This window comes from Haliotis rubra, unplaced genomic scaffold, assembly GCF_003918875.1.
Source record: "Haliotis rubra isolate DU_JTF1 unplaced genomic scaffold, ASM391887v1 Scf308, whole genome shotgun sequence".
NCBI classification, from domain to species: domain Eukaryota; kingdom Metazoa; phylum Mollusca; class Gastropoda; order Lepetellida; family Haliotidae; genus Haliotis; species Haliotis rubra.
In genome coordinates this window covers 1,070,075-1,213,346 of record NW_025766978.1, presented here as the reverse complement: position 1 = coordinate 1,213,346, position 143,272 = coordinate 1,070,075, and the positions used below count along the sequence as shown (strand labels likewise).

The window sequence follows — 143,272 nt, the reverse complement described above, 5'->3', positions numbered from 1 at the left end:
CCCATGCCTCCGATTATGGACCGACAGAGGGAGTTGTTCCAGTATGACAACGCTACTTCACATACAGCACGCGTCACAGGCCGCTACCTTGCCAATTCTAACGTCAATGTCTTGCCATGGCCTTCACGATCACCAGATCTAAACCCGATAGAACACCTATGGGATGAACTCGATCGACGTGTACGTTGACGTCAAAACACGCCGAAGACATTTTCACAACTGGCCATCGCATTGCAGGAAGAGTGGGGAAGTATTCCGCAAGAGCGACTTCGTCGACTTATCCAGTGTCTGCCGAGACGGTGCCGAGCTGTAATTTTTGCTAATGATGGCCATGAAAAGTACTGACTTTGACGCCATCTGAAAGGCTGCTGTTGTGTTGGCGAACTCTTTGTCTGTAGACGTGAATTGTCACTTTTTAACCATTGAAAATACATGAAATAATTGCTCTTAAACTAACGCAATAAATTCTTCTAAGATGGCTATGCGTTTGTTTTCTTGAACAGTGTATATGGCGGCGGTCTGTAAATAATCAAGTCTGGACCAGACAATTCAGTAAACAACAGCATGAACATTGATCTACTCAATTGGGATACGATGACATGTGTCAACCAAGACGGCGAACCACAAGCATGGGATACTGAAGATCAATTTAACCCCAGATCTTCACAGGTCCATTAAACATGGATTGCTAGAAGTGAGCAGTAGTTTTAGTGGACATCAGGGCCGGATACAGCTTTGAGAAAGGGCGGGTGGGGTTGGGGTGGGGTGTGTGTGTGTGTGTGGGGTTTGCCCACTCTTGAGAAAAGGAGGGGTGCACACTTCATTTTCACCTGTTTTCATGGGTCATTTAATAAACTTTCAGGGCAAAAGGTGTGTGTGTGTGTGTGTGTGGCGGTGCGCACCCTGCATCCCCACCCCTCCCCTGGATCCGCCTTTGGGCATGCAAGTCGCCCGTTGACGTTTGGGGAATACCAACTTTTGGTCATTGCTGCAAAAATAATACTTAGGCGTATTTGCTGTAGACTAAACTACATAACTGTACATACACATTTACACATCCAAGAATTTGCACGGTGAAAGTTTTGAGTAAATCATCCAATCAAAGTGAAGATTTAAGGGAATTCACCTTCGTTGTCAACAAGATTTTTCCTAAATAGTCCGGAACCCAGGTTTGCTTGGTCGATGACGCTAACTGGCATCTGGTCATTACGCGAGAAAGCTAGAATGGCGCCGGCTTGGTCAACGAGAGATCGAGTGTTGTTTCCCGTTATTTATTGCCTCATTTATCCAGACACAATGTCTGAGTTTCACAAATTTACGCATGATCTGATGTCCATTATTCTAAACTTCGCCCTTACGCAGATTACTAGAAGACGGCTACGTGTACTTAAAGGCCGAGTTTAACGCATCCATTTTTCCCGTTAATCCTGTAATTTGTCTTGACAGAGGTTGTTACTAATCTTGTAACACTAGCGGCCGGATAAACGAAGGTTCACTTCACGTGTATATTAATTGGATTTATTCCATTTCATTGCGACTAACAGCAATAGTCTCCACCAAGGGTATATCCACCCAGAGGCCAGGCGTCGGAGAAAGATCAAACGTTTTGAAAGGAAAGCTCAACCTTTAATCTTCAGTCACTTAGAGAGAGCCATAAATCTGTGCATTTATTTTCGCTATGATATAATCTTTCAAACATGACGCCGAACGTATCGAATATGGGCCAGAACCCGTATGTAGAGAAAGACTAGAGTTCCTGTTAAAGCTGGTATGTTGCAATTAACCCTTGAACCGTTGTGGAGGTATTTACATAGTCTCATCATAACAAACACACTGGGGTTTGGAAATTAAATAGCTGCACAAAAATTGAATTTTTCTTCAGATAAATTATAATTTGATTGTAAAGATAAAAGATGATAGATTGGAGTAATAAAAGGGTAGATCTTGTGCGCCCTGTTTGTGATTTATCATCATAGATCAGCTACGGAGGTGTTTATAAAGAGCAGGAGTATCCGCTCTGTGTCGGGTGTAGCGTCCGCGTCAGGCACCCAGGTGATACTCACCCAACCATTTACTATTCTATTAAACCAGCAATGATTAAGTGTGTTTTTTCTCAGTTCCTGGCAATGTGGTTCCTGGTGAAGACATGGCCAGCACTGGTGAGGTGGCGACAGATACAACACTCTCTAGAAATGTGGGCGTTATGAATGTATGAAGAAAGCTGCCGACTCATTACTTAAACAGATAATTAAAGAAAGGTTAGATGATAGGCAAGAGCTTTCGAAATTCTTCAAACACGATCTATGAAAAGAATTGTCTATAAAGAAATGTACATATCACGTGACGTATTGCAATGTACTGCTCACTGTCACAGTACAAGTCGGTTTGGAACTACGTTCTGTTGTCATGACGATGTTAATAGATGCCAACATATCGTCTGAAACAGGCATCCCCAAGATCTTCTTCAGTGAGGAGGAGAGACGCTCTATACACAAAGTTACCTAGGTTGAAGTCGAAAAGATCGTGACAACTTTCAAGATTTTAATGGATATAAATCCTCAACAAAACCCCTCTTTAAGTCTAAAATTATTTCAAGTGATTATCTTAACCCCGCATGCCATCGTATAGATTGTAATACAGTATGGAAACCTTTGTTTAGTTTCCGAGATCTATTGATAACACGAGTACCTACCCTTACACTCAGAATAACGTGGTACGTACATACAGGCCTGACCAAGAGAAGCAATACCTTATCTGCTGTGCTGTCGATGTGGGTAATCATCAACAGGCCTAATTTGCCCGGCACACACTCGGGCTTGCCCAACGTTTACACGTATAGAGGAGATTGGAGGGCTGTGTTGATCTGATTGTTGACAAAAGACATCGGCTTGTGAGAGTAAAGGTCTTGGATACGTTTGTTTGTGGATTTATAACCTACTGTTTATTGCAACTTGTCGATTTCAGTGCGATTGAAATTGACATTTTCGTCATTATTGTGGAGAGAAGTAGAGGAACAAGACGTGGTTTGAACTTTTTCTTGTGCAATGAAAGTAATGTCTGTGATAATACCGCTTATATCAATAGGTAAGTCCGAGATGCGAGGGCGGTTTGGTTTATGTTTTACTTCTATATCGAATATGTAATTTGTGTATACGTACCATATACGTATAACTAGGGCATTCTTCTCACTTTAGATATTTAAAATTAAACCGCCACAGATCCATGTCAGAATCGTCCTTCAGAAAATAATGCTAGTCGTGAAGGGGCAACCATCAGGATCAGGTGGTTAAGCTCGCTGACTTTTTAAAATCAATTGCAATCGATGCGCATGGATGATGTTGATCGGTGGATTGTCTGGTCCAGACTTGATTATTTACAGCCCTCATCCATATGTTGAGCGCAACAAACTAACAAAGTTACTTCAATTGCAAGTATTTAATTACATATGTCTCCGTTTTAGGTACACATTGCAGTCATGCAACAAATGGTAGAAGGTTATAATTTCACATTACGTTCATAAAATTTTAATATATGTTTTCATGGGTAGACACATTTATTAGTGTTTTACTTTCAATGTTCATTAATTGATGTGTTTCCGTAAAACTATGAAAAGGTGTAAAATATCAATTTAATCATTCACGTATAATTGGTAAGTCACTTTTCCCTCAATATGCCGACATAATATTGCCTCAAACGTTCAAATTAGATTTGAATAATGTAAATATCAACCTCCAACGGGTTTGCAAATGTCCTCGTGGATAAAGCAGAACACCCCTTACCATAAGTTTCTTTTCAAAATGGCCAAAACGGTATTATATAATGTGATTTTTGTATACAGACTATTCTCACACTGAACTGAATAACTGAGAAAACTGAATAATAATAATTTGTAATTGGCCCATGGGCATATCGTTTGACCAGTCTTCTGCCCATCGCATCACGTGATGTGATGCAGGACTCGAGAAATGCGATGATGTCGGCAGGTATCGGTAGACTGTATTCTTTAAGGACATCAGTGCTATGTTGATGTCAGCAGGTATCGGTAGACTGTATTCCTTAAGGACATCAGTGCTATGCTGATGTCGGCAGGTATCGGTAGACTGTATTCCTTAAGGACATCAGTGTTATGCTGATGTCGGCGGGTATCAGTAGACTGTATTCCTTAAGGACATCAGTATTATGTTGATGTCGGCGGGTATCGGTAGACTGTATTCCTTAAGGACATCAGTGCTACGTTGATGTCGGCAGGTATCGGTAGACTGTATTCCTTAAGGACATCAGTGTTATGTTGATGTCGGCGGGTATCGGTATACTGTATTCCTTAAGGACATCAGTGCTATGTTGATGTCGGCAGGTATCAGTAGACTGTATTTTTTAAGGACATCAGTGCTATGTTGATGTCGGCAGGTATCGGTAGACTGTATTCCTTAAGGACATCAGTGCTATGCTGATGTCGGCAGGTATCAGTAGACTGTATTCCTTAAGGACATCAGTGCTATGTTGATGTCGGCGGGTATCGGTAGACTGTATTCCTTAAGGACATCAGTGTTATGTTGATGTCGGCAGGTATCGGTAGACTGTATTCCTTAAGGACATCAGTGCTATGTTGATGTCGGCAGGTATCGGTAGACTGTATTCCTTAAGGACATCAGTGTTATGTTGATGTCGGCGGGTATCGGTAGACTGTATTCCTTGGCGACATCAGTGTTATGTTGATGTCGGCAGGTATCGGTAGACTGTATTCCTTAAGGACATCAGTGCTATGTTGATGTCGGCAGGTATCGGTAGACGGCGTATTCCTTAAGGACATCAGTGTTATGTTGATGTCGGCAGGTATCGGTAGACTGTATTCCTTAAGGACATCAGTGCTATGTTGATGTCGGCAGGTATCGGTAGACTGTATTCCTTAAGGACATCAGTGTTATGTTGATGTCGGCAGGTATCGGTAGACTGTATTCCTTAAGGACATCAGTGTTATGTTGATGTCGGCAGGTATCGGTAGACTGTATTCCTTAAGGACATCAGTGTTATGTTGATGTCGGCAGGTATCGGTAGACTGTATTCCTTAAGGACATCAGTGTTATGTTGATGTCGGCGGGTATCGGTAGACTGTATTCCTTAAGGACATCAGTGTTATGTTGATGTCGGCAGGTATCGGTAGACTGTATTCCTTAAGGACATCAGTGTTATGTTGATGTCGGCAGGTATCGGTAGACTGTATTCCTTAAGGACATCAGTGTTATGTTGATGTCGGCAGGTATCGGTAGACTGTATTCCTTAAGGACATCAGTGTTATGTTGATGTCGGCAGGTATCGGTAGACTGTATTCCTTAAGGACATCAGTGTTATGTTGATGTCGGCAGGTATCGGTAGACTGTATTCCTTAAGGACATCAGTGCTATGCTGATGTCGGCAGGTATCGGTAGACTGTATTCCTTAAGGACATCAGTGCTATGCTGATGTCGGCAGGTATCAGTAGACTGTATTCCTTAAGGACATCAGTGTCATGTTGATGTCGGCAGGTATCGGTAGACTGTATTCCCTTAAGGACATCAGTGCTTATGCTGATGTCGGCAGGTATCAGTAGACTGTATTCTTAAGGACATCAGTGCTATGCTGATGTCGGCAGGTATCGGTAGACTGTATTCCTTAAGGACATCAGTGTTATGCTGATGTCGGCGGGTATCAGTAGACTGTATTCCTTAAGGACATCAGTGTCATGTTGATGTCGGCAGGTATCGGTAGACTGTATTCCTTAAGGACATCAGTGTTATGTTGATGTCGGCAGGTATCGGTAGACTGTATTCCTTAAGGACATCAGTGTCATGTTGATGTCGGCAGGTATCGGTAGACTGTATTCCTTAAGGACATCAGTGTTATGTTGATGTCGGCAGGTATCGGTAGACTGTATTCCTTAAGGACATCAGTGTTATGTTGATGTCGGCAGGTATCGGTAGACTGTATTCCTTAAGGACATCAGTGTTATGTTGATGTCGGCAGGTATCAGTAGACTGTATTCCTTAAGGACATCAGTGTCATGTTGATGTCGGCAGGTATCGGTAGACTGTATTCCTTAAGGACATCAGTGTCATGTTGATGTCGGCAGGTATCAGTAGACTGTATTCCTTTAATGACATCAGTGTTATATTGATGTCGACAGGGCCTTATCTCGGTAGACTGTATATCCGTAGACTGCCTTCATGGGACATCAGTGTTATGTTGATGTCTGCAGGTATCAATAAAATAACTAGACTGTATTCCTAAGGACATCAGTGCTATGTTGATGTCGGCAGGTATCGGTAGACTGTATTCCTTAGGACATAGCCGCTTGTTAAGAGCTGATGTTCAGCTGCAGGTATCGGTAGACTGTATTCCTTAAGGACATTAAACTCATGTTATGTTGATGTCGGCTAGGTATCGGTAGATTGGGTGATTCCTTTCCTTAATGTACCGCTTATACTGTGGAGGAACCAGATATATGAATCTAGAATATCATCATCACTGCGAGGCGATATTCATCTTGGGGTCATGTAATTAACAATACCGTAAATGCCTTCAAAATATACTCATGCCAATAATGGTTGTCACCCCCCTGAAATGGGCTTCACACATTGTACCCATGTGAGGATTCGAACCCGGGTCTTCGGCGTGACGAGCCAACGCTTTAACCACTAGGCTACCCCACGGCCCCTCCATCCGCTATAAGTAACCATCATTGGTAGTTCACGTGTGTATTTCATTGATTAACATTAAATACGTCTATTAGCACGTGGTGTAATTGTTGATAAGTATGATTATCGTCGTTGGAAGGGATATATATTGTCAGTATCCACTGATTTCTTTTCTGATCCTCAAGTCCCCTTCTTGTAATCTTTGAACACATTAAAAATAACTTATTTCATTTAACACTGCCAAACTTCCAGTAAAATCCGAACTCGAGCACAGTCCTACTGAAAAGTAAACGGTTATAATGTCAAATTATAATGTGTAACAGTTTTGACGCTTCAACATTGACGTTGAAGATTTCGGAGGCCACTGTCAACCAATGACAGAACGGAAACCTGGAACACGCACTGTGTCCTGGCTGAAGTCGATTCTCCAGTTTTTCAGTTGTTATTGGAGAGGTTATATTCATGGGTCATGGGGTGAGTGGAAGCTACATTAATGCATTCATTAGTCCGCCCTGTTGAGGGTGGTAGTGGTTTGGTACTCTGTTAGCGGACAGCGGAAAACAGATCTCTGAGATCTGGCCAACGCCAATATCACGGCACAATGCTGGTTATTCTCCCGTACTTGCAAGAAACAACGACGTTCGGACCATATTCCAGCAGGACAACGCTCCACCACACACTGCGAGAAATAAAGTTTTATAACTTTATCACTGTCCACACTGTGACGGCCAGCCTCATCCCCTGAAAACCTGATACCACAATCAGAGAGTATTACAGGCCATTTCGTGAGCCCAAGACATCATACTAACTGAAAATAGTGTCAAACACAATCAGTACTGGGGAGGCTGCGAAGTCCTATTTCAAGGCCCTTTGAGATTCTCCTCCTGGACTAACATGTCTCCAAATGAATCTGAGTTGGATCTATTGAGACATATAACTTGCACAAGGCAGGTTCCTGTGATGACTTGACAAGGCGCTGCATTCCACCTGTATCGATGCCCGCGGTGGGCAAACACGGTATTGACGAAATGTGTTACAATCTTGCCACCATGGCAACGAGTAAGGATGTTATACGCGCCTTATAACAATATTCCATCAAAACCACGAAGTCACCAGGATGGGCTTCACACAATATACCCAGCTGCATGGGAGGTCTGTCTTCCACATGCACTAGGCTGTTGTGTTTGGGCTTTTAAATCAAACATGGTTCTGGTGTGTTTCAGCACCCTAGTTTTTCGCTGTTTTTAACAATGTTTCATTTCACTCAAACTCAAAGAATATTGAATCAGTTGCTTCACTGCATGTTCCAACATGTCGTTTAAAGTGCCCACTAAGCACACAAAAAGTTGCATTTACCTTAGTGTATAAATGACCTCACCACGTTTCAGTTTATATACGACTATCAAATTTTAGGGTGTTCCCTTATTTTTTTTTGTAGTATACTTTATAACGATAACTTTAATTACATTGTTCAATGGAAGAACACATTGGCTTCTTTAAGAGAAATTAAATATCACTTTCTCAGCACTGATTATTTAGTCGCCCAGGAACCCGTTGCGACAATACCTTTATTTCTGGATCAAGTATGGAGTGTAGAAAGTATGACCAAATGTAGAGATCGCACGGAACGCAACATCCGCAGCCGTAACACATAAACGTGACCAAACCGTGACCTTCCATTGGAGAAGAACTCTCGCAGACTTTAACAAAAATGTATAGATGGCAGATACGATTCTATAAGCTTTCTTTAGTGTGTGATGACGAATCAACATATTAATGCATGTAGCATTAAGAGCTTTCTATATCTTTTAATAGCTTCGGCGATTTATTAAAACTCCTGTCCAAATGTCTTTATAACTACATTGGATGGGGTCTTTATGATGACCTAATTGGTACGATAGTCAATAAATAGCATTGAATTCCAACCCGATGTCTTGATTTATTGCCTAAACAGGCAATGGATCATATACAAAGGTAGTAAATGGTCCTTTTAAGAAGTAATTACAGGTTTCAAATATTACTTACACTGAAAGATATATAGATGTGTGCAGATTAAATATTATCGTTAAATATGATAAAACATAAACATTTATTTATGAAATTATACCAACAAACCATGGACTTTACAAATTACCCAATGGCATGATACAAATGGTTTTACCACCGAATCAACTTTTTATGTGGTGGGAATATTTCCTTTTCGACCGGTAAATAACTTCAAATGGACCACAGTGATGGTCCAGTGTTTTGCTATCGTTATTCGCTTTACAGAAGTGTTACCCTTAGTTGAACATGGGTTAAAATCACTGATCATTATCCATGGATTTCCAGCAAAAAAACAAAAAGTCATAAAAGACCACGAGTTACCATTTTGCAACGTGAAGCTGACAACATGTTAAATGTTGTTAAACCAAAGTCACTTACCTACTCACACTTTACCCGAAGGACACGAAACCACTGTATCATTTTTTGCATTGCCATGGAAACCAATTGTGCCCCCACCTCTTGCTGATGTGTATCTTTATGCAAATGAAACGGAATTTCTGCTGACATTGACAAAGTAAGAAACCCCAGGTAATGTGACATGAAGTACAACCTTCAAAGATATCGACGATGTGATATCGTTTAATAATTATAAATTAGTCGAATTCCCTGTTTTATATACCCAGAGAAACAAAGCAGACCTGTGAGACTGCCTCATCTGTATCAGATTCCGATCCATTTGAACACATTCAGAATGACAAACACGCTCTCCACATGACTGTACGAACAGAAGTAAACTTCCCTTTCATGTCAAGCAATATTGAGCAGCTCTTGCCTATAGTGTTAACATTTCTAAACTTCTGAGGTACACTCGAAATGATTTTTCCGCTATGATTTCAAAGAGTATGGTACGTCTCTTGCTCGGGAGTTGTTTGCTCAAGGTTACAATATTCAAGTCTTCAGTAAAGCTTTCAGAATGTTTCCGTGGTATTTAAGTGTTAACTATTCAGTAGCACACTAGGGTTACTTCAAATGCACAAATATCCAGGTGTGATTGGGAGTCAATGTTCTGCGTATTGAAGTGCCCCCGTGTGCTCTCACAGCTCACCAAGTTCATCTAAGTTGTCTAATTTCTTGTCGTGAGGCTGAAGGCACGTATAGACTCTCATGTAAGATTAAGTAATATTATTTTTAAAATTGACTTCATGAAGTAAACAGCGCAAAGTTCATCTGATATCATTGTGTTCCTTCCATGTTGAAGGGCGTCTTGAATCATTTCAGAAAGTTGTAAATTATGCAGCTGACGACTTTCGGTGTTGGTTATTTTGAAAGGTGTTTTGTTTCGGACTGACCTCTAGATATTCAAAAATTTTACAAGTCATTTCTTGAAAAGAATAACATTAAAGGCAAATCTTTGAAGATTATTTATGGCAGACATTTCCTATTTCTAACCTGTACCATAAGATGCCGTGTATGTTTTCAGGCGAACAATTGTCTTGCTTTCGCATGTGTTTGTGCCAGCGGGGCAGGATACGCTCTACCTTTCGCTAACACCTACCATCGCCACTGTTTGATAGCGAGTCAGAGACAAGGGCTCATGATATACATACTTCGAATCGTGCAATGCACTTTACGTTTAGTAGGGGTTCTTATGATTGTTTAGACACTTTTGTTGCTGTTATCTTTTGTCGGTATTAACATTTTCACCTGCATTCCAACTACATATACAAGTAGGTATTACTTTGGTTACTTATGCGTGTTGAGGGGCGTCTAGAATCATTTCAGAAACATGAAAATAATGCAGACCTGATTCCGCTATGATGTCTGGAATTCTTCTGAACCTTAACGATCCAACGTGACAGTGTTTGCCACGTTCATCAATATTCCAGCTATATGACGTCAGGCTGTAAATAAATTGACCAGGCAATCAAGTGATTTATATTATGAGCAACGGTTTCACAATTAACGTTAAATACTGTTGAAAACGATGTCAAACCAGAGACATTCACTGGTTGTCTGAAGTTCACCATTTTCGTGACCACCCGGTGTCATAATTTACAACCCTTCGTTCGTGCTGGTTCTCGTTTTGTTTGGAATTTATCGAAATGTTTGAATACCCTTAAACACTGACTTTTTGATTTGCACAAAACGTCCACTTTAAGTACCACCTCATTTACGTTCTTATTCAGTTTTCTCTGTGCTGATGGCGAACTCAGCCACCAAAAAAGCGACAGCGGGCGACAAATGTGAAAACTCCGGCGAAATCATCCCCGGCAACAACTGTGCCGTGTACTACCTCTGTGACAACTTGTGGCTTACCCGGATGTGTGTGTATCCCAACCTATTCTCAACATCCACACACAAGTGTGAGAGTTTCAACGACGTCGACTGCGGCGACCGAGAGGTCTCCCTGTCTCCATGTAAGTTAAATATACAGTTACCTGTAAGTGAAATCAAGTCAACCCGGACGTCGGTAATCTGGACACCCCGCTTTTAGGACGATTACTATTACGAGGGTTTGTAGATTTTGTCAAGGACGTCACTCCACGATTCACCTTTCCGGGCGATTGCATAATCGGGACGATTTCCTAGGAACGATGTCTGGATTAACGGGGTGTTACTATATTAAGTATCCACTAGTTAAGGTGATCACATTAATATACTGAAAAGTAAGGAATCATGAATAGTTTTGGGAATATTGTAAAATGGAAGTGTTGAAGACACAAAACTACAAATGTTGTGATTTCCAGGTGGTTATTCCCGTAGGTGCCACACCAACGACACCGGCACGTGTATCTGCCCCGCTCACGTAGGTCACATGGACGTGGACTGGGGGTACTGCTGGGGCCAGGGGGACGGGGTCTACATCTACCAGCAACGCCCCTGGTCCCCCAACTACATACAGTGCAGGCACAACAGGACCATCCCCAGAACCTGCGAGGGAAAGGACAGAGTGTTTGATTATATCGAAAAGACGTGTTCGTCTGTAGACGTTGTGATAGAAAAACATTTCGGGTCGACAGATGTACCCGATGTCCTACGTCAGGTTGTCGAAAGCGACGGTCAAACCCCGCCCTGATTTGCCTCATATATACGTATCCGTAGCTGTTTCAGCAGCCAGTATCCGTATTCACCACCGTTGAGTCGGTTCCGCATGAGTGCAGCCGATGCCAGTTCCGAAGACTGTATTATAAACTAAATCCTTTCCATTGTTCTGTTGCCGGTCCACTCGTGTCGGTATCCATTCCATTTCGATGATCCAGTTTCAGTTGATTTACCAATCATCTCCATCGTTCTTTCGATCACATGCTTCGGAAGCTTCCAGTTCATCATTCCATACGATGGTCAAGACCAGTCTTGTTGTAGGTTCTATCAATTCCGTGGCCGTTATTCACCATATGGCAGTCTTGGAATTTTATTTAGCTTTCATTGCGTTTTATTGGTGATTCCGTTCATATGCGCAATGATGTTCCTGGTATCATGTTTGGTCCATCCTCATCCATATCTGCCTTATGGTCCGCTGTTCTGTTTGAGTTTCACGAATCATTCATCATCGATGAGTTCCATGTCAGTTCGATTTATCGAATCTCGTTGACGCACGTACGGTTCGAAGCATCATGTTACGGACCATGATCGATCATATGGCATGATGGTCCAGCGATCGTTAGAATGTATCGAATTCCGTCCCCATGAATTCCGGATATGATGAATGCCGAAGTTCGACGAACTCTACCCCATGATCATCTCCGCGATGTACGGTTCAGTATCGAAGTTTAGATTTACCGAATCTCTATGATCACCATATACGATGACGGTTTCATTCGTGTCCATCATGGATGATTCCAGCCATCGTTTGGGATCGACCGAATTGATCTGTTGTTAACCGTTATTCGTCGATCCACCTGTGTCGATCCGAGCCATATGGTTCATCGAATCCTCATCGATTCGATTCATTGCCATAATGATGATTCCGGTTTGTTCATATGTAGGTTCATCGGTTTCACCTGATTCGTTCATATAAAGTCCCCATTCACCAACTCGATTCACCGAATATGTACCATGTGTTCTGAGTTTATCGAATTCATCATTCGTTCCCATGATTTCACCATATACGTCCGCCATTCGTGGATTTACCGGAATCGTCCCGATTATCTATTCATATATACGATGCGGAACCGAAACCTGGGATTCGCCCGAATCATCGTTGATCGGTTCTGCCATACGTCCAGTCATGTTCATCGGTCCATCCCATGTCGATCGTGCACCGAACAATCACCATCCCCACCGATTCATAACAACCCCGTTTACCAGTTCGGTTCGTCAACCTCAACCCACATCCATACAACGACGTGTCCAGTGCCGTCCAGCCAGAGTTCTACCAACCCCGTACCCGCTGATCTGCCCTGTTGCGCCGATGTCCCATACCTGTGTTTGTGGTTCTACGTAACCTCACCCCACATCTACCCCATGTACAACACGTGTCCAGATACCTGTGCTCTGTGTTCTCACCAACCTCATCTGACATCACCCCACATACATGGCACGTGTCCTATACCTGTGTTTGTATTCACCAACCCTCACCCCACTATACTACCCACATACAACACGTGTCCCAGCCCAAGCTGTGTCTGTATTCTACCAACTCACCCCACATCATCACCCTACATACAACATGCCCCAGCTACTCAAAGTTCAGGGTTCTCTACCAACTCACCCCACATCACCCTCACATACAACACGTGTCCTGTTGGCCTGTGTTGTTTGTATTCCTACCAACCCTGTTCCCACATCTACCCAATATGTGCAACACGTGTCCTGCTACCTGTGTCTGGGATTCTACCAACCTCATGGTTTCACATCACCCCCACATACAACACGTGTTCCTAGCTATTCTGTGTTTCAGGGCTCACCAACCTCACCCCACATCTACCCTGGCTATAAGCAACACGTGTCCTGCTACCTGTGCTTGTATTCTACCAACCTCAAGATCCCCACATCTGCCCACATACAACACGTGTCCTGTTACCTGTGCTTGTATTCTCTACCGAACCTCACCTCCACATCATGCTCACATACAACACGTGCACCTGCTCGCCTGTGCTTACCAACCTCACCCCACATCACCCCACATACAACACGTGTGTCCTGTTACCTGTGTTTGTATTCTACCAACCTCACCCCACATCTACCCACATACAACACGTGTCCTGCTACCTGTGTTTGTATTCTACCAACCTCACCCCACATCACCCCACATACAACACGTCCTGTTACCTGCTACCTGTGTTCCTGTATTCTCCTACCAACCTCACCCCACATCACCCCCACATACAACACGTGTCCTGCTACCTGTGTTTGTATTCTACCAACCACACCACATCACCCCACATCAACACGTACCCCTGTGTTTGTATTCACCATACAACACATACAACACGTGTCCTGCTACTACTGTGTCCTGCTACCTGTGTTTGTATTCTACCAACCTCACCCCACATCACCCCTCCCACATACAACACGTGTCCTGCTACCTGTGTTTGTATTCTACCAACCTCACCCCACACATCACACCCTGCTACATACAACACCCCACATCACCCCACATACAACACGTGTCCTGCTACCTGTGTTTGTATTCTACCAACCTCACCCCACATCACCCCACATACAACACGTGTCCTGTTACCTGTGTTTGTATTCCCACCAACCTCACCCCACATCACCCCAACTCCCTACATACAACACGTGTCCTGCTACCTGTGTTTGTATTCTACCAACCTCACCCCACATCTACCCACATACAACACGTGTCCTGTTACCTGTGTTTGTATTCTACCAACCTCACCCCACATCACCCCACATACAACACGTGTCCTGTTACATTGTGTTTGTATTCCCAACTCACCCCACATGTATTCTATGCTACCTGTGTTTGTACCCTCACTCCCCCACATCACCCCACATACAACACGTGTCCTGTTACCTGTGTTTGTATTCTACCAACCTCACCCCACATCACCCCACATACAACACGTGTCCTGTTACCTGTGTTTGTATTCTACCAACCTCACCCCACATCTACCCACATACAACACGTGTCCTGCTACCTGTGTTTGTATTCCCAACACCAACCTCACCCCACATCACCCCACATACAACACGTGTCCTGCTACCTGTGTTTGTATTCTACCCCACACATACAACACGTGTGTCCTGCTACCTGTGTTTGTATCTAACCTCACCCCATACCCCACATACACGTGTCCTGCCCCTGTGGCACCAACCTCACCCCACACATCACCCCACATACAACACGTGTCCTGTTACCTGTGTTTGTATTCTTCTACCAACCTCACCTCCACATCACCCCACATACAACACGTGTCCTGTTACCTGTGTTTGTATTCTACCAACCTTACCTGTGTTGTGTATTCTACCAACCTCACCCCACATCACCCCACATACAACACGTGTCCTGTTACCTGTGTTTGTATTCTACCAACCTCACCCCACATCACCCCACATACAACACGTGTCCTGTTACCTGTGTTTGTATTCTACCAACCTCACCCCACATCACCCCACATACAACACGTGTCCTGCTACCTGTGTTTGTATTCTACCAACCTCACCCCACATCACCCCACATACAACACGTGTCCTGTTACCTGTGCTTGTATTCTACCAACCTCACCCCACATCACCCCACATACAACACGTGTCCTGTTACCTGTGTTTGTATTCTACCAACCTCACCCCACATCACCCCACACACGTACAACACGTGTCCTCCTCACCCCCTCACCCCACATACAACACGTGTCCTGTTACCTGTGTTTGTATTCTACCAACTTCACCCCACATCTACCCACATACAACACGTGTCCTGTTACCCACGTTATTCTGTGTTGTTCCAGCCTCACCCCCACCACCCAACGGCTCCTGTAAGACATCTGAATGCCCCGTCCCTGGGTCCAACTGCGCTGTCTTCTACACCTGTTCTAACAGCATCTGGCAGAAACACACGTGTGTCTATCCGGACCTATTTTCGATGGTATCATTCCGCTGTGAAAACTTCAGCCTGGTCGAATGCGGACTAAGAGCGACTTCATACTCTCCGTGTGAGTCTTAATGTAATATTGCTGGAGCATAATAGGAAGGTTTGGGGAAGTTAAACAAATCCCTCTTCTGCTAAAGGATTTTGGAAAGATAGCGAAAGCTGTATGTATGTATGTATGTATGTATGTATGTATGTATGTATGTATGTATGTATGTATGTATGTATGTATGTATGTATGTATGTATGTATGTATGTATGTATGTATGTATGTATGTATGTAATGTATGTATGTATGTGTATGTATGTATGTATATGTATGTATGTATGTATGTATGTATGTATGTATGTATGTATGTATGTATGTATGTATGTATGTATGTATGTATGTATGTATGTATGTATGTATGTATGTATGTATGTATGTATGTATGTATGTATGTATGTATGTATGTATGTATGTATGTATGTATGTATGTATGTATGTATGTATGTATGTATGTATGTATGTATGTATGTATGTATGTATGTATGTATGTATGTATGTATGTATGTATGTATGTATGTATGTATGTATGTATGTATGTATGTATGTATGTATGTATGTATGTATGTATGTATGTATGTATGTATGTATGTATGTATGTATGTATGTATGTATGTATGTATGTATGTATGTATGTATGTAGATTTAAAGTGAACTAATCACAGTAACCATCTTGATTCCAGTCATTCCACTGTTCCAGGCGACTACATGGACGACTGTACCAACAACCAGACTGGCACGTGTCTGTGTCCGCATCACGTGATGTACCACGATGTGGACTGGGGGTTCTGTCAGGACAAGTCAAATGGCAACTACATCTACCACGAGAGACCATGGTCACCTTTCTACATCACGTGTGACCGACACAGGACGTTACCCACCCGGTGCAAGCAGTCAGGCACAGTCATATTTGACCATAACAAACATACATGTTCTCTTGTGTACCAAGTGATTGCCAAATATTTTGTTCATAAATCAGTGAGTACTATACCTGATTACATCAGACAGTTCATCTCGACTTCGTCCATTCCTGGTTCTGGGACTACGCCTCAAATGATTGCACCCACTGTTAATACACCCGTAGCACACGGGGGAATATCTGCACCGGGTCAAGGCTCTGAACATAGCAAACCACTAACGTTGATTCCTGGCACTGGACATAGTGGACTGTATACAATAAGCGCAGGAACAGGACAGAGTAGAGTGCCGACAGCAAGTCCAACAGACTCCAAGAGCAAAATTCCTACAGCAAGTTCAGGAAAAGAACAAAGCGGATTGCCTACACCAAGTCCATCAACAGGAAAGAGTGGATTGCCTACAGGAAGTCCACAAACAGGAAAGAGTGGAATGCCTACAACAAGTCCACAAACAGGAAAGAGTGGAATGCCTACAACAAGTCCACAAACAGGAAAGAGTGGAATGCCTACAACAAGTCCACAAACAGGACAAGAGTGGAATGCCTACAACAAGTCCACAAACAGGAAAGAGTGGAATGCCTACAACAAGTCCACAAACAGGACAGAGTGGAATGCCTACAACAAGTCCACAAACAGGAAAGAGTGGAATGCCTACAACAAGTCCACAAACAGGACAGAGTGGAATGCCTACAACAAGTCCACAAAGGAAAGAGTGGAAATGCCTACAACAAGTCCACAAACAGGAAAGAGTGGAATGCCTACAACAAGTCCACAAACCAAGCAGGGCAGAGCGGATTGCCTACAACAAGTCCACAAACAGGAAAGAGTGGAATGCCTACAACAAGTCCACAAACAGGAAAGAGTGGAATGCCTACAACAAGTCCACAAACAGGAAAGAGTGAAATGCCTACAACAAGTCAACAAACAGGACAGAGTGGAATGCCTACAACAAGTCCACAAACAGGAAAGAGTGGAATGCCTACAGGAAGTCCACAAACAGGAAAGAGTGGAATGCCTACAACAAGTCCACAAACAGGAAAGAGTGGAATGCCTACAGCAAGTCCACAGACAGGAAAGAGTGGAATGCCTACAACAAGTCCACAAACAGGACAGAGTGGAATGCCTACAACAAGTCCACAAACAGGAAAGAGTGGAATGCCTACAACAAGTCCACAAACAGGACAGAGTGGAATGCCTACAACAAGTCCACAAAGCAGGAAAGAGTGGAATGCCTACATCAAGTCCACAAAACAGGAAAAGAGTGGAATGCCTACATCAAGTCCACAAACAGGAAAGAGTGGAATGCCTACATCAAGTCCACAAACAGGAAAGAGTGGAATGCCTACAACAAATCCACAAACAGGAAAGAGTAGAATGCCTACAACAAGTCCACAAACAGGAAAGAGTGGAATGCCTACAACAAGTCCACAAACAGGACAGAGTCGAATGCCTACAACAAGTCCACAAACAGGACAGAGTGGAATACCTACAGGAAGTCCACAAACAGGAAAGAGTGGAATGCCTACAGGAAGTCCACAAACAGGAAAGAGCGGAATGCCTACAACAAGTCCACAAGCAGGGCAGAGCGGATTGCCTACAACAAGTCCACAAACAGGAAAGAGTGGAATGCCTACAGCAAGTCCACAAACAGGAAAGAGTGGAATGCCTACAACAAGTCCACAAACAGGAAAGAGTGGAATGCCTACAACAAGTCCACAAACAGGAAAGAGTGGAATGCCTACAACAAGTCCACAAACAGGAAAGAGTGGAATGCCTACAACAAGTCCACAAACAGGAAAGAGTGGAATGCCTACATCAAGTCCACAAACAGGAAAGAGTGGAATGCCTACATCAAGTCCACAAACAGGAAAGAGTGGAATGCCTACATCAAGTCCACAAACAGGAAAGAGTGGAATGCCTACAACAAATCCACAAACAGGAAAGAGTGGAATGCCTACAACAAGTCCACAAACAGGACAGAGTGGAATGCCTACAACAAGTCCACAAACAGGAAAGAGTGGAATGCCTACAACAAGTCCACAAACAGGAAAGAGTGGAATGCCTACAGCAAGTCCACAAACAGGAAAGAGTGGAATGCCTACAACAAGTCCACAAACAGGAAAGAGTGGAATGCCTACAACAAGTCCACAAGCAGGGCAGAGCGGATTGCCTACAACAAGTCCACAAACAGGAAAGAGTGGAATGCCTACAACAAGTCCACAAACAGGAAAGAGTGGAATGCCTACAGGAAGTCCACAAACAGGAAAGAGTGAAATGCCTACAACAAGTCAACAAACAGGAAAGAGTGGAATGCCTACAACAAGTCCACAGAACAGGAAAGAGTGGAATGCCTACAGCAAGTCCACAAACAGGAAAGAGTGGAATGCCTACAACAAGTCCACAAACAGGAAAGAGTGGAATGCCTACAACAAGTCCACAGACAGGAAAGAGTGGAATGCCTACAACAAGTCCACAAACAGGACAGAGTGGAATGCCTACAACAAGTCCACAAACAGGAAAGAGTGGAATGCCTACAACAAGTCCACAAACAGGACAGTCCTGCAACAAAGTCCACAAACAGGAAAGAGTGGAATGCCTACAACAAGTCCACAAACAGGAAAGAGTGGAATGCCTACATCAAGTCCACAAACAGGAAAGAGTGGAATGCCTACAGCAAGTCCACAAACAGGAAAGAGTGGAATGCCTACAACAAGTCCACAAACAGGACAGAGTGCGAATGCCTACAACAAGTCCACACAAAAACAGGACAGAGTGGAATGCCTACAGGAAGTCCACAAACAGGAAAGAGTGGAATGCCTACAGGAAGTCCACAAACAGGAAAGAGCGGAATGCCTACAACAAGTCCACAAAGCAGGAAAGAGCGGATTGCCTACAACAAGTCCACAAACAGGAAAGAGTGGAATGCCTACAGCAAGTCCACAAACAGGAAAGAGTGGAATGCCTACAGGAAGTCCACAAACAGGAAAGAGTGGAATGCCTACAACAAGTCCACAAACAGGAAAGAGTGGAATGCCTACAGGAAGTCCACAAACAGGAAAGAGTGGAATGCCTACAACAAGTCCACAAACAGGAAAGAGTGGAATGCCTACAACAAGTCCACAAACAGGACAGAGTGGAATGCCTACAACAAGTCCACAAACAGGAACGATTGAAATGCCTATAACAAGTCCACAAACAGGAAAGAGTGAAATGCCTACAGGAAGTCCACAAACAGGAAAGAGTGAAATGCCTACAACAAGTCCACAAACAGGAAAGAGTGGAATGCCTACAACAAGTCCACAAACAGGAAAGAGTGGAATGCCTACAACAAGTCCACAAACAGGAAAGAGTGGAATGCCTACAACAAGTCCACAAACAGGAAAGAGTGGAATGCCTACAACAAGTCCACAAACAGGAAAGAGTGGAATGCCTACAACAGACAAAGAGTGGAATGCCTACAACAAGTCCACAAACAGGAAAGAGCGGAATGCCTACAACAAGTCCACAAACAGGAAAGAGTGGAATGCCTACATCAAGTCCACAAACAGGAAAGAGTGGAATGCCTACATCACGTCCACAAACAGGAAAGAGTGGAATGCCTACATCAAGTCCACAAACAGGAAAGAGTGGAATGCCTACAACAAATCCACAAACAGGAAAGAGTAGAATGCCTACAACAAGTCCACAAACAGGAAAGAGTGGAATGCCTACAACAAGTCCACAAACAGGACAGAGTCGAATGCCTACAACAAGTCCACAAACAGGACAGAGTGGAATACCTACAGGAAGTCCACAAACAGGAAAGAGTGGAATGCCTACAGGAAGTCCACAAACAGGAAAGAGCGGAATGCCTACAACAAGTCCACAAGCAGGGCAGAGCGGATTGCCTACAACAAGTCCACAAACAGGAAAGAGTGGAAATGCCTACAGCAAGTCCACAAACAGGAAAGAGTGGAATGCCTACAGGAAGTCCACAAAGGGAAAGTGGAATGAAAGAGTAGAATGCAGGAAAGAGTGGAACAAGTCCACAAACAGGAAAGAGTGGAATGCCTACAACAAGTCCACAAACAGGAAAGAGTGGAATGCCTACAACAAGTCCACAAACAGGACAGAGTGGAATGCCTATAACAAGTCCACAAACAGGAAAGAGTGAAATGCCTACAGGAAGTCCACAAACAGGAAAGAGTGAAATGCCTACAGCAAGTCCACAAACAGGAAAGGGTGGAATGCCTACAACAAGTCCACAAACAGAAAAGAGTGGAATGCCTACAACAAGTCCACAAACAGGAAAGAGCGGAATGCCTACAACAAGTCCACAAACAGGAAACAGTGGAATGCCTACAGCAAGTCCACAAACAGGAATAAGTGGAATGCCTACAACAAGTGCACAAACAGGAAAGAGTAGAATGCCTACAACAAGTCCACAAACAGGACAGACTGGAATGCCTACAGGAAGTCCACAAACAGGAAAGAGTGAAATGCCTACAACACGCCCACAAAGTCAAGGAACAAGAGAAAGACAAATCCCTACAACAAGTCCACAAACAGGAAAGAGTGGAATGTCTACATCAAGTTCAGAAAATGGGCAGAGCGGATTGCCTACCACAGTTTCAGGATTAGTTCTGAGTACATTCCATACAGCAAGTCTAGGAACAAGACAGAATGGACTACCCACTGCAAGCCTAATGCCAACAGGAGGTTCAGGAATAGTAACGAACATTGTGCCTACAAGTCAAGGAACTGAAGAGCTTGGTCATACAACAACACATAGTCGTCAGCAATTGCCGGGTTTGGGAACAGCTTCAAGTGTCCATGAAACAACGAGTGTGGACACTGGACAAATTACGTCACTATTTGCCCCCCAAACAGTGAATCATACTTTATTTTTAACAGTTCTGTCAAGTGAACAGGTGTCATCCAAATCAAATCAGCATACTAACCAAGGAGGAATGTCTACATCCACCAAACACACTGTCCACACTTCAGTAAGGAGTAAAAACCATGATGCTAAAATGTCAAATCTGGAGATAGATCAAACAAAAAGTGAACAAAGTATACCAACTGAAGGTGTTGCTCCGCCACAACAACACTTCAGTATTATAATTTCAAGTGATGCTGGCTATGGAATGTTCCTTACTGAAGAAGCGACGAAAACTGTCACACCTCAGATAATCAGTTTGGAGACAGACATTGCATATGCTCAACAATCTGAGAAGCTGACAATTGCTGAAACGTTGAGTTCATCATTGGGTGACATGGTGAATAACCCATCTGAGTATGAAACAACCCAACTGCCTGATAGATCTAGAGAATCTATAACAACCTCCTCCATTGACTCAGCTGAAGCACACCTTTCTCCCAGTTCGATATCTACCGGAACAAGGTCAGTTTCAATCTCCGGCCCATTACCGGGACAACGTTCAAGTTCCACACAGTCATTCCTTGACGGTGGTTCTCACTCTCGTTCTTTGGGTACGCATTTGAAGACATTAGAACTCAAGGAAATGACTGTAAGGAACAGTCAGCCCAATAGAACATTGCAAGCAACAGCCCCATATACATATACTCGAACAACTAACAAACCGCTCCTTGAAACACATATGCCTCTCAGCATGACTAAACTGTTGGCGTTAGACTCCCTCAAAACACCACCGTTGTCCACATACGGACTGTTGAAAGAAGATAGTGAGCACGTTGTAGTTGGATCTGCGTCACCCCCAACACAAGCTGTTACAGATGTTGATGTTACTAGAGGGATGAATGAAGTCGTCGGGTCCATAAAACAGCACACTGTGACTAGCCTTTCGACTGCGGAGAGTTCTCTACCCTCCCCTGCCATGACCAGCCTGGATATACAGCCGTCTCATACAACCCAGAGTGTACCTACAACATCATCGTATTGGAAAGGCCTTGCTTTGACAAGCTTGGCCTATGCATCTACAACACACTACACTGACAGCCAAGCCTCCATACCGATATCAGTAGAACATGTCCATTCGGAAACTGTGTTGGGTAGTGTTCCTGTCCAATCGGAAACTGTGTTGGGTAGCGTTCCTGTCCATTCGGAAACTGTGTTGGGTAGTGTTCCTGTCCAATCGGAAACTGTGTTGGGTAGTGTTCCTGTCCATTCAGAAACTGTGTTGGGTAGTGTTCCTGTCCATTCAGAAACTGTGTTGGGTAGTGTTCCTGTCCATTCAGAGACTGTGTTGGGTAGTGTTCCTGTCCAATCAGAAACTGTGTTGGGTAGTGTTCCTGTCCAATCAGAAACTGTGTTGGGTAGTGTTCCTGTCCAATCAGAAACTGTGTTGGGTAGTGTTCCTGTCCAATCAGAAACTGTGTTGGGTAGTGTTCCTGTCCAATCAGAAACTGTGTTGGGTAGTGTTCCTGTCCATTCGGAAACTGTGTTGGGTAGTGTTCCTGTCCATTCGGAAACTGTGTTGGGTAGTGTTCCTGTCCATTCAGAAACTGTGTTGGGTAGTGTTCCTGTCCATTCGGAAACTGTGTTGGGTAGTGATCCTGTCCAATCAGAAACTGTGTTGGGTAGTGTTCCTGTCCATTCGGAAACTGTGTTGGGTAGTGTTCCTGTCTATTCAGAGACTGTCTTGAGTGGTGTTCCTGTCCAATCAGAGACTGTGTTGGGTAGTGTTCTTGTCCAATCAGAAACTGTGTTGGGTAGTGTTCCTGTCCATTCGGAAACTGTGTTGGATAGTGTTCCTGTCCAATTAGAGACTGTGTTGAGTAGTGTTTCTGTCCATTCCTCTACAACCCCTTATAACAATGACGGTAACACTCTGCCGATACCAAACAACAGTAGTGGAGGCGATGATGACACTATCACAATCGTACTGGGTGTTGCTGGTGGCTGCTTGGTGCTTCTGGTAGCTCTAGTCGTGATCACAGTCAAACTACGAGGTGGTCGTGGGAGTAGACAATCTCTGACAGTCGCTGTGTCTGTGGAGGCTAGCGTCAAGCCAAGCTGGCAAGGGAAGGAAAGCGACCTTCTATATTGATCATGTATGTCTTGTAGACCTAGTAATGGTTACACGTCCATTGAGAATGTTACATCAAACCAAGGGAAGCTGTCATGGGAACCCATGCAACCTTCATTATTGATCTACCAGTGCAGCAAAACTCATTTTTTAAAGTTCCGTTTTTTGAGTTTCATATCATCATCTGTAAAGGCTGTGTCTGTATAATTCTGGAAGTGCTTTCAACATATATTTATACACTGACTGAGTATAGATAATAATAATAATAAAAATGGATATTTTTAGCTCGCCATTTTCCACCCACTGATACATGCTCAAGGCGCTACATAAAAGCATACATACAATGCATACAGAGGATAAAATAGCAAAATAAGTATACATTGAAATTGATGACAGAAAGATTGATTTTAGGGATAGGCTTTGGAAAAAAAGAAAGTCTTCAACTTAATTTTGAAAGATTCCAATGTGGGAGACTGCTTTATGTGGAGAGGGAGATCTATACACTGGTTGCACATAGATCAATACAATGAGAAGACATAGATCTGTACACTGAGACGAAACAGATCTATACACGGGCAGAACATACATATATAAACTGGCTTAACATAATTCTATACACTGACTGAACATAGACTGAGTAGACATAGTGGGTGTTACAGATGGAACCACCTTATTTTCCCCTCTGCCCAACCCTCTCTGCAATGCGAAAACTCGACATAATTTCCCCCAGGTTCTGAATGTCCCATCTCACTGAAGCTCCTTTTAAATCTAAATGGAATAATTTCTTTAGATACTAAGCGTCAGTCTAACTGGACTCCTCCCTTGCAGGTGATTATTGCCTCACTTTTCTTTTTCTTGCGGACTACACAGATGACCTGACGCACAGCTAGTTATTTCTGGTAGTGTTCTAATCAGGCTGGTGGAACAGCTTGTAGAAGATCAATTCATGTTTGGTTAAGAATAATTACTTCCAACGGTGAAAGATTCCTCTCGATTACCGTTATGAGCCGTTCGGCAGCTTTGTCGCTGCAGCTGACTTCTGTGACAGCTGGCGTGTGGGTAACGTCATCCTGCTCTGTCGCTGCATGTGTGACTTCTGGTAGAATGGTAACTAGCTGCATCTGGCGTCATCCTGCTCTGTGACTGCATGTGTGACTTCTGGCCGAATTGCAACTGACTGTGTCTGACGTCATCTTGCTCTGTCGCTGCATGTGTGACTTCTGGCAGAATGGTGACTAGCTGTATCTGACGTCATCCTGCTCTCTGTGACTGCATGTGTCTGACGTCTGGCAGAATGGTGACTAGCTGTATCTCCTGACGTCATCCTGCTCTGGCCGACTGCATGTGTCTGACTTCTGGCTCTGTCGCTGTAATGGTGACTAGCTGTATCTGACGTCATCCTGCTCTGTGACTGCATGTGTGACGTCTGGCAGAATGGTGACTAGCTGTATCTGACGTCATCCTGCTCTGTGACTGCATGTGTGACGTCTGGCAGAATGGTGACTAGCTGTATCTGACGTCATCCTGCTCTGTGACTGCATGTGTGACGTCTGGCAGAATGGCAGAATGACTGACTAGCTGTATCTGACGTCATCCTGCTCTGTGACTGCATGTGTGACGTTCTGGCTTCTGGTAGAATGGTCTGACGTCATCCTGCTCTGTGACTGCATGCGTCTATCTGACGTCATCCTGCTCTGTGACTGCATATGTGACTTCTGGCAGAATGGTGACTAGCTGTATCTGACGTCATCCTGCTCTGTGACTGCATGTGTGACTTCTGGTAGAATGGTGACTAGCTGTATCTGACGTCATCCTGCTCTGTCGCTGCATGTGTGACTTCTGGCAGAATGGTGACTAGCTGTATCTGACGTCATCCTGCTCTGTGACTGCATGTGTGACTTCTGGCAGAATGGTGACTAGCTGTATCTGACGTCATCCTGCTCTGTGACTGCATGTGTGACTTCTGGTAGAATGGTGACTAGCTGTATCTGACGTCATCCTGCTCTGTGACTGCATGTGTGACGTCTGGCCGAATTGCAACTGACTGTGTCTGACGTCATCTTGCTCTGTGACTGCATGTGTGACGTCTGGCAGAATGGTGACTAGCTGTATCTGACGTCATCCTGCTCTGTGACTGCATGTGTGACGTCTGGCCGAATTGCAACTAGCTGTGTCTGACGTCATCCTGCTCTGTGACTGCATGTGTGACGTCTGGCAGAATGGTGACTAGCTGTATCTGACGTCATCCTGCTCTGTGACTGCATGTGTGACGTCTGGCAGAATGGTGACTAGCTGTATCTGACGTCATCCTGCTCTGTGACTGCATGTGTGACATCTGGCCGAATTGCAACTGACTGTATCTGACGTCATCCTGCTCTGTGACTGCATGTGTGACGTCTGGCCGAATTGCAACTGACTGTGTCTGACGTCATCTTGCTCTGTCGCTGTATGTGTGACTTCTGGCAGAATGGTGACTAGCTGTATCTGACGTCATCCTGCTCTGTGACTGCATGTGTGACGTCTGGCAGAATGGTGACTAGCTGTATCTGACGTCATCCTGCTCTGTGACTGCATGTGTGACTTCTGGCAGAATGGTGACTAGCTGTATCTGACGTCATCCTGCTCTGTCGCTGCATGTGTGACTTCTGGCAGAATGGTGACTAGCTGTATCTGACGTCATCCTGCTCTGTGACTGCATGTGTGACTTCTGGCAGAATGGTGACTAGCTGTATCTGACGTCATCCTGCTCTGTGACTGCATGTGTGACTTCTGGTAGAATGGTGACTAGCTGTATCTGACGTCATCCTGCTCTGTGACTGCATGTGTGACGTCTGGCAGAATGGTGACTAGCTGTATCTGACGTCATCCTGCTCTGTGACTGCATATGTGACTTCTGGTAGAATGGTGACTAGCTGTACCTGACGTCATCCTGCTCTGTGACTGCATGTGTGACTTCTGGTAAAATGGTGACTAGCTGTATCTGGCGTCATTCCGCTCTGTCGCTGCATGTGTGACTTCTGGCAGAATGGTGACTAGCTGTATCTGACGTCATCCTGCTCTGTGACTGCATGTGTGACTTCTGGTAGAATGGTGACTAGCTGTATCTGACGTCATCCTGCTCTGTGACTGCATGTGTGACGTCTGGCAGAATGGTGACTAGCTGTATCTGACGTCATCCTGCTCTGTGACTGCATGTGTGACGTCTGGCCGAATTGCAACTGACTGTGTCTGACGTCATCTTGCTCTGTGACTGCATGTGTGACGTCTGGCAGAATGGTGACTAGCTGTATCTGACGTCATCCTGCTCTGTGACTGCATGTGTGACGTCTGGCCGAATTGCAACTAACTGTGTCTGACGTCATCCTGCTCTGTGACTGCATGTGTGACGTCTGGCAGAATGGTGACTAGCTGTATCTGACGTCATCCTGCTCTGTGACTGCATGTGTGACGTCTGGCAGAATGGTGACTAGCTGTATCTGACGTCATCCTGCTCTGTGACTGCATGTGTGACTTCTGGTAGAATGGTGACTAGCTGTATCTGACGTCATCCTGCTCTGTGACTGCATGTGTGACGTCTGGCAGAATGGTGACTAGCTGTATCTGGCGTCATCCTGCTCTGTGACTGCATGTGTGACGTCTGGTAGAATGGTGACTAGCTGTATCTGACGTCATCCTGCTCTGTGACTGCATGTGTGACGTCTGGCAGAATGGTGACTAGCTGTATCTGACGTCATCCTGCTCTGTGACTGCATGTGTGACGTCTGGCCGAATTGCAACTGACTGTATCTGACGTCATCCTGCTCTGTGACTGCATGTGTGACGTCTGGCCGAATTGCAACTGACTGTGTCTGACGTCATCTTGCTCTGTCGCTGTATGTGTGACTTCTGGCAGAATGGTGACTAGCTGTATCTGACGTCATCCTGCTCTGTGACTGCATGTGTGACGTCTGGCAGAATGGTGACTAGCTGTATCTGACGTCATCCTGCTCTGTGACTGCATGTGTGACTTCTGGCAGAATGGTGACTAGCTGTATCTGACGTCATCCTGCTCTGTGACTGCATGTGTGACTTCTGGCAGAATGGTGACTAGCTGTATCTGACGTCATCCTGCTCTGTGACTGCATGTGTGACTTCTGGCAGAATGGTGACTAGCTGTATCTGACGTCATCCTGCTCTGTGACTGCATGTGTGACGTCTGGCAGAATGGTGACTAGCTGTATCTGACGTCATCCTGCTCTGTGACTGCATGTGTGACGTCTGGCAGAATGGTGACTAGCTGTATCTGACGTCATCCTGCTCTGTGACTGCATATGTGACTTCTGGTAGAATGGTGACTAGCTGTACCTGACGTCATCCTGCTCTGTGACTGCATGTGTGACTTCTGGTAAAATGGTGACTAGCTGTATCTGGCGTCATTCCTGCTCTGTGACTGCATGTGTGACTTCTGGCAGAATGGTGACTAGCTGTATCTGACGTCATCCTGCTCTGTGACTGCATGTGTGACTTCTGGTAGAATGGTGACTAGCTGTATCTGACGTCATCCTGCTCTGTCGCTGCATGTGTGACTTCTGGTAGAATGGTGACTAGCTGTATCTGACATCATCCTGCTCTGTGACTGCATGTGTGACGTCTGGCCGAATTGCAACTGACTGTGTCTGACGTCATCTTGCTCTGTGACTGCATGTGTGACGTCTGGCAGAATGGTGACTAGCTGTATCTGACGTCATCCTGCTCTGTGACTGCATGTGTGACGTCTGGCCGAATTGCAACTAACTGTGTCTGACGTCATCCTGCTCTGTGACTGCATGTGTGTCGTCTGGCCGAATTGCAACTGACTGTGTCTGACGTCATCTTGCTCTGTGACTGCATGTGTGACGTCTGGCAGAATGGTGACTAGCTGTATCTGACGTCATCCTGCTCTGTGACTGCATGTGTGACGTCTGGCAGAATGGTGACTAGCTGTGCCTGACGTCATCTTGCTCTGTGACTGCATGTGTGACGTCTGGCCGAATTGCAACTGACTGTGTCTGACGTTATCTTGCTCTGTGACTGCATGTGTGACGTCTGGCAGAATTGTGACTAGCTGTATCTGACGTCATCCTGCTCTGTGACTGCATGTGTGACGTCTGGCAGAATTGCAACTGACTGTGTTTGACGTCATCCTGCTCTGTGACTGCATGTGTGACGTCTGACCGAATTGCAACTGACTGTGTCTGACGTCATCCTGCTCTGTGACTGCATGTGTGACGTCTGGCAGAATGGTGACTAGCTGTATCTGACGTCATCCTGCTCTGTGACTACATGTGTGACGTCTGTCAGAATTGCAACTGACTGTGTCTGACGTCATCCTGCTCTGTGACTGCATGTGTGACGTCTGGCAGAATGGTGACTAGCTGTATCTGACGTCATCCTGCTCTGTGACTGCATGTGTGACGTCTGTCCGAATTGCAACTGACTGTGTCTGACGTCATCCTGCTCTGTGACTGCATGTGTGACGTCTGGCCGAATTGCAACTGACTGTGTCTGACGTCATCCTGCTCTGTGACTGCATGTGTGACGTCTGGCAGAATGGTGACTAGCTGTATCTGACGTCATCCTGCTCTGTGACTGCATGTGTGACGTCTGGCAAAATGGTGACTAGCTGTATCTGACGTCATCCTGCACTGTTACTGCATGTGTGACGTCTGGCAGAATGGTGACTAGCTGTATCTGACGTCATCCTCCTCTGTGACTACATGTGTGACGTCTGGCCGAATTGCAACTGAGTGTGTCTGACGTCATCCTGCTCTGTGACTACATGTGTGACGTCTGTCCGAATTGCAACTGACTGTGTCTGACGTCATCCTGCTCTGTGACTGCATGTGTGACGTCTGGCAGAATGGTGACTAGCTGTATCTGACGTCATCCTGCTCTGTGACTGCATGTGTGACGTCTGTCCGAATTGCAACTGACTGTGTCTGACGTCATCCTGCTCTGTGACTGCATTTGTGACGTCTGGCCGAATTGCAACTGACTGTGTCTGACGTCATCCTGCTCTGTGACTGCATGTGTGACGTCTGGCAGAATGGTGACTAGCTGTATCTGACGTCATCCTGCTTTGTGACTGCATGTGTGACGTCTGGCAAAATGGTGACTAGCTGTATCTGACGTCATACTGCTCTGTGACAGCATGTGTGACTTCTGGCAGAATGGTGACTAGCTGTATCTGACGTCATCCTGCTCTGTGACTGCATGTGTGACGTCTGGCAGAATGGTGACTAGCTGTATCTGACGTCATCCTGCTCTGTGACTGCATGTGTGACTTCTGGCCGAATTGCAACTGACTGTGTCTGACGTCATCTTGCTCTGTCGCTGTATGTGTGACTTCTGGCAGAATGGTGACTAGCTGTATCTGACGTCATCCTGCTCTGTGACTGCATGTGTGACGTCTGGCAGAATGGTGACTAGCTGTATCTGGCGTCATCCTGCTCTGTGACTGCATGTGTGACTTCTGGCAGAATGGTGACTAGCTGTATCTGACGTCATACTGCTCTGTCGCTGCATGTGTGACTTCTGGCAGAATGGTGACTAGCTGTATCTGACGTCATCCTGCTCTGTGACTGCATGTGTGACTTCTGGCAGAATGGTGACTAGCTGTATCTGACGTCATCCTGCTCTGTGACTGCATGTGTGACGTCTGGTAGAATGGTGACTAGCTGTATCTGACGTCATCCTGCTCTGTGACTGCATGTGTGACGTCTGGCAGAATGGTGACTAGCTGTATCTGACGTCATCCTGCTCTGTGACTGCATATGTGACTTCTGGTAGAATGGTGACTAGCTGTACCTGACGTCATCCTGCTCTGTGACTGCATGTGTGACTTCTGGTAAAATGGTGACTAGCTGTATCTGGCGTCATTCCGCTCTGTCGCTGCATGTGTGACTTCTGGCAGAATGGTGACTAGCTGTATCTGACGTCATCCTGCTCTGTGACTGCATGTGTGACTTCTGGTAGAATGGTGACTAGCTGTATCTGACGTCATCCTGCTCTGTCGCTGCATGTGTGACTTCTGGTAGAATGGTGACTAGCTGTATCTGACATCATCCTGCTCTGTGACTGCATGTGTGACGTCTGGCCGAATTGCAACTGACTGTGTCTGACGTCATCTTGCTCTGTGACTGCATGTGTGACGTCTGGCAGAATGGTGACTAGCTGTATCTGACGTCATCCTGCTCTGTGACTGCATGTGTGACGTCTGGCCGAATTGCAACTAACTGTGTCTGACGTCATCCTGCTCTGTGACTGCATGTGTGTCGTCTGGCCGAATTGCAACTGACTGTGTCTGACGTCATCTTGCTCTGTGACTGCATGTGTGACGTCTGGCAGAATGGTGACTAGCTGTATCTGACGTCATCCTGCTCTGTGACTGCATGTGTGACGTCTGGCAGAATGGTGACTAGCTGTGTCTGACGTCATCTTGCTCTGTGACTGCATGTGTGACGTCTGGCCGAATTGCAACTGACTGTGTCTGACGTTATCTTGCTCTGTGACTGCATGTGTGACGTCTGGCAGAATGGTGACTAGCTGTATCTGACGTCATCCTGCTCTGTGACTGCATGTGTGACGTCTGGCAGAATGGTGACTAGCTGACTGTGTTTGACGTCATCCTGCTCTGTGACTGCATGTGTGACGTCTGACCGAATTGCAACTGACTGTGTCTGACGTCATCCTGCTCTGTGACTGCATGTGTGACGTCTGGCAGAATGGTGACTAGCTGTATCTGACGTCATCCTGCTCTGTGACTACATGTGTGACGTCTGTCCGAATTGCAACTGACTGTGTCTGACGTCATCCTGCTCTGTGACTGCATGTGTGACGTCTGGCAGAATGGTGACTAGCTGTATCTGACGTCATCCTGCTCTGTGACTGCATGTGTGACGTCTGTCAGAATGCAACTGACTGTGTCTGACGTCATCCTGCTCTGTGACAGCATGTGTGACGTCTGGCCGAATTGCAACTGACTGTGTCTGACGTCATCCTGCTCTGTGACTGCATGTGTGACGTCTGGCAGAATGGTGACTAGCTGTATCTGACGTCATCCTGCTCTGTGACTGCATGTGTGACGTCTGGCAAAATGGTGACTAGCTGTATCTGACGTCATCCTGCACTGTTACGTGCATGTGTGACGTCTGGCAGAATGGTGACTAGCTGTATCTGACGTCATCCTCCTCTGTGACTACATGTGTGACGTCTGGCCGAATTGCAACTGAGTGTGTCTGACGTCATCCTGCTCTGTGACTACATGTGTGACGTCTGTCCGAATTGCAACTGACTGTGTCTGACGTCATCCTGCTCTGTGACTGCATGTGTGACGTCTGGCAGAATGGTGACTAGCTGTATCTGACGTCATCCTGCTCTGTGACTGCATGTGTGACGTCTGTCCGAATTGCAACTGACTGTGTCTGACGTCATCCTGCTCTGTGACAGCATTTGTGACGTCTGGCCGAATTGCAACTGACTGTGTCTGACGTCATCCTGCTCTGTGACTGCATGTGTGACGTCTGGCAGAATGGTGACTAGCTGTATCTGACGTCATCCTGCTTTGTGACTGCATGTGTGACGTCTGGCAAAATGGTGACTAGCTGTATCTGACGTCATACTGCTCTGTGACTGCATGTGTGACTTCTGGCAGAATGGTGACTAGCTGTATCTGACGTCATCCTGCTCTGTGACTGCATGTGTGACGTCTGGCAGAATGGTGGCTAGCTGTATCTGACGTCATCCTGCTCTGTGACTGCATGTGTGACTTCTGGCCGAATTGCAACTGACTGTGTCTTACGTCATCTTGCTCTGTCGCTGCATGTGTGACTTCTGGCAGAATGGTGACTAGCTGTATCTGGCTTCATCCTGCTCTGTGACTGCATGTGTGACGTCTGGCCGAATTGCAACTGACTGTGTCTGACGTCATCCTGCTCTGTGACTGCATGTGTGACGTCTGGCCGAATTGCAACTGACTGTGTCTGACGTCATCTTGCTCTGTGACTGCATGTGTGACGTCTGGCAGAATGGTGACTAGCTGTATCTGACGTCATCCTGCTCTGTGACTGCATGTGTGACGTCTGGCCGAATTGCAACTGACTGTGTCTGACGTCATCCTGCTCTGTGACTGCATGTGTGACGTCTGGCCGAATTGCAACTGACTGTGTCTGACGTCATCTTGCTCTGTGACTGCATGTGTGACGTCTGGCAGAATGGTGACTAGCTGTATCTGACATCATCCTGCTCTGTGACTGCATGTGTGACGTCTGGCCGAATTGCAACTGACGGTATCTGACGTCATCTTGCTCTGTGACTGCATGTGTGACGTCTGGCAGAATGGTGACTAGCTGTATCTGACGTCATCCTGCTCTGTGACTGCATGTGTGACGTCTGGCCGAATTGCAACTGACTGTGTCTGACGTCATCCTGCTCTGTGACTGCATGTGTGACTTCTGGCAGAATGGTGACTAGCTGTATCTGACATCATCCTGCTCTGTGACTGCATGTGTGACGTCTGGCCGAATTGCAACTGACTGTGTCTGACGTCATCTTGCTCTGTGACTGCATGTGTGACGTCTGGCAGAATGGTGACTAGCTGTATCTGACGTCATCCTGCTCTGTGACTGCATGTGTGACGTCTGGCCGAATTGCAACTGACTGTGTCTGACGTCATCCTGCTCTGTGACTGCATGTGTGACTTCTGGCCGAATTGCAACTGACTGTGTCTTACGTCATCTTGCTCTGTCGCTGCATGTGTGACTTCTGGCAGAATGGTGACTAGCTGTATCTGGCTTCATCCTGCTCTGTGACTGCTTGTGTGACGTCTGGCCGAATTGCAACTGACTGTGTCTGACGTCATCCTGCTCTGTGACTGCATGTGTGACTTCTGGCCGAATTGCAACTGACTGTGTCTGACGTCATCTTGCTCTGTGACTGCATGTGTGACGTCTGGCAGAATGGTGACTAGCTGTATCTGACGTCATCCTGCTCTGTGACTGCATGTGTGACGTCTGGCCGAATTGCAACTGACTGTGTCTGACGTCATCCTGCTCTGTGACTGCATGTGTGACGTCTGGCCGAATTGCAACTGACTGTGTCTGACGTCATCTTGCTCTGTGACTGCATGTGTGACGTCTGGCAGAATGGTGACTAGCTGTATCTGACATCATCCTGCTCTGTGACTGCATGTGTGACGTCTGGCCGAATTGCAACTGACGGTATCTGACGTCATCTTGCTCTGTGACTGCATGTGTGACGTCTGGCAGAATGGTGACTAGCTGTATCTGACGTCATCCTGCTCTGTGACTGCATGTGTGACGTCTGGCCGAATTGCAACTGACTGTGTCTGACGTCATCCTGCTCTGTGACTGCATGTGTGACTTCTGGCAGAATGGTGACTAGCTGTATCTGACGTCATCCTGCTCTGTGACTGCATGTGTGACGTCTGGCCGAATTGCAACTGACTGTGTCTGACGTCATCCTGCTCTGTGACTGCATGTGTGACTTCTGGCAGAATGGTGACTAGCTGTATCTGACGTCATCCTGCTCTGTGACTGCATGTGTGACGTCTGGCAGAATGGTGACTAGCTGTATCTGACGTCATCCTGCTCTGTAACTGCATGTGTGACGTCTGTCCGAATTGCAACTGACTGTGTCTGACGTCATCCTGCTCTGTGACAGCATTTGTGACGTCTGGCCGAATTGCAACTGACTGTGTCTGACGTCATCCTGCTCTGTGACTGCATGTGTGACGTCTGGCAGAATGGTGACTAGCTGTATCTGACGTCATCCTGCTTTGTGACTGCATGTGTGACGTCTGGCAAAATGGTGACTAGCTGTATCTGACGTCATACTGCTCTGTGACTGCATGTGTGACTTCTGGCAGAATGGTGACTAGCTGTATCTGACGTCATCCTGCTCTGTGACTGCATGTGTGACGTCTGGCAGAATGGTGGCTAGCTGTATCTGACGTCATCCTGCTCTGTGACTGCATGTGTGACTTCTGGCCGAATTGCAACTGACTGTGTCTTACGTCATCTTGCTCTGTCGCTGCATGTGTGACTTCTGGCAGAATGGTGACTAGCTGTATCTGGCTTCATCCTGCTCTGTGACTGCATGTGTGACGTCTGGCCGAATTGCAACTGACTGTGTCTGACGTCATCCTGCTCTGTGACTGCATGTGTGACTTCTGGCCGAATTGCAACTGACTGTGTCTGACGTCATCTTGCTCTGTGACTGCATGTGTGACGTCTGGCAGAATGGTGACTAGCTGTATCTGACGTCATCCTGCTCTGTGACTGCATGTGTGACGTCTGGCCGAATTGCAACTGACTGTGTCTGACGTCATCCTGCTCTGTGACTGCATGTGTGACGTCTGGCCGAATTGCAACTGACTGTGTCTGACGTCATCTTGCTCTGTGACTGCATGTGTGACGTCTGGCAGAATGGTGACTAGCTGTATCTGACATCATCCTGCTCTGTGACTGCATGTGTGACGTCTGGCCGAATTGCAACTGACGGTATCTGACGTCATCTTGCTCTGTGACTGCATGTGTGACGTCTGGCAGAATGGTGACTAGCTGTATCTGACGTCATCCTGCTCTGTGACTGCATGTGTGACGTCTGGCAGAATTGCAACTGACTGTGTCTGACGTCATCCTGCTCTGTGACTGCATGTGTGACTTCTGGCAGAATGGTGACTAGCTGTATCTGACGTCATCCTGCTCTGTGACTGCATGTGTGACGTCTGGCCGAATTGCAACTGACTGTGTCTGACGTCATCCTGCTCTGTGACTGCATGTGTGACTTCTGGCAGAATGGTGACTAGCTGTATCTGACGTCATCCTGCTCTGTGACTGCATGTGTGACGTCTGGCAGAATGGTGACTAGCTGTATCTGACGTCATCCTGCTCTGTGACTGCATGTGTGACGTCTGGCCGAATTGCAACTGACTGTGTCTGACGTCATCCTGCTCTGTGACTGCATGTGTGACTTCTGGTAGAATGGTGACTAGCTGTATCTGACATCATCCTGCTCTGTGACTGCATGTGTGACGTCTGGCCGAATTGCAACTGACTGTGTCTGACGTCATCTTGCTCTGTGACTGCATGTGTGACGTCTTGCAGAATGGTGACTAGCTGTATCTGACGTCATCCTGCTCTGTGACTGCATGTGTGACGTCTGGCCGAATTGCAACTGACTGTGTCTGACGTCATCCTGCTCTGTGACTGCATGTGTGACGTCTGGCCGAATTGCAACTGACTGTGTCTGACGTCATCTTGCTCTGTGACAGCATGTGTGACGTCTGGCAGAATGGTGACTAGCTGTATCTGACATCATCCTGCTCTGTGACTGCATGTGTGACGTCTGGCCGAATTGCAACTGACTGTATCTGACGTCATCTTGCTCTGTGACTGCATGTGTGACGTCTGGCAGAATGGTGACTAGCTGTATCTGACGTCATCCTGCTCTGTGACTGCATGTGTGACGTCTGGCCGAATTGCAACTGACTGTGTCTGACGTCATTCCGCTCTGTGACTGCATGTGTGACTTCTGGTCGAATTGCAACTGACTGTGTCTGACGTTATCTTGCTCTGTGACTGCATGTGTGACGTCTGGCAGAATGGTGACTAGCTGTATCTGACGTCATCCTGCTCTGTGACTGCATGTGTGACGTCTGGCCGAATTGCAACTGACTGTGTCTGACGTCATCCTGCTCTGTGACTGCATGTGTGACGTCTGGCAGAATGGTGACTAGCTGTATCTGACGTCATCTTGCTCTGTGACTGCATGTGTGACGTCTGGCCGAATTGCAACTGACTGTGTCTGACGTTATCTTGCTCTGTGACTGCATGTGTGACGTCTGGCAGAATGGTGACTAGCTGTATCTGACGTCATCCTGCTCTGTGACTGCATGTGTGACGTCTGGCCGAATTGCAACTGACTGTGTCTGACGTCATCCTGCTCTGTGACTGCATGTGTGACGTCTGGCCGAATTGCAACTGACTGTGTCTGACGTCATCCTGCTCTGTGACTGCATGTGTGACGTCTGGCCGAATTGCAACTGACTGTGTCTGACGTCATCCTGCTCTGTGACTGCATGTGTGACGTCTGGCAGAATGGTGACTAGCTGTATCTGACGTCATCCTGCTCTGTGACTGCATGTGTGACGTCTGGCCGAATTGCAACTGACTGTGTCTGACGTCATCCTGCTCTGTGACTGCATGTGTGACGTCTGGCAGAATGGTGACTAGCTGTATCTGACGTCATCTTGCTCTGTGACTGCATGTGTGACGTCTGGCCGAATTGCAACTGACTGTGTCTGACGTTATCTTGCTCTGTGACTGCATGTGTGACGTCTGGCAGAATGGTGACTAGCTGTGTCTGACGTCATCCTGCTCTGTGACTGCATGTGTGACGTCTGGCCGAATTGCAACTGACTGTGTCTGACGTCATCCTGCTCTGTGACTGCATGTGTGACGTCTGGCCGAATTGCAACTGACTGTGTCTGACGTCATCCTGCTCTGTGACTGCATGTGTGACGTCTGGCCGAATTGCAACTGACTGTGTCTGACGTCATACTGCTCTGTCGCTGCATGTGTGACTTCTGGCAGAATGGTGACTAGCTGTATCTGACGTCATCCTGCTCTGTGACTGCATGTGTGACTTCTGGCAGAATGGTGACTAGCTGTATCTGACGTCATCTTGCTCTGTGACTGCATGTGTGACTTCTGGTAGAATGGTGACTAGGTGTATCTGGCGTCATCCTGCTCTGTGACTGCATGTGTGACGTCTGGCAGAATTGTGACTAGCTGTATCTGACGTCATCCTCCTCTGTAACAACCTGTGTGACGTCTGGCCGAATTGTGACTGACTGTGACGTCATAGTGCCGTCAGAATGCCCAAATGACATTTGCATGACATTATGTATCAGTCTGTGTGACTTGTACCGAGTTGATACTGACAATACTTAAAGTATTCACCGTATGTAACGAACATATGGAATCCGAGAAGGGACATTGTCGCTATGTCGCATTGTCGCCCTCTCAAAAACAAGTAAAGTGAGGCAAAATAAATCAAAACGCGACACGCGACATCGCAACAACACGACATTTCGCCCATTGTCAATGGCAGATGCAGCATATTTTATTCGAAATGCGTGTATCGAGATACGGTTATAACGAACCAAACTTTGTGGTCTCAACGAGTTTGTTATAAGCGTTGTTTATTGTATATATGCTTCATGAAATGTATAAGTAAATTGCCAAACTAATAAACTGAATACAACATAAATGTATGTAAAAGTGATTTACACGTTATATTGGCCTGTAAATAAATGTTTATTCGTCCTGATAGACAGTGTACTATACTATAAGATGTAGCATATCTGTTGCTCTTTATGGTGATACAAGGTGGTCGAGGCAATCAATGGCTGCTTCTCAGTCTTAAAAAGTCAAGAAAACTGACGGGCAAAGGCAATCACTCACTTGAGGATAAACGGTAAACACTACTCAAGGGTTAGCATTCTGAAAGGAGTCGGCACACAGAGAGAGAGAGAGAGAGAGAGAGAGACAGAGAGAGAGAGAGAGAGAGAGAGAGAGAGAGAGAGAGAGAGAGAGAGAGAGAGAGAGAGAGAGAGAGAGAGAGAGAGAGAGAGAGAGAGAGAGAGAGAGAGAGAGAGAGAGAGAGAGAGAGAGAGTCTTTATTTCCTCCAGTAGTTTCCGAAGATTACAAACAAAAACATCATATTATTACAACATGTCCATGAAAATTAACAATTGAATGCTTAGAGACATACACGTATGTACAGAAATTTATAGCATGAAGAGAAGCATTCTGTATAACAGTTCACAAGGTCATATACATAACAAAGAAAAAAGTAACAGTATGGTTACCCATAGTGTTGAATCTATAGGGTTATAAAAGTCGTTTTCTGATCCGAAGAGAAACAACATCTTACCTTGCTCTTCTTGCATTTCAAATATTACGTAAGTTTCAAGATCAAGTGTATCAATTAAGTATGAAAAGAAATCATTTCGTTGTTGTATTAACTTTTCACAGTGGAGATGCATATGCCAGCCCATTGTATGGATACCATTGGTTGAAATACTTTGTTCTTGCAATGTTCTATAGTATGCACAATGATATTGTGAAATAAAAAGAGGATCGCCCGAACAGGGACTCGAACCCTGGACCCTCAGATCACTCTGATTGTGACAGACCGCTTAAAAGTCTGATGCTCTACCGACTGAGCTATCCGGGCTCTGCTCTGGGCAATCAGATATTTCTATTCAGATGACAGGCGGATGAACACAAACCTGTCTTGACATTTCTGCATCTCCAAAAGGGCATTTTATCTTACTTGTTTCAACACAATTCAAGCTGTAACCATACCAAGTCAACTCTTCTACGTTGAATGAATGTACTTTGGTGGCTGGCCTCATTCTATATTCAAGAAACAGCACATGATTCTATCGGCTATGCACGGGTGAACAATATAACTGTATATGACTGCGACTTACTGGGATAAAGATGGCCCAGATATGTAAGAGAGGACTTGTCTACAATTCTAGCCATCGTAAGAAAGAAGTGTTGCATGCATTGCGAGCCATTTCATCATTTAGTGAATTCTTTCTCATAGACGAAAAGTGTTTTCTCCACTTAGTTCCTTAGTTGTAAATAATGCCAGCCCATTGTATGGATATCACTGGTTGAAATACTTTGTTCTTGCAATGTTCTATAGTATGCACACTGATATTGTTAAATAAAAAGAGGATCGCCCGAACAGGGACTCGAACCCTGGACCCTCAGATCACTCTGATTGTGACAGACCGCTTAAAAGTCTGATGCTCTACCGACTGAGCTATCCGGGCCTGCTCTGGGCAATCAGATATTTCTATTCAGATGACAGGCGGATGAACACAAACCTGTCTTGACATTTCTGCATCTCCAAAAGATCATTTTATCTTACTTGTTTCAACACAATTCAAGCTGTAACCATACCAAGTCAACTCTTCTACGTTGAATGAATGTACTTTGGTGGCTGGCCTCATTCTATATTCAAGAAACAGCGCATGATCCTATCGGCTATGCACGGGTGAACAATATAACTGTATATGACTGCGACTTACTGGGATAAAGATGGCCCAGATATGTAAGAGAGGACTTGTCTACAATTCTAGCCATCGTAAGAAAGAAGTGTTGCATGCATTGCGAGCCATTTCATCATTTAGTGAATTCTTTCTCATAGACGAAAAGTGTTTTCCACTTAGTTCCTTAGTTGTAAATAATGCCAGCCAATTGTATGGATATCACTGCTTGAAATACTTTGTTCTTGCAATATTCTATAGTATGCACACTGATATTGTGAAATAAAAAGAGGATCGCCCGAACAGGCACTCGAACCCTGGACCCTCAGATCACTCTGATTGTGACAGACCGCTTAAAAGTCTGATGCTCTACCGACTGAGCTATCCGGGCTCTGCTCTGGGCAATCAGATATTTCTATTCAGATGACAGGCGGATGAACACAAACATGTCTTGACATTTCTGCATCTCCAAAAGGGCATTTTATCTTACTTGTTTCAACACAATTCAAGCTGTAACCATACCAAGTCAACTCTTCTACGTTGAATGAATGTACTTTGGTGGCTGGCCTCATTCTATATTCAAGAAACAGCACGATCCTATCGGCTATGCACGGGTGAACAATATAACTGTATATATGACTGCGACTTACTGGGATAAAGATGGCCCAGATATGTAAGAGAGGACTTGTCTACAATTCTAGCCATCGTAAGAAAGAAGTGTTGCATGCATTGCGAGCCATTTCATCATTTAGTGAATTCTTTCTCATAGACGAAAAGTGTTTTCTCCACTTAGTTCCTTAGTTGTAAATAATGCCAGCCCATTGTATGGATATCACTGCTTGAAATACTTTGTTCTTGCAATGTTCTATAGTATTCACACTGATATTGTGAAATAAAAAGAGGATCGCCCGAACAGGGACTCGAACCCTGGACCCTCAGATCACTCTGATTGTGACAGACCGCTTAAAAGTCTGATGCTCTACCGACTGAGCTATCCGGGCCCTGCTGTGGGCAATCAGATATTTCTATTCAGATGACAGGCGGATGAACACAAACCTGTCTTGACATTTCTGCATCTCCAAAAGATCATTTTATCTTACTTGTTTCAACACAATTCAAGCTGTAACCATACCAAGTCAACTCTTCTACGTTGAATGAATGTACTTTGGTGGCTGGCCTCATTCTATATTCAAGAAACAGCGCATGATCCTATCGGCTATGCACGGGTGAACAATATAACTGTATATTACTGCGACTTACTGGGATAAAGATGGCCCAGATATGTAAGAGAGGACTTGTCTACAATTCTAGCCATCGTAAGAAAGAAGTGCTGCATGCATTGCGAGCCATTTCATCATTTAGTGAATTCTTTCTCATAGACGAAAAGTGTTTTCTCCACTTAGTTCCTTAGTTGTCAATAATGCCAGCCAATTGTATGGATATCACTGCTTGAAATACTTTGTTCTTGCAATATTCTATAGTATGCACACTGATATTGTTAAATAAAAAGAGGATCGCCCGAACAGGGACTCGAACCCTGGACCCTCAGATCACTCTGATTGTGACAGACCGCTTAAAAGTCTGATGCTCTACCGACTGAGCTATATGGGCTCTGCTCTGGGCAATCAGATATTTCTATTCAGATGACAGGCGGATGAACACAAACCTGTCTTGACATTTCTGCATCTCCAAAAGGGCATTTTATCTTACTTGTTTCAACACAATTCAAGCTGTAACCATACCAAGTCAACTCTTCTACGTTGAATGAATGTACTTTGGTGGCTGGCCTCATTCTATATTCAAGAAACAGCACGATCCTATCGGCTATGCACGGGTGAACAATATAACTGTATATGGCTGCGACTTACTGGGATAAAGATGGCTAAGATATGTAAGAGAGGACTTGTCTACAATTCTAGCCATCGTAAGAAAGAAGTGTTGCATGCATTGCGAGCCATTTCATCATTTAGTGAATTCTTTCTCATAGACGAAAAGTGTTTTCTCCACTTAGTTCCTTAGTTGTAAATAATGCCAGCCCATTGTATGGATATCACTGCTTGAAATACTTTGTTCTTGCAATATTCTATAGTATGCACACTGATATTGTGAAATAAAAAGAGGATCGCCCGAACAGGCACTCGAACCCTGGACCCTCAGATCACTCTGATTGTGACAGACCGCTTAAAAGTCTGATGCTCTACCGACTGAGCTATCCGGGCTCTGCTCTGGGCAATCAGATATTTCTATTCAGATGACAGGCGGATGAACACAAACATGTCTTGACATTTCTGCATCTCCAAAGGGCATTTTATCTTACTTGTTTCAACACAATTCAAGCTGTAACCATACCAAGTCAACTCTTCTACGTTGAATGAATGTACTTTGGTGGCTGGCCTCATTCTATATTCAAGAAACAGCACGATCCTATCGGCTATGCACGGGTGAACAATATAACTGTATATGACTGCGACTTACTGGGATAAAGATGGCCCAGATATGTAAGAGAGGACTTGTCTACAATTCTAGCCATCGTAAGAAAGAAGTGCTGCATGCATTGCGAGCCATTTCATCATTTAGTGAATTCTTTCTCATAGACGAAAGTGTTTTCTCCACTTAGTTCCTTAGTTGTAAATAATGCCAGCCCATTGTATGGATATCACTAGCTTGAAATACTTTGTTCTTGCAATGTTCTATAGTATTCACACTGATATTGTGAAATAAAAAGAGGATCGCCCGAACAGGGACTCGAACCCTGGACCCTCAGATCACTCTGATTGTGACAGACCGCTTAAAAGTCTGATGCTCTACCGACTGAGCTATCCGGCCCTGCTGTAAGCAATCAGATATTTCTATTCAGATGACAGGCTGATGAACACAAACCTGTCTTGACATTTCTGCATCTCCAAAGGATCATTTTATCTTACTTGTTTCAACACAATTCAAGCTGTAACCATACCAAGTCAACTCTTCTACGTTGAATGAATGTACTTTGGTGGCTGGCCTCATTCTATATTCAAGAAACAGCGCATGATCCTATCGGCTATGCACGGGTGAACAATATAACTGTATATTACTGCGACTTACTGGGATAAAGATGGCCCAGATATGTAAGAGAGGACTTGTCTACAATTCTAGCCATCGTAAGAAAGAAGTGCTGCATGCATTGCGAGCCATTTCATCATTTAGTGAATTCTTTCTCATAGACGAAAAGTGTTTTCTCCACTTAGTTCCTTAGTTGTCAATAATGCCAGCCAATTGTATGGATATCACTGCTTGAAATACTTTGTTCTTGCAATATTCTATAGTATGCACACTGATATTGTTAAATAAAAAGAGGATCGCCCGAACAGGGACTCGAACCCTGGACCCTCAGATCACTCTGATTGTGACAGACCGCTTAAAAGTCTGATGCTCTACCGACTGAGCTATCCGGGCTCTGCTCTGGGCAATCAGATATTTCTATTCAGATGACAGGCGGATGAACACAAACCTGTCTTGACATTTCTGCATCTCCAAAAGGGCATTTTATCTTACTTGTTTCAACACAATTCAAGCTGTAACCATACCAAGTCAACTCTTCTACGTTGAATGAATGTACTTTGGTGGCTGGCCTCATTCTATATTCAAGAAACAGCACGATCCTATCGGCTATGCACGGGTGAACAATATAACTGTATATGACTGCGACTTACTGGGATAAAGATGGCCCAGATATGTAAGAGAGACTTGTCTACAATTCTAGCCATCGTAAGAAAGAAGTGTTGCATGCATTGCGAGCCATTTCATCATTTAGTGAATTCTTTCTCATAGACGAAAAGTGTTTTCTCCACTTAGTTCCTTAGTTGTAAATAATGCCAGCCCATTGTATGGATATCACTGCTTGAAATACTTTGTTCTTGCAATATTCTATAGTATGCACACTGATATTGTTAAATAAAAAGAGGATCGCCCGAACAGGGACTCGAACCCTGGACCCTCAGATCACTCTGATTGTGACAGACCGCTTAAAAGTCTGATGCTCTACCGACTGAGCTATATGGGCTCTGCTCTGGGCAATCAGATATTTCTATTCAGATGACAGGCGGATGAACACAAACCTGTCTTGACATTTCTGCATCTCCAAAAGGGCATTTTATCTTACTTGTTTCAACACAATTCAAGCTGTAACCATACCAAGTCAACTCTTCTACGTTGAATGAATGTACTTTGGTGGCTGGCCTCATTCTATATTCAAGAAACAGCACGATCCTATCGGCTATGCACGGGTGAACAATATAACTGTATATGGCTGCGACTTACTGGGATAAAGATGGCCCAGATATGTAAGAGAGGACTTGTCTACAATTGTAGCCATCGTAAGAAAGAAGTGTTGCATGCATTGCGAGCCATTTCATCATTTAGTGAATTCTTTCTCATAGACGAAAAGTGTTTTCTCCACTTAGTTCCTTAGTTGTAAATAATGCCAGCCAATTGTATGGATATCACTGCTTGAAATACTTTGTTCTTGCAATATTCTATAGTATGCACACTGATATTGTTAAATAAAAAGAGGATCGCCCGAACAGGGACTCGAACCCTGGACCCTCAGATCACTCTGATTGTGACAGACCGCTTAAAAGTCTGATGCTCTACCGACTGAGCTATCCGGGCTCTGCTGTGGGCAATCAGATATTTCTATTCAGATGACAGGCGGATGAACACAAACCTGTCTTGACATTTCTGCATCTCCAAAAGGGCATTTTATCTTACTTGTTTCAACACAATTCAAGCTGTAACCATACCAAGTCAACTCTTCTACGTTGAATGAATGTACTTTGGTGGCTGGCCTCATTCTATATTCAAGAAACAGCACGATCCTATCGGCTATGCACGGGTGAACAATATAACTGTATATGACTGCGACTTACTGGGATAAAGATGGCCCAGATATGTAAGAGAGGACTTGTCTACAATTCTAGCCATCGTAAGAAAGAAGTGTTGCATGCATTGCGAGCCATTTCATCATTTAGTGAATTCTTTCTCATAGACGAAAAGTGTTTTCTCCACTTAGTTCCTTAGTTGTAAATAATGCCAGCCCATTGTATGGATATCACTGCTTGAAATACTTTGTTCTTGCAATGTTCTATAGTATTCACACTGATATTGTGAAATAAAAAGAGGATCGCCCGAACAGGGACTCGAACCCTGGACCCTCAGATCACTCTGATTGTGACAGACCGCTTAAAAGTCTGATGCTCTACCGACTGAGCTATCCGGGCCCTGCTCTGGGCAATCAGATATTTCTATTCAGATGACAGGCGGATGAACACAAACCTGTCTTGACATTTCTGCATCTCCAAAAGATCATTTTATCTTACTTGTTTCAACACAATTCAAGCTGTAACCATACCAAGTCAACTCTTCTACGTTGAATGAATGTACTTTGGTGGCTGGCCTCATTCTATATTCAAGAAACAGCGCATGATCCTATCGGCTATGCACGGGTGAACAATATAACTGTATATATACTGCGACTTACTGGGATAAAGATGGCCCAGATATGTAAGAGGACTTGTCTACAATTGTAGCCATCGTAAGAAAGAAGTGTTGCATGCATTGCGAGCCATTTCATCATTTAGTGAATTCTTTCTCATAGACGAAAAGTGTTTTCTCCACTTAGTTCCTTAGTTGTCAATAATGCCAGCCAATTGTATGGATATCACTGCTTGAAATACTTTGTTCTTGCAATATTCTATAGTATGCACACTGATATTGTGAAATAAAAAGAGGATCGCCCGAACAGGGACTCGAACCCTGGACCCTCAGATCACTCTGATTGTGACAGACCGCTTAAAAAGTCTGATGCTCTACCGACTGAGCTATCCGGGCTCTGCTGTGGGCAATCAGATATTTCTATTCAGATGACAGGCGGATGAACACAAACCTGTCTTGACATTTCTGCATCTCCAAAAGGGCATTTTATCTTACTTGTTTCAACACAATTCAAGCTGTAACCATACCAAGTCAACTCTTCTACGTTGAATGAATGTACTTTGGTGGCTGGCCTCATTCTATATTCAAGAAACAGCACGATCCTATCGGCTATGCACGGGTGAACAATATAACTGTATATATGACTGCGACTTACTGGGATAAAGATGGCCCAGATATGTAAGAGAGGACTTGTCTACAATTCTAGCCATCGTAAGAAAGAAGTGTTGCATGCATTGCGAGCCATTTCATCATTTAGTGAATTCTTTCTCATAGACGAAAAGTGTTTTCTCCACTTAGTTCCTTAGTTGTAAATAATGCCAGCCCATTGTATGGATATCACTGCTTGAAATACTTTGTTCTTGCAATGATCTATAGTATTCACACTGATATTGTGAAATAAAAAGAGAATCGCCCGAACAGGGACTCGAACCCTGGACCCTCAGATCACTCTGATTGTGACAGACCGCTTAAAAGTCTGATGCTCTACCGACTGAGCTATCCGGGCTCTGCTGTGGGCAATCAGATATTTCTATTCAGATGACAGGCGGATGAACACAAACCTGTCTTGACATTTCTGCATCTCCAAAAGGGCATTTTATCTTACTTGTTTCAACACAATTCAAGCTGTAACCATACCAAGTCAACTCTTCTACGTTGAATGAATGTACTTTGGTGGCTGGCCTCATTCTATATTCAAGAAACAGCACGATCCTATCGGCTATGCACGAATTGAACAATATAACTGTATATGACTGCGACTTACTGGGATAAAGATGGCCCAGATATATGTGAGAGGACTTGTCACAATTCTAGCCATCGTAAAGAAAGAAAGTGTTGCATGCATTGCGAGCCATTTCATCATTTAGTGAATTCTTTTCTCATAGACGAAAGTGTTTTCTCCACTTAGTTCATTAGTTGTCAATAATGCCAGCCAATTGTATGGATATCACTGCTTGAAATACTTTGTTCTTGCAATATTCTATAGTATGCACACTGATATTGTGAAATAAAAGAGGATCGCCCGAACAGGGACTCGAACCCTGGACCCTCAGATCACTCTGATTGTGACAGACAGCTTAAAAGTCTGATGCTCTACCGACTGAGCTATCCGGGCTCTGCTGTGGGCAATCAGATATTTCTATTCAGATGACAGGCGGATGAACACAAACCTGTCTTGACATTTCTGCATCTCAAAAGGGCATTTTATCTTTACTTGTTTCAACACAATTCAAGCTGTAACCATACCAAGTCAACTCTTCTACGCGTTGAATGAATGTACTTTGGTGGCTGGCCTCATTCTATATTCAAGAAACAGCACGATCCTATCGGCTATGCACGGGTGAACAATATAACTGTATATGACTGCGACTTACTGGGATAAAGATGGCCCAGATATGTAAGAGAGGACTTGTCTACAATTGTAGCCATCGTAAGAAAGAAGTGTTGCATGCATTGCGAGCCATTTCATCATTTAGTGAATTCTTTCTCATAGACGAAAAGTGTTTTCTCCACTTAGTTCCTTAGTTGTCAATAATGCCAGCCAATTGTATGGATATCACTGGTTGAAATACTTTGTTCTTGCAATATTCTATAGTATGCACACTGATATTGTGAAATAAAAAAGAGGATCGCCCGAACAGGGACTCGAACCCTGGACCCTCAGATCACTCTGATTGTGACAGACCGCTTAAAAGTCTGATGCCTCTACCGACTGAGCTATCCGGCTCTGCTGGTGGGCAATCAGATATTTCTATTCAGATGACAGGCGGATGAACACAAACCTGTCTTGACATTTCTGCATCTCCAAAAGGGCATTTTATCTTACTTGTTTCAACACAATTCAAGCTGTAACCCATACCAAGTCAACTCTTCTACGTTGAATGAATGTACTTTGGTGGCTGGCCCCATTCTATATTCAAGAAACAGCACGATCCTATCGGCTATGCACGGGTGAACAATATAACTGTATATGACTGCGACTTACTGGGATAAAGATGGCCCAGATATGTAAGAGAGGACTTGTCTACAATTCTAGCCATCGTAAGAAAGAAGTGTTGCATGCATTGTGCGAGCCATTTCATCATTTAGTGAATTCTTTCTCATAGACGAAAAGTGTTTTCCACTTAGTTCCTTAGTTGTAAATAATGCCAGCCCATTGTATGGATATCACTGCTTGAAATACTTTGTTCTTGCAATGTTCTATAGTATTCACACTGATATTGTGAAATAAAAAAGAGGATCGCCCGAACAGGGACTCGAACCCTGGACCCTCAGATCACTCTGATTGTGACAGACCGCTTAAAAGTCTGATGCTCTACCGACTGAGCTATCCGGGCTCTGCTCTGGGCAATCAGATATTTCTATTCAGATGACAGGCGGATGAACACAAACCTGTCTTGACATTTCTGCATCTCCAAAAGGGCATTTATCTTACTTGTTTCAACACAATTCAAGCTGTAACCATACCAAGTCAACTCTTCTACGTTGAATGAATGTACTTTGGTGGCTGGCCTCATTCTATATTCAAGAAACAGCACGATCCTATCGGCTATGCACGGGTGAACAATATAACTGTATATGACTGCGACTTACTGGGATAAAGATGGCCCAGATATGTAAGAGAGGACTTGTCTACAATTCTAGCCATCGTAAGAAAGAAGTGTTGCATGCATTGCGAGCCATTTCATCATTTAGTGAATTCTTTCTCATAGACGAAAAGTGTTTTCTCCACTTAGTTCCTTAGTTGTAAATAATGCCAGCCCATTGTATGGATATCACTGCTTGAAATACTTTGTTCTTGCAATGTTCTATAGTATGCACACTGATATTTGTGAAATAAAAAGAGGATCGCCCGAACAGGGACTCGAACCCTGGACCCTCAGATCACTCTGATTGTGACAGACCGCTTAAAAGTCTGATGCTCTACCGACTGAGCTATCCGGGCTCTGCTGTGGGCAATCAGATATTTCTATTCAGATGACAGGCGGATGAACACAAACCTGTCTTGACATTTCTGCATCTCCAAAAGGGCATTTTATCTTACTTGTTTCAACACAATTCAAGCTGTAACCATACCAAGTCAACTCTTCTACGTTGAATGAATGTACTTTGGTGGCTGGCCTCATTCTATATTCAAGAAACAGCACATGATCCTATCGGCTATGCACGGGTGAACAATGTAACTGTATATGACTGCGACTTACTGGGATAAAGATGGCCCAGATATGTAAGAGAGGACTTGTCTACAATTCTAGCCATCGTAAGAAAGAAGTGTTGCATGCATTGCGAGCCATTTCATCATTTAGTGAATTCTTTCTCATAGACGAAAAGTGTTTTCTCCACTTAGTTCCTTAGTTGTAAATAATGCCAGCCCATTGTATGGATATCACTGCTTGAAATACTTTGTTCTTGCAATATTCTATAGTATGCACACTGATATTGTGAAATAAAAAGAGGATCGCCCGAACAGGGACTCGAACCCTGGACCCTCAGATCACTCTGATTGTGACAGACCATTTAAAAGTCTGATGCTCTACCGACTGAGCTATCCGGCTCTGCTCTGGGCAATCAGATATTTCTATTCAGATGACAGGCGGATGAACACAAACCTGTCTTGACATTTCTGCATCTCCAAAAGGGCATTTTATCTTACTTGTTTCAACACAATTCAAGCTGTAACCATACCAAGTCAACTCTTCTACGTTGAATGAATGTACTTTGGTGGCTGGCCTCATTCTATATTCAAGAAACAGCACGATCCTATCGGCTATGCACGGGTGAACAATCTAACTGTATATGACTGCGACTTACTGGGATAAAGATGGCCCAGATATGTAAGAGAGGACTTGTCTACAATTCTAGCCATCGTAAGAAAGAAGTGTTGCATGCATTGCGAGCCATTTCATCATTTAGTGAATTCTTTCTCATAGACGAAAAGTGTTTTCTCCACTTAGTTCCTTAGTTGTAAATAATGCCAGCCCATTGTATGGATATCACTGCTTGAAATACTTTGTTCTTGCAATGTTCTATAGTATGCACACTGATATTGTGAAATAAAAGAGGATCGCCCGAACAGGGACTCGAACCCTGGACCCTCAGATCACTCTGATTGTGACAGACCGCTTAAAAGTCTGATGCTCTACCGACTGAGCTATCCGGGCTCTGCTCTGGGCAATCAGATATTTCTATTCAGATGACAGGCGGATGAACACAAACCTGTCTTGACATTTCTGCATCTCCAAAAGGGCATTTTATCTTACTTGTTTCAACACAATTCAAGCTGTAACCATACCAAGTCAACTCTTCTACGTTGAATGAATGTACTTTGGTGGCTGGCCTCATTCTATATTCAAGAAACAGCACGATCCTATCGGCTATGCACGGGTGAACAATCTAACTGTATATGACTGCGACTTACTGGGATAAAGATGGCCCAGATATGTAAGAGAGGACTTGTCTACAATTCTAGCCATCGTAAGAAAGAAGTGTTGCATGCATTGCGAGCCATTTCATCATTTACTGAATTCTTTCTCATAGACGAAAAGTGTTTTCTCCACTTAGTTCCTTAGTTGTAAATAATGCCAGCCCATTGTATGGATATCACTGGTTGAAATACTTTGTTCTTGCAATGTTCTATAGTATGCACACTGATATTGTGAAATAAAAAGAGGATCGCCCGAACAGGGACTCGAACCCTGGACCCTCAGATCACTCTGATTGTGACAGACCGCTTAAAAGTCTGATGCTCTACCGACTGAGCTATCCGGGCTCTGCTCTGGGCAATCAGATATTTCTATTCAGATGACAGGCGGATGATCACAAACCTGTCTTGACATTTCTGCATCTCCAAAAGGGCATTTTATCTTACTTGTTTCAACACAATTCAAGCTGTAACCATACCAAGTCCACTCTTCTACGTTGAATGAATGTACTTTGGTGGCTGGCCTCATTCTATATTCAAGAAACAGCAAATGATCCTATCGGCTATGCACGGGTGAACAATCTAACTGTATATGACTGCGACTTACTGGGATAAAGATGGCCCAGATATGTAAGAGAGGACTTGTCTACGATTCTAGCCATCGTAAGAAAGAAGTGTTGCATGCATTGCGAGCCATTTCATCATTTACTGAATTCTTTCTCATAGACGAAAAGTGTTTTCTCCACTTAGTTCCTTAGTTGTAAATAATGCCAGCCCATTGTATGGATATCACTGGTTGAAATACTTTGTTCTTGCAATGTTCTATAGTATGCACACTGATATTGTGAAATAAAAAGAGGATCGCCCGAACAGGGACTCGAACCCTGGACCCTCAGATCACTCTGATTGTGACAGACCGCTTAAAAGTCTGATGCTCTACCGACTGAGCTATCCGGGCTCTGCTCTGGGCAATCAGATATTTCTATTCAGATGACAGGCGGATGATCACAAACCTGTCTTGACATTTCTGCATCTCCAAAAGGGCATTTTATCTGACTTGTTTCAACACAATTCAAGCTGTAACCATACCAAGTCCACTCTTCTACGTTGAATGAATGTACTTTGGTGGCTGGCCTCATTCTATATTCAAGAAACAGCAAATGATCCTATCGGCTATGCACGGGTGAACAATCTAACTGTATATGACTGCGACTTACTGGGATAAAGATGGCCCAGATATGTAAGAGAGGACTTGTCTACGATTCTAGCCATCGTAAGAAAGAAGTGTTGCATGCATTGCGAGCCATTTCATCATTTACTGAATTCTTTCTCATAGACGAAAAGTGTTTTCTCCACTTAGTTCCTTAGTTGTAAATAATGCCAGCCCATTGTATGGATATCACTGGTTGAAATACTTTGTTCTTGCAATGTTCTATAGTATGCACACTGATATTGTGAAATAAAAGAGGATCGCCCGAACAGGGACTCGAACCCTGGACCCTCAGATCACTCTGATTGTGACAGACCGCTTAAAAGTCTGATGCTCTACCGACTGAGCTATCCGGGCTCTGCTCTGGGCAATCAGATATTTCTATTCAGATGACAGGCGGATGATCACAAACCTGTCTTGACATTTCTGCATCTCCAAAAGGGCATTTTATCTTACTTGTTTCAACACAATTCAAGCTGTAACCATACCAAGTCCACTCTTCTACGTTGAATGAATGTACTTTGGTGGCTGGCCTCATTCTATATTCAAGAAACAGCAAATGATCCTATCGGCTATGCACGGGTGAACAATCTAACTGTATATGACTGCGACTTACTGGGATAAAGATGGCCCAGATATGTAAGAGAGGACTTGTCTACGATTCTAGCCATCGTAAGAAAGAAGTGTTGCATGCATTGCGAGCCATTTCATCATTTACTGAATTCTTTCTCATAGACGAAAAGTGTTTTCTCCACTTAGTTCCTTAGTTGTAAATAATGCCAGCCCATTGTATGGATATCACTGGTTGAAATACTTTGTTCTTGCAATGTTCTATAGTATGCACACTGATATTGTGAAATAAAAAGAGGATCGCCCGAACAGGGACTCGAACCCTGGACCCTCAGATCACTCTGATTGTGACAGACCGCTTAAAAGTCTGATGCTCTACCGACTGAGCTATCCGGGCTCTGCTCTGGGCAATCAGATATTTCTATTCAGATGACAGGCGGATGATCACAAACCTGTCTTGACATTTCTGCATCTCCAAAAGGGCATTTTATCTGACTTGTTTCAACACAATTCAAGCTGTAACCATACCAAGTCCACTCTTCTACGTTGAATGAATGTACTTTGGTGGCTGGCCTCATTCTATATTCAAGAAACAGCAAATGATCCTATCGGCTATGCACGGGTGAACAATCTAACTGTATATGACTGCGACTTACTGGGATAAAGATGGCCCAGATATGTAAGAGAGGACTTGTCTACGATTCTAGCCATCGTAAGAAAGAAGTGTTGCATGCATTGCGAGCCATTTCATCATTTACTGAATTCTTTCTCATAGACGAAAAGTGTTTTCTCCACTTAGTTCCTTAGTTGTAAATAATGCCAGCCCATTGTATGGATATCACTGGTTGAAATACTTTGTTCTTGCAATGTTCTATAGTATGCACACTGATATTGTGAAATAAAAAGAGAGGATCGCCCGAACAGGGACTCGAACCCTGACCCTCAGATCACTCTGATTGTGACAGACCGCTTAAAAGTCTGATGCTCTACCGACTGAGCTATCCGGGCTCTGCTCTGGGCAATCAGATATTTCTATTCAGATGACAGGCGGATGATCACAAACCTGTCTTGACATTTCTGCATCTCCAAAAGGGCATTTTATCTGACTTGTTTCAACACAATTCAAGCTGTAACCATACCAAGTCCACTCTTCTACGTTGAATGAATGTACTTTGGTGGCTGGCCCCATTCTATATTCAAGAAACAGCAAATGATCCTATCGGCTATGCACGGGTGAACAATCTAACTGTATATGACTGCGACTTACTGGGATAAAGATGGCCCAGATATGTAAGAGAGGACTTGTCTACGATTCTAGCCATCGTAAGAAAGAAGTGTTGCATGCATTGCGAGCCATTTCATCATTTACTGAATTCTTTCTCATAGACGAAAAGTGTTTTCTCCACTTAGTTCCTTAGTTGTAAATAATGCCAGCCCATTGTATGGATATCACTGGTTGAAATACTTTGTTCTTGCAATGTTCTATAGTATGCACACTGATATTGTGAAATAAAAAGAGGATCGCCCGAACAGGGACTCGAACCCTGGACCCTCAGATCACTCTGATTGTGACAGACCGCTTAAAAGTCTGATGCTCTACCGACTGAGCTATCCGGGCTCTGCTCTGGGCAATCAGATATTTCTATTCAGATGACAGGCGGATGATCACAAACCTGTCTTGACATTTCTGCATCTCCAAAAGGGCATTTTATCTTACTTGTTTCAACACAATTCAAGCTGTAACCATACCAAGTCAACTCTTCTACGTTGAATGAATGTACTTTGGTGGCTGGCCTCATTCTATATTCAAGAAACAGCACATGATCCTATCGGCTATGCACGGGTGAACAATATAACTGTATATGACTGCGACTTACTGGGATAAAGATGGCCCAGATATGTAAGAGAGGACTTGTCTACAATTCTAGCCATCGTAAGAAAGAAGTGTTGCATGCATTGCGAGCCATTTCATCATTTAGTGAATTCTTTCTCATAGACGAAAAGTGTTTTCTCCACTTAGTTCCTTAGTTGTAAATAATGCCAGCCCATTGTATGGATATCACTGCTTGAAATACTTTGTTCTTGCAATGTTCTATAGTATTCACACTGATATTGTGAAATAAAAAGAGGATCGCCCGAACAGGGACTCGAACCCTGGACCCTCAGATCACTCTGATTGTGACAGACCGCTTAAAAGTCTGATGCTCTTTTTTTTCTTTAATAAAATTTTATTACAGAATGTATTGTACATAAAGCATTTATGATGTTACATAAAAGGGCTAAAAGGTATCACAGATGTTGTATTGCATTCAAGTCATGTATAACATTACATGCATTTCATTCTTGAAACGGATACTTAAATACAAGCTTACTACCGTCTAACTCCAGGAAGTTTACTGGCATGATATATCGCTGAATAAACTTATCAGCACGGTTTTCAAATTGATACCTTGACCACAACAGATTAAAGTGTTGTTTTGCGTAACAGTTGAATAATTTTTCCAGACTGAGATTGCATCTCTGTAAAGAAAGAACCGCTCTTTTCTTGAAAACAGAGATTCTATATACAGATAGCAATATGTTGATACTGTGCTCATACGAGAATGATTTGTCATGATTAAAACCAAATAGAAGCCAGGAAACTAACTGGTTAAATGAAAATCCAGTGTCCATCATTAAATCTGTGAACAGAGATTTAAGAACGGAAATTGTGTCATACAATTGATCACAGAATACAAACATATGAAGCAAATTTTCAACTTCAGTTTTACAAACCGGACACAGGTTAGTGTCTGTTTTGCCATATTTGAATAATTTTTCATTTGTGTAGATAATATTATGACTTAACCTGAAATCCAAATCAATTTGTTCAGAGGATTTATCTATCAAGAATACACTTTTCCAAACTTTTGGCCAGTTAATGTCAATTGCATAGTTATCCCAGAATGAAATGGCTGTTGGCTCACAAAATAATGCATTAACAAATAAGGAATAATTAAATTTAACTGTGAGATCGTTAGAAGAAATATTTACATCATCTTTGCAAATAACAGCATCAGAATAATGTTCATTGTTATGTTTTATCGTTTTACTTGACAAAATTGACAACCACTCACTTGGTAATGACTGAATGATAATACAGTATGCTGTCTGTATCTCTGACACAGGTATATCATGTCTGTGGTCGTGTATAATTTCTTTTATTGCTGGAAGAGGTAAAAGCCTGGGATAAACTCATAACAAATATCGGCAATAGTAACAATGCCTGAATCAATGAAAAAATCTAAACAACAGCATTTTGCCCTTATAGCAAATGTGCGGATTATGAAACAAAGGCTGCGACATGATATCCTCGTGCTTAGTGACAAGCAGTCGCCTGCCGCACGTGATTTCGTCCCATGCAATCAAAACCTCAGCATAGAACGTGTTCATATGGGTCAAACCAGGACGACTGTAAACAATACTGAAAATATTTTTCCTTCAAACCCATGTTCATGTATTGGGACATGAACACAGAACACGTTTGCTTCCATACTGCATGGAAATTAGCATCCATGAGTTTTCGAATGACTTTTAATCTAAATGCATATATTTTGTATTTAAAATATGGAATTGATAATCCCCCCTGTGTAAAATGACCACAGCATGTCGACTGCTTGATCAGTGGGGTTTTACCGCCCCAGATAAAATGTGAAATTGCTGAATTTATTTCTTTCTTGCCCACTCTGGAACAGGCACTACATGTATAGTATACCACAACCTTGACATTATGAACGTATTTATCACAATAGACTTACCCTGTAAGGATAGGTTTCTTTGTGACCACAACCCTAACAGAGACTTAATTTTAGATATTTTGGTTTTCCAGTTTTTGCTTTCACATTGAGCTTTATCAGGACCAAGGAAAATCCCTAATATTTTGACACAGTCATTTTTAACAGTAACTGGTAAGTTAAAATTTATATTGTTTGACCGGGCTTTACCTAAACACAGAACTTGAGATTTTGTTAGATTGACCTTTGCCCCGGTTGCATCACAATAGTCATTCACAGTGTCGAAAGTATTATATACAGACTGTGCATCAGACACTGTAACAGTAGTGTCGTCTGCATGTTGATATATTAAAGATGAGCACTGATTTGTGATTTGCACCGCATGTATAGATGAGTTAGCCTTAATGAGTAAGTTCAAGGGTTGACTAACAATAACAAAAATTAAGCTACTGAGGGGATCACCTTGTCGGACAGATTGTTCTATTGGAAAATATGGTGTAAGGTGACCATTGATTTTTTACACTGCTTTTTAAGTCAGTGTATAAAGTTTTGATCCAAGAAATGAATGATGTACCAAAATTTAGTTTTTCCAAAATCTTGAAAATGAATGAATGTGAGACGCGATCAAATGCTTTTTCTTGATCAATCGTGATTAGATATGCATCTTCATTATCTTTATCCACTATTTCTATAACGTCTCTCATAGAGAGAATGTTGTCGGAAATATCCCTTCCTGGAACACAACATGACTGTTCCGGCGAAATTATTTTTGTCATAATTGTTTTTAATTTAAGAGCAAGTGAACGAGATATAAGTTTACAATCAACATTGAGTAACGAAATTGGTCTAAAATTCCTTAGGTCTGTTTTATCACCCCTTTTCTTATAGAAGAGGCTAATAACACCTTTTTTCATTGATCTTGACATGGTTTTTTCATCAAAAATACATTTCACCACTCGTCCAAATATGGGTTTAAGTATCTCCCAAAATGCAGCGTAAAATTCAACTGTAAGTCCATCGTTGCCTGGGGGATTTATTTCTTTTCATACCTTTCAGAGCTTTAGTTAGATCTTCTATGGAAATAGCATCTTCAAGACTTTCTCTATCTTTATCTGGAAGAACATCAGTTATTAAATCTAGAATTTTATCTTGCTTATATAGATCAGTTTCTCCGATTGAATATAACTTGGAATAAAATGAATATGCGTGATCAAGAATATCTTCAGTTCGACGAGTTAAACCATTTTTTGTCATAATTTCTTTGATGCAATTAGATTCTTGTTTACATTTTTCTAAATGTAAGAAAAAGATGTGTTTTTATCACATTCTAAAGCCCACTGAACTTTTGAGCGTAGAATAGCCCCTTGACATTTAGTTTGTTCATATTTCTCCAAATCTCTATGAAGACTTTGGATGTACGTAAGATCATGATTAGGATGTTTAGATAACTTGTCATATTCGCGGCGTAAATTATTTTGCAATTTGTAGTATTCACATTTTCTTCTTTGACTTTTTGAAGAAAATAAATTGCACATTTTTAAGTTTATATTTAAGGTTATCCCACCATATTAATGTTTCTTCTTCATAAAGTGGACATAATAAACTTTCATTGATAATGCTTATCACCCTCAGCCGAAATTCAGTGTTCTGAAGCAACTGATTATTGAAAACCCATAATCCAGTTAACCTTTCTCTACATGAGAGAAATCTAAATTTAGGCATGTGATATTATGATCGCTTTAGTTGAATATTTTATATATGTATTCATTACATGAGGAATTAGGGATCTAGAAATCAAAATGAAATCAATACGAGACTGTTTCATTTCACCTTCGACAATTTGCTGTCGTGTGAATTCTCTCTTATCTGGATTTCTGCATCTCCATATATCACATAGGTTTTGCAACGTATGATGTCTTGTAATTTATGACTACTCTTTATATTAAATGATTTCATATTAGCTGCTCTATCCATGAATACATCTGTTATCTCATTATAATCTCCTGCTGCTATCACATTATCTCCTGATAAATATGTAACTAATAAGTCATAAAATACAATTCTCTCAGTTGCATTATTTGGTGCATAAACATTTACACATGAATACAGAACGCTATCATGTTCAAAGTCACTTTTAAAGTCTACCAGTGTTGTCACAACTGTGAAAATTTACCTTGTTGGGAAACCGTGACGAGAAGAGTATTGCCACTCCCTTCCTTTTTTTCATTGGGACAATTATTAAAAAATATTTGCCCTTGCCACAGATGTTTATAGTGTTTTACGAAATCGTTATCCCAGAAAGTTTCCTGAAGAAAACAAATATCAGCATGTGAATTTTTCACAGTTGTGAAAACATGATGAACTTTAGAAACATCTCTCAGACCATTCACATTCCATGACATGATTACCACCATGACAATTAAGGTGTAATAGAGGTGATACATTGTTAATCTTCGTATTCACATTCAAAGTCATTCACGTCAAGTTTTTACCATCAACTTTACCTCTAGCCTTGACCTTTCTCATTTGCTTCTTACTCATTCCATTCCCTCCATTTACTGCTTTTTCCTCTTTCTTTCCTCAGACAAGCTGACAACTCTTTCCTCATTCATACCTTGTATTTTTTAAATTTGGTATTCTGCTTACCATTGGCTGGAGATGGTTTGTGATCAGTGTTCTCCTCGCCAATAACTTCTTCTCTCCCTTTCCTTCTTCTTCATTCTCACTTTTACTCCCACCCTTTTCATTCTCACTTTCCACATTCATTCTCTCTTGTGCAACATCACGAGGTTCAATGACAGATGCATTATCCGTTTTGTCGTTTACTTTGTTGTTGGTTTTAGTAGGGCCCGACAAAGACCAGTCATTTCCATAATTGGCTGACTCTCCTTCAATCGGTTCCATACATAAACTATATGGATCCACATACACACTGTCTTCGATTGTCTCATCTTCTGAAACAGATGTGTGTCTAGTTTGTTCTGTGACTGGTTCTTCATTCCTGTTTATGTCACATATGCATTGTCTCATCAAATGTTTGCAAGTGCCACAATGTCTTTTTTGTGGACAAGCTCGTGCAATGTGTCCCTTTTCGTGGCTCACAAACCTGTCTTGACATTTCTGCATCTCCAAAAGGGCATTTTATCTTACTTGTTTCAACACAATTCAAGCTGTAACCATACCAAGTCAACTCTTCTACGTTGAATGAATGTACTTTGGTGACTGGCCTCATTCTATATTCAAGAAACAGCACATGATCCTATCGGCTATGCACGGGTGAACAATATAACTGTATATGACTGCGACTTACTGGGATAAAGATGGCCCAGATATGTAAGAGAGGACTTGTCTACAATTCTAACCATCGTAAGAAAGAAGTGTTGCATGCATTGCGAGCCATTTCATCATTTAGTGAATTCTTTCTCATAGACGAAAAGTGTTTTCTCCACTTAGTTCCTTAGTTGTAAATAATGCCAGCCCATTGTATGGATATCACTGCTTGAAATACTTTGTTCTTGCAATGTTCTATAGTATTCACACTGATATTGTGAAATAAAAAGAGGATCGCCCGAACAGGGACTCGAACCCTGGACCCTCAGATCACTCTGATTGTGACAGACCAGCTTAAAAGTCTGATGCTCTACCGACTGAGCTATCCGGGCTCTGCTCTGGGCAATCAGATATTTCTATTCAGATGACAGGCGGATGAACACAAACCTGTCTTGACATTTCTGCATCTCCAAAAGGGCATTTTATCTTACTTGTTTCAACACAATTCAAGCTGTAACCATACCAAGTCAACTCTTCTACGTTGAATGAATGTACTTTGGTGGCTGGCCTCATTCTATATTCAAGAAACAGCGCATGATCCTATCGGCTATGCACGGGTGAACAATATACATGTAACTGTATATGACTGCGATTTACTGGGATAAAGATGGCCCAGATATGTAGAGAGGACTTGTCTACAATTCTAGCCATCGTAAGAAAGAAGTGTTGCATGCATTGCGAACCATTTCATCATTTAGTGAATTCTTTCTCATAGACGAAAAGTGTTTTCTCCACTTAGTTCCTTAGTTGTAAATAATGCCAGCCCATTGTATGGATATCACTGCTTGAAATACTTTGTTCTTGCAATGTTCTATAGTATTCACACTGATATTGTGAAATAAAAAGAGGATCGCCCGAACAGGGACTCGAACCCTGGACCCTCAGATCACTCTGATTGTGACAGACCGCTTAAAAGTCTGATGCTCTACCGACTGAGCTATCCGGGCTCTGCTGTGGGCAATCAGATATTTCTATTCAGATGACAGGCTGATGAACACAAACCTGTCTTGACATTTCTGCATCTCCAAAGGGCATTTTATCTTACTTGTTTCAACACAATTCAAGCTGTAACCATACCAAGTCAACTCTTCTACGTTGAATGAATGTACTTTGGTGGCTGGCCTCATTCTATATTCAAGAAACAGCGCATGATCCTATCGGCTATGCACGGGTGAACAATATACATGTAACTGTATATGACTGCGATTTACTGGGATAAAGATGGCCCAGATATGTAAGAGAGGACTTGTCTACAATTCTAGCCATCGTAAGAAAGAAGTGTTGCATGCATTGCGAACCATTTCATCATTTAGTGAATTCTTTCTCATAGACGAAAAGTGTTTTCTCCACTTAGTTCCTTAGTTGTAAATAATGCCAGCCCATTGTATGGATATCACTGCTTGAAATACTTTGTTCTTGCAATGTTCTATAGTATTCACACTGATATTGTGAAATAAAAGAGGATCGCCCGAACAGGGACTCGAACCCTGGACCCTCAGATCACTCTGATTGTGACAGACCGCTTAAAAGTCTGATGCTCTACCGACTGAGCTATCCGGGCTCTGCTCTGGGCAATCAGATATTTCTATTCAGATGACAGGCGGATGAACACAAACCTGTCTTGACATTTCTGCATCTCCAAAGGGCATTTTATCTTACTTGTTTCAACACAATTCAAGCTGTAACCATACCAAGTCAACTCTTCTACGTTGAATGAATGTACTTTGGTGGCTGGCCTCATTCTATATTCAAGAAACAGCGCATGATCCTATCGGCTATGCACGGGTGAACAATATACATGTAACTGTATATGACTGCGATTTACTGGGATAAAGATGGCCCAGATATGTAAGAGAGGACTTGTCTACAATTCTAGCCATCGTAAGAAAGAAGTGTTGCATGCATTGCGAACCATTTCATCATTTAGTGAATTCTTTCTCATAGACGAAAAGTGTTTTCTCCACTTAGTTCCTTAGTTGTAAATAATGCCAGCCCATTGTATGGATATCACTGCTTGAAATACTTTGTTCTTGCAATGTTCTATAGTATTCACACTGATATTGTGAAATAAAAAGAGGATCGCCCGAACAGGGACTCGAACCCTGGACCCTCAGATCACTCTGATTGTGACAGACCGCTTAAAAGTCTGATGCTCTACCGACTGAGCTATCCGGGCTCTGCTCTGGGCAATCAGATATTTCTATTCAGATGACAGGCGGATGAACACAAACCTGTCTTGACATTTCTGCATCTCCAAAAGGGCATTTTATCTTACTTGTTTCAACACAATTCAAGCTGTAACCATACCAAGTCAACTCTTCTACGTTGAATGAATGTACTTTGGTGGCTGGCCTCATTCTATATTCAAGAAACAGCGCATGATCCTATCGGCTATGCACGGGTGAACAATATACATGTAACTGTATATGACTGCGATTTACTGGGATAAAGATGGCCCAGATATGTAAGAGAGGACTTGTCTACAATTCTAGCCATCGTAAGAAAGAAGTGTTGCATGCATTGCGAGCCATTTCATCATTTAGTGAATTCTTTCTCATAGACGAAAAGTGTTTTCTCCACTTAGTTCCTTAGTTGTAAATAATGCCAGCCCATTGTATGGATATCACTGCTTGAAATACTTTGTTCTTGCAATGTTCTATAGTATTCACACTGATATTGTGAAATAAAAAGAGGATCGCCCGAACAGGGACTCGAACCCTGGACCCTCAGATCACTCTGATTGTGACAGACCGCTTAAAAGTCTGATGCTCTACCGACTGAGCTATCCGGGCTCTGCTCTGGGCAATCAGATATTTCTATTCAGATGACAGGCGGATGAACACAAACCTGTCTTGACATTTCTGCATCTCCAAAGGGCATTTTATCTTACTTGTTTCAACACAATTCAAGCTGTAACCATACCAAGTCAACTCTTCTACGTTGAATGAATGTACTTTGGTGGCTGGCCTCATTCTATATTCAAGAAACAGCGCATGATCCTATCGGCTATGCACGGGTGAACAATACATGTAACTGTATATGACTGCGACTTACTGGGATAAAGATGGCCCAGATATGTAAGAGAGGACTTGTCTACAATTCTAGCCATCGTAAGAAAGAAGTGTTGCATGCATTGCGAGCCATTTCATCATTTAGTGAATTCTTTCTCATAGACGAAAAGTGTTTTCTCCACTTAGTTCCTTAGTTGTAAATAATGCCAGCCCATTGTATGGATATCACTGCTTGAAATACTTTGTTCTTGCAATGTTCTATAGTATTCACACTGATATTGTGAAATAAAGAGGATCGCCCGAACAGGGACTCGAACCCTGGACCCTCAGATCACTCTGATTGTGACAGACCGCTTAAAAGTCTGATGCTCTACCGACTGAGCTATCCGGGCTCTGCTCTGGGCAATCAGATATTTCTATTCAGATGACAGGCGGATGAACACAAACCTGTCTTGACATTTCTGCATCTCCAAAAGGGCATTTTATCTTACTTGTTTCAACACAATTCAAGCTGTAACCATACCAAGTCAACTCTTCTACGTTGAATGAATGTACTTTGGTGGCTGGCCTCATTCTATATTCAAGAAACAGCGCATGATCCTATCGGCTATGCACGGGTGAACAATATACATGTAACTGTATATGACTGCGATTTACTGGGATAAAGATGGCCCAGATATGTAAGAGAGGACTTGTCTACAATTCTAGCCATCGTAAGAAAGAAGTGTTGCATGCATTGCGAACCATTTCATCATTTAGTGAATTCTTTCTCATAGACGAAAAGTGTTTTCTCCACTTAGTTCCTTAGTTGTAAATAATGCCAGCCCATTGTATGGATATCACTGCTTGAAATACTTTGTTCTTGCAATGTTCTATAGTATTCACACTGATATTGTGAAATAAAAGAGGATCGCCCGAACAGGGACTCGAACCCTGGACCCTCAGATCACTCTGATTGTGACAGACCGCTTAAAAGTCTGATGCTCTACCGACTGAGCTATCCGGGCTCTGCTCTGGGCAATCAGATATTTCTATTCAGATGACAGGCGGATGAACACAAACCTGTCTTGACATTTCTGCATCTCCAAAAGGGCATTTTATCTTACTTGTTTCAACACAATTCAAGCTGTAACCATACCAAGTCAACTCTTCTACGTTGAATGAATGTACTTTGGTGGCTGGCCTCATTCTATATTCAAGAAACAGCGCATGATCCTATCGGCTATGCACGGGTGAACAATATACATGTAACTGTATATGACTGCGACTTACTGGGATAAAGATGGCCCAGATATGTAAGAGAGGACTTGTCTACAATTCTAGCCATCGTAAGAAAGAAGTGTTGCATGCATTGCGAACCATTTCATCATTTAGTGAATTCTTTCTCATAGACGAAAAGTGTTTTCTCCACTTAGTTCCTTAGTTGTAAATAATGCCAGCCCATTGTATGGATATCACTGCTTGAAATACTTTGTTCTTGCAATGTTCTATAGTATTCACACTGATATTGTGAAATAAAGAGGATCGCCCGAACAGGGACTCGAACCCTGGACCCTCAGATCACTCTGATTGTGACAGACCGCTTAAAAGTCTGATGCTCTACCGACTGAGCTATCCGGGCTCTGCTCTGGGCAATCAGATATTTCTATTCAGATGACAGGCGGATGAACACAAACCTGTCTTGACATTTCTGCATCTCCAAAAGGGCATTTTATCTTACTTGTTTCAACACAATTCAAGCTGTAACCATACCAAGTCAACTCTTCTACGTTGAATGAATGTACTTTGGTGGCTGGCCTCATTCTATATTCAAGAAACAGCGCATGATCCTATCGGCTATGCACGGGTGAACAATATACATGTAACTGTATATGACTGCGATTTACTGGGATAAAGATGGCCCAGATATGTAAGAGAGGACTTGTCTACAATTCTAGCCATCGTAAGAAAGAAGTGTTGCATGCATTGCGAACCATTTCATCATTTAGTGAATTCTTTCTCATAGACGAAAAGTGTTTTCTCCACTTAGTTCCTTAGTTGTAAATAATGCCAGCCCATTGTATGGATATCACTGCTTGAAATACTTTGTTCTTGCAATGTTCTATAGTATTCACACTGATATTGTGAAATAAAAGAGGATCGCCCGAACAGGGACTCGAACCCTGGACCCTCAGATCACTCTGATTGTGACAGACCGCTTAAAAGTCTGATGCTCTACCGACTGAGCTATCCGGGCTCTGCTGTGGGCAATCAGATATTTCTATTCAGATGACAGGCTGATGAACACAAACCTGTCTTGACATTTCTGCATCTCCAAAGGGCATTTTATCTTACTTGTTTCAACACAATTCAAGCTGTAACCATACCAAGTCAACTCTTCTACGTTGAATGAATGTACTTTGGTGGCTGGCCTCATTCTATATTCAAGAAACAGCGCATGATCCTATCGGCTATGCACGGGTGAACAATATATGTAACTGTATATGACTGCGATTTACTGGGATAAAGATGGCCCAGATATGTAAGAGAGGACTTGTCTACAATTCTAGCCATCGTAAGAAAGAAGTGTTGCATGCATTGCGAACCATTTCATCATTTAGTGAATTCTTTCTCATAGACGAAAAGTGTTTTCTCCACTTAGTTCCTTAGTTGTAAATAATGCCAGCCCATTGTATGGATATCACTGCTTGAAATACTTTGTTCTTGCAATGTTCTATAGTATTCACACTGATATTGTGAAATAAAAGAGGATCGCCCGAACAGGGACTCGAACCCTGGACCCTCAGATCACTCTGATTGTGACAGACCGCTTAAAAGTCTGATGCTCTACCGACTGAGCTATCCGGGCTCTGCTCTGGGCAATCAGATATTTCTATTCAGATGACAGGCGGATGAACACAAACCTGTCTTGACATTTCTGCATCTCAAAGGGCATTTTATCTTACTTGTTTCAACACAATTCAAGCTGTAACCATACCAAGTCAACTCTTCTACGTTGAATGAATGTACTTTGGTGGCTGGCCTCATTCTATATTCAAGAAACAGCGCATGATCCTATCGGCTATGCACGGGTGAACAATATACATGTAACTGTATATGACTGCGATTTACTGGGATAAAGATGGCCCAGATATGTAAGAGAGGACTTGTCTACAATTCTAGCCATCGTAAGAAAGAAGTGTTGCATGCATTGCGAGCCATTTCATCATTTAGTGAATTCTTTCTCATAGACGAAAAGTGTTTTCTCCACTTAGTTCCTTAGTTGTAAATAATGCCAGCCCATTGTATGGATATCACTGCTTGAAATACTTTGTTCTTGCAATGTTCTATAGTATTCACACTGATATTGTGAAATAAAAAGAGGATCGCCCGAACAGGGACTCGAACCCTGGACCCTCAGATCACTCTGATTGTGACAGACCGCTTAAAAGTCTGATGCTCTACCGACTGAGCTATCCGGGCTCTGCTGTGGGCAATCAGATATTTCTATTCAGATGACAGGCTGATGAACACAAACCTGTCTTGACATTTCTGCATCTCCAAAGGAGCATTTTATCTTACTTGTTTCAACACAATTCAAGCTGTAACCATACCAAGTCAACTCTTCTACGTTGAATGAATGTACTTTGGTGGCTGGCCTCATTCTATATTCAAGAAACAGCGCATGATCCTATCGGCTATGCACGGGTGAACAATACATGTAACTGTATATGACTGCGACTTACTGGGATAAAGATGGCCCAGATATGTAAGAGAGGACTTGTCTACAATTCTAGCCATCGTAAGAAAGAAGTGTTGCATGCATTGCGAGCCATTTCATCATTTAGTGAATTCTTTCTCATAGACGAAAAGTGTTTTCTCCACTTAGTTCCTTAGTTGTAAATAATGCCAGCCCATTGTATGGATATCACTGCTTGAAATACTTTGTTCTTGCAATGTTCTATAGTATTCACACTGATATTGTGAAATAAAAAGAGGATCGCCCGAACAGGGACTCGAACCCTGGACCCTCAGATCACTCTGATTGTGACAGACCGCTTAAAAGTCTGATGCTCTACCGACTGAGCTATCCGGGCTCTGCTGTGGGCAATCAGATATTTCTATTCAGATGACAGGCTGATGAACACAAACCTGTCTTGACATTTCTGCATCTCCAAAGGAGCATTTTATCTTACTTGTTTCAACACAATTCAAGCTGTAACCATACCAAGTCAACTCTTCTACGTTGAATGAATGTACTTTGGTGGCTGGCCTCATTCTATATTCAAGAAACAGCGCATGATCCTATCGGCTATGCACGGGTGAACAATACATAACTGTATATGACTGCGACTTACTGGGATAAAGATGGCCCAGATATGTAAGAGAGGACTTGTCTACAATTCTAGCCATCGTAAGAAAGAAGTGTTGCATGCATTGCGAGCCATTTCATCATTTAGTGAATTCTTTCTCATAGACGAAAAGTGTTTTCTCCACTTAGTTCCTTAGTTGTAAATAATGCCAGCCCATTGTATGGATATCACTGCTTGAAATACTTTGTTCTTGCAATGTTCTATAGTATTCACACTGATATTGTGAAATAAAAAGAGGATCGCCCGAACAGGGACTCGAACCCTGGACCCTCAGATCACTCTGATTGTGACAGACCGCTTAAAAGTCTGATGCTCTACCGACTGAGCTATCCGGGCTCTGCTCTGGGCAATCAGATATTTCTATTCAGATGACAGGCGGATGAACACAAACCTGTCTTGACATTTCTGCATCTCCAAAGGGCATTTTATCTTACTTGTTTCAACACAATTCAAGCTGTAACCATACCAAGTCAACTCTTCTACGTTGAATGAATGTACTTTGGTGGCTGGCCTCATTCTATATTCAAGAAACAGCGCATGATCCTATCGGCTATGCACGGGTGAACAATACATAACTGTATATGACTGCGACTTACTGGGATAAAGATGGCCCAGATATGTAAGAGAGGACTTGTCTACAATTCTAGCCATCGTAAGAAAGAAGTGTTGCATGCATTGCGAGCCATTTCATCATTTAGTGAATTCTTTCTCATAGACGAAAAGTGTTTTCTCCACTTAGTTCCTTAGTTGTAAATAATGCCAGCCCATTGTATGGATATCACTGCTTGAAATACTTTGTTCTTGCAATGTTCTATAGTATTCACACTGATATTGTGAAATAAAAAGAGGATCGCCCGAACAGGGACTCGAACCCTGGACCCTCAGATCACTCTGATTGTGACAGACCGCTTAAAAGTCTGATGCTCTACCGACTGAGCTATCCGGGCTCTGCTCTGGGCAATCAGATATTTCTATTCAGATGACAGGCGGATGAACACAAACCTGTCTTGACATTTCTGCATCTCCAAAGGGCATTTTATCTTACTTGTTTCAACACAATTCAAGCTGTAACCATACCAAGTCAACTCTTCTACGTTGAATGAATGTACTTTGGTGGCTGGCCTCATTCTATATTCAAGAAACAGCGCATGATCCTATCGGCTATGCACGGGTGAATAATGTAACTGTATATGACTGCGACTTACTGGGATAAAGATGGCCCAGATATGTAAGAGAGGACTTGTCTACAATTCTAGCCATCGTAAGAAAGAAGTGTTGCATGCATTGCGAACCATTTCATCATTTAGTGAATTCTTTCTCATAGACGAAAAGTGTTTTCTCCACTTAGTTCCTTAGTTGTAAATAATGCCAGCCCATTGTATGGATATCACTGCTTGAAATACTTTGTTCTTGCAATGTTCTATAGTATTCACACTGATATTGTGAAATAAAAAGAGGATCGCCCGAACAGGGACTCGAACCCTGGACCCTCAGATCACTCTGATTGTGACAGACCGCTTAAAAGTCTGATGCTCTACCGACTGAGCTATCCGGGCCTTACGTTGTGAGTAAAAATTTTATCATCACATTAGTGTTGGTCGCCTCCGCTCTCCTTTCAGTGTTGACTTTATTGTCCGTGATAGCTGAACATAAACAAATGTGGAAGAATTTGGTAGATAATTGACTGGAAATTGGTAATTATTTGACGAATTGTCTTTCTAGTTACTTCAGAACATAACAATGTCGCGTCATTGTTATCGATCCCGCGCTGTTGAGACGTATATTGAAATTCTGGAAATCAGTTACCTCCCTTGTGATCATTACGAAAGGCTGCGGCCTGAATAATACGCCTCGTCGGTTCTTCGCTCGAAAAAATATTAACAAAAACAAACATTTTTTCCGCTTTTTTAAACGTTAGATTAAGAGAAGTTTTAAACGATATGGAATGGAGATAAAAGTAGCTCGCACACCAGCAACCAGATGTGAGTGTTCACGGAAATGGTACATTGATTGTGACGAGCTGCTCGTTTGACTACTTGAGGGGTTATCTCCCTTGCATCGTAAAACCAACCTGTGAACCCGATTGGCCAAGAATATGTTAAAGGTCACATGCAACCAAAAAATCAAACATAATTAAAACACAATTATCACTTCTTCATGACATATAATATGCATTGCTGATTATGAAAAAACAAATAAACAAAATTATAAGCGTATAATCGCTAATCAAAAGTGCAATATTTTGTACTTGGGTTTACCTCCCTCGAAACGAAGCAGCCGGGATACCGAACCCAGTCAGAGCGGGTGGGTGTGCACTCAAATGTAACGGCTGGTTCATTAGCAGATGCCGCCTTCACGGCTCATTGTGTGTGTATATATAGAAAGTTGGGTTTTGTAAATACATGCTCATTTTTTGTGTATAACATTTTGCAATCAACAGACATCATAACATGTCATGTGTTCAAGTATCACACCTGCCTGTCTGTGTAATTACATAATGTGACAGAGACCGAACTCGGGCCATAAATCAATGCGTTTTGTTTATGGTGTATAGCCTGATTGGTGTTAAGTTCAAATTGCATGTGGTCAGTGATCGCAGTTGTGTATTGATTATTGTCATTAGCAGGCAGGCAGACACACAGGTGTCAATAAAACAAGACATTGAGTTTTGTCTGTGACAGCGACATATCTATATCACAGTTAGAAATTGTGTCAACTCTAAATAATGACATTGCTTTTAAGTATCGAACTGAGAAAGTGACTCGGTAAGAAGAACGTGTGGTGAAATAGACAAATGAAAATATATAAACATTTTATTTACTGTCATAACATACAAAAAGCTCGCGCCTGTGAGATATCAACAAAACATTATGAAAATAGCTCACACCAAAGCCTTCACCGAGTATTCACCATACAGCCCACTTCCAAGTTGCGCGAACCTATTTCACTGCGCACGTGCTATGAGCGCAGCCCAGCTGTTGAAACCCGTATTCCCCAGAAAAGTCTGGGGAAAATTAGTGAAACGTTTGAACTCCGATTTCGCGTGTTTTTTTTCATCGCGCTATTTTTCAACTTTATAAGTTGAATTTGCATTTTTGACGCTTTGTTTCAGTAAGTCCATACCGAAAGGTATCAGAATCTGCAAAGTTGTGTTTTACGTTGCATGTGACCTTTAATTATTTTAGTGTTTGTACAAACACGTGTTTATCTCAACTGACATTTTATAGCATTATGTATAATGATTGATTTGATTTTAATGACGTTTGTTGGGTGTTTAACTACTTAATTAAAAGAATATCTTAAAAAATTAAGCTTGATCTTTAAAATTCATGCTGAGTACGTTATCCTGACCATGATCGCCATTATTTTTATTACCCTCAGTCTTCTCAACAGTCTTAAGAAATCAGCATTCTGATGACGTTTTAAATGATACGAGTGATTGAGTGAATATGGTTTTACGCCGCTTTTAGCAATATTCCAGCAGTATCACGACGGGGGACACCAGAAATGGGCTGCGCACATTGTACCCATGTGGGGATTCGAACCCAGGCCTTCGGCGTGACGGGTGAACGCTTTAACTACTAGGCTACCCCACCGCCTCTTAATTGATACGAGAATAATTTGGTTCAATCTCTGTGGTTATATTGTTACAGTTTTATGTAACAATATAACCACAGAGATTGAACGATTCACCATGTAGTCCGGTTAATAAAATCATTCCAAGATATCTTTATTCGGAGAAATCTACTGATTTTTACTTAATCTGCACGATGCGCGAGGCTACCTCCTAATGTGATCTCACCTTACTGGCTCGAAAAAACCCTAACAATAATGACAGTTATGTTAATGACGGGTGCTACCTCGCAAACGCGCAAGTCTGCAGACCCTTAACATACCATTTGCCACAACAGAAATCTCCCCGTCACTGTCGGCCTCATCATCGTCTGAACGCAAAGTAATATTTAGAGACAATCCAGTAGGGGGTATTTGTTATATATCTTTTATATATCTAACACGGGGAAGAGCATTTGTCACACTTCGGCTGTTTGAAATAATCTGTTTTGCAAAGAAATGAAATATTCTGTTTTGTTCCAGGTGGAGATTGGCTGCTGTCACGTGACTATGGCATGAACAGGAACTGAAAACCAAACTTGACCGATTTGCGCGAACTGCGTCCGAGGTGAACCTTTGACTGAAGCAGCCATATTTGTTTGAACGATAAACCCCCGGAAGACACCGATAACACTCAATTGATTGGGGACGAAATCAAAATGTGCAATAAGGCAGTCTGATCAACACGCTCCCCGCGCACCTCCCTTGTCGCGCCGTATGACAGAATGTCCTGTCGCAGTATCTAACATTTATAAGATACGTGTAAACATACGCGACAATGCGAACACGTACTGTATGGATTCCATCCAATGACCCCGACTTGATGTTTTTGCTGGCAACAGTTTAACATGTATTTTCCACTTGGAAACAAACATATCTTAATTCAGCAGAGGTAGGAAGCCGTTACTTACGACTGACTGACTGAGTTTAGTTTTACGCCGCTTTTAGCAATATTCCAGCAATATCACGGCGGGGGACACCAGAAATGGGCTTAACACATTGTGCCCATGTGGGGAATCGAACCCGGGTCTTCGGCGTGACGAGCCAACGCTTTAACCACTAGGCTACCCCACCGCCAGCGTTACTTACGAAGCTTATGAAGTGATGATGAACGTACGGTTGTATCACAGGCCCCCACTGCGGGTCAGAAAATCGATAAACTAGGCCCCGGTTTAGTATCAACACCCCCTACTAAAACCCCCACTGTGGGTCAGAAAATCGATAAACTAGGCCCCGGTTTAGTATCAACACCCCTACTAAAAATATTATATAGTAGGGGTGTTGATACTAAACCGGGGCCTAGTTTATCGATTTTCTGACCAGCAGTGGGGGCCTGTGGGTTGTATGTATATATTTCTGTGTTTCCCATCTCCTTTCCGCCTCGAACTTTCATTCCGAGGTGAAATACAGACTTATCTCAAATTTCCCCGCCGCTGTGGAAATGTGTGTCCTAGTGTGATCAAAAATACTTTATTTTTGTACTCAAACAAAATCCCCAAACAGCTTGTTCTTTCCTCATCTACGTTAATATTTCATGAAATAAGTTACACAATTAGTGAAAACATGTTTCAGTTTATATTCAACTTTTTCGCCCGCCGGTTCTCTTGTTGTTTGAGATTAGACTGACTGAGTTTGGTTTTACGCCGCTTTTAGCAATATTCCGGCAACATCACGGCGGGGGACACCAGAAATGGGCATCACATAATGTACCCATGTGGGGATTCGAACCTAGGTCTTAGGCGTGACGAGCCAACGTTTTAACCACTAGGCTACCCCACCGCCCCCTTTGAGATTCGAGATGAGAAACCGACACAATATACGGACCAGCAACCCGAAGCCCCTGACAATAGACACCACGTGCAGTCATCATTGTGTTACTTCGGGATAATTCCCTTTTTAACAGTACTTCACTAACATCACGGGGTACCTGCTGAAATGCGGAGGGAAACCCGAAATTAATGAGGGGAGGAGATCAGGCTCGATGTTATTGTTGAGAATCTTTGTTCATAATATTGACCCTTGGTTTGTCTGATCGTGATTCGACCATTTACAGGTCGCCCTCTTATGCTTGAGTGAGTGAGTTTAGATTTACGCCACACTCACCAATATTCCAGCTATATGGTGGCGGCGGTCTCTCCTATGCTTGAAATATTGTTGCATTACACAACTAACAAATCGGATATACTTGGAACTGTATCTTTGATTTATACACGTCACATATTGTACCTATACTCGGATTCGAACCCGTACTTCGCGTGACATATCACTACGCAACTCAAAACCATCAAACACAATGAGTAACGTTAAATATTTTATTTACGACAATGTATAAGGATATCGTCACCTATCATTTCTTGAAGAAATTCAAACTGAAATAAAAGTAAACAAGCATTCATATATAATACTCGCTTTGGGGCAGTACAGTAAAGTGCATAAATATGTTACCACCATGGAGGTACGGAATATGGGTTTAGTTTTGTCAGCAGAGGTAACAGTTGGACTAAGAGCACTTCTCCCTTCGATTCGCATCGAAAAAAACGAAATCGTGTGACTCAAAAGGCGCGCTGAAAAACATACCCGACTAAAACACTCCCAGTAAATATGAAGTTCACAAAAGACAGAATAACATTTATGTACTGTTATGACAGAAACCATTTCTGGTTATTAATGAGTGAGTGAGTATGTTTTTGTAGCAAGTCGTATGGCTTTTAGCAATATCAATTAATATCACTGCCGGGACACCAGAAATGGGCTTCAAATATTGTACCCATGTTGGGAATCGAACTCTTTAACCTCTACACTAACCCACAGCACCTTTTGGTACTTTCCAGCAAGAACAAAAATATGTGTCTTGTTACATCGTTCACAATCGCCCAAGACTACAAAACATTTTTAAGGATTAAGTAATTCATAGTCCCTATCAGTCACGATAGTCAACTAAAACACTAATATCCAGTTCATTCCAGAACATTTCTGTACGTGACACTGCTGCAGATCTGTGTCATTGAGTCTGGCAAACTGTAATCCTCAAACTTAAACTAAATCCTCAAGTCATCAACAAATCTATTCTGTCCATTCATTCCCCAACAATCAACAAACAAGCCAACATCTACTAGGTTCACAAGTGGCAGTGAAGTCCCCTACCGAATTTATAACCCCCTTCCCCTCTGAAGTATCCCCGTCCTTGTGAAGGATCGATCTCAACTTAATAGGATCATCCTGAAGTAAACGATGTCCCTTAAGTAAACTCCATCTTCCTATGTCATGAAATAACCTTATTGCAAGTAAAGGATCTCCCCTCAAGTAAAAAAGTATCGTCTCTAACCCAAAACCTCCCCTCCCCGTCTCAAGGAAAGCTCTCCCCCAAATCAATGATTCCCACCCAGTGATGTCTGTGTCTGTAACAGTGATCCCATGGACGCCCTACTCCAGCTTCTTGAGTTCCTGGGCGCCAGGGAAGTACCAGTACGTGCCCTTGACGTTCCTGCTCAGCTTCATGATGTCGTCACTGTGGCCATCACCACCAGCTCCTACCATCCGGTCCAGCATGTACTCGAAGTTTTCGGGGGAGGCAGCGTAGCCGATGAAGAAGAGGCCAGCTCCGTTGGCGTGGCTGCCGAAGGGCATAGACTGGCGGACGATCTCGAACTTCTTCGGCTGGTTGAAGGCGTTACCTACAAAACAGGTAGATGTTTGCCGATACTTACGGTCACTTGATCGACTAGTGGATGTATACTCAAACATTAAAGTAACGGATCACATACAAGAGATGTTCAGTAGTTTGAGCATGAAAAAAAAATCTGAGGTATGAGTTTTCGTTCGACGAGTTTGGCGTAACGCCTCTTTCAACAACATTTTAGTTAGATCACGGGGTCTGCTTGATGTGGGAGGACAATAATGAAGGGATAGGACAAGCACGGCTCGGTGCTGACAAAACCATTACCATAATGAATATAGGAGTAACTTCCTCTTTGTCCCGTGTGTATGTAAACAACACTGTGTCACCTGGTCGGACTCTAAAGGAATTCATGATACAACATGAACAGGAAATATGTGAAATGTAAATGACACCAATACAGAGAAAGAGAACATTTCAAATTCCAAACAGACTATGCACCTTAAGAATGCAGTCACTGTGACCGATCTCTAACTCGAAACCCTGGAAATCCTCCCAATATCCCAGCTGTCAAGGACCCAACTACCTATGTAACTGACTGACTGAGTTTGGTTTTACGCCGCTTTTAGCAATATTTCAGCAACATCACGGCTTGGGACACCAGAAATGGGCTTCACACATTGTGCCCATGTGGGGATTCGAACCCGGGTTTTCGGAGTGACCTATGTAACGAGTGTTTGAGGAAGTGGACTGTGTTTAGACAGGGCAACTGTGTTTAGACATGGCGACTGTGTTTAGACATGGCGACTGTGTTTAGACAGGGCGACTGTGTTTAGACAGGGCGACTGTGTTTAGACAGGGCGACTGTGTTTAGACAGGGCGACTGTGTTTAGACAGGGCGATTGTGTTTAGACAGGGCAACTGTGTTGAAACAGGACGACAATGACCTCGTCCATCAAAACAATAAACAGATAAGAAAAGACGCCTGTTTCAATCCACATAATCTATGTAATATGATTGCTGGAGATGCCCATCCCTTCCGGGAAAAAACGAATTAAACTTCTGGAAACGTGGAGATACATATATGTTATTGCCAGGGGACGTTCGACTGACAACAGAGGGCGCTGCTTCATACCTCCCGTCATCCTGGTCACGTGGGACGTGATCGTCTTGCGACTCAGTTCAGTGCTGTCGCCCTTCTGACGACCGACCCACCCCTCCAGCGTCCGCTCTGGAAACAAGAAGGTTAATGTTTAACATCAATAGCAGATGGCATCGTGTGTTCACAATGCAGATATTATCTAGAAGAGTGAACCTTGTGATAATATAATATTTACAGGGTTTCTTGTAAACTATATCACCACCACTTTCCTACGTGGAAAGAAACAGAACTATATGCTTGACAGTTCCATTCTACGGCAAAGTACCAGGAAAACGTATGTAGCAACATAATGTGACAAAGTGAACGAGGGCAGTCAGATTACATTGGATTATCGGCCCTTACCTTTTTCTGACTGGATTATATCCAAGTTATGGAGCCATTTTTGAGTTATCTGAAATGAAACAAAAACACCCGATATGGTGAAACCACACATCTTTATTTGGCATAAAGTAAATAACAGAACGATAAATAGGAAATTATATCCTCGACACAGGTACCCCGACACAGGTACCCTGTCTGTGCAGCCAGGAACCACTCCCTCAAGACAATCGGTAGGTCTAAAAGTGCTGCTTGAACCTTATTTCAGTTCCCTGACGGCGTGTCATCTTACTGTGGCAGTATAGCAGGATAGAATGCAGTTAAGTTGTGTTACTTCATTGAAAGCTACAAGTATGACAAACCACTATTGATTATCGGGATTTGAACCCAGGAAATATGGACCCTGGCGGGCCAAGGGACATAACCCACAACAGAAGTAGAGCGCGTAGGAGTCACTTGACAGTTCGACCATCCAATACACATTGTCTAGATACACCCCCGATTCACCGAGACATAGCGACACTTACAACGTAGCTGCCTCCGGTCTCCTTCTCCACGGCAACACTCTGGCGGCTGTCGTCATCAGCAGGGTTTTCAGTCCCTGACAACATAATGTTTCCATGGTTACTACAGTCAATATCTGGTCAATACATATGCTAATACTACCTGGGTGCTAGCTACGTATTTTATAAATGATTTTAGACTGATGATCCTTGTGCCAAGGGGAAGGCTGACAGCAGTTCATTACACTAGATTTAAATGTCGATTATGTTTCTTAATATTAAAAAAAATAATACATTTTGTTTTTACGTGACGTTCAGCAATCAGGGATAGTAAAATATACCTTTGGTAAGACAACCAAAATAATATACATGATATACATCACACATTTTAACCAGCCATTCCTCACTAAAGTACTGTCAGAAAAAGCACAAAACTGTTTTTAGACTGTTACTCTGTATCCCTAAAATTTACACAATTGCAAATAGCATATGTCGAAATAACCCACATCGGCCTAACTGGGCGTTCAGTGGGATGCGTAATAGGATATCCAGAAAAGCGTTTACTCGTAAAATCGGGCAAAACTTAGAAAAAATACGAACAGCTGCTGAAAACAATAGATCAGACTATAGATGGCAATTAGGTCGCTCAAGAAAAAAAAAGATGACGGACCGTCAACTCACTTGGCATGAAATGCACGTGCTGCCCACAGACACAAGGGGTCATCTCAAATATCTTTTATGCTTCTTCATATGTATTGAATATGTCTCTACTGATTATCTTATCTTAGCTAATATCTCTATCCCCAAGCCCGACCCCAACTACCGTCAGCAACACCCGTCTTGGTTGTGCTTTTGAGACGACCCCTCCTACCTGTTTCTTTTTATAGTGATAGTGAGACTCAATGGTATCTATATCCTTAATCTTTTCAGTATTAAAGTTGTTATTTTTTACGTCTGTTATCGTTTATTATGAACCTATGTCTAATTTCAAAAACGACATAAAAAAGAGTGTCATTTGTTATACAATATCATCGCACACTAATTTGCATAAAGCCATGGTCTGCTCCAAATATGTCTCTTCGGACTTTGAAAAAACCCGCATTGCTCATTTCTGCACTAATATCTCCTCAGTAAAATCCTTTTTTAACGTTTCCTATCTCCCTACCACTGAGACTGTAGTTAGGCCGAACTTAGTTCAACAGATATTTCTCACTTTCACATATTAACTACCTACATTGTAGATATAAATGTGAAAAAAAGAAGTTTTTTCTATTTCCGACAGTACTTTAATAAGAAGCCTTTCTGTCCGGAAATAACATTGGGAATCCCACCTGCGAATCTCTAGAATCTCAACCGGTAATCCCACCCTGAAACCCAGGGAGATAAGCATGTGTAAAAGGCGCTATACGGTATCCAGTTGAATAACCCACCATCTATGAAACCTGACAGGTCTCGGCCGTTCTGGTAGACGAAGCTGTAGATGTCCTCGTAGTTGTCGATACTGTCCTTGGGGAGGCCTCTGATGACAAGGTTGGCCAGCTCGAACAGCTTGCTCACCTCGTTGGACTTGGCATGGATGAAGACATCACCGCCTGGAGACAGAAGTTGGTCTGGATGTCAACTCTCTACAGCACACAAAACTATACCTACACTGAAGACATCACCGCCTGGAGACAGAAGCCAACTCTCTACACCACATACACTAAGATATATAGGAAGGAAGTAGTTCCTGTCTTTAATATTGATTTAATTTTCCTTTCATTAAGCGAGATACATTTGTTCTCATCACGCGTTGCCGGGATCAAACCAATACCAAGTCTTCTATTTAGGCAGACTCTTTCACTGGACAACAGGCGGTCAACATTTCGAGTTCCTCTCTCACCTGAGCTTGGCATGTCCCCCAGGGCGCCCTTTCTGTAGGGGTAGGTGTAGTTCTTCCTGGTCTTCCCGGCAACCTGGACAGAAACGTGACGTTAGTGTGAAGCCAAGCAACGGTGGAACTGCTGTGGAAGTTCTCAATGAGCAACGTTTCAACCAGATTGTGCGAGTGTCCATCCTACTGGCTTCACGTGACAAGCAATCAACCATGTGACTGGACCACGTGATCAATTAAGTCGCGACCAGCATTTGCAATGGTTGGGTCCTATCTAACTCGGAGTAGTCACAACCGGCTCATTCCACCATCACAGCATCCATTCTGCCGTGGCCATCTCTACCTGTCTTATGATGAACATATCAAAGACGCTGCTCATTGTCTAAAAGGTTATTCTCATGTGCTTGGAATCGGATTTTAAACCAAGCTGGGTAGTGAATAGGTCCAGAGTACATGATAATGTGTAGACATGTATATCATATTCTGAAACACCCAGGATACTGGGAGTCTGCCCTGGTTCCTGTCAAGGAAATATCTCCCTGTCAATCTAATGACTCGCTGCCATGATATCCATCTAATCCACATTCTACACGTGGCTCAGCAGAGAAACACGACTAACCTGTCCAAAAAAGTTGGGGCCGAACCCGACCCCTGCCCAGATCTCGTCGTCCTCGTCTCGCATGTTTGGGTCAACGACCTGATCAACGTAACGCTGCAACTTGGCAACAGATCGGGCCACCTCCCGGGCGTTAGCAGTGGGTTTGAGGTTGATCCACAGGTAGAGGGCGTGGTCCTTGCCCTGGGAGTACACCTGTCAGGACAAGAGTAAATGTACTTACACCCAAGTCATATATTCAAGTTATGAGAGAAGAAATATATTGAAAAATGGTAAATCTAAATATCCTAAATCCCGCGATACCTCGTTATACCACAGTCCTGGGAATCATCTGAAACACCTAACACCTGAGTTTACTGTCTACACTGATGTAACATCGCTGTGCAAATTTTGTAAATCCACAGCAATTTGTGCTCACACTGGAGTTTACGTCCATAACTCACAATATGCTGAAGTAATTGTTGCAAATATATATGTCCCTAATAACAGATTTGTAGAATGCCTACTGAATTACCAGCACAATTGCACTCTAGACAATCATGCTAAGTTACATGAGTTACACCATTCAGTGTTAAACTGTCAAACATTCTGTTTTCAAACAATCAGGAAAGTGTAGTCTTGATAGGGGGCGTTACCTACATTACTTTCGGGTTTTTCAAAACAAACAAACACTGATTTGAAGAAAGTTCAATGCTAAAGATTCCCTTTTAGTGTGTTTTCGTGAATTAAATTTAACTTGACATGCAGTGTTATTGGAAGTATTTCCAGTAAGGACTTAGGTACAATACTGTTAGAATTTCTTAAGGGACGTAGCAAGTTCGATCTTTCACTGTGAATGTGTTGTAGTCTTGTGTTACTTGGGACTGATCTCCATATTCACTCACAGAAGGCTGGCTCTCTGGAACATTGGCAGCATGTACTTTCATTGGCTGGACGGACTTGAGGGCGTCACGCACTCCATCAGGGTAGATCTTGTAGGCCCCGTACCCCAGCGCACCTGCTGTGATGGCGCCCAGTAGGAGGGGTCGTGCACTCCTGTAGGCACCTGAACTCGCCTTACCACTGATGGGGCGGCTGGCTGATTGAAAAAAAATATTATGAAAAGATCTTAATCAGTGACAAAGGAAATTATGTTAGATTATACAAGATCTTAATCAGTGACAAAGGAAATTATGTTAGATTATACAAGCAAAATCATTCCTTAGTTTTTACAGAGATGAACATGACTGAATCAGCCTTCACACATTAATTATCGGAATCATGTGTAAGATAGAAAATTATTACCATAACTACATATACTTTCCAACGTTTATTTTAATTTGAAAGATATAAATTTGAGTTCCTTAATAAACAGGACAATTACATCTTTCGACGCATATCGTTATCTCAAATTGTAAAAGGACTGTACAGGGTCAAGGCCTCGTCAAGGCCTCATCTCGGCCCAGACGGGAGATTAGGTAACTGTGTCTGACAGTTATATATGATGTGTGTTTTGTTGACATTCACAACTTTACATATCCGTTCCAGGACAATCACAGTCACAACCGAGAACCCTAAAACACAGTTTGATGTACGAGAATTACGGATCTGTGACACCAGGTGCGTCAATAAACTCAGAAACTAAACAATACCATATAAAAACGCATCTACATTTTACGTAACTTCACAACAGAACACGTTTCCTCGTGTATAAGCAAGCATGTTTACACACATCCGAACACGTCGCACAAACGGTACTTGGACAGTTTGCCTTGAATAGGGTGGAGTTGAGGGAAAGCTGGTTTAAGGCGAGTGTATATGTAACTAAATTTACTCTAATTTTGAAACCCCTTGCTAAATGGTTTAAGATAAAAAAAACCCACACCAAACACAGTTTATACCACCGATTATGGATGGGCAGGTCGTGAACTTTTCACCGAAAGCATCACAAAAGCTGGCCTTGCAAATATAGACCAGTTACACAAACGTGACACAGCAAAACGCTCCACTCTTCGGTGTCGGGACTGGGATCATAACTCACAGTCCATGCCAAAATAGGTTTTTTTGCACGGATATATTTAATACAACTAACATTTATCTAATTTGGCAAGAAATGTTTACCTAAATTGAATGACGTGTATCTGAGGACCTAAGTGAGAGTTACTCACTCCTAGAGAGTTGATCGAGAGTTGACTGACAGAATGGGTGGTGATTGATATAGCTGGAAACAGCCAGAGAAATATTCCTGCTTCAGACAAGACAAGCTGTTTGTTGATAGACTTTTTTCGCCATTTACATTTAACAGACTGCTGATATAGCATGTTATTCGTCTACACCGCATATTCAGCCTTGAATTGAGGGAATAATTCACGTATAGCACGTGCATATTTCAGATACGCGTCGATAAATCTGACACGGATATGACACGTTTGTACAAGTGAGTAACTCTGTACAACATCGCTGTGTATCGTGCATGCTGTAAGCGTTGTTATACCAGGGTAACTAGGTCGCGTTGTTCTGCCTCGCGTTCTCGCTGTTTCACCACATTCGGCTCATTATAACACCTGTCAACCATCTAATATTGTCACTTTACGTTCAGTGTCGCATGCATGGCTGTCGAATTGAGTCTTACCTGTTCTCCCGAAGCGTACCGCCTGCCTCAGCAAGGTCTGGGTTGAACGAAGGGTCGACATGTTTGTCTCTCACTGCTCTGAGTGTAGAGAAGCTTCCAGGTTTGTGGGAGAATGCTGTGGTCACGTGGGATAAGGACAAGCTAGACTGGTTCACGATCGCTGTGACTTAATTGCGCTCCTATTATCGTATTGAACAAATGAGTGACTGATGAAATATGTACAGCTGAATATTTCCATATTATGGTCTTTTTAGATTCAGACCGGGGGTAACACCAGGTGGAGAGGTGAATTACACGAACTGCCTTTCGGTTACATAAGGGATGCATAAAAATGGGTAACCTAGCAACGCTTCCGAATGATGCAATAATTATAGCTCGTTATCTGTGAAAATGATGATCCAGGAACTAAAATGTTCTAGGAGCCATGAAAGCGAAAAGAAATGAGGGCATTCACCGCCCTGCCCTCCACCCCTCCTCCCCAACCCCCGAGGCTATCCGATAAAGTTTTCCCGTGTGGACCCGGGTAAGAAATCAACATGCTTGGTTGGTTGGTTGTTTAACGCTGCACTCAGCAACATTCCAGCTATTATTCCAGCTGTAAATAATCGAGTCTGGACCAGACAATCCAGTGATCAACAGCATGAGCATCAATCTACGCAGTTGGGATACGATGACATGTGTCAACCAAGTCAGTGAGCCTGACCACCCGACCCGTTAGTCGCCTCTTACGACAAGCATGGGTTACTGAAGATCAATTCTAACCCGGATCTTCACGGGTAAAAATCAGCATGCACCTCGATGCACCGTAATGGGTTTTCTGAATAAACCAACAACAAACAAGCTATAATGATCTTGTTGATTGGTCTTGTTGATTGGTCTTGTTGATTGATTGGTCTTGTTGATTGATTGGTCTTGTTGATTAGTCTTGTTGATTGGTCTTGTTGACTGGTCTTGTTGATTGGTCTTGTTGACTGGTCTTGTTGATTAGTCTAGTTGACTGGTCTTGATTGATTGGTCTTGTTGATTGATTGGTCTTGTTGACTGGTCTTGTTGACTGGTCTTGTTGATTGGTCTTGTTGACTGGTCTTGTTGATTAGTCTTGTTGACTGGTCTTGTTGATTGGTCTTGTTGATTGGTCTTGTTGACTGGTCTTGTTGACTGGTCTTGTTGACTGGTCTTGTTGACTGGTCTTGTTGACTGGTCTTGTCTTGTTGAGTCTTGTTGGCTAGTCTTGTTTGACTGGTCTTGTTGACTGGTCTTGTTGATGACTGGTCTTGTTGACTGGTCTTGTTGACTGGTCTTGTTGATTGGTCTGGTCTTGTTGACTGGTCTTGTTGGTCTTGTTGACTGGTCTTGTTGACTGGTCTTGTTGACTGGTCTTGTTGACTGGTCTTGTTGGTCTTGTTGACTGGTCTTGTTGACTGGTCTTGTTGACTGGTCTTGTTGACTGGTCTTGTTGACTGGTCTTGTTGACTGGTCTTGTTGACTGGTCTTGTTGACTGGTCTTGTTGACTGGTCTTGTTGACTGGTCTTGTTGACTGGTCTTGTTGACTGGTCTTGTTGGTCTTGTTGACTGGTCTTGTTGACTGGTCTTGTTGACTGGTCTTGTTGACTGGCCTTGTTGACTGGTCTTGTTGACTGGTCTTGTTGACTGGTCTTGTATTAATGCCACCCGATGACGTGGATCGTTTTAGTTAATGGTGTGGCTGAGGTGTAAAACAACATTCATACAATGACGTAGATTAAAATAGCTGAGTTCCTATATTTAAATATTCATAAGTGGCAGACGTAGATGTTAGCTTACAACTACCCCGACTAAACTCCAGATCAAGGACACCCGGATGTTGTTACTTGCCTCTCCTCCACAGATGAATGTTACACAGCACGTGCGAGGGGATTGGTGTTGTAACATCCAGTGGATTGCGTCTTCAATGTCTGGGGTATTGTTAGTCCTATATCCGAGTTGACTGTTTTTTAAACAAACACAAAAAGACCAAAACGCATAACGTATTTCAGGGAAAAATACATGTCTCCTGCAGAAAGGACACAGCTTTTATTAACGCCGCTTTGGGGAGTTTACATGCCCGTAATATCTTCTTCAGAATAACGGGGCGGTTGGGTAGCATAGTGGTTAAAGCGGGTTCGATTCCCCACATGGACACAATGTGTGAAGCCCATTTATTTATTGTCCCCGCCGGGATATTGCTGGAATATTGCTAAAAAGCGGCGTAAAAAATAATTCACTCACTCACTTCAGAATAACAGCGACAAAACCCTTTCTACGCCTGAAGGTGAGGTGAGGCGAAATTGGGTTTTACGTCGTGCTTGAGAATATTTCGCTCATATGACGACGTGCATGTGTGTGTATGTGTATGTGTATGTGTGGCTGCTTGTACTAGCCCAGACTTAAGCTGGTTTTATAGTGCTAGCCCACTGAGATACCATGCCGCAGTGAAGCATGAATACCCCACTCAGACACATTATACTGACTCCGAGCCGACCAGTCCTTGTTGTACCCATTAATGCCGAGCGCCAGGCAGGGACCAACAAGTACCATATTTTAACGTCTTTTGGTATGACGCGGTCGGGGATCGAACCCGCGACCTTCCGCTCTCCGGGCGGACGCTCTAACCACTACACCACGGAGGCGGTCTTCTACGTCTGAAGGTAATGCCCATTCGATTGTGTAGTTCCTTAAGTATGTGAATCATTATCAGATAGTGAAGATACAAGAAGTTCGCGAAAAGATGGCACCCGGCATAAACAGACGCAAAGGCTACTCATTTCACGACTCAGTTGTCCAAACTTTGACATTGTGGTTTAAACTTGGAACCTACACTGGAGCTCCATCGAGAACCTTCGTATTGGCATGGTATCTCAGTGGGCTAGCACTATAAAACCAGCATCAGTCTGGGCTAGTACAAGCAGCCGCACATACACATACACACGCATGCACGTCGTCATATGAGCGAAATATCCTCAAGTACGACGTTAAAACCCAGTTTCACCTCACCTCACACGTGCGTGATGTGAACTTATCGTCAGTGTGACTTGAGTGTGCAATACATTATTGATGATTTAGAAACATTGTAATACCATGTCTGTGATTTTAGTAAGGGGCATATTCGACATATAAAAATACCCAAACCGATATAATATTTCTTTTTCGAATATCTATCTATGGAATGTTTTTAATGAAAATCTTACAGAGCTGTCAATTAAGAGTTTTATAAAATTTTCCATTTAGATCTGTGTGTAGACTGAATCCCATAGTCTACATATTGTGGCATCTTGAATTAATGAATTAATTTGAAGACAATAATCAGTTGACTAACATATGGATTTGGATGACGGTAGTGGCAGTGCATGCAGTTACACTGGCGACCTGTGGTCAGTAGATGTTGCAACTCAGGTGGTGGAGTAGCAACGCCGGGGACGGAGATTAGGGGACCGCACCAGACAAGCAAGACCCCCTGAATGTAGCGAAGGAAATGGCCCTGGGTCCTATCCCCCAAAGCAATCGCAATGCTTTGAAATCGACAATGGCTGTACCATGTCAACCTTGTGGAACTGGGCCCAGTCTCATCAGGGTACCGAGGGAAATTGTAAATTCTGGTGTACACTCCCAATATATTCTGCGTACAAGGTGTCTAGGATGAGTTAAGCACAGGACGTCGACCCTTGGGTGAAATGTCACGGTTCAGTTAAGAAAAAAGGTCGACGTCCTGTCCATTTGACCTTATACCAATTAACAGGGGATTAGAAAAGACAAAGAAATAATCCAGTGTTTTCACAAGGCGATAATCCAGATTATGCGGTTGAGAACACAGACAACAGGAGAAAAGTACTATAATTCGTCCATTTTATTTCGTATACAAAATCATCCAACATGAAGTAGGTGAGATGCACCATTTGCAAACTGGTTCATCTGAAAGATAGTAAAAGTAGATTTATTATTTCTTTTTACACATTCTTTTACACAGACCACGTTACACCACTCTACTGCTATATATAAATTGTTAGAATTGTTAACAAAATCTATTAAACGATATGCAAAACATGGTCACGTACATTATTCAGATTTGATATATCTATTTTACTTTTATATTTTCCTTAGTAACAGATTGATATCAGGCATTGACAAGATGCTTACCTTTATGTCTACTTGGACACGGGGATGAGCATGGTCACCTTTCACCATCGTCACAATGTCATTGACAGTTGACGCAGTGAAATTACACTTCTTTTCTGTGCACTTCCAGGATATCCAATTTCGCTTCACTCATAAATCCACCAACACACAGGTATCTTCCACCACGAGATGTAACTGTGTATTTGTCATATCGAAATTGAATGCAATCTACCGCGTGTTCCTTCCTTAAATATGTTCATCATTGTGAATTCACTCTCATATGTATGATAACATTGATGACATTTTGAGTGAAATATGTTCACGCCTTACGCGATGCTTCGGTTATGGAAAATCTTAAAACAACACCTACTAGCGGATTAGCGTGACTCTAGCAACGCCTTCAACATCAAAGTTTACCGCGGGTCGACTTCGTGTCCATAGCGAAATTTCAAAAGGTCGACTTCTTGTCCATAAACCATCAGATACACAGTTGATTTCTCACACATCCACCATGAACATCAGCCACAGCCGTCACTGCTCGATCTATCTGTACACAAAGTTGAGTGGAACAGTCTCAAAATAAATGACCTCAGTTTGTCAAAAGCTTTTACAGAAGAAGACGTTGACCAGAAGGTTATTTCTTCAACACAAACGTGGTGTGGTGTCGACGCAGTTTCAGCTGGCCGTTTACCTTTAATCACGTCGATCTGATGCCGGTGGATGCTGAGTGACGTGATGCAGCATGATGGATGGGAACAGTTTTCCCAATGGACTGGTAGACATACGGACGGACGACAGAAAGAGTCACGTGACATACATTAACCTTGACAATATGAAGATGGGCTCAAATGGACAGAGCCTGCATTCGTCAAATTATTTCCACTTCAATAGAGGGACGTTTGTCAGCAAGCTGTGCCGACCCATCTAATGGAGCAGTTGTACTGATTGTACTGACACAATACAGTTTAATTAAATCTAATTCAGTCCAGATATGTTCGTTGCATTCACACAATAACTATCTATGATAATCTCTCGAGCCTACATAATTCCTCAATACATGAACCACTGCTTGCTTCCAAATGTGAAATATACCAGTTGGATAATTTTGCATCTGTGGTTGTTAATATACATTTCGAATAAGGTTATGAATATGCAGGATAATAATAACACTCTATTCGCCCGAAAGGGAATTTGTTGTACGTCAGCTGCTGTGATACATAGAGCAATAAATAGTACATGTAACAGTATGAGAATCACCAAAACAACACAGTATTTACACAAGGGGACTATGACGTGACACACATAACAACACAGTATTTACACAAGGGACTATGACGTGACACACATAACAACACAGTATTTACACAAGGGGACTATGACGTGACACACATAACAACACAGTATTTACACAAGGGGACTATGACGTGACACACATAACAACACAGTATTTACACAAGGGGACTATGACGTGACACACATAACAACACAGTATTTACACAAGGGGACTATGACATGACACACATAACAACACAGTATTTACACAAGGGGACTATGACGTGACACACATAACAACACAGTATTTACACAAGGGACTATGACGTGACACACATAACAACACAGTATTTACACAAGGGGACTATGACGTGACACACATAACAACACAGTATTTACACAAGGGGACTATGACGTGACACACATAACAACACAGTATTTACACAAAGGGACTATGACATGACACACATAACAACACAGTATTTACACAAGGGGACTATGACATGACACACATAACAACACAGTATTTACACAAGGGGACTATGACGTGACACACATAACAACACAGTATTTACACAAGGGGACTATGACGTGACACACATGACACACATAACAACACAGTATTTACACAAGGGGACTATGACATGACACACATAACAACACAGTATTTACACAAGGGACTATGACGTGACACACATAACAACACAGTATTTACACAAGGGGACTATGACGTGACACACATAACAACACAGTATTTACACAAGGGGACTATGACGTGACACACATAACAACACAGTATTTACACAAGGGGACTATGACGTGACACACATAACAACACAGTATTTACACAAAGGGGAATGGGGACTATGACGTGACACATAACAACACAGTATTTACACAAGGGGACTATGACGTGACACACATAACAACACAGTATTTACACAAGGGGACTATGACATGACACACATAACACACACAGTATTTACACAAGGGGACTATGATGACACACATAACAACACAGTATTTACACAAGGGGACTATGACGTGACACACATAACAACACAGTATTTACACAAGGGGACTATGACGTGACACACATAACAACACAGTATTTACACAAGGGGACTATGACGTGACACACATAACAACACAGTATTTACACAAGGGACTATGACATGACACACATAACAACACAGTATTTACACAAGGGGACTATGACGTGACACACATAACAACACAGTATTTACACAAGGGGACTATGACTATGACACACATAACAACACAGTATTTACACAAGGGGACTATGACGTGACACACATAACAACACAGTATTTACACAAGGGGACTATGACATGACACACATAACAACACAGTATTTACACAAGGGGACTATGACGTGACACACATAACAACACAGTATTTACACAAGGGGACTATGACATGACACACATAACAACACAGTATTTACACAAGGGGACTATGACGTGACACACATAACAACACAGTATTTACACAAGGGGACTATGACGTGACACACATAACAACACAGTATTTACACAAGGGGACTATGACGTGACACACATAACAACACAGTATTTACACAAGGGGACTATGACGTGACACACATAACAACACAGTATTTACACAAGGGGACTATGACGTGACACACATAACAACACAGTATTTACACAAGGGGACTATGACGTGACACACATAACAACACAGTATTTACACAAGGGGACTATGACGTGACACACATAACAACACAGTATTTACACAAGGGACTATGACGTGACACACATAACAACACAGTATTTACACAAGGGGACTATGACGTGACACACATAACAACACAGTATTTACACAAGGGGACTATGACGTGACACACATAACAACACAGTATTTACACAAGGGGACTATGACGTGACACACATAACAACACAGTATTTAAACAAGGGGACTATGACGTGACACACATAACAACACAGTATTTACACAAGGGGACTATGACGTGACACACATAACAACACAGTATTTACACAAGGGGACTATGACATGACACACATAACAACACAGTATTTACACAAGGGGACTATGACATGACACACATAACAACACAGTATTTACACAAGGGGACTATGACGTGACACACATAACAACACAGTATTTACACAAGGGGACTATGACATGACACACATAACAACACAGTATTTACACAAACACAGTATATGACATGACACACATAACAACACAGTATTTTACACAAGGGACTATGACGTGACACACATAACAACACAGTATTTACACAAGGGGACTATGACGTGACACACATAACAACACAGTATTTACACAAGGGGACTATGACGTGACACACATAACAACACAGTATTTACACAAGGGGACTATGACGTGACACACATAACAACACAGTATTTACACAAGGGGACTATGACATGACACACATAACAACACAGTATTTACACAAGGGACTATGACATGACACACATAACAACACAGTATTTACACAAGGGGACTATGACATGACACACATAACAACACAGTATTTACACAAGGGGACTATGACATGACACACATAACAACACAGTAGTATTTACACAAGGGACTATGACATGACACACATAACAACACAGTATTTACACAAGGGGACTATGACGTGACACATAACAACACAGTATTTACACAAGGGGACTATGACACACAGTACACAACACACAGGGGACTATGACATGACACACATAACAACACAGTATTTACACAAGGGGACTATGACATGACACACATAACAACACAGTATTTACACAAGGGGACTATGACGTGACACACATAACAACACAGTATTTACACAAGGGGACTATGACATGACACACATAACAACACAGTATTTACACAAGGGGACTATGACATGACACACATAACAACACAGTATTTACACAAGGGACTATGACGTGACACACATAACAACACAGTATTTACACAAGGGGACTATGATGACACACACACATAACAACACAGTATTTACACAAGGGGACTATGACATGACACACATAAGTCAGTAACAAACGTAGCTGTATCATGTACTCACCACGCTGCCGTTCCCCGCCCTTTACTATTGTGAGACCTGGAAGCATCCCTGTGAGTCCTGGCTTGTGACCAGACAGCCCAGTCACACATCTCCAGTAGGTCCTGGCTTGTGACCAGACAGTCCAGTCACACATCTCCAGTAGGTCCTGGCTTGTGACCAGACAGCCCAGTCACACATCTCCAGTAGGTCCTGGCTTGTGACCAGACAGCCCAGTCACACATCTCCAGTAGGTCCTGGCTTGTGACCAGACAGCCCGGTCACACATCTCCAGTAGGTCCTGGCTTGTGACCAGACAGCCCAGTCACACATCTCCAGTGGGCCTTGGCTTGTGACCAGAGAGCCCAGCCCAGTCACACATCTCCAGTGGGCCCTGGCTTGTGACCAGACAGCCCAGCCACACATCTCCAGTAGGTCCTGGCTTGTGATCAGACAGCCCAGTCACACATGTCCAGTGGGTCCTGGCTTGTCACACATCTCCAGTGGGTCCTGGCTTGTGACCAGACATCCCAGTCACACACACCAGACAGCCCGGTCACACATCTCCAGTAGGTCCTGGCTTGTGACCAGACAGCCCAGTCACACATCTCCAGTAGGTCCTGGCTTGTGACCAGACAGCCCAGTCACACATCTCCAGTAGGTCCTGGCTTGTGACCAGACAGCCCAGTCACACATCTCCAGTAGGTCCTGGCTTGTGACCAGACAGTCCAGTCACACATCTCCAGTAGGTCCTGGCTTGTGACCAGACAGCCCAGTCACATCTCCATTGTCCAGACAGCCCAGTCACACATCTAGGTCCTGGCTTGTGACTAGACAGCCCAGTCCCACATCTCCAGTAGGTCCTCTCCAGGTCCTGGCCCAGCTTCTCCAGATCAGACAGACCCAGTCACACATCTCCAGTGGGCCTTGACTTGTGATCAGACAGCCCAGTCACACATGTCCAGTGGGCCTTGGCTTGTGACCAGAGAGCCCAGTCACATATCTCCAGTGGGTCACACTCAGGTCAGGGCCCCGTCACATACCGACACCACAGCATAACACTCCTACCCTGACAATGCCACTTACACCAGGAAATATTATCTCTGTTCAACATAGACTGACATCGTGCGGTTGTGATCCGCCTTTGGCCTGGTGTAGGTTGGTACTTTGCCCCGACAGGGTTCTGTGTATACTCGATATAACAGACTGTCTTCACTGGCCATTGTATCGAGCAGCCATATATATCATTATTCAAACCAACCATAGACATGGCGTACATTGAACTGTGTAACGTATGATTTGTAGCCCCGCCATCAGTAGTATTCCGGCTAAATGACGGTGATCTGTAAATAATCAAGGCGTTGGTATTGTGAGGAACGACCTTCTCTGCTGGGATCCGCCATCAACCACACCACCTGATGTGTCAACTTTTACGACCGGCATTCAAGTCAAACCAACCCCCGTAAATCCTGCCTCGAAAAGTTTAAAAGACATTATCCTGGCAAAAACTTAGTTCATGTTATTTATTTTAGTATGATGCAGCAAATATTTTAATTTAGTGTTCAGGTTATTGTTTTAAGCAGGGGTTGATAAAGTCTTTCCAGTAAAGGATGGACCAATTCATTCTAAGACGCACTTCCTACGGGTTTGTTACAGTGGGAGCTCCGGGTTCATAGACGTATTGACACTTTAACGTATACAATATAGGCGTGTCTCATAAAATGCTTGTTCAAGTTTATGGTAGGGACGTAAGTTTAGACGAGTCCATGCTCAGGGATAATACGATCCCATTAAGTTTGACTGGGGTCAATAAAAAAACCACTTTGTATGTAAACTTGAATTGTATTAGGTATATCATTCTAACAGTTCTTGAATACCTCCGTATAACACAGACCGTATATCACCCCATATAGATCTACGTCATCAACTATAGAGCATGCTCCGCAGACAATATTAGAACTTTATCAAACTAAGTATCTGTCCATGAAGATCTAATCAAGCAACTGATTCTTTTCAATCTGCTATTTGGAATAGGATCCAATCAACTTGTTTAACTTCAAAGATTTTGATTAATTAGTATCCAATCGATTTCTTTAACGTTTTTATTTGTATCCGATCAGCTTGTTTAACTATTTTAAATAGTATCCGATCAACTTGTTCAACTATTTTAAATAGTATCCGATCAACTTGTTCAACTATTTTAAATAGTATCCGATCAACTTGTTCAACTATTTTAAATAGTATCCGATCAACTTGTTCAACTATTTTAAATTGTATCCGATCAACTTGTTCAACTATTTTAAATTGTATCCGATCAGCTTGTTCAACTATTTTAAATTGTATCCGATCAACTTGTTCAACTATTTTAAATAGTATCCGATCAACTTGTTCAACTATTTTAAATAGTATCCGATCAACTTGTTCAACTATTTTAAATAGTATCCGATCAACTTGTTCAACTATTTTAAATAGTATCCGATCAACTTGTTCAACTATTTTAAATTGTATCCGATCAACTTGTTCAACTATTTTAAATTGTATCCGATCAACTTGTTCAACTCTTTTAAATTGTATCCGATCAACTTGTTCAACTATTTTAAATTGTATCCGATCAGCTTGTTTAACTATTTTAAATTGTATCCGATCAACTTGTTCAACTATTTTTAATTGTATCCGATCAACTTGTTCAACTATTTTGATTAGTATCCAATCACTTTGTTCAACTATGTTGATTAATATTCGATGAACTTGTTCAACTATTTTTATTAGCATCCAATCATTTTGTGCAACATAATTACTACAGTTTTTTCTGTCTTAATTTCCTGTGTTATTCCATGCTACCTGCAATGTATCATTGTCAGTAATAATCTGCGGCTATCACAACATATAACCTCTCATTTATTAATGCATCTCCATGAACACGTTGCCGATTACTACAAATCATGGACTTATTATAAATAACGTTTCATGTTTTCTTAGGAGAGTTTTGTTTCTGAAACAGAATTGGCTGGTCCTTAACTTCCCGTGAGTAGTATATGCTATATAGACATGGGTGACACGTGCTTCTTAAACATACACCTCAGTCAGATAGTGTTTTACACCTGAGTCAGATAGTGTTTTACACCTCAGTCAGATAGTGTTTTACACCTCAGTCAGATAGTGTTTTACACCTCAGTCAGATAGTGTTTTGAGAGGCCGACAGTTTGTTCATGTTTCGTCTGCCTATCAATCTGTCTGTGGATGGAGAAGTACATCCGAGTTCACCGAGTGCATCTTGCCTGTTTCATTCATAAGTCAACGCTACCATACATACATTAGTGCATGAAATCACGATGCCCTTTTCACAACATACACACAAAAATTCTACATATGTGGATCATAAGACGCGACATAACGGGTGTACATTTAACCTTTTTAAAGACAATCTCCGCCCGAGTGATTTCGTGTTATACAACTACAGTGGTACCAGCTCACCACGCCACCCCGTTCACGCACACCCTCAGGTAAACTCGTCTCGCTCACACTGTACCTGAAGTTATGAAACCCCTTCCACGCCACACATGACTGCCTGCCCGTAGGTGGTCTGTTATACCGGGGGCGTGTCAATACAATGTCAGGTATGTATTAATGGCTCGGTTGACATGACACACAGGGGCACACCGCTACAGTAGAACCTCGCTATAAGGCGACGTATGGTCGGCGCGTTTTCCACCTGAAAAGGGTGAACTGTCTTTTTTATAAGTTATTTTTAAATATACGTGATACGTGTCTCGTCGGCCAAAAGGATTTGTAGGACTCGCTTTGAAAGATTTTTATCTTTCTTGCAACATATGACACTAATAATCTTCAAGTTCTTGTTCTTTTTCATCTTGTCCTAGATTTACCTTCAGTAATGTGTGTCTTGTGTCACTATATTCCGGTCATGTTAAAACGTTAATTTTTAATCTGATTTAAAAAAATACGATTAAACGCCAATGATTAGGTTTGGCACATTGCCACCATGTTGGGAATCAAACTGTGCTGTCTGCGTGAAGAGTCAACGCTAAAACCAATATTAGCTACCCTATTCCTTTTGAAGGGCCTTAAAATAAGGGAGCGTGCCTATAATATTACAGGCGCCCTGGAATCAGCATTATTTCAAGGAGGCCCTTGAACGGAACTATCTTCTAAAGTGGTTTGTAACAGGCCGCATATGCTGCTTCAAGCAGCCTTACCTAAACAAGAAATATTTCTTTCTACTCCTAAAGACAGTCTTATTTCACTAACTAAAGTACATCAAATTTACCCACGTATGTACTCCGCACTAAGACACCATTGGCACTTTGATTAACAGGCGCCCCTCATGTCACACGTGGACGGACAACTAACCGTAATAACGCACATTCAGCAATATTCCTGCTATACGACAGTGGTCGGTCAATAATAAGTGTCTTGACCAGACAACATATAGTCTGTTATTTTGAACAACGGTCCACGGTGCGATTGGGGTACGATGACATGCCATACCTTGTCACCAAGTTTCGTGTTCGCTTCGTTGGCTTCACAGGGGCTTGTATATCCTTTTATATAGTGATAAGACCCCGTTAGTGACAGTACATGCCCTGACGGCAGTTTTTAGCGTCCGACATTTAGTAACCTGATATGGATTTTACAGGCTGATTACTGCTGGATGTCGCATGTTTTCGTTGAAACTTAGAGCAATCTTTTTTATATTATTAAAATACTGCATTATATCTATACTATTTTTTATTTTGTTTTCCGGATAACATTCCATGTCAAAAGGCGGTGGTTAACAAGCCATACAGACTTATCTCCCTTGGATCATAACAAATTTCACCAGACACTATCTGTGCATGGAGAAGTCCATGAAGCACTGTCAAGTTAGCTCAGAGGCAGGGTTTTGGGGTCCTCATTAAACACCTGCTTGTCAACGTCAAGTGGTTTCACGACCATCCAGTTCTGGACACCTTGACTGTACAGATGTGGCCTTCTTGTTCCAGACACATGATGGAAACTGGGCAATTCATATCCAGGCATTTTATGTGGCCTCTTACACAAATACAGAACAACTTATACACCTATTTTATGGATCTCCTGGTATCCAAAGTAATCATTACAGCCACATATATGATGCAATAATCGGAGGCCTAGATCTTCATGAACAACTGACAGAGAACATCAGGTTTGAATTGGTCTAAGCAAGCCATCTTGTCACAAACAAACCAACTGAAGGAAAACAAAGGCCTGTTTACTTATGGTTTGATTTATTCCTGATGGATGTTACTGGTTTCTGGACATACATCTGGACACAAGAATGTCACATGAATGGAATGAAACACAACACTGCAAATGACCAACGACATTATGACCTACATCACCCATAAATGCCCTTGCTTTGCTGATCCGAAAATTTAATAATATACACATCCCCTCCCTTCACAAAATACTTTGAAATGTAAATCTTGACACCTTTTGGAGAAATTCACATGAAATACTTTTGATTAATGATGCCAGAGGACTTGAAATGAACTCATGAAAAACAAGAACCACAAAATGGCCTTGTCTTATTTAAGACCTTGAAGCATGCATAAAATATGATAATGTATATAATGTTCACTCAGGAAGAGACGACAGTTATATCATTACATCATAAAATGGCCATCCACCACTGAAACTGACACTGTTCGTGTCCAAGTCTTGGAGTCTTGTGCCACATCTAGAAATATTCCAGGAATTACAAGCAACTTTGCAGACATGTATATGAATCATTGAAAATGCACACAATACGTTTAGAAGAAACAAAGTATAGTGTATGATTTATCATGTTCAAAGGAAGTTTTAAAGATCTTTCTCAGATAATCCATCTAAATGTACATTGTGTCATATGCATCCCAATCCACACTGAATCTCAACTATCTCATATTAACACAATATGGCATCATCCTGAGAGTACAGCATTGTATAAGCTGTGTCAGCTCAAGGTGATGCATACTCTGATGAATAGATCTGCTTTGTAGCAGGTTTGTAGCATAGAACAAGATGTCAGTATAGTGTGTATCACACCCATGTTATAACAAGTCCTACTTCCTGCACTGTACATGCAATATAATACTGTTTATCTAGTTGTATCAATACACCCATACAGTATAACATGTAACAAAGATTATTGTACTTTCACACCTCATATCACATTCAAGCTACAGCACAAAGACCTCATGATTTAAACACCCCGACAAGCGCTGGTCTGATTGTCCTTTCTTGTAGCTTATAACCGATTTTCTGTACTACTGCAACAGTTCCACCCTCCTTCTCAGTTGTAGGGACTTCGAACAATGCCTCATGAAGATAGGGGTCAAACTTGTCCCCTTCTGATGGAGATATCTTGTGCAACCCGTGTCTGATGAACACCTTCTGTAGCTGGGATTCCGTCATTGTCAGTCCATCGAACAAATTCTTGAGATGAGGGTTGTTAGAGATCTCTTGTTGCGGGACACTCTCGTTCGCCTTGCCTAGAATGTCGGCCACCTCCAACATGTCCTTACAGAAAGCTTGGATGCCGAATATCTTTGCGTCCTCCACCTGTTTTTTCATCCTCTGTCGGACATTTTCTGTTTCGGCGAGGGAGCGCACATATTTGTCCTGAAGAAACAATGAATGAGAAAATCAGTGTCGTCTACAGTGCTGCAAGCATCATGACACAGTCTTATATAAAGTAGATGTTGGTGTTGCTCCCGCTAAACAGAAGGTGATGACATCACAGTACAGGACACATTAGAACAACGTTTTGCAAACTTTGACTGACCATAACATAATATAAGAAAGCAGCTTTCTCAAGTTTATAAAAACCAGTTTCAAAACAGAGACTTCCTTTCCAAAATATGCTTTGTTAGAAAATATTTGCATAAAGTTTTGATTCAAAATTGAAAACAGAAAATAACGTAAATTCAGGAATATCTGACAACTGCTCCAGATTGTATGTCAGTTGCTCTCACTGGCTACGGACAGTCTCTGTTATTTCACAAATGTTTCGACCACTGAATGTATCTTCTTAAGGCAAAAGTGTTCACTAGTCAAAATCAATACTAGAGTCTAGTTTCCACAGTTGACATTTCAAGCAGATTTTTCTCAGCCTGATCAAGGTGCCATCCAAACTAAGAGTGGCTCTTGTGATGAAAACATGATATCTACCCAGATAGCCTTTGTTATTTCAAATGGCTTCAAAAATAGTGAGCGAGTAAGGTTTTACGCTGTTTTAAGCAATATTGAAGGTGACACCAGAAATGGGCTTCACATTGTACCCATGTGGGGAATCAAACCCTGCACTTCACCAAGAAGACTACTACTGATCAGATAAACAAACGAGATTTAACCTCGGACAGACAAAATGTCCGGTCTGCCACAGTGTGGATCCTTGTCACAGGTGGTCATATAAGTGACCATGGTTTTAGGACAAGGATGTTGATGTTGTAAACTGTCCCTTGATTGATCAGTATGTATTTCAGAACAGTAGGCATGGACAAGCCAACGCGCAAGCTTGCTGCAAGAAGATGACTGTAACGTGAGACAGATAATGTCTATCATCAGGGCATGAAACTCCCAAAATTTCAGCCAGACCACAGGGCTGGTTAGATGTAAAACTTGCCAGCCCTGACCAAAACTTACCTGCCCACAAAAAATACTAAGTATATACGTCTAAATTTTAACCCGACTGTTGGTCAGGTGAATTTGAGAATCTGGCAGTTCCTGTTGAAAATTACCCGTCCCGGACGGTCGGGCAGGCAGCTATTTCGAATGCTGTTATCATTCAGAATCAGCCTTTCAGCTTCTAACTATTGTAGGGATGGTGGGGGTAGCCTAGTGGTTAAAGCATTCATTCATCACGCTGAAGGTCCGGGTTTGATTCCCCACATGGGTACAACATGTGAAGTCCATTTCTGGTGTCTCCTGCTAAAAGCAGCGTAAAACCCAACTCACTCACTGTAACTGTTGTCACGAATACATCAAGTTACCCTTTTCAAGGTGGCATGTTTAGAAAGCATCTTTGGACTGAGACTTTCGAGATTTCACACATAACTCTTTGATAGGTCGGATGAAAGGTCGTTCTGATGTGACCTGTTATAGAATGTCATCAGATGATTGTGTACCAGTTGCGCTGATGCAGACAAACCAGAGATCACAATCAGGGTAATACTGGCATTCAAACCCAGGATCATGGTGGGAGAGGCTGACGGACTTGGCTCAATTACCAATGCCAGTCGAAGTGTGAATATATATTTATTTCATTTGATAATAATAAAAGCCTCAAATGGATTGTGCTTAGTCGCAGTATAAGAATAACCCTTTTATCTAAATATGTTTTAAAATCATATTTATTCATTTAGCTAGTTAAGTGCTAGTGATCGTCCCAAATAAATTGAAATTGAAATTATTTCAGTTCAAGGGGGCACTACTCGAATACTTTGTAAGGAAACTATCAGTCACCATCCCCAAGAAATCTGGATAAATGTGCTGTGACTTTAGTTAGTCGCTGTCTGAATCCTTCACCCCCCGTCTCAAGCATTCGTGTAATAAACATTATGTTGGTCCTATAAAATGCACTTTCAGAACATACATCAACTGAAAAACATCCCAGAGATCAATTCTGGGTTATCTAATAATACAGGTATACTATTTACACTGTGTATACATTTAAAAACTGAAAAGTTCTGCGAATGATTTGGAATGATGAGAAGAATCTCACTGTAATGCCTTTTAATCATGTTAACATCAAATATACCTACCTGAGTCAACAAAAGCATAAATATCTGAGGCTTTAAACATCTATGTGTTGATATGTGATATAAAAAAAGCCCTTAGCAGAGCTACTACTTATAATGCCCTGTGAAAATATATGAAGAAGGAAATCTTGAAGCGGTCTCTGACATTTACTGACTTGCTAAAACATAAGCATGAGTTGGTGCAGACAAACCAAGCAAAATTGGGTGAATCTGGGATTTGAACCCAGGTTTTCTTGCAGTGCATTTAGACAATGGGGCCATACAGGCCCACTACACACTTTGTGATTAACGCACAAACATAGTGCCATAAATCAGTGCATTCAAACCATACATCACGGTTCACCGATAGTTCAGTCCAAATGATAAACTATTGATATTGATTGGTTAAAAAGATTTCCATTTTTGCCAATAGCTGCATAATGCATGCGTAATTATGTGCAAAGATTTAGGTCATGTACAAAATACTTCAGGTGATACAGTAAACGGTGCTAATAGCGATCTGACGAATAGTTTGTCTGTTTGTTCATAAATGCCAGTCAGCAATGTTCCAGCCATATAATGTCACTTGTCAGTCTGTAGGTAATCAAGCCTGGACCAGACAATGCAGTGATTGACATCATGAGCGTTGATGTATGCAGTAGGGACACAATAACATGCAGCAACCAGTGAACCTGACCATTTGATTCTATTAGTCACCTCTCAGAACAAGCAAGGGTTGCTGAAGATCAATTCTAACCAGATCTTCACTAGTCCTTATTACATTACACGACTGACACAGTGCTGGGTCGCCATTGTAACCAAGAGCTGTACCTTGAAGTCGGCCACCTGCACCTCCAGTTTAGCCTTATCCTCCACCAGCTGTTTCTCCACGGCCGATGTTTCCTCTACAGGGGCAGACTCAGATGGCTTCTCCTCCGTCGGCTTCTGCTCTGCTGTTGTTGATGGCTTACCATCAGTAGCGGTCGTTGTCATTCGGACTCGACAACATCTGCAGGTATCAGTAATGGAAGATTCAGTAGCTGCAATAAGCAGCAGGACAGGACATTTTTAACTGTTGCAATGAAGCTCTTACTGATGTAGGGTCAATGTTTGCACAAACATGCAAATTGCAATACTATTAGTTTAAAATACTGACATTAACAATTGTCATTAAATCTGAATGGTATAGTTACTCAAACATAAGTTAGAAGTAACCACAGTAACAAACTGACGATACCAGTGCAGATGAGATATCATACTGACTGAGTTTGGTTTTACGCCGCTATTAGCAATATTTCCAGCAACATCACGACGTGGAACACCTGAAATGGGCTTCACACATTGTACCCATGTGGGGATTCGAACCCGGGTCTTCGGCGTGACGAGCGGACACTTTAACCACTAGGCTACCTCACCGGCCCTGAGATACCATACATTTCTGTACCTATAAAACTACTGATGCAAGGGGTCTCAGATCCTCTCCCTATCTGCATCTTTTTGGAGAATTTTCCCCAGTTGGTGATGAACCTTATCACATGTCATTCAATCAAGGTGACAGCTTTCAAAAGGTTTAAGGAAGACATGTGAAAGACGTTTCCAACTTTGATGCATCACTGACAAAACTGATGTCCAGAGCAATTCCTATTTTGACTTGTACCACACACTCCCATGTTTTTTTTTTCAGGTAAACATAAAGCTGAAGATATAATTGGAATTGTACAATAGGTTCTGCCTTCAGTTGGATTTATCACGGATGTGGAAAGAGGTTTAACGCTTTAATGATAATCCATACACAAACATGTCACCACTCACCAATGATGTGAAATATATTTCCGATCTTATTGGCATTTTTGCTCTAAGTTACTTCTCCGTTATTTATCGATAATTGATCGATATATAAATTTAGTTAACGATTATCGATCTGTATGATCTATATCTATAGCCAGCCCTAAATGTTACATCAGTGATACCCACATTTCATCCATATTTAGATATTTTTTAGTCTCAGACAAATGCACTTGTGGACATGCTGAGATATACCTTACTGAAGCTAAAAGGGTTGTTGTCAGCACGGGTACAACAGATATGTACCCCAGGTACGTTTCTGAATACAGAACCATACCATAGCCAAATTCAGAATACAAAAAAGTATCCTAGGACCCGTCCATTCTGCACTGTGCCGTTTTCTTGATCACAAGTGTCATTCTGTTGTAAGGGATGCATTTGATTGCATTATATAAGAAACAAGGAGACACAGTAACAAACATTTCACAATACCACTTGCGATCAGGCGAACAGGAATAATTACATACGGTTTCCGTTTTAGATTGAGAAATGTGGACTCATCTGTCGTTTACGGTTTAGGGTACTGGGTACCTTTCTGTATTTTGACTTTGTTTAGGTTACATTTCTGTATACAGAAACGTACATGGGGTACATATCTGTAGTACCTGTAGTGACAACGACACCCTTCAGCCTTACTGAAACATACCACATATGGACCTGCATGTGGTGGAATAGAAATACAAATTGACCAGGGGTTACTGAATGGAAACAGCAGACATTTATACACTATAAATATCACTTACATATTGTTTAGATTACCAATAATTGATTCCAAGTTTCGAAATGGTACCCATTGCTACCCAACCATGAACTAAGTACAACACAGTTTAACATGTTTAAAGGCGAGCCATATTCTAAAATTCCACTCTCTGGCCAACTTCTTAATGTCATTTGGTTGAACATAAATGTTACACATATTTTTCTCTTAACTGTTAGAATCACTGTTGAGCACTGGTTCAAATTAGAATTAGTTTCCTCCATGACCTCCTTCCAGTCTATGAAAGTTTGTTAAATGAGAGCACAGTTGCTGAACTTTCTGAAATGCACAACACTGAATGTCATCGGAATAATTCCTCGTATTGATTGTTGAATGAATACATATAGACAGACAATCTTGTATATTTTAAAAATAACTTGATGTAATGGAATGACATACCTTGAAGGACTTCGAAACAAAACAGATTGTGAAAAATGAGGAATCTTCATCACTTGACGAACACACATGCTCATTGTGGCAGCCATGTTGAAAGTCACGTTAGACAAGGGGGCTAACTCTAATAAAGTACTTTTCTCCCATTCTTGCATCACACTAGAAAAATCTAGAACGTCAAACGCTTGCATAAGCAATTGACCTGATTTTCCTTCAGCATATTTGGCAAATAAAGCATCATATTTTGTGTAGACTTTAGGAGATTTTGATAAAGTTAATGATGTTATAAGTGTACAATATTGTGTTTGGTAATTCATATCTAATGTAAATCGTTTATGAAATTGATAATGTCATGATTTATCGTTATATAAACGTTTGCTTTTACCGGAATTATCTCACAATTCAAAGTGAAACAGATTTAACAAACAAATAAATAACCAAACAAACTCCGTTAACAAACGTCGCTAACACAGAGAAAGGATTCATGGTTTCAGACAAGCTAAGACTCGAAGCGGAGGTAAAATCTGTTGTTGGTCTCTGTTGTGGTACATTTAAAGGGGTATATTAAAACAAAATAGGATATGGCGTGTATTTCCCCCGAATCTAATCAGGAATAATATGCGATTTATTGTTGTTGTCTTAGCCAAATATCTGATGACGTAATATTATTCATTCTGATCTGTTTCGTAATCAAATGATATTTATAAACAAATGTTTATGAGTTTCAAAGAAACAATATGTTCAAAACAGCACCTTTTCGTCCAATAGAAACAGGTTTAGATGGATTAGAAGGATTAGATGACACATATTAACTGTAACTGGTTGAATGATGTCATTCCAATGAATGAGTTTGTGAATGGGAGAGTGAGTGGAAGTGGGTGTGAGAAGGTGTGAATGTTCGAGTGAGTGAGATAGTGGGTGAGTGCGTGCGTGTGTGTGTGCATGCATGCATGAACTTGCTGGACAGATGGATGTAAAGATAATTGATAGATGGGTGAGTTAGTGGCTTGCCCAGCTACGATAGCCGTACATTAAATCAAATAACCAGCTCTTGTTTGGTTTAGGTTTAGCCACCATCAGAAATGGGTGTATACTTTCTCTTGTGGTCAGTATGTACAGAATATAAACCAGCGATACTGAGTCCCCTTCTGCTGATGGTGGCTGTGCGTCCTGGGTGCTGGGAAGACAGGAGCCCCACAGTCTGGTGGGCAATCTTGATAACTCTTAATGGCGCGAGGGTTTGTTTTGCTCGCTAAATAACTGCTTTTCGTGACTTGTGCTTTCAGATATAACTTTCTGATAAAACAACATGACGATACATTTCCATACAGAACACATCGGCAGGAAGCATAACTGCCTAGGTCATTGTTCTTTAGTTCCATGCGATCATTTCCCAGAGGGGTTTACAAACAATAATTGTTCACCTGTGCCTGTCAAGAAGTGTTCTTGCTGTGTTCATCTTCGTCTATTGACGAACATTGCACATCTTGAAGTGGTGACCGAGGAAATATTCTCTTCGTATCAAACGTCTATTCTTCCATTCTTGCTGAGTGTGGCGTACAACTAAACTCATTCACTCTTCCATTCGTCCATCCATTCATCCATTTACCTATCACCCAAGAACACATTAATCTGTCCAACCAACTGTGGCGAGGCCATGACACGTCCAGTCATCAAACAGGCATGTTTCAGCCATGACCTGAAGTCAATCAAGTCATACATCTCGCCATTATTCCTTTCGTCACCATTTGTTCATTTGTTTGTCTGTCGTCTTGTCCATCTGTCTTTTTATTTATTCGTCTATCCATGACCATGTAATCATCGTCAACTCAACCCATCCATCAGCCGTACTCCATCAGTCTGTCTGGCTGTCTGTGTCTGACTGCCCGTGTGTCTGACCGCCTGTGTCTGACTGCCCGTGTGTCTGACTGTCTGTGTCTGAGTGCCCGTGTGTCTGTCTGTCTGTGTCTGATTGCCCGTGTGTCTGACTGTCTGTGTCTGAGTGCCCGTGTGTCTGTCTGTCTGTGTCTGAGTGCCCGTGTGTCTGACTGTGTCTGAGTGCCCGTGTGTCTGGCTGTCTGTGTCTGAGTGCCTGTGTGTCTGACTGTGTCTGAGTGCCCGTGTGTCTGGCTGTCTGTGTCTGAGTGCCTGTGTGTCTGACTGTGTCTGAGGGCCCGTGTGTCTGGCTGTCTGTGTCTGAGTGCCTGTGTGTCTGACTGTCTGTGTCTGAGTGCGTACCCTCCCACTCCCCGACGTCACCCTCATATACCAGATGAAACTTAAGTAATCTGACGCCTTTCTTCAGGGCCATGTCCTCTGTTCCCATTAACCATTTCCGCAAGTGGCCAACCATTGCTGTCATTGCAATGTCAATCCAAGCTCCATTAATGCACTGGTAAAACATTTTCAAACTTGACAAATTAACAAACCACATCCCACATGCTGTATATGAACATTCAGAAAGGCCTGCAGATTAGCACCCCCGTACCCACCCCCCTACCATCCCAATCCTCACCCCCGGGTGATCTGCCTGAGTGGAGATAGGGAACACGCGTACATCAGTCTGGCTGGACTTCTCGTCAAGATAGACGGCGAGAAACGTGAATAAAACGTCAAGATTTCCCCAAATCCGGGCGTCTCTCAGTTCCCACATTCGACGAAAAACAGCCTTGATTACCATAAATACTATGAATATTTATCAACACACTTATGACTTCCATTATGGGAAATCTATAACGGGCATGACAAGGCTTATGCCTGGACGTCATTGATTGGTGAAACAAGGCAAGTATCGCGAGGCCTCACAGGGGTGGTCGGACACAGGAATTTTACATAAATGGCCATTATTTTTGTGCTCGTTAAAAGTGAAAGTAGGTGTCTGTCTTCGCCATCTTCTCCTCGGTCTGGCGCTGTGCAGTGACACACAAGAATCAGTCTTAATACCGCAATACCGCAATACCGCAATACCGCATTACCGTAATACCGTATTTATTTATGTGATTTTAATTACCCTAAAAGTGCATTTGTGTACAGAAACATCGCCGTAGGACATGGGATGTTCTTCAATATTTACCTATAAGCTTTATTTGCTTATGTTTTCATTCTGTATTATATGACAGTGTACTTGTAGTCAATGCTGGTACTCTGTCATCGTGCCGGTTTGCTTTAATAGATATAAAAGTCACCAATGATGTTCGATAATATATTTATTTCATCAGTTTCTGAAAAAACCCAGGAATGGAAGCACCCATGTATGTCTGTAGATCTGTAAATGTGAGAGAGAGAGAGAGAGAGAGAGAGAGAGAGAGAGAGAGAGAGAGAGAGAGAGAGAGAGAGAGAGAGAGAGAGAGAGAGAGAGAGAGAGAACACACAGAGAGCCGGGCTGAAACACTGTCACTCGACAGCAAACCCAAGTCTACACTGAATGTGGCTAGCCCAAGAGACAAGTTCATCTTAAGGGTAAGACAAGGATAAATATTTTGCCCCGAGCTGTTTAAACTCAGTATGAATTAAGACAGGGAATAAGGGTGAACTTGATCTATAACTGTTTGCCGGCGTCTTAGAAACAAATATCGAATTTCATAAAGAGGAGAAAAGAAAATGTGATGATTTCTTAGTAAAAAACGTATAAAAAAATGTAATCCAATCGATATCATAAATGAAAGTTTATTGGAATTTTAAGTGCGATAAATCTGAACAAATCGATTAATGATTTATGTCGCTGTGAAAAACAGTGGAAGGTTCCTCAGCTGTTAACATTAGGCGTGTTAATGTCGAACCTATTCTTTAAAATGTTTCTACATTCAAATCAACCCCATACTTTAATATTGATTTGATGTTTAGGAGTTTCAAAGTTTTGAATAAAATCGAAAAAGTACATCAGTTTTCTTGTTGGAATCAACGCCCAGCTATATTGGATTTCACGCTGTCGTAGCCCAAATGCGGGAACAGACTTCTTTTAAATATAAAAAGTATGGAAGATATTTCAATAGTGCGTTTCATTTAGATGCACAGTGCACTTTTTAACATCATGCGTTTTGTGGTTGTCCCTGTCAATTCTTTAATGGATTTTTACACTGAAAAATAAGTTTAATCGCTTTAATTAGAAACAGAACGTGATTCACAGAGTGTATCAAAAAGGAACGTTCGGGTGAAATTACTATCATTCCCTGACGGACAATACTGATTAATCATAATTAGCGTTTGTTAACATAGTATTTTAATATTTCAGCAAAGCGTGATCTGCATGATCCTAATGTGAACAAAATATTGCCTCATTGTTGCCAAGTGCAATGAGATCCGGCAGAATGTTTTTCTTCGAAAGAACTATAGATTTTATGGTTTATACATATTGTTAACGTTTTGATGGGGGGAGAGCATGACACGACCTAACATTTATAATGATCTCCAGAAGACACTTGGTTCGTCTGACTTTATCCAGTCTGTCACGAGAATATATGATCCATCTGACATACTGTGCAATGAGAGAATATATGGTCTGTCTGACATACTGTGTAATGATAGAATATGAGATCCATCTGACATACTGTGTAATGAGAGAATATATGGTCTGTCTGACATACTGTGTAATGAGAGAATATATGGTCCATCTGACATTCTGTGTAATGAGAGAATATATGGTCTGTCTGACATACTGTGTAATAATAGAATATGAGATCCATTTGACATACTGTGTAATGAGAGAATATATGGTCCATCTGACATTCTGTGTAATGAGAGAATATGTGATCCATCTGACATACTGTGTAATGATAGAATATATGGTCCATCTGACATACTGTGTAATGATAGAATATGTGATCCATCTGACATACTGTGTAATGATAGAATATATGGTCCACTTGACATTCTGTGTAATGAGAGAATATATGGTCTGTCTGACATACTGTGTAATGATAGAATATGAGATCTATCTGACATACTGTGTAATGAGAGAATATATGGTCCATCTGACATTCTGTGTAATGAGAGAATATGAGATCCATCTGACATACTGTGTAATGAGAGAATATATGGTCCATCTGACATTCTGTGTAATGAGAGAATATATGGTCTGTCTGACATACTGTGTAATGATAGAATATGAGATCCATTTGACATACTGTGTAATGAGAGAATATATGGTCCATCTGACATTCTGTATAATGAGAGAATATGTGATCCATCTGACATACTGTGTAATGAGAGAATATATGGTCCATCTGACATTCTGTGTAATGATGAATATGTGATCCATCTGACATACTGTGTAATGAGAGAATATATGGTCCATCTGACATACTGTGTAATGATAGAATATGTGATCCATCTGACATACTGTGTAATGATAGAATATGAGATCCATCTGACATACTGTGTAATGAGAGAATATGAGATCCATCTGACATACTGTATAATGAGAGAATATATGGTCTGTCTGACATACTGTGTAATGAGAGAATATATGGTCTGTCTGACATATGTACTGTGTAATGATAGAATATATGGTCTGTCTGACATACTGTGTAATGAGAGAATATATGGTCTGTCTGACATACTGTGTAATGAGAGAATATATGGTCTGTCTGACATACTGTGTAATGAGAGAATATATGGTCTGTCTGACATACTGTGTAATGATAGAATATATGGTCCGTCTGACATACTGTGTAATGATAGAATATGTGATCCATCTGACATACTGTGTAATGATAGAATATGAGATCCATCTGACATACTGTGTAATGAGAGAATATGAGATCCATCTGACATACTGTATAATGAGAGAATATATGGTCTGTCTGACATACTGTGTAATGAGAGAATATATGGTCTGTCTGACATACTGTGTAATGAGAGAATATATGGTCTGTCTGACATACTGTGTAATGAGAGAATATATGGTTCATCTGACATACTGTGTAATGATAGAATATATGGTCTGTCTGACATACTGTGTAATGAGAGAATATATGGTTCATGAGAGAATATGAGATCCATCTGTCATACTGTGTAATGAGAGATTCTCAGCTTGTCGCGACATGCCAGGAGGAAAAAGTGGACTGTGGGTTTGTGTACAGAAGATACAGTCGCAGCCATGTCTTTTTAAAAATTTCATTCGATGTTTACAAGTAACGTTGAGTGATGAATTTCTCTTTGAATTACCATGAGGAAGCCACACTTGCTCTACATGGAGTCAATATCTTCCCCATGTCTGGTGTCTCCCGCCGTGATATTGCTGGAATATTGCTACCAGCGGCGTAAAACTAAACTCACTCACTCACAATATCTTCCTCCACTCGCTCTTAATGACGTCGTTATGTTCATCCATGCTGCCTTAATGGCGTCATTACATTAATCCAGTGGGACTGTGGACGCTATTGTGTTCACCTGCCCGGTTCGATGTTCAGGCGGTATACAAGAGTGGCGTAAGATGTTCACGTCACCGGGACGTTCATATTGTCGTCAAACGTGTTCTCCAAAGGTCACGCTTTGTCCATGATGACCCTGTGCACTATGTCCATCCAAGATTCAAGTATGTACATGTAACTGATGAGAAAGGAATGTTTTTGCGACAAACACAATATTAACCAGCATGTTAATAAACCACCGACAAGTGAGACAGGATAAGGACCATCAAGGATATATTCGCTTGTTATCCCCGCGTATACATAATGGTGGATCCATATCTATACATTGCTCCTCTTGTCTCCGAATCGTGAGTTACATCTGACCTCGGACAGACAACTTAATATCTTATGTAGGAGACAGGTCTGACGTCTGTGATTGACTCTCCAGACACGGACGAAGCTATGAATGTGTATGTACATTGAAGAGCGGTGTTAGGTTACAAATCTGGAAAAAAACTGGTGTGGGTAATTATTCATGTGTTCCCGGAGCATCCAAACGTTCAGTGAATGTGTATTGTTTTCTGTGGCGATGTTGCAGTTATTAAGCGGCATCCAGTAAATACGTATGAGCAAATAAATGGTCGACAGCATGAACAAGAATCAGTAAGATCACTTCTCACACTGCAAGGCATCGTTCCACAAAACTCTATTACCGAAAGTCTGTGTTACCATAGGGAATCTGTTATACAGAAGTTTATATCAACATCGGGAATAACGATTGTCGTAAATCTGTCGTACGGTATGTGAGTTACGATCTCGTACCACTCTATGCAATGAATGTAAGTTACGATTACCTTATATCTATATTAATATATCTCAAGTCTACGTTCATGTGCTGGCGTTACCATTAATCCGTGCCTCCTATGATCATTTTAAGTCTCTATGAACGGCAATGTATGTCTATGTTAACGTAAGTTTTGTTGTTTTGTTATTTAACGTCACACTCAGCAATATTCCAGCTATATGGCGGGGATCTGTAAATCATCGAGTCTGGACCAGACAATCCACTCATCAACAGCATGAACATCGCTCTACGCAAATGGTTAACGTAAGTGATTTACGATTACCGTATGTTTTGTGTTATAGAGAGAGCATTACGACAGTCGCACGTAACATTACGATTCCTATGAAGAAATGGGACAAGTAGGCAGCTGCGACAAGCATATGGCGTATTGGGCAAGTCTAGTATGCTCCGGAATTCCAACCGGAGACCTTGACCACACACTTCCAGACACCAACACGATTCTTGGCCACACCGACTGCAGCCCTGTGAGGCAGACCCGTGGTAAAAAGTTCGCTTGCCACGCAGAATTCCTGGGTTCGATTCAGCACATGGGTTAAAATGTGTGAAGCCCATTTCTGGTGTCCCCCGCCGTGATATTCTTGAATATTGTTAAGAAGGCGTAAAATTAGACTCACCTACATTCACTCACTTCTATATATCAACATGTCATAACAAGCACAATGGTACCCCTGTGGAGAGCCTCACAATGCAGGCGGTCATTGTGACGTCATAGCAGCTGCCCCCTGACCCCATGGAGAAGGGCGATGGGACAAAGACCCGTAAGGCCCGATCTGGGGAGCTGATATGGAGGGTAGATTGCGGCGTGGGAGGGGTTACAATCATTGATTAGGAATAACAGAGCTGTAGTTAGATTGATAATGGAGCACGTGGGCATCCATTAACATTACACAGATTACGAAAGTTTCTCTGTTCCCTGCAAGTTCCACTTGGCACTACCATCGATTGATATTACAGGGTTCGTTGAAGAAAGAAACTTTACATCATTAAAAAGTGAAGAATTGCAAACAATCAAAGTAAAGGATCAGTGATGCACGAACTGTCACATTGAGTGTATCATTTGTTTTATCTGAGAGACGTTGGTTTCCTTCAAAAGTGCCCCCGCTGAAGCAACACCCATCATATCCTTCAGTCCATGGAGGATGGAGAGCTGCAAAGATTTTCTGGCTGGAGCAGCTTCGCAACATTAATGTACAAGAGAAAAAAGAACAATGCTGCTCTGATTGCAAGCAGGTCATGCAAAGGTTGATGTTACATCCGTCACCAGACTCAGTAGAAACTGTAAAACATTATCACGTATGGGTCAGTGTGTTCATTGAACAGCAGCCGTCTACCTGTGTGGTCTAGTCAAACAGTATTGACCTCCACATGATAATACCAGTCATACATACATCAAACAGGGTACAGGTGATCCTGGCACAGTCAGGCTGCTAAATATCATCATCAGCTCACGACCCTTGTCCCCATTTCATCCAACCACGAGAGCGAAGGGGACTTCTGCCAGGAAGTGCTGCTTAGTCAAACCAGAGACCATATAATAGAAAAACAAAACAAATGTCTCCGTACGGCCCAAATCATAATCACTGCTAGCCCCAAACTGGCATTATAAAAACATTAACGCTCTTGGATAAAATGTGAAATCGTGTTTCGTTGGGCCGGACACTTTTAGGGTGCACCCTACCCGACTGCGTTGCCGATCGCTACGCTACCATCGCATGCAATCGATTAAAACTTAATGTAAACATAATCATGGATGATTGGCATATCGAGCACCACTCATGACACCTACCAATTCCTTATTGTTATTTCTGCAAGTCGATTGAAAACCGATTTTGACTCTCAACTAAACGATCTTGACACAAATGGATGACGATATGTCCGCACACAACAGGGGTGTGGTCGAAGCAAGTCCTCTGATTGGCCAACGCTTGCAAATCTGCACATTCTTTATAAATTCGCGGGAATTTTTCTTTCATCGACAGCTTGAATTAAAATGTAAGAATTCTTTTTCCAGCAATGGCTTCTCAAAAGAAAGAATGAGTTGTAAATGTCTTCTTAACAAACATCAACCAATCAACTAGAGGGCTTGCTTCGACCACACCCTCGTTTTGTGCCAACGAATACTTGCAAGTAAATCTTGAGATTAGCCATGTGATGATACGTTTAGCGAGCATCGGGGATATTTGCAACTGTAATGTTAAAACTGCCTTTACCTGACTGGGTTAGTTTGATTTTTGTATTTTGGGTTTATATTCTGTGTCCTGTCGCAGTCTGTAAATTCTCCAAGTAAAGTATCGAGGTCCAAGGTCGGAATCATCCCAGTGAATGAATTAAGTCGTCCATGGCCATGCTGAATGTTGAAACAAATATTCCAGGCTTATGACGACACGCATTTCGCGAATGATACATTTTTCTGCGATGTTGTCAGTTGACATGTGCAAATGAGAGATAAGATAAAAATTAAGATTATTGTAATCAGTTTATTGGAGCTGTCCATGTAATGTTTAACTGTCAAACGCAGCCGGTGAAATCCCGCTAAGGGAATTTACTCTCGGCCCGGATATTACGCAATATTGTTTACGTGGTTACCAGAGTGCTCATTTGCGAATGTCTGCGCTTCTGTTGCGCATGTGTACCGGTAGAGGGAAGTTAGCAGCAGGGTGTCGATGTGTATCAGTTACATGCCAGACCGTAGCGCTGATGGTTAGTGATAAACTGTTGGGGAGGGCCGTCCCTCTATTATATGGTCTCTGGTCGAACCCTCCAAGAAGTCACCAAACCTGCAGCCTTCTGCATTACCCAGAGTTTCAGAAACAGAAAGGGTGTGTTTCTGGCAGAAAAGCCAGACACTCTCCCAATGTGTCAACAGATTCGGAATCTGAGGCCCCGAGATCAATGTGGAGCTGGACAACTTGGTAGTCAGGAGGCAAGGGTGACATTTCGTAAGCGGGGCTCGCATCCTTGCCATGTTGTTCCTACGTCTTGTCAAGTAGTAATCACATTTGTGTGAAAAATGACATAAAGTTTATTGATATAAAATATTTCAGCTGATTTATCAAAAACGACATGGTCGGGCTTATTGGTCTAGTACGTCTGCATGGGGGTCTTTCTCCAGAGATGTGTATGTTTCTTGAAAGTTTTTTTGACGTCCTTTACATATACAGGGTCTAACCATGGATACAGTGAAAACCACAAGCATGGTAAAGACGGTATTAACGGGCATCTTGCCGCGCCATCTTAACATGCCGTGTTTTAATGTTACAGTTCACGCTAATCGTCACAAAGAAAATCATTAATCGATACAAATGGTAAACTAAATCGATTTCTGTTAAGATTTGTGTTTGACAAATCTAAAAATGGCACTTTTCATAGTTAACTTGATGCACTAGTGTTTGTCCAATACCACTCAACAAAGGCGAAGACAATTTGTTCTCTGGAGTTCTGCTGCTTCCGTATCATGCGCAATTTATCAAGGAGTTATACTTCATGAATATCGTATTTTTCAAACCTTGTTCCGCTCAAGACATCTGACATTTATGTCTACCTGTCACCTTTTACGCCTCATAGCGAACGCGTTATGGAAATGTATATGCCAATTTGACCAAATTAGAGGCTAAAGAATCGAACATGCCTTCCAAGGAATGAAATAGCATTTATATATTTGATCAATATGTGATATTTTTTGCAAGTTATCTACTTAATTCCCAGTTGTATGTCTTTGATGGGAAAGTGCATTTTAATGCATTTCCGGTTTGCCTGGTGTAATGGCGACATGACGGCGTGTTCCGTCCACACCGACACGGGGACACACACATTGAGGTGTATTGATTCCAATGGAGACTGCAAATGTTGTGTGTGTTCATATATTAGCTTCCTTATTCGTCATTGATTTGAAATAGAGCAAATTTCCATCATTTCCACAGAACAAAGCCATTAAACCTGAGATAGTATCTGTCATTGTTAGCACTATAACATATTAATAAATAGTAACACATTTCCATAATTGTAAAATTCTCTGCTAAAAGCAGAGACCAATTCCTTGCAATTCCGTGTTTATTGTTCAGTACCAAACAGTGATGACACCAAGTGTTCGCGAAAAGGTGTTTGTATCCTGCATCCTGCATTAAATCAATATAGCTCCCACCCACCTGAACATGGGGTACAAGTCAAAATTGGGAATTGAATCGGTGAGGTGAGGCGAGGTGAGGTGAAATTGGGTTTAACGTCGTGCTTGAGAATATTTCGCTCAAATGACGACGTGCATGTGTGTGTATGTGTATGTGCGGCTGCTTGTACTAGCCCAAACTTAAGCTGGTTTTATAGTGCTAGCCCACTGAGATACCATGCCGCAGTGAAGCATGAATACCCCACTCAGACACATTATACTGACTCCGAGCCGACCAGTCCTTGTTGTACCCATTAATGCCGAGCGCCAGGCAGGGACCAACAAGTACCATATTTTAACGTCTTTTGGTATGACGCGGCCGGGGAACCCGCGACCTTCCGCTCTCCGGGCGGACGCTCTAACCACTACACCACGGAGGCGGTCGAATTGAATCGGACATCATGCTTGGAATATTTTGTACATGTCATTACATTCGGGAGTTGTGGTTTTGCATGTTTGTTTCTACACATGTCACTACTGACAGAGTGTGTTCATCTGCAACGATATAAAAAAGCACTTTATCTGACATTCGTTTTTAGATTCCTAGCATGCAGTAAATGTCCCGATTGGGGGAACATGTCAACGTCATTGATGTCGCGGGACGTCACCAGCGGCGACACCTTCACTCCATATCTGTAACGACAGGAAATGTATAAAACAATTATAATGATTTTGAGTTTGGTGCAGGGTTGCATCCCTTTGTCGTAGCATGATCCGCTGTTTATCATTCGTTTTAGTTTGGTGGTATCTTCTTGACTGTCATTTGGGATATGATATCTGGATTGTGACATGATATATGGATTATCGGCACCTTCCACCACCGAGACTGCGCGTCCAACAAAGCGGTAACCTTCTCCAATCTTCTTCACTATTCCAAGCGGTGTCAAAAACAAGTCAGTCACTGCACCGTGTTTCCTTGGTGACAATGACGTCATTTCAATGCTTTACCTTCTTATATCAGGCTCACATGAATCGACATGAATAGAATCATATGTGGCTTCAGTTTGGGGTTTTGTAACTATTAAAAAATGTCTAAACATGAGTTTTATCCTGGAATCCAATATGAGAGTATATGTTAACACAAGGGTGTTGTAAGAGCGGAAAAGGGATATTGGATGACTTGTCGGGGTCGTTTGGGTAAACCGTTCCTTGGAGTTCAGTGTCTGTGGAACCGTGGATGAACCGTCTTTGTCTTGACGTCTGTGTCAAGATCAGGAACACATTCACAGAAGGGCGCGATGGATAAAACGTGAGGGAACACTGGCAATCCAACAGAGGCGAAACATGCGACGTTTCTTCAGCAAGGACCAATCAGACGTCACCTTCTCCAACAAGTCGGTTGGATTTCTTTTCCTCCCCGACTAAGTAAACCATTAGGCTACCCCACCGCCCTTGGCAACGTAATAAGACCACTTGACTTGATTTGGTGAAATCATGTTTTTTACTGAAAACAACTCAAGTTGTGCATGTTCACAAATGATGGGATGTATAAATATCTACATTATCATTGTCCGGCATTACTTCGCTTTGGGAGTTCATAGGTAATATTCGTTTTCGAAGTACAGAAATCATACACCCTTGTCTGAATGTTTTTTGGTCTGAGAATTTAGAAGCCTCGATCCTAACTGGCTGATTGCGAAGGTCACGTGATACAGCCTCCTTTTGGGTTGTCCTCAGAAAGCAGAGAGATGTTCTGTGGAGTGAAAGGTCTTGCCATTATGAGTTTGGGATAGGTTTAATTTATAACTCGCTATAAATCACATTTTCTTTGAAATGAAAAGTGAGTTTCGTCAAAGAAATATTAAAAAACACTTTTTTTCGTAAAACGTACCACTGTTTCCAGAATTGTGAGGAAAATCTGAAATAAGCAGTTTCATTCATATGTTATAGAAAATATTGCAAAGAAATACTGCCACCCTTCTGTTAGACTATACCAAAAGTGTTGTTGCACTTTTAGACGGTTACAAATGTCGCACTCCTGTAAACCGGCCTGTACTCTAATGATATCAATAATCTGCAATCAGGAATGAAGTGTGTTTCGTTGACAGGATTAAATGATCAATGACCAATTGTTATTTGTAGATCAATGTTCCTGATTAGCATCGTGCCTGCCCTTAATCGATACACCACGTATCAGTTACACCCCGCCAGGGCGTTATATAATCTTAGCCACCAGCAACTAGCCATTATATCACAGCTGCCCCCCCTTCCCCACCGGGTGGACAATAAAACATCATTTGTATCGCCGTCTTGTTTGCAGTGAGTCGGAAAATTAATTTCTTCTCCTGAACAAATACTTCAATAAACTGGGACTTATTCCCGTTGAGGATTAAACACAATGGTGATAAAATGTTTCGGACAGGTAATAATTCCATTTTGTTTTAGTAAATTAGCATCCGGAAATAGAACCTTTGTTATTGACAGCTCACAGAATGAAACGTTTCTGTGTGAAGTATTTCTGGCAGAACACAGTCCTCGTGATTTACACTAACTGCTACTAACAGCTAGGTTAGTGAATGAATAATTTCATTATAACTCAGAAATGTATTATGCCCTCGATGGAACAAAAATATTGATGCGGTGTTTCAGTGTTTGCCTTCCAGCGTCCCTCCGATTGCCATCAACCTGGAGCTGTGTTCAACAGTGGGGACGTCGATATTCATCGAGTACATAAACTTTGGCTGTTAATCAAGACAACATCACTATTTGTAACACCATAGAAACCGAGAACACTCTTTATATTTAATGGCCTTAATATTAGTTTACTGAAGTCATACAAAGCTTTCATGTCACTATCAAACATAGCTCCTAACTATTACCTGTATGACAACTGTTTCTGTTTTATATAAAATTGTGTTGTTTAACGCCGCACCGAGCAATATTCAAGTTACATTAAGACAGTCTGTAAATAATAGAGCTTTGGACCGGATGATCCAATGATGGACATTAAGAACATCGATCTACCGAAATGGGATACTGTGACAAGCATCAACCAAGTCATCGATCCTAACTACCCAAGCCCTTGAGTGGAAACTTTCGACAAGCAATGGTTGTAGAAGACCAATGCTTGTGTGGCGGATCCTCACGTGTCATGATCGAAACATTCAAATTCAAACTTTTGAAGTGCGATTTATAAAATTGAAATTAAATTCGTTTATTATGAATTCTGTCTCATCCATAAGGAACTGAATCCTTCATAAACCGCACCACTTGGCAAGTCCGGGTCATTCTCGAAGTCCATACTATACGTAAATATAGACCGTAAGTGCAAAGGAATCCCGAGAATACCATCAGAACAGATTCCAGATGGAGGGCAAAATATAACTGTGAAAATTATGTAACTGGATCAGTGAAAATCAGTGAAGACACCAGGTGTTGGCGAATCATAGGGAAATATTCATAGCCATGCCTGGTTCTCAAACCTGTTAATCTGGGTGTCAGTCAATGTAGTCGCTGCAACAGACTTGTTGGTTGTTTTAAAAAAACATTTTCGTGAGTATTTAAGAACTATCATCTGGTGTCATCAGTGACTCTAAGTGATCCATTTATGTAATGGTCCCAACTCTTGTGCATTTTGCTCCAATGGGTTCTAATAATAATCTGATAATCAAGACGGGTTGCTACTGTGTATTCTTGAGACCAAAGACCCCTGTTTCATAGTTAGATTTATGCTTGAGGGTTCAGAGTGACCTGCCTGTAGTAATCTCCCCCATGTGCTGAGCAGCTCCAACCTTTGGTGTCTATATTTCACAAATTTGGGGATACAATTTAGGACGTTCCTTTGAACTGTTTTTTGTATCGCGGTTACAACAAGTCCTCTCACACACGGTGTGTACTGGACTGTTTGTATCGCGGTTACAACAAGTCCTCTCACACACGGTGTGTACTGGACTGTTTGTATCGTGGTTACAACATGAAAGTCCTCTCACACACGGTGGGTACTGGACTGTTTGTATCGCGGTTACAACAAGTCCTCTCACACACGGTGTGTACTGGACTGTTTGTATCGCGGTTACAACATGAAAGTCCTCTCACACACGGTGTGTACTGGACTGTTTGTATCGCGGTTACAGCATGAAAGTCCTCTCACACACGGTGTGTACTGGACTGTTTGTATCGCGGTTACAACATGAAAGTCCTCTCACACACGGTGTGTACTGGACTGTTTGTATCGCGGTTACAACATGAAAGTCCTCTCACACACGGTGTGTACTGGACTGTTTGTATCGCGGTTACAACAACAAGTCCTCACACTCTGTTTGTACACACGGTGTGTACTGGACTGTTTGTATCGCGGTTACAACATGAAAGTCCTCTCACACACGGTGTGTACTGGACTGTTTGTATCGCGGTTACAACAAGTCCTCTCACACACGGTGTGTACTGGACTGTTTGTATCGCGGTTACAACATGAAAGTCCTCTCACACACGGTGTGTACTGGACTGTTTGTATCGCGGTTACAACATGAAAGTCCTCTCACACACGGTGTGTACTGGACTGTTTGTATCGCGGTTACAACATGAAAGTCCTCTCACACACGGTGTGTACTGGACTGTTTGTATCGCGGTTACAACATGAAAGTCCTCTCACACACGGTGTGTACTGGACTGTTTGTATCGCGGTTACAACAAGTCCTCTCACACACGGTGTGTACTGGACTGTTTGTATCGCGGTTACAACATGAAAGTCCTCTCACACACGGTGTGTACTGGACTGTTTGTAGCGGGGGTTTCTTTTGATGACGACAGTCTTTTTTCACCTGGAATATTAAACCGGAACTAACGGTAAGAGTCAGCCTTACTTTTAAGGAGTGTTGCTAAATTTAGTCCAGTGACGGTCACTGGGAAGACAAAGAACAATACACTTGTTTGCTGACCTTAATTACACGAGGACGATCAACCAATCAGTGATTTCCCTGACTACATTGAAATAATGCATACCATTTGTCTAGACTGTTTATTACCTAGACTGTATAGACAGAATATATCTACTACAAAGAGACAATTTCTACATTCGGCCAATTACCCCAACTCGTTTTGCCCTGATCAGTGACACAGATATGTGTTTATCACTGATGTTCCGGTTTAATAACTTATATATCAATTTTAAGAATTAATGTGTATTATAATGAATATATGAATCCATAATCAAATGCGAGCTGATAAATATTCAAATGAGGTGATCGAGCATGAGCTACTTTAGTAAGTCATGTACGTGTATATGCTAGGCCCTATCAACGTTCTCAACATGTTTACGGGAGGGCTTACCTGTGCGTGAGTGATTATGTAAATATATACGGTCGCTCACCACTAGGCACTTTTTAAAGTGAGTTCCTACGTCATCTACAACCTACACTTACGAATTGACGTGACAAAACGTTTAATACCCAGTGTTTTTTTTCAAATAGTAGATATCATATGTTAGGAATAAAGGTGATATTGTATGCATCATGTCCGCCGATTGTCCCATGGTTGGAGGGGTTGCACATGAACATCAATGACCATTGAAAACAACACTAATTGTCCGATCGTCTTTAGCGGAACTGCATGATCAAGACGATGACCTTGGTCAGCGATGGAACCTTCTTCGCCATTGGTCAGTATGTCCCTATCATATTACAGCCTCGTGCATAATTCATATTCTGGGTCTTCTTCCCTTGCTGTAGGCGAATAAAGCCGCCGACTCTCTTCCTGTCGTTAGCGCAGTCCACATTCAGTAGACTAAACCCAGCCAATAAGCTCAACACTTCCAGAACACTGCCTGGCTGTCCTGTCCGGGTGAAGTCAGTCGAGGGGAAGGGAACCCGGGCACGTCTCCCCCTGTGTCCGACTACACGGTAAGGCCAAACAATGGGGACAATGGACAGGCAAGTGAACACGCATCTTAAGAGACTGGTCAACAATGCCGCTGTTGAGATCTCCGAGCTACGTTAGATTTGACAGAAGCGAGAACTAAGAACGATTAGAGGACGCTGATGGAGAAATCTAGTTTTGCAGCGTAATCAATGCCGAGTCATCAGTACTGGGATGAAAATATACATCTTTTGTACATGGAACATTGTGTTGTAGCTGAATGTCAGGGGCAACGTCGGTGCGCTGTTGCGACGGTGCGTTCTTGTGATTTGACCCCAGGTTGTGGGCGTACAGGAACATTCAAAGAGGCAAGCGGTATAAGTTTCAGTATTTGAGTTTGGACTCATAAATTATATTTACATGAACAGAAGCTATTTGTGACCCTTTCACATTGCCCTATATAAGAAAGAAGTGAAATTCGCATTTTTCTAAATTTAAACGTTATTATCACATGCATTCATCCCAAAGAAAGATAACAATTAATTGCAAGGCACTGTAGTTCACCAGTACAGTGAAACTGCTGCACGTGACTTGACATGATGTCTGAAGGAAACAATTAAATATTAATAATAAACAGCAATATTAAAGCATGACCGAATCTTGGAACAGTCTAGGATGTCTAAAACAGCTTCACAAGAAAACCTTCACAATATTTGTTTTATTATTCCTTGTTTAAATATCAGATATGTTCGTTTGTGATTTATAAGAAGTTTACGACAAATAAAAATTTTGGTTTGTGTTTTGAATTAAAAAATGTCAATGAATTAGTTCTTAACCGCATTATCACTAAACGCATATGAACAAAACTAGTGTTTGGGCTCTTCTTGACCTCTTTGTTTTGACAAACTGTTGGCTGTGTCAGATTCCTACACTGCGTGGTTTCTGCGACAATCCAAAATATTTCACAAAGTTTGATTTTTTTCCAATAAGAAAACCAATTTTTAACTTGCAACGACTTGCTGGCAAGGTAATCTCAACTCACCACTGCTCTCACATGACCGACCACCGTGGCGATGTGAACGTTCCACACCAACTACCAGTCTGAAATCAACGCTCTGCTTCGACCACTCATACGACTGCCCGTGTAATCTCCACTTTCTGCATCGACCACCCATACGACTACCCGTGTAATCTCCACTTTCAGCATCGAACACCCATACGACCACCCGTGTAATCTCCACTTTCTGCTTCGACCACCCATACGACTACCCGTATAATCTCCACTTTCTGCATCGAACACCCCTGGTATGCCCTTGTAACTCCGGAGTGTCCACCCGTCTTGGATCACGACTCTCCCCAAACAACCTGTTTGAAGTCGACGCTCAACCTGACCACATGTAGTTGGCTCAACTTTATTCACACACCACCAGGTGTGTGGAAACACAGATACCCGTTTTGAGCTCAGCGTTACCTCAATAGGTCTGTTTTGGTTACACCAACTGATTGGTTACACCAAGTCTGTCGATGAAAGTCGCAACAACAGGGTAATACTGCCTATAGCTTTCCCGGTATGTCCCACCACCCCATCCAGCGTGTCACATCTTGTACAGGTCCTCAAGTATATGTTTTCGATAAATCTATCAGCTTACAGTAAAAAATGTACATGAACTGACAAGGTGTGATTCCAGCCAGAACGATTCGATAGCCAATATTCGATACCAAGACGGCAAAAAGGAGGCCCTGCCATTGGCGTCCGGTTGTCATGACGACAAAAACTGGAAGTGTCAAAACCTGGAATACTTGCTGTCATGTCGCGGGGAGACGGATGCATGTAGAGGATCCCACTCTGCATCACTTACCGCTAATAGCCGCATTGAGCAGGCGCTATTGATCTCATTGAAAAGACCTCAATAAAGTCTATTTCACAATTAAATAAGCCATTTGAAGGATACTTAGCGATGGACTTTTCAATGAGATTTAATTGTCAGTCACCTAGCTTTTGAATGTTCACTGAATTTGCTCGCATTTAAGCCGGAAGTCCACGATTCCGCTATTTTATCCAATAGAATTGGGCGTCAGGTAGAATGTGTCACGTGATTATAGAATTACAGAAATAGGTCCGAAAGTGGCCGATTTATCGGTGACTTACATGCTACCTATTTGTGATGATCACGGTGCTTGTAGCACCTCTAGCAGACATATCACTCCTGGCAGGTCTTGGCATGAGGACGTCTGGAACGTCTCGGCTGATTGCTCACAGAAGTACAACTTTACAATACTTGATTTTGTTTTTGTATTTTTGGTTTTACAATGCTGAAACTGTTTGGGCCGGTCTGTAGAAACTGGTCAGTGATATCTGTGTGTATGAGAGACTTATACAGCCATAGACCCACATTATGTGACAATTTGCAGGTTCTCAAAACAAATTAGGAAGTTAGATCCTCGTCTTGTTTATGTATATATAAACCAGCATTAGGGAGACAGCAGACATAGGGAGACCTACACAGATATACACTGGCCTCAGACATATATATCAGATTTCTTGTCTGATCATATATTTTATAATAGCAATATTGTTATTGATGAGAAACTATTTTTATGAAGAGTGGTTTCAAAGGGGTATCTCTCAAATTTGTGATCTTGTTGATGAAAATGGCAATTATCTGTCTCTGGTTGATTTTAATGAAAGGTATCAATTGAATTTATCATTTTTAGAATACTATGGTGTCATTAGCTCTATAAGAAAATATTTTCTGGCTTGTCAATTGTGAAAGAAAACACTGGACAATGTGCAGGGATTACCAATTACTCGGTTGTTACTTTCAATTAATAAAGGCTCCAAAGCCTATTACTATATCCTCTGTTCTTCAAATAGGACACCAAGAGCACAGTTAAAGTGGCAAGAGGATTTTCAGTGTGGTCTTGACTGGAACTGTATTTTCCTAAAATCGTTTTTAAAAATCAACACATGACACCAAATTGTGATACTCCATAGAACTGCCAATACATTTCTTAAAAAAGTTAAAATAAAAGATTCTGACTTATTTTCATTCTGTAATGAAGAAACTGAATCTATTTGTCACTTGTTATGGGAATGTGAATTTGTGCAAACATTTTGGTCAAATTTTTTATCGTGGTTAACAGAAAGTTGTTACCACATCCATGATCTCAATCTCACTATGGAACTGATAATGTTTGGCTGTAAGAAAAATGTTTTTACTGACTCTGTATTTAACTTGTTCATATTATTGGGAAAATATTACTTGTACAGATGCAAGCTCAATTCTGTTTTACCAAATATTGCTCAGTTCAGAAGTGAGTTGAGATATAGTATTGAAAAATGTATTTTCTTTAACAAAAGCTGTAACGCTGAATTTTATTCCAAATGGCTCTTATAACATGGCTTGTACTTGTGTAAATGGTGAGTAAAAACTTCCACCTGTATCCCATTAAATTACTGTATATCTTCAGACTGAGCTGTCCCCTGGCTGCTTAATTTTGACTGTAACAGGGATTCAGAAACAAATTTAAATTACAAATATATATATATTTAATATGTTAAGGCCATTTGTGAAATGCGAATTAAAGGACAGGGTGATCAGACTGGGTTGCTTCTACTTTAGTCTGGCATTGATATCGATTACTAGATTGTCTATTATTTTATAAGCCACGGTTATATTTTTAGATATTTCTACAGACGATCGCACACCCTCACAGACACTCCATGTCTGTGTGAAGCTACACACGCAATCTCGCAATCGAATGGTCAGCAGGAACTGTACTAGTTGTGATATCAAACAAAACCACTAAATCAGAATCTAATATTTGTTTTAATTTACCTTTTATTACCTTTACAATATCTTACATTCCTAAGTTTCTATTACACTAAACCTCTGTCAAACAATCTAACACCCAAATGGTTACCACTAACGAACGATCTCAAGGCGTGCTGCCTTATCAACATATCGAAACGAACTAACTACAATTTCCCTTCGAACTCCACACGTGGCGAAAACGCATGCTTTTTTCATGCTCGAGCTTTCCGCGAAGTAAGTTGTTGTCAGGTGTGTTTTCGCGAACTGTTCGTATGTACACAAACTGAAACCTAATAACCTGTCTGGTTAACAGTAGTGAATAAATCAGTACAACGAATGAACAATACATTTATGTGGACAATCCTTTTGTCCATATCCCCCTCCTTGATAGAACGGAGTTTATCAACACAAATAACGAACTTACCCGATTCAAAATAATATCCTAATAGCATCCACTCATATATCCAAACATTCTGTAAGTACAGCGAATAAATCCAATGTCACAAATGTCAGAATAAATCCATTGTCACAACATTTTCAGTGTCACAATAATTCCAATGTCACAATATATCTAGTGTCACAATAATCCCATGTCACAATAAATCCATCATTGCGAAAATACTTTTCCAGAATGTTACATAAAATGTTCACAGTTCAGTTCCACACATCCACGAATCTCCAAAAGTCCACATTTTGAATGTCACAGTGTCCACAGAATCCTGTTCTTTTTCAATCCTTGAAACTAACAGTTGATGGAATCCATTTCCAGACTGCACACTTTCGTCACTGGCCTGGTCAAAACTTTTACCAGTCTGTATATCCACCACTCTTGTAAAACCATCCTTCCCAGGGTGAGTCTTGATAATTCGTCCCATAGGCCAGTGTCCACGTGGAGTGTTAGGCGATATCACCAGCACGATGTCATTCACGTTGATATCCTGTTGACGAGTGAGCCACTTCCTCCGTCTGTTAAGACTGGGTATCCACTCCTTCATCCACCTGCTCCAGAAGTGCCGTATAAGCTCTTGTATCCTTCTCCATCGTTTCCTTGGGTTGAAGGTCGTTGTATCCACCGATTCCGGAGCAAAGGTGCCTCCTGCCTGTCCTTGAAGAAAGTGGTTCGGCGTCAGAGGTACATCATCCTGTGGATGTGCTGTCTGATAGGTCAATGGGCGGGAATTCATCAAGGCTTCTGCTCCAATGAACGCTGTCATGAGTTCTTCATCTGTTACATCACTGTTTCCCAGAATAGCGAAGATTGCTTTTTTGGCTGCCTTGACCATTGTCTCGAACACACCTCCGAAGTGAGGTGCATATGGAGGATTAAACTTCCATTTTGTTCCACGATTTGCTAATGTTCGTTTCAAAGCATCACTGTCCAGACAAGCAACGAGTTCTTTTAGCTCTTTCTCTGCCCCAACGAAGTTTGTTCCATTGTCACAAACAATGTCCTCTGGGAGTCCTCTGCGACTGGCCATGCGATAAAATGCATTGAGAAAGGAATTGGTGTCCAGGCCATATGCGATCTCAAGATGTACAGCCCTCGATGCAAGGCACGTGAAGAGGCATAGATAGCGCTTCATTCTTGCTTTTCCTCTTCCCTGTACTGTCAGAAAAGGTCCAGCGAAGTCGAGTCCTGCTTGTGTGAAAGCACGGAGAGAAGGTTTGAGTCTCATGCTTGGAAGAGGAGCCATGATCTGGTGTGCTACTTCGCCTTCTGCTTACGACATTGTGAACATTGTCGCTCCCAGTCTCTAATTTCCTCTCTGCCAGAAAGGATCCCAAAATTTTGCAGAAAGTGCTGCTAATGTCTGATTGGTTCCTGTAATATGACGTCCTTCCTCATGGTAAGACTTCACAATCAATCTTGTGATCCAGTTTCTTCGCGGCAAGATGATCGGAAACCTTGAATCTTGAGAAAGATGCTCAGCATAAGCCAATCGTCCATCCGATCTCATCACTCCATCTTCATCCAGCTTGGGTTGTAGTCCTAACAGCTTGCTATTAGATGGTAATGGTTTTCCCTTTTCAAGGCAGGAATATTCATCTGGAAATTCTTCTCTCTGCATTTGTGCTATTATCTTGAACTGTGCTGTTTCAATTTCTTCTGCAGTCAGTTCTCCATGAATCCTTTTAAGGTTCCCTTCAACACAGTTGTTCAAGAATCTGTATACCCATGCTTGGATTCTTGTCAGTCTTCTCCAATCTGAGTATCGTGTAGCTTTGAGTCTCCACTCTTCACAGGACGAGTCGTTCACTAACATGGTAATTATCTTGTTTTCCTTCAGAGTTTTAGTTTCTGGTAAACATTTCCTTCTGTCTTCTCTTTCAGACAGATTTCTGGGCCATTCACTTTCATCTCTAGCCAGGAAAAGGGGTCCTGACCACCACATCTGATTGTCAATCAACTTTGATGCAGCTATTCCTCTAGTCAACATATCTGCTGGATTTTGGTCTGTTGGCACATACCGCCACTGACACGGATTAGTCAGTTCTTGAACTTCACTAACTCTATTTGCTACAAATGGTTTGAATGTTCGGCTATGGTTCTTTATCCACCCCAAAGCATTTGAACTGTCTGTCCAAAATGTAACCGTGTCAATCGACACGTCCAAAACCTTTGCTATTGCAACAGCTAATCTGAGTCCAGTCACAGCAGCCATTAATTCCATGCGTGGAATGCTAATAGCTTTCAGTGGTGCTACTCGTCCTTTCGCAGCAATGATTACACTGGAGATTTCATTATTCTGGTAAGTATTCACAGCATACACAATGGCACCATATGCATTTTCAGATGCATCTACAAAGCTGTGTAGTCTAGTTTCTTTGACCTTGTTACAACGCAAACATCTTGGAACCTGAATGTGTATTAAATCTTCCCGTTCCATAAGCCACTGATATGCTTTCTCTTTCAGATCATTGTCTAGTTCCTCGTCCCAATCTAACCCTACTGTCCACATTTCTTGTAAGATGATCTTTGCCCTTACAGTGAAGGGTGCAAGAAATCCTAGAGGATCAAACAGTTTTGCTATTTGACGAAGGAAGATTCTTTTTTTGAGATTGTGTTGTTCATTTCAGGTAAGTTGGAAGTGAATGTAAAGACATCTCTTTCAGCTACCCACATGAGGCCGAGGGTCTTTGTCGAGGGTAAGTAACCACTGTCTAACTTAACTTCTGATAATCGTTCTTCAACAGGTATCTGACTGAGAACCTCGTGAGAATTTGAAAGCCACTTCCGAGGACGCATTCCAGCTCTATTCCAAAGCTCGATCAACTGTCTGTACAACTCAATGGCTGTTTTCTCATCCTCCACAGAGTCCATGCTATCATCCATATATGTAGCTTTTTTCACAGTTTCTGCAGCTAACGGAAGATCACCCTGATGTTTATTGGCATTTTCCTGACTCACAAACTGAGCTAAAAAAGGAGATGCATTCACCCCAAATACAACTCTACTGAACTCATACTCTATGGCCTGCTCATCTCGTTTCATGGATCTCCAAAGGAACCTATGATAGGGCCTATCATCTGGAGATAATTTGACCTGAAGGTACATCTCTGCTATATCGCTCATCACTGCAACTGGATTGCGTCTAAATCTCAACAAGACATCAAAAAGTTCCCTCTGTAGCTTTGGGCCTTGATGGATAACTTCATTAAGAGAAATACCCTTGTACTTGGCCGAAGCATCAAATACAATCCTCACTTTTGTTGTGAGACGATCTAAACGTACAACCGGAAAATGAGGCAGATACCACTTTCCAGTATGTGTCTTTTCTTCGGGAGATACTTTTCTTATATACCCTTTTTTGTGATACTGTGAGATGATATCATCATATGCTTGAGCTATTGTCTCATCCTTTGCTAATTTCTTTTCTGTGCTCTCAAGACGACTGAGAGCCATCTGATAGTTATCAGATGGTAAAGCATGTACCTCTTTCTTCCATGGTATGCCAATTTGATAGTGACCATCCTCATACACCAATGTATCTTTCACCCTATTGTGCACATTCTTGTCTTCAGGGCTCATATTTTCATTTTCTTTCGACTGGAATCGCTCAATTTCCCAAAACTTTTGCAACAACATATTCAACTCTTGGTTATCAGCATTGGAACCAGAAAAGAAAGTACTGGTAAAGTGAGACTGAATGTCAGAGCCTGTCCCTGCAATATTTCCAATACAGGTCCAGCCTAGAGGAGTTAACCTTGCTAGAGGTTCACCTGGATTTCCACCTACATCTGAGTAGGAATAATGAAGATCTGCATTGTCCATGCCTATGAGGATATCTACAATTGGAGGGGAGGCAATTTTAGGAAAATCTATGTCTTTCAAATGTGGCCATAACTTACCGTACGTCTTCCAATCAACAACCTGCAAATCACCTGTAACCTTGGTTGTTGTGAAAGCAGTTATACTAACGTCAACTTCTCCATCTCTACTCTCAAGTCCAAATGCCACTGGCATAGTTTCAAACGAGGCTTTCTCATCATTCAAAACTTTCACCGTCACTTTTTTGGTTTCACCTTGCAGTCCTAGCTCTGCAGCAACGTCTGCATTAATATATGACCTTGTGCTCGCGTCATCTAATAACGCATTAACTGTGACTCTGCGATTCCCATGTTTAAGTATCACTGGCACTGTTCTAAGCCCTATGAGTGAAGGTTTTGAAGCTACGTTGCATTCCATATTAGTTGCATGTGACCGTTCATGGTTTCCTTTTGAAATATTGTCTGTATTTCCCACGTTGCTTTGTTCAACGGAACCCTTTTCAGTTCTGACAGCTGAATGAACCCTGTCCCTATTCACATGCAAGAGCCTGTTGTGGTTGCTTGTGCATCCATCTATTCCACACAACGTTGTTCGCCAACAGTGTTTACCACGATGATTGCTTCCGAGGCAGCGGAAGCAAAGATTTAACTCCTTTGCTTTGTTCCATCTATCTTGAACTTTTAAAGTGATGAACTTTCTACAGTTCCATACGTCATGAGGCTCTGTACATACTCTGCACAAGTACTTCTCACCAACATAGTGTGTACCAGGATTCTGGTTACTATCATGCACTAGAAATGTACGAGGAGCTCGTTTGTACTCTGATTTTACTGACTTATCACAGACACCACGAATGGTCTCAGCTGCAATAGTTTGAAACTCTGCTTCTTGGAGCACCCATTCTCTGAGAGTTTCAACTGATTCTTGCCTTTGTCTATCATATACCCAACGTTGATACTCTGTAACCATGGCCTCAGTCATCTTTGTTTGCAACTTCATATAAAGTAAGCCATTTCCTAATTCTTCAACCCTGTCAGATTCGCGAAGATTAACTACAGCTACATCAAGCATGTCTGCAAATCTATCTAGGTCTTTTGCATGACCAGGTCGAATGGGTTTGAAATTGTCTATTTCTGCAAGATGTAATGCAATCTGTCGTCTCTTGCCGCCAAATTTTCTCTCAAGTCTTTCAAGAGCGACCTGATAAGCAATTGCATTATGTCCCAAATCTTTAACCACTCTAAGCGCTTCCCCTGCTAAATACTGACGCAACTGCAGTAGTTTGTATTCCGGTGTTGCTGGTGAATTATCAATGCATGCAATAAATGCTGCTTTCCATCCCTGATACGATCTAACATCGCCAGCAAACACTGGAATAGTAACTCTACCCAACTGCCTCCACATGTCACGTCCTATTGCACCTTTAGCGGTTTGTTCTGGGATATTTGTGCGTGTACTGTGTTCATAGTGTGGATTGACATTTAACATGACGTTTGGTTGATCAAATTCATCTTCATTTCCTGCAGTTTCTTTGTTAACTGTGGGTCTTGTTTTACCCTGTTTAGTTGGCTTCTGTGCGCCAGGTAAACTGTGCCCTGTACTATTGCCTTGATCACGACTAAACAGCATTGACATCCCTGTTCTTAAACTAAGTGCAGAACTAGCATCTGATCTAGAGTCTAAGTACTGCTGAGCATGTGCCTGTGCACTGTCATTTTCATCTTCAAGCCTAGTTATTTCCATGCTAATGTTTTTAACATTTGCTACATCATTGATTTTTGAATATTCTTCTGACAGTTTTATCATTATTTCCATTGCATGATCTTGCACAATGCACAATTGGTCCATTTGATTTCTAACAGCCCTACGAGTTTGAACATTCTGACCCTCGGTCATGTTGTAGAGTTTATTTCTAGCTTTCGTGAAAGCAGACTTTGCACTGGCTTTTTGCTTTTTAAGTTTTATCAAAACATCTTCAACGACTGTCCTCGACTGACTGTTTTGATCAGGGACCGGCTTAGTTTCCGTTTTTATTAAATCCGTTTCATCTGGACTTACCTGTTTAGGTTCTGACATTATTATTCTTTGTTTTTTAATACTAACCTAACAAACTTTCTATCAGCTAACTTACCTTTCACAGACTAGAACAATTCCTGCATCCAAACTAATTCTAACTTGCAACACCATGAACCACCATCAGGCAATAACCATGTGCAACAACTAATAAACCACGAACTAACCACGAAGACACCACGATAAACCACGCTCTGCTACCATTTTGGTCAGCAGGAACTGTACTAGTTGTGATATCAAACAAAACCACTAAATCAGAATCTAATATTTGTTTTAATTTACCTTTTATTACCTTTACAATATCTTACATTCCTAAGTTTCTATTACACTAAACCTCTGTCAAACAATCTAACACCCAAATGGTTACCACTAACGAACGATCTCAAGGCGTGCTGCCTTATCAACATATCGAAACGAACTAACTACAATTTCCCCTTCGAACTCCACACGTGGCGAAAACGCATGCTTTTTTCATGCTCGAGCTTTCCGCGAAGTAAGTTGTTGTCAGGTGTGTTTTCGCGAACTGTTCGTATGTACACAAACTGAAACCTAATAACCTGTCTGGTTAACAGTAGTGAATAAATCAGTACAACGAATGAACAATACATTTATGTGGACAATCCTTTTGTCCACTGGACATGACACTTATCTTATTATCTGATTGATACACATCCAGCGTCCAGAGACGTACTAAAGGCTTCTTGTGTATCATCAGAGAAATATTAATTTCACAAAATGTGAATTTTCAAAATCATAGGAAACGACAAAAAGTGGCATTATTAACCACGTTTGTACATCCATCAGGAATGACAGGTGATTTTGAAACTGGATATAATCAGATTGTGAGCTGTCAGTTTTGCATGCATTTCGAACAAGTGTTGGAACAAGGTGAAGGACATCTGAGGAATGCGTGAATGTGTGATAATACAGTTTTATTGTTCCCGAGTTATTTCCAGATGCAGTAAGCCGACTCACATAACTCACTGACCTTGTTGACACTGCAGACCATCTTGAATATATTGTCCAACGACAGGGAGGGTATGCTACAAAATGAAGAATGAATTAAAACGTCTGAAATATTGATATTTCTCATCTTAGTCCATAAAATACACAAAACCGAGTCGATTGTACAAGGCGGACGACATTTTTGTCACTGATGAGTCAGATATGGAAATGTAATCCACGTGTCTACCATAAAACGTTTTGAAAGCTTCACTGTGGATTTGAATGTTGCACCCTTGATCGGACAGCTTGTGCTGTTATATGGCACTCTTTGAAATCTTGGTAAAAAGAGCATTCTCGACTGTACCTCAGATCCTGTCTACTGATGAAGGTTTCTTTTGTCAATGACAGAGTGAATATAATTTCATTTTACGCCGCACTCAGCAATATTCCAGCTATATGGCGGCGGTCTATAAATAATCGAGTCTTGACCAGGCAATGCAGTGATCAACAGATACGTTCAGCGAGCCTGGACCACCCGATCCTGTCAGTCGAATCTTACGATAAGCATGGCTTACTGAAGACCAATTCTAACCCGCATCTTCACGGTTGCAATATAATTATGTAGAATAATATGCAAAACGCAGTTTAACATTTGGTATGTGAAAGTATGTTGTGGTAGTGAAGGACTGACTTGAATGAACTATGCCAGTTTGAGTCAACAAGTCATGGTGTGGTAGTGAAGGACTGACTTGAATGAACTATGCCAGTTTGAGTAACAAGTCATGTTGTGGTAGTGAAGGACTGACTTGAATGAACTATGCCAGTTTGAGTAACAAGTCATGTTGTGGTAGTGAAGGACTGACTTGAATGAACTATGCCAGTTTGAGTAACAAGTCATGGTGTGGTAGTGAAGGACTGACTTGAATGAACTATGCCAGTTTGAGTAACAAGTCATGTTGTGGTAGTGAAGGACTGACTTGAATGAACTATGCCAGTTTGAGTAACAAGTCATGTTGTGGTAGTGAAGGACTGACTTGAATGAACTATGCCAGTTTGAGTAACAAGTCATGGTGTGGTAGTGAAGGACTGACTTGAATGAACTATGCCAGTTTGAGTAACAAGTCATGTTGTGGTAGTGAAGGACTGACTTGAATGAACTATGCCAGTTTGAGTAACAAGTCATGGTGTGGTAGTGAAGGACTGACTTGAATGAACTATGCCAGTTTGAGTAACAAGTCATGGTGTGGTAGTGAAGGACTGACTTGAATGAACTATGCCAGTTTGAGTAACAAGTCATGGTGTGGTAGTGAAGGACTGACTTGAATGAACTATGCCAGTTTGAGTAACAAACCATGGTGTGGTAGTGAAGGACTGACTTGAATGAACTATGCCAGTTTGAGTAACAAGTCATGTTGTGGTAGTGAAGGACTGACTTGAATGAACTATGCCAGTTTGAGTAACAAGTCATGTTGTGGTAGTGAAGGACTGACTTGAATGAACTATGCCAGTTTGAGTAACAAGTCATGTTGTGGTAGTGAAGGACTGACTTGAATGAACTATGCCAGTTTGAGTAACAAGTCATGTTGTGGTAGTGAAGGACTGACTTGAATGAACTATGCCAGTTTGAGTAACAAGTCATGTTGTGGTAGTGAAGGACTGACTTGAATGAACTATGCCAGTTTGAGTAACAAGTCATGTTGTGGTAGTGAAGGACTGACTTGAATGAATGAACTATGCCAGTTTGAGTAACAAGTCATGTTGTGGTAGTGAAGGACTGACTTGAATGAACTATGCCAGTTTGAGTAACAAGTCATGTTGTGGTAGTGAAGGACTGACTTGAATGAACTATGCCAGTTTGAGTAACAAGTCATGTTGTGGTAGTGAAGGACTGACTTGAATGAACTATGCCAGTTTGAGTAACAAGTCATGTTGTGGTAGTGAAGGACTGACTTGAATGAACTATGCCAGTTTGAGTAACAAGTCATGTTGTGGTAGTGAAGGACTGACTTGAATGAACTATGCCAGTTTGAGTAACAAGTCATGTTGTGGTAGTGAAGGACTGACTTGAATGAACTATGCCAGTTTGAGTAACAAGTCATGTTGTGGTAGTGAAGGACTGACTTGAATGAACTATGCCAGTTTGAGTAACAAGCCATGGTGTGGTAGTGAAGGACTGACTTGAATGAACTATGCCAGTTTGAGTAACAAGTCATGTTGTGGTAGTGAAGGACTGACTTGAATGAACTATGCCAGTTTGAGTAACAAGTCATGTTGTGGTAGTGAAGGACTGACTTGAATGAACTATGCCAGTTTGAGTAACAAGCCATGGTGTGGTAGTGAAGGACTGACTTGAATGAACTATGCCAGTTTGAGTAACAAGTCATGTTGTGGTAGTGAAGGACTGACTTGAATGAACTATGCCAGTTTGAGTAACAAGTCATGTTGTGGTAGTGAAGGACTGACTTGAATGAACTATGCCAGTTTGAGTAACAAGCCATGTTGTGGTAGTGAAGGACTGACTTGAATGAACTATGCCAGTTTGAGTAACAAGTCATGTTGTGGTAGTGAAGGACTGACTTGAATGAACTATGCCAGTTTGAGTAACAAGTCATGGTGTGGTAGTGAAGGACTGACTTGAATGAACTATGCCAGTTTGAGTAACAAGTCATGTTGTGGTAGTGAAGGACTGACTTGAATGAACTATGCCAGTTTGAGTAACAAGTCATGTTGTGGTAGTGAAGGACTGACTTGAATGAACTATGCCAGTTTGAGTAACAAACCATGTTGTGGTAGTGAAGGACTGACTTGAATGAACTATGCCAGTTTGAGTAACAAGTCATGTTGTGGTAGTGAAGGACTGACTTGAATGAACTATGCCAGTTTGAGTAACAAGTCATGTTGTGGTAGTGAAGGACTGACTTGAATGAACTATGCCAGTTTGAGTAACAAGTCATGTTGTGGTAGTGAAGGACTGACTTGAATGAACTATGCCAGTTTGAGTAACAAGTCATGGTGTGGTAGTGAAGGACTGACTTGAATGAACTATGCCAGTTTGAGTAACAAGTCATGTTGTGGTAGTGAAGGACTGACTTGAATGAACTATGCCAGTTTGAGTAACAAGCCATGGTGTGTGGTAGTGAAGGACTGACTTGAATGAACTATGCCAGTTTGAGTAACAAGTCATGGTGTGGTAGTGAAGGACTGACTTGAATGAACTATGCCAGTTTGAGTAACAAGTCATGTTGTGGTAGTGAAGGACTGACTTGAATGAACTATGCCAGTTTGAGTAACAAGTCATGTTGTGGTAGTGAAGGACTGACTTGAATGAACTATGCCAGTTTGAGTAACAAGTCATGTTGTGGTAGTGAAGGACTGACTTGAATGAACTATGCCAGTTTGAGTAACAAGTCATGTTGTGGTAGTGAAGGACTGACTTGAATGAACTATGCCAGTTTGAGTAACAAGTCATGTTGTGGTAGTGAAGGACTGACTTGAATGAACTATGCCAGTTTGAGTAACAAGTCATGTTGTGGTAGTGAAGGACTGACTTGAATGAACTATGCCAGTTTGAGTAACAAGTCATGTTGTGGTAGTGAAGGACTGACTTGAATGAACTATGCCAGTTTGAGTAACAAGTCATGTTGTGGTAGTGAAGGACTGACTTGAATGAACTATGCCAGTTTGAGTAACAAGTCATGGTGTGGTAGTGAAGGACTGACTTGAATGAACTATGCCAGTTTGAGTAACAAGCCATGGTGTGGTAGTGAAGGACTGACTTGAATGAACTATGCCAGTTTGAGTAACAAGTCATGTGGTGTGGTAGTGAAGGACTGACTTGAATGAACTATGCCAGTTTGAGTAACAAGTCATGTTGTGGTAGTGAAGGACTGACTTGAATGAACTATGCCAGTTTGAGTAACAAGTCATGTTGTGGTAGTGAAGGACTGACTTGAATGAACTATGCCAGTTTGAGTAACAAGCCATGTTGTGGTAGTGAAGGACTGACTTGAATGAACTATGCCAGTTTGAGTAACAAGTCATGTTGTGGTAGTGAAGGACTGACTTGAATGAACTATGCCAGTTTGAGTAACAAGTCATGTTGTGGTAGTGAAGGACTGACTTGAATGAACTATGCCAGTTTGAGTAACAAGTCATGTTGTGGTAGTGAAGGACTGACTTGAATGAACTATGCCAGTTTGAGTAACAAGTCATGTTGTGGTAGTGAAGGACTGACTTGAATGAACTATGCCAGTTTGAGTAACAAGTCATGTTGTGGTAGTGAAGGACTGACTTGAATGAACTATGCCAGTTTGAGTAACAAGCCATGTTGTGGTAGTGAAGGACTGACTTGAATGAACTATGCCAGTTTGAGTAACAAGTCATGTGTGTGGTAGTGAAGGACTGACTTGAATGAACTATGCCAGTTTGAGTAACAAAGCCATGGTGTAGTAGTGAAGGACTGACTTGAATGAACTATGCCAGTTTGAGTAACAAGTCATGTTGTGGTAGTGAAGGACTGACTTGAATGAACTATGCCAGTTTGAGTAACAAGTCATGTTGTGTGGTAGTGAAGGACTGACTTGAATGAACTATGCCAGTTTGAGTAACAAGCCATGGTGTGGTAGTGAAGGACTGACTTGAATGAACTATGCCAGTTTGAGTAACAAGTCATGTTGTGGTAGTGAAGGACTGACTTGAATGAACTATGCCAGTTTGAGTAACAAGTCATGTTGTGGTAGTGAAGGACTGACTTGAATGAACTATGCCAGTTTGAGTAACAAGTCATGTTGTGGTAGTGAAGGACTGACTTGAATGAACTATGCCAGTTTGAGTAACAAGTCATGTTGTGGTAGTGAAGGACTGACTTGAATGAACTATGCCAGTTTGAGTAACAAGTCATGTTGTGGTAGTGAAGGACTGACTTGAATGAACTATGCCAGTTTGAGTAACAAGTCATGTTGTGGTAGTGAAAGACTGACTTGAATGAACTATGCCAGTTTGAGTAACAAGTCATGTTGTGGTAGTGAAGGACTGACTTGAATGAACTATGCCAGTTTGAGTAACAAGTCATGGTGTGGTAGTGAAGGACTGACTTGAATGAACTATGCCAGTTTGAGTAACAAGTCATGTTGTGGTAGTGAAGGACTGACTTGAATGAACTATGCCAGTTTGAGTAACAAGTCATGGTGTGGTAGTGAAGGACTGACTTGAATGAACTATGCCAGTTTGAGTAACAAGTCATGTTGTGGTAGTGAAGGACTGACTTGAATGAACTATGCCAGTTTGAGTAACAAGTCATGGTGTGGTAGTGAAGGACTGACTTGAATGAACTATGCCAGTTTGAGTAACAAGCCATGTTGTGGTAGTGAAGGACTGACTTGAATGAACTATGCCAGTTTGAGTAACAAGTCATGGTGTGGTAGTGAAGGACTGACTTGAATGAACTATGCCAGTTTGAGTAACAAGTCATGGTGTGGTAGTGAAGGACTGACTTGAATGAACTATGCCAGTTTGAGTAACAAGTCATGGTGTGGTAGTGAAGGACTGACTTGAATGAACTATGCCAGTTTGAGTAACAAGCCATGGTGTGGTAGTGAAGGACTGACTTGAATGAACTATGCCAGTTTGAGTAACAAACCATGGTGTGGTAGTGAAGGACTGACTTGAATGAACTATGCCAGTTTGAGTAACAAGTCATGGTGTAGTGAGTGAAGGACTGACTGACTTGAATGAACTATGCCAGTTTGAGTAACAAACCATGTTGTGGTAGTGAAGGACTGACTTGAATGAACTATGCCAGTTTGAGTAACAAGCCATGGTGTGGTAGTGAAGGACTGACTTGAATGAACTATGCCAGTTTGAGTAACAAACCATGGTGTGGTAGTGAAGGACTGACTTGAATGAACTATGCCAGTTTGAGTAACAAGTCATGTTGTGGTAGTGAAGGACTGACTTGAATGAACTATGCCAGTTTGAGTAACCAGACTGACTTGAATTATGAGTAACAAGCCACGGTGTGGTAGTGAAGGACTGACTTGAATGAACTATGCCAGTTTGAGTAACAAGCCATGGTGTGGTAGTGAAGGACTGACTTGAATGAACTATGCCAGTTTGAGTAACAAGTCATGTTGTGGTAGTGAAGGACTGACTTGAATGAACTATGCCAGTTTGAGTAACAAGCCATGTTGTGGTAGTGAAGGACTGACTTGAATGAACTATGCCAGTTTGAGTAACAAGCCATGGTGTGGTAGTGAAGGACTGACTTGAATGAACTATGCCAGTTTGAGTAACAAGCCATGGTGTGGTAGTGAAGGACTGACTTGAATGAACTATGCCAGTTTGAGTAACAAACCATGTTGTGGTAGTGAAGGACTGACTTGAATGAACTATGCCAGTTTGAGTAACAAGTCATGTTGTGGTAGTGAAGGACTGACTTGAATGAACTATGCCAGTTTGAGTAACAAGCCATGGTGTGGTAGTGAAGGACTGACTTGAATGAACTATGCCAGTTTGAGTAACAAGTCATGTTGTGGTAGTGAAGGACTGACTTGAATGAACTATGCCAGTTTGAGTAACAAGCCATGGTGTGGTAGTGAAGGACTGACTTGAATGAACTATGCCAGTTTGAGTAACAAACCATGGTGTGGTAGTGAAGGACTGACTTGAATGAACTATGCCAGTTTGAGTAACAAGTCATGTACAATGTAATCACCTGTGCTGTAGTTGAACATTCCAGTCTTAAGCTTACGCAAGTCGATCAATGTTTGATCATTCAAAAAAGTTTCCTGGTGGAAATGGTCCCGTACGAGTCACATTTTGACTCGTAAAAATATATAAAGCAAGTATTAAGTGAAATTTCACTGGAAAACGTAGTGAAGATTTTAACAGTTCGGATAGCAATTACATTGAAAAAGACCCACGGAGATACACATGGTCTCACCTTAGGCAAGTGAAGTTTGTTCAAAATTGCCTCTGTTCACCCAGCAGAGAATGGGTACCCGGTGGGATAAGCCATCTGACTATTAACATTCTAACGCCTCACAGGCGGCTTAGATTATCCAGGGTAAAAATAACCAGATTGTTAGCGCTTGGAACATTCATCTAGTGAATGGAGTTTATTGCACTTTATAATGTAATATCATTATTATTATCTGAACAGTTAATATTGTCTTCTTTTTTATCTGTTCCCACTTCTATTCCCTCTGTGTTGTGTGTCCATATTTTAACACTGGATGAATAAAAGAAGACCCCTTTATACACGGTCCAAATAATCTGATGATCTACCCAGCTGTTGCCTTGATACTGATATGTCCACTTTTGTCCTGATCTGTAATATGTGATCAGCTATCTAATGTGCAACAGCTCACATGTATGTAAAAAGACATCTACAGAAGCATTATTACATGTTACTTTCTGTGAAAACATGTAACATCATAGGCAGGACTGAAATACGAAAAGCTCAAAAGCAAAATAATTAATATTTATATACATGGTTCAACGCAACAAATGCAAATGCCTTTGTAGATGTTGCATGATTGACACTGAACATATTTCGGCCTCATTAGCCGTTTATAATTTTATTTGTTTTGTACATATTTATGTCGATATTCATACAAACTGATAAAATAAGTAACATTTGTTAAATTAACAGGCGGCGGATATAAAGTCCCACACTATACCAGTGTGTAGATGCCCATGAACATTCGTATATTATGAATGTAAATAAACATTTAGAGTCTCATAAGTTTGGTTTTTAGGATTACGAAGTGCTTTCTCCGCCTTAGTCGGCACACGGTACGACGAAAGATGTTTGTTGTGTAGTGTATGTGGTGGGAGTTTCACACTGCCTGTCTACTCGTGTACAGACAAGTCATCACAGAGATTCCCGGTCCGAGTCTTCATAGGTTATCGACTACAGCAGCCCACTACAGTCCACTGCAGGATTCCCATCATGGAGATGGGTTCATGAAATATCAAATAGTGTTTTGTTTGTTTGTTGTTTAACGCCGCACTCAGCAATATCCCAACTATATGGCGGCGGTCTGTAAATAATCGAGTCTGGACAAGACAATCCAGTGATCAACAGCATGCCCATCGATCTACGCAATTGGGATACGATGACGTGTGTCTATCAAGTCCGCGAGCCTGACCACCCAATCCCGTTAGTCGTTGCTTACGACAAGCATGGGTTGCAGAAGACCAATTTTTTAAATAGGGATGATTACAGGTTATCTCTGAAAGGTGGGCGTGTGGGGACCACCTGTGACTCACGGTGGACAGATACAGGTGAAGTCTGAAGTGTACACACGGAGCAAGTCGAAATAGGGAATTGCATCAGGCATAAATTAGGTTTCTTATGCTTGAAATTTGGTGATGGTAAATATAAGATGGGGAACTATTATCAATGTAGACATGGCGCTTTTAAAACCAAAAGTTTCCATAAATACTCACTGATGTCTTTCCTGGCCTTCTTCAGTTTCTGGGCGGTGGGGTAGCCTAGCTCGTCACGCTGAAGACCCGTGTTCGATTCCCAAGATGGACACAACGTGTGAAGCTCATTTCTGGTGTCCCCCGCCGTGATATTGCGGCGTAAAACTAAACTCATTCACTCAGTCATTGCAGTTTCAAGTTACGGTAGCCAAATATAAGGTTTATAGGTCTAAATGGTATTGTCTCTGTGTAAGAAGATACTGGTAACCCATAAATAGGTTTCTGTATAAACTGTCTGGCCAGACAAAGTATTAACCCAAGTTTAATCGAGACTAAAATGAAGCAAACATAAATATCATTATTCGATGGTGATGTATTATAAACCCTTATTTGGGGCGGTATTACACTCATCATACCGATGAGTATCTCATAACGGGCCAGCCATTATATTTTTGTATTTTGGTGTTAAATCCAGTTTCAATTCAAATCCGTTCTTTAGGCCGGGTTTTGTATAAGAGTAAGGAAGCATCGATTGCACCTACATTAACGACATTTGCTACTGCCTTTCCAACAAACAACAACGTTCTTCAGGACAACCTCGGCCTGTGAACGAAATATTGGATCTAAGATCCGATATCTTGATCTCTGTCATGGGGAATAAATTATATTCATCCGTGACATTATGAGTCGAATTGAAAGACCACCAGAGCAGATTGGTAACAAATATCTTTGATTAAGAACAACCATTTTAAATAACTGAGAACAGGTAAGAAGCTCAAAGAAGATGACAGAATCCCTGAGTCGGCAATGGTTGCAAAAAATCTAATATGTCTTGCCTTGTTAACACATTGCACTGTTTCTTATAAATCAAAGCTTGTTGGCTTAGTAACAAATAAAGATCTCTGTTTCCAAGAGGTAATGGCGAGCCAACAATTTGCGACCTCTTAGATCGCGCTATCACAGGGCACTCCAACATGTATGGAGAGATCCCCTTTGTTCTGTCACGACTGTTAATGTGTGTGAGTACCGCGCTCACAGCCCACTGTCTGAACTGTTCCTCATGTGCACGTTCTCAAAATGACGCCTTTGCACGCACGCCTTCTCAAGCCACCTAGATAACCAAATTGACTGATCTTGGGAGCATGGTGATTCATAACTGTATATCCATAGAATCTGTTTGCTGAGTATATGCACGTATCGAGATGGTCGTGATGACGTCCTCCTCGACTGAGGTGTTCAAGGCAAAACATGCCCGTTTCTTTTGTTGTTTTCTTAAATGAATACATGTGATTTCTAAAGCAATACTATTGACCTGTATATAATAACACCAGGTGTTTGCTGAATACTTTTGGTTTATATGCACGTATCGAGATGGTCGTGATGACGTCCTCCTCGACTGAGGTGTTCAAGGCAAAACATGCCCGTTTCTTTTGTTGTTTTCTTAAATGAATACCTGTGATTTCTAAAGCAATACTATTGACCTGTATATAATAACACCAGGTGTTTGCTGAATACTTTTGGTTTATATGCACGTATCGAGATGGTCGTGATGGCGTCCTCCTCGACTGAGGTGTTCAAGGCAAAACATGCCCGTTTCTTTTGTTGTTTTCTTAAATGAATACATGTGATTTCTAAAGCAATACTATCGACCTGTATATAATAACACCAGGTGTTTGCTGAATACTTTTGGTTTATATGCACGTATCGAGATGGTCGTGATGGCGTCCTCCTCGACTGAGGTGTTCAAGGCAAAACATGCCCGTTTCTTTTGTTGTTTTCTTAAATGAATACATCTGTGATTTCTAAAGCAATACTATCTGAGGTGTTCAAGGCAAAACATGCCCTTTTCTTTTGTTGTTTTTTTAAATGAATACCTGTGATTTCTAAAGCAATACTATCGACCTGTATATAAGAACACCAGGTGTCACCATTTAAACATTATCTATCTGGCTGACTTGTTATAGTGAGTGAGAGAGTGAGTGAGTGGATTTGGTTTTACGCCGCTTTTAAACGTATGTACCTAGATGTTCAGAACCAGATCATATGGTCTCTGTCAGAAACTGAATGTCCGAACAATCGGTCACAGATTTGTGGGTGTTGTTGGGCTGGTGATCTCGGTTTTATTGTATTCCAGTATTTCAGGGAAAGATTATTTTTCGACAAAAGTACAAGAATTGTAATGCTCTAACTAAAGAATAGGAATAGTTACGACAGTCGTAAATATCTCTGCTAAAGAATCGTAATTACGACAGTCGTAAGCCGATACTCAAATGTGGGAATATTTTCGGGTCAGCTCGTATTCTGACATAAAATACCTCGGTCAGCAGATAGGCGGTGATATTGCTAGACATCAATGTAAACCGATCGATCCCGGCACATATATTTTGTGCAACATTATGCCGTATTTGAAGAAAATTTGATTTTTTCCCTGGTAGTTAATAGAAAATTAATATAGTAATCAGTTTAATTGCAGACGTTTGTGGGTCATGACCTGTGTTGATATTGGGGTACCCCCGTGAACATCCGGGTTATAATTGGTCTTCAGCCAACCCATGCTTGTCGTAAGAGGTGGCTAACGGGATCAGGTGGTCAGGCTCGCTGACGGTTTCTTGTTAGGCTCGCTGACTTAGTTACATATCATTGTACCCTAATTACGTACATCGATGCTCATGATGTCAGTCAGTGGACAAAGTTTTCGAAGGCAACAGGCCAAACCGTTAAACAACCAAACCAAGGCAAGTAGCAGTAACCGCTAATCCCATGCTCCAGGAACCAAGTCGTATCGTTGGAATATTGTTGTGTTGAGCTTTAAAGAGTGAAACTCGCGATTCTAGTTCTGATATGGATTCAGTTCTGTATTGAAACAGAAAGTACGCCGAGGTAACGAAGATTCGACACAACCGGAAATTGTGACTAAATTAGAAGGGGCCAAGTTTTTACTTTGAAACAACTGTCATTTCGACAGTGAGTTGGTTGCATCATCGTACCCGGAAGTCATCGATCAGTGTTCATAATATCAACCACTGGACTGTCTGTCAATACTCAATTAGTTACACATGGAAGGAAGTTTGCTGGAAGCGGACTCGAATACCCTTAGGCTACAACAACACACTGCAGCATTGCGACCGCCAGCTGTAACGGTAACAGTTCGTGCACCTACATTTCAACCAACAACGAGTTCTAGAAGACTGTTTGACGTGAAATGAATGTGACCACGCGACACATCGTTACATGGCATGAAATAAGTATTGATTCGGGGACTCTTCAACACAACATCCGTCATGAAAGCAGGACGTTTAAAAATATAATTCATCCTAAATTCTGATGAATCCAGCCCAAAACAACACGTTGTTTTCCTCAGCCTGTCACTCGTGTAAATTGTAAGTCAATTTAGGAAAGTAGTAAATGAGGAAAACAATCTATCAAATTCTGACCCTTGAAATTGTAACAAACACCACCCATTGTTCTTAACGAAGCCCCATGTTCCACGTGGCAAAGTTCATGGAAGAAGAGAGTCCACGACATGCATTTTGTCCAGCAAATGGTCATCTGGACCCTGTAGTGACCTGCCCCCCAGCACACCTTTAAATGCATGTGGTTCTTTGAGCTGGCCCGGGGATGCTAGCGTCATTCTGATCAATAGTCCCTCCATTGAAAGCCAATTACTACGACAGGCTTAAGGAAGACGGAAGGCACGCTTTTAGCGTCCCTCGCCAACGAGTCACGTGACTCTTTAGCGACTTCCGTTCCGATATATAACGGCATTTGATCCGTCGGCCGTCCCAATGTGTGTATGGAACTGACCGTGCATTGAGCTTTGATTAGTGTCGAGGTGCGGAGCTTGTCTGAGAACACACGTTATGAAAGGAGTGTGGGGGACATACTAGCTAGTGTACTGGAAACAGCCACAGGCAGTTCAGGTAGGACTTAGTTACACTTCAATAAAGAATTGTTTCAGTTGGAACGTTTTAAAGTACAAGAACATAGAGTGCTTTTAGACCTTAGATAATATTTAACTTTGCAAAGGAGAGCCTGGCATGACTGAACTTCATGGTTTCATTACAAGGCATTCGAATGAGTCAAATGCTGTGCTTTAATCATTTAACAATTTCCTTTTAAACTTTCAAACAAGAAACATGTGGTACTTAAAAAGTTTGAATTAAACAAGATCCGTTTGTCAAATCTCGATGATCAGAGCGGTGTTTCATTTGCAGGTATTTGTCATATTTCATCACAGGATTTTTCATATTGTTTCTCCAAATTTGATTTTTCAAATAATGAAACTGTTACTTGTTGGATTTAACAAACTTTTACATTTGAAAACCTGATGACGAAGAAGAATTTAACCATTCTGATACTGGAGATATGCCAGGGGGTTCCGTCATCTACTGCGTGCTGCCCTGGCCGACGTCATGAACTGTCAAGGGTGGGGATAACAACCGCATCTTCATCCAGCAAACTTCTCAAACTATAAAGTTGCCTGGCACCACACACTCGTTAGAGTTAAAGAAATCTTTAAAAAGTATTCGAAAGTCCTTACTATTTTGTGCGTGTTTTCTAAAAAAGATGGAATAAATACATCTTGTGAAAAATCAGAATTGATATTATGGGGAAAGCATAGATATAATTTACTTCAGAAAGTAATTTTATGAATCAAACAGCTCTCGCGTGCAACATCTGTAAAGATATTTGTTTGGCCTAACTAACTAACTAACTAACTAACTAACTAACTAACTAACAACGTCAATCAACTTTGGTAATTATAAATATGCTGCTTATGATATATGGTTGGTAATGTTTATGGCATTATCAGGAAGAATTTCCACGTTTGGTAACTGGTATATGGCACCCCATGAGATGATCTATTTTTAACATGGTCAGTTCATGGCAACATGGTGCCAAATTGATCGTTTACAAGCAGTGACACAGCCGGAACCTGTTATTTCAAAACTGAAATGACATTCAACATATGGCATATGTCTCAGCAAAAGTGTTTTCAATATTTATTGTTCATAAATATTCAACGTGATATAATATATTCCTTAAATATGTAAGTAACTTAATTTAGAACATGCACTGCATTATAAATGAAGACCTTTTTTCTCCTGTTCATGCACTATTTGATACAACGAACAGATCGTGCCAAAGTATTATTCAACCTATGCATGATTGCATGATTGTGCATTAAGCGTAAAACCGCGTCCATGCAGATCAAACTGAAAAAATGGAATCCTTCTCCAGCCTTCTTCTGCCATCCCTTTACGGAATTTTGAACACCTATCAGTTTGAAACATCACAACCAGCGCTCCTGGTTTTTGTAGGGGTTATCACAATAGATACGTTACTTGATTATCTCCCTTATTGTGGTTTTGCTCCATCGCCCTAAAAAACGAAACAGATATCCTCGACCCGACCGTAGTTATATTAATTAAACCCGCCAAAATATTCTACCATCACACAGAACTGAACAAATTATTAAATCATTACTTCATTGTACTCGGTGACAAATATTTATTTATTAGATATATGATAAGAAAATGCTTGTCAACACCTCAAGAGAACAGAGGCCTTTGTTGGACGTTATCTCAACACCCGGCCAGCAGATGATTCATTTGT

At 42.1% G+C, this 143,272-nt stretch overlaps 5 protein-coding genes, 1 long non-coding RNA gene and 40 other non-coding genes across 46 annotated transcripts; all 46 read right to left on the bottom strand.

The window, feature by feature from the left end:
- Positions 1–22,611: 22,611 nt before the first annotated feature.
- LOC124282974 (myb-like protein Q) lies at positions 22,612–58,481 on the bottom strand. The gene is made up of 2 exons (XM_046719027.1): positions 58,362–58,481; positions 22,612–23,388 (listed from the first exon to the last, which is right to left on the bottom strand). The coding sequence occupies exons 1-2, from the start codon at positions 58,479–58,481 to the stop codon at positions 22,612–22,614; spliced, it is 897 nt and encodes a 298-aa protein (XP_046574983.1).
- Trnak-uuu lies at positions 38,848–38,943 on the bottom strand. Its single transcript has 2 exons — positions 38,907–38,943; positions 38,848–38,883 (listed from the first exon to the last, which is right to left on the bottom strand). It is a non-coding gene; the product is annotated as a tRNA-Lys (tRNA).
- Trnak-uuu lies at positions 39,458–39,553 on the bottom strand. The gene is made up of 2 exons: positions 39,517–39,553; positions 39,458–39,493 (listed from the first exon to the last, which is right to left on the bottom strand). It is a non-coding gene; the product is annotated as a tRNA-Lys (tRNA).
- Positions 40,065–40,160, bottom strand: Trnak-uuu. Its single transcript has 2 exons — positions 40,124–40,160; positions 40,065–40,100 (listed from the first exon to the last, which is right to left on the bottom strand). It is a non-coding gene; the product is annotated as a tRNA-Lys (tRNA).
- On the bottom strand, positions 40,675–40,770 carry Trnak-uuu. Its single transcript has 2 exons — positions 40,734–40,770; positions 40,675–40,710 (listed from the first exon to the last, which is right to left on the bottom strand). It is a non-coding gene; the product is annotated as a tRNA-Lys (tRNA).
- Trnak-uuu lies at positions 41,285–41,380 on the bottom strand. The gene is made up of 2 exons: positions 41,344–41,380; positions 41,285–41,320 (listed from the first exon to the last, which is right to left on the bottom strand). It is a non-coding gene; the product is annotated as a tRNA-Lys (tRNA).
- Positions 41,893–41,988, bottom strand: Trnak-uuu. Its single transcript has 2 exons — positions 41,952–41,988; positions 41,893–41,928 (listed from the first exon to the last, which is right to left on the bottom strand). It is a non-coding gene; the product is annotated as a tRNA-Lys (tRNA).
- Positions 42,500–42,595, bottom strand: Trnak-uuu. The gene is made up of 2 exons: positions 42,559–42,595; positions 42,500–42,535 (listed from the first exon to the last, which is right to left on the bottom strand). It is a non-coding gene; the product is annotated as a tRNA-Lys (tRNA).
- Trnak-uuu lies at positions 43,109–43,204 on the bottom strand. The gene is made up of 2 exons: positions 43,168–43,204; positions 43,109–43,144 (listed from the first exon to the last, which is right to left on the bottom strand). It is a non-coding gene; the product is annotated as a tRNA-Lys (tRNA).
- Trnak-uuu lies at positions 43,716–43,811 on the bottom strand. The gene is made up of 2 exons: positions 43,775–43,811; positions 43,716–43,751 (listed from the first exon to the last, which is right to left on the bottom strand). It is a non-coding gene; the product is annotated as a tRNA-Lys (tRNA).
- On the bottom strand, positions 44,324–44,419 carry Trnak-uuu. Its single transcript has 2 exons — positions 44,383–44,419; positions 44,324–44,359 (listed from the first exon to the last, which is right to left on the bottom strand). It is a non-coding gene; the product is annotated as a tRNA-Lys (tRNA).
- Trnak-uuu lies at positions 44,932–45,027 on the bottom strand. Its single transcript has 2 exons — positions 44,991–45,027; positions 44,932–44,967 (listed from the first exon to the last, which is right to left on the bottom strand). It is a non-coding gene; the product is annotated as a tRNA-Lys (tRNA).
- On the bottom strand, positions 45,541–45,637 carry Trnak-uuu. The gene is made up of 2 exons: positions 45,601–45,637; positions 45,541–45,576 (listed from the first exon to the last, which is right to left on the bottom strand). It is a non-coding gene; the product is annotated as a tRNA-Lys (tRNA).
- Trnak-uuu lies at positions 46,152–46,247 on the bottom strand. Its single transcript has 2 exons — positions 46,211–46,247; positions 46,152–46,187 (listed from the first exon to the last, which is right to left on the bottom strand). It is a non-coding gene; the product is annotated as a tRNA-Lys (tRNA).
- On the bottom strand, positions 46,761–46,856 carry Trnak-uuu. The gene is made up of 2 exons: positions 46,820–46,856; positions 46,761–46,796 (listed from the first exon to the last, which is right to left on the bottom strand). It is a non-coding gene; the product is annotated as a tRNA-Lys (tRNA).
- On the bottom strand, positions 47,372–47,468 carry Trnak-uuu. The gene is made up of 2 exons: positions 47,431–47,468; positions 47,372–47,407 (listed from the first exon to the last, which is right to left on the bottom strand). It is a non-coding gene; the product is annotated as a tRNA-Lys (tRNA).
- Positions 47,983–48,078, bottom strand: Trnak-uuu. Its single transcript has 2 exons — positions 48,042–48,078; positions 47,983–48,018 (listed from the first exon to the last, which is right to left on the bottom strand). It is a non-coding gene; the product is annotated as a tRNA-Lys (tRNA).
- Trnak-uuu lies at positions 48,591–48,686 on the bottom strand. The gene is made up of 2 exons: positions 48,650–48,686; positions 48,591–48,626 (listed from the first exon to the last, which is right to left on the bottom strand). It is a non-coding gene; the product is annotated as a tRNA-Lys (tRNA).
- Positions 49,201–49,296, bottom strand: Trnak-uuu. Its single transcript has 2 exons — positions 49,260–49,296; positions 49,201–49,236 (listed from the first exon to the last, which is right to left on the bottom strand). It is a non-coding gene; the product is annotated as a tRNA-Lys (tRNA).
- On the bottom strand, positions 49,807–49,902 carry Trnak-uuu. The gene is made up of 2 exons: positions 49,866–49,902; positions 49,807–49,842 (listed from the first exon to the last, which is right to left on the bottom strand). It is a non-coding gene; the product is annotated as a tRNA-Lys (tRNA).
- Trnak-uuu lies at positions 50,415–50,510 on the bottom strand. Its single transcript has 2 exons — positions 50,474–50,510; positions 50,415–50,450 (listed from the first exon to the last, which is right to left on the bottom strand). It is a non-coding gene; the product is annotated as a tRNA-Lys (tRNA).
- Positions 51,025–51,120, bottom strand: Trnak-uuu. Its single transcript has 2 exons — positions 51,084–51,120; positions 51,025–51,060 (listed from the first exon to the last, which is right to left on the bottom strand). It is a non-coding gene; the product is annotated as a tRNA-Lys (tRNA).
- Positions 51,634–51,729, bottom strand: Trnak-uuu. The gene is made up of 2 exons: positions 51,693–51,729; positions 51,634–51,669 (listed from the first exon to the last, which is right to left on the bottom strand). It is a non-coding gene; the product is annotated as a tRNA-Lys (tRNA).
- Trnak-uuu lies at positions 52,244–52,339 on the bottom strand. The gene is made up of 2 exons: positions 52,303–52,339; positions 52,244–52,279 (listed from the first exon to the last, which is right to left on the bottom strand). It is a non-coding gene; the product is annotated as a tRNA-Lys (tRNA).
- On the bottom strand, positions 52,856–52,950 carry Trnak-uuu. Its single transcript has 2 exons — positions 52,914–52,950; positions 52,856–52,890 (listed from the first exon to the last, which is right to left on the bottom strand). It is a non-coding gene; the product is annotated as a tRNA-Lys (tRNA).
- On the bottom strand, positions 53,465–53,560 carry Trnak-uuu. The gene is made up of 2 exons: positions 53,524–53,560; positions 53,465–53,500 (listed from the first exon to the last, which is right to left on the bottom strand). It is a non-coding gene; the product is annotated as a tRNA-Lys (tRNA).
- Positions 58,482–59,280: 799 nt separating the features above from the next.
- On the bottom strand, positions 59,281–59,377 carry Trnak-uuu. Its single transcript has 2 exons — positions 59,341–59,377; positions 59,281–59,316 (listed from the first exon to the last, which is right to left on the bottom strand). It is a non-coding gene; the product is annotated as a tRNA-Lys (tRNA).
- Positions 59,378–59,896: 519 nt separating this feature from the next.
- Positions 59,897–59,992, bottom strand: Trnak-uuu. The gene is made up of 2 exons: positions 59,956–59,992; positions 59,897–59,932 (listed from the first exon to the last, which is right to left on the bottom strand). It is a non-coding gene; the product is annotated as a tRNA-Lys (tRNA).
- A 518-nt stretch (positions 59,993–60,510) lies between these two features.
- Trnak-uuu lies at positions 60,511–60,606 on the bottom strand. Its single transcript has 2 exons — positions 60,570–60,606; positions 60,511–60,546 (listed from the first exon to the last, which is right to left on the bottom strand). It is a non-coding gene; the product is annotated as a tRNA-Lys (tRNA).
- A 519-nt stretch (positions 60,607–61,125) lies between these two features.
- Trnak-uuu lies at positions 61,126–61,221 on the bottom strand. Its single transcript has 2 exons — positions 61,185–61,221; positions 61,126–61,161 (listed from the first exon to the last, which is right to left on the bottom strand). It is a non-coding gene; the product is annotated as a tRNA-Lys (tRNA).
- A 520-nt stretch (positions 61,222–61,741) lies between these two features.
- Trnak-uuu lies at positions 61,742–61,837 on the bottom strand. Its single transcript has 2 exons — positions 61,801–61,837; positions 61,742–61,777 (listed from the first exon to the last, which is right to left on the bottom strand). It is a non-coding gene; the product is annotated as a tRNA-Lys (tRNA).
- Positions 61,838–62,352: 515 nt separating this feature from the next.
- Positions 62,353–62,448, bottom strand: Trnak-uuu. The gene is made up of 2 exons: positions 62,412–62,448; positions 62,353–62,388 (listed from the first exon to the last, which is right to left on the bottom strand). It is a non-coding gene; the product is annotated as a tRNA-Lys (tRNA).
- A 519-nt stretch (positions 62,449–62,967) lies between these two features.
- On the bottom strand, positions 62,968–63,063 carry Trnak-uuu. Its single transcript has 2 exons — positions 63,027–63,063; positions 62,968–63,003 (listed from the first exon to the last, which is right to left on the bottom strand). It is a non-coding gene; the product is annotated as a tRNA-Lys (tRNA).
- Positions 63,064–63,581: 518 nt separating this feature from the next.
- Trnak-uuu lies at positions 63,582–63,677 on the bottom strand. Its single transcript has 2 exons — positions 63,641–63,677; positions 63,582–63,617 (listed from the first exon to the last, which is right to left on the bottom strand). It is a non-coding gene; the product is annotated as a tRNA-Lys (tRNA).
- A 519-nt stretch (positions 63,678–64,196) lies between these two features.
- On the bottom strand, positions 64,197–64,292 carry Trnak-uuu. The gene is made up of 2 exons: positions 64,256–64,292; positions 64,197–64,232 (listed from the first exon to the last, which is right to left on the bottom strand). It is a non-coding gene; the product is annotated as a tRNA-Lys (tRNA).
- Positions 64,293–64,808: 516 nt separating this feature from the next.
- Trnak-uuu lies at positions 64,809–64,904 on the bottom strand. Its single transcript has 2 exons — positions 64,868–64,904; positions 64,809–64,844 (listed from the first exon to the last, which is right to left on the bottom strand). It is a non-coding gene; the product is annotated as a tRNA-Lys (tRNA).
- Positions 64,905–65,422: 518 nt separating this feature from the next.
- Positions 65,423–65,518, bottom strand: Trnak-uuu. Its single transcript has 2 exons — positions 65,482–65,518; positions 65,423–65,458 (listed from the first exon to the last, which is right to left on the bottom strand). It is a non-coding gene; the product is annotated as a tRNA-Lys (tRNA).
- Positions 65,519–66,036: 518 nt separating this feature from the next.
- Positions 66,037–66,132, bottom strand: Trnak-uuu. The gene is made up of 2 exons: positions 66,096–66,132; positions 66,037–66,072 (listed from the first exon to the last, which is right to left on the bottom strand). It is a non-coding gene; the product is annotated as a tRNA-Lys (tRNA).
- A 516-nt stretch (positions 66,133–66,648) lies between these two features.
- Trnak-uuu lies at positions 66,649–66,744 on the bottom strand. Its single transcript has 2 exons — positions 66,708–66,744; positions 66,649–66,684 (listed from the first exon to the last, which is right to left on the bottom strand). It is a non-coding gene; the product is annotated as a tRNA-Lys (tRNA).
- A 515-nt stretch (positions 66,745–67,259) lies between these two features.
- Trnak-uuu lies at positions 67,260–67,355 on the bottom strand. Its single transcript has 2 exons — positions 67,319–67,355; positions 67,260–67,295 (listed from the first exon to the last, which is right to left on the bottom strand). It is a non-coding gene; the product is annotated as a tRNA-Lys (tRNA).
- Positions 67,356–67,868: 513 nt separating this feature from the next.
- On the bottom strand, positions 67,869–67,964 carry Trnak-uuu. The gene is made up of 2 exons: positions 67,928–67,964; positions 67,869–67,904 (listed from the first exon to the last, which is right to left on the bottom strand). It is a non-coding gene; the product is annotated as a tRNA-Lys (tRNA).
- A 4,354-nt stretch (positions 67,965–72,318) lies between these two features.
- Positions 72,319–80,868, bottom strand: LOC124282959 (dye-decolorizing peroxidase YfeX-like). Its single transcript, XM_046719013.1, has 9 exons — positions 80,720–80,868; positions 78,993–79,186; positions 78,112–78,303; positions 77,502–77,574; positions 77,050–77,211; positions 75,644–75,717; positions 75,141–75,189; positions 74,772–74,867; positions 72,319–73,694 (listed from the first exon to the last, which is right to left on the bottom strand). The coding sequence occupies exons 1-9, from the start codon at positions 80,778–80,780 to the stop codon at positions 73,444–73,446; spliced, it is 1,152 nt and encodes a 383-aa protein (XP_046574969.1). The 5' UTR covers positions 80,781–80,868; the 3' UTR covers positions 72,319–73,443.
- Positions 80,869–84,567: 3,699 nt separating this feature from the next.
- Positions 84,568–85,051, bottom strand: LOC124282976. Its single transcript, XR_006900289.1, has 2 exons — positions 84,873–85,051; positions 84,568–84,647 (listed from the first exon to the last, which is right to left on the bottom strand). It is a non-coding gene; the product is annotated as an uncharacterized LOC124282976 (long non-coding RNA).
- Positions 85,052–94,449: 9,398 nt separating this feature from the next.
- Positions 94,450–101,063, bottom strand: LOC124282958 (grpE protein homolog 1, mitochondrial-like). Its single transcript, XM_046719012.1, has 3 exons — positions 100,960–101,063; positions 98,790–98,967; positions 94,450–95,841 (listed from the first exon to the last, which is right to left on the bottom strand). The coding sequence occupies exons 1-3, from the start codon at positions 101,043–101,045 to the stop codon at positions 95,416–95,418; spliced, it is 690 nt and encodes a 229-aa protein (XP_046574968.1). The 5' UTR covers positions 101,046–101,063; the 3' UTR covers positions 94,450–95,415.
- A 22,629-nt stretch (positions 101,064–123,692) lies between these two features.
- On the bottom strand, positions 123,693–124,898 carry LOC124282973. Its single transcript, XM_046719026.1, has one exon. The coding sequence runs from the start codon at positions 124,896–124,898 to the stop codon at positions 123,693–123,695; it is 1,206 nt and encodes a 401-aa protein (XP_046574982.1).
- Positions 124,899–124,966: 68 nt separating this feature from the next.
- Positions 124,967–128,284, bottom strand: LOC124282971. Its single transcript, XM_046719025.1, has 3 exons — positions 128,267–128,284; positions 127,044–127,167; positions 124,967–126,225 (listed from the first exon to the last, which is right to left on the bottom strand). Exons 1-3 carry the CDS (start codon positions 128,282–128,284, stop codon positions 124,967–124,969), a joined length of 1,401 nt encoding a protein of 466 aa, XP_046574981.1.
- Between the last annotated feature and the right edge of the window lie 14,988 nt (positions 128,285–143,272).

Bases quoted from the DNA above. Each gene is read 5' to 3' on its own strand.
- LOC124282974 (XM_046719027.1), bottom strand. From the start codon at position 58,481: ATGAATGTGGAAAGTGAGAATGAAAAGGGTGGGAGTAAAAGTGAGAAT. The intron at 23,389-58,361 runs GTAAGCAGAATA...CTAATTGGACAG, and splicing joins CAAACCATCTCCAGCCAATG to GAACACTATCCAACACAGTT.
- LOC124282959 (XM_046719013.1), bottom strand. From the start codon at position 80,780: ATGTCGACCCTTCGTTCAACCCAGACCTTGCTGAGGCAGGCGGTACGC. The intron at 77,212-77,501 runs GTGAGAGAGGAA...TTCTGTCTCCAG, and splicing joins GGGGGACATGCCAAGCTCAG to GCGGTGATGTCTTCATCCAT. The intron at 75,190-75,643 runs GTAAGTGTCGCT...GTTTCATTTCAG, and splicing joins AGACCGGAGGCAGCTACGTT to ATAACTCAAAAATGGCTCCA.
- LOC124282958 (XM_046719012.1), bottom strand. From the start codon at position 101,045: ATGGCTGCCACAATGAGCATGTGTGTTCGTCAAGTGATGAAGATTCCT. The intron at 98,968-100,959 runs GTATGTCATTCC...TGATACCTGCAG, and splicing joins TTGTTTCGAAGTCCTTCAAG to ATGTTGTCGAGTCCGAATGA. The intron at 95,842-98,789 runs GTACAGCTCTTG...TTGTTTCTTCAG, and splicing joins TGCAGGTGGCCGACTTCAAG to GACAAATATGTGCGCTCCCT.
- LOC124282973 (XM_046719026.1), bottom strand. From the start codon at position 124,898: ATGTGGACAGTAGGGTTAGATTGGGACGAGGAACTAGACAATGATCTG.
- LOC124282971 (XM_046719025.1), bottom strand. The intron at 126,226-127,043 runs GTCAGTAAAATC...CTCCAATTGTAG, and splicing joins ATTCGTGGTGTCTGTGATAA to ATATCCTCATAGGCATGGAC.